Genomic DNA, 122757 nt, shown 5'->3' with positions numbered 1-122757 from the left:
AGGAAAAATAATATAAAAGGTGTACTTGAATGGTTTCATAATAATATTAGGGGTTAAAGTATGAAATTGCCGATATTTTCTTTCTTTCTTTCTTTTTCTTTAAAATTCTTGTGGTTCCTTTAAAAATCGCAAAAATGTTTGTATGGAAAAATATTTTCTTTAATACCTATTATGCATACAAAATTGCAAATTCATAATTTAATACTTAATAATATACTAAGTACAGCAAAATGATTGTGTAAAATTTTATTACAAAATTATGTTTTAGTAAATGTTGTAAATACTGTAAATAGAACGGCTTTTTGCTAATTACGAAAATAAATAAAATATATTTTTAATTTACATGAAATTATGTCGTTTCTCTATAGACCCTTTCCTTTTTATTCAATATCCTATAATATAATTTTAAAAAAACTTGTAAAGGGATTGACCAAAGTCTAGTGTACGGAGATTAGGAGACGTACAAGTAAGGAAAATTCTCGTAATCAATAGAAGTAAGTATTTAGAAAAAACTGGCCCAGTCTTTTCTTCAATTAAACATAAATAATAATAGTTTGGTAAGTAGGTAGGTACTACTTATTTAAGTAGGCATACCTACTTACTTACATAAATTCCTAACGCTCTTTCTCATCACATTCAAATTTTCCCCTTTGGACTTCGAATCCGAAACCCGTACCGTAGGCCATTGTTGAAGTCTGATATTAATCGATATTATGCTTTTCATCTGAAAAGAAAGTAAGTATAGGTCATTGAGCAGCCGATTTATTCTTGAAAGAAAGAAAAAAATTAGAATGCAGGAGGTGCTACATAAAAGGGGGCGCATCTCAAGTTAGGGAATCCCTGGTCTAAGGAAACAAAGAACCCAGTAGATAAAGAAAGTACCTACTCGTAGGTATCTACGTTTAGACTGGATTAAAACACGTCTTCATAGTGTTAAGCCCGTGACTTGATCGGATTTTTTACCTTTAGGTGGGTAGGCTTATTTCGAGTTTGGTTCACCCAAAGTAGGTACCTACCTATGCCCACTGGCTGGCAATGTACCACTGCTGGCTGGACAAAGCTCCGCTCCCCAAGGATATCTACTACAATCGATCTTGCGTTGCCCATCAAAACCATTCATTTACCTAGGTACTTATCCAAATATTTCTTGGTAGATATGAATGATACATAATACCTACTTACTTAACTAAAACCAGGCCTCCGTCACTCGCCTATGCCGGCCGAGATAATTACCTACAGCGCGCGACAACTTCAAGTTGCAAATCAGTCCGGGCCGCCACGCGCCTGTTTGCACACGTGTATCTATACACGCTCGGTCGATCATCGTCGCAATCAAGGTTTATTGTTCCAACAGCACTGTTATTCTTCTTTAATGAAAAATTGTAATATTTAGGAATAATAATTAACTGTAGTGATTTAAATAATAAAAAAAAACTACACTTTTTAAATAATAAATTATTTTGAAATACTTATGACAAAAAACTATAGCAAAAAAATTATTTTAGCTAATAAAAACATTAACTTTACTTCACCGTATCTATTTTCCGACACTACACCTTTTAAAACTGTTTGTTTAATTTCGAATTATCGCAACACTGAAGTTTATTAATAGGTACTTTAGAGATGGTACGATTATACAAACTCCACTAGATTAAAGTTTTCTAATCGTAAATACAATAAATGCTTCTTAAAATTAAGTTTTGTATTTATTTTACTTTGCTCATACAACCCTGACGCTTGAGCGGTGACGTAGATCAATTCTTAACACAAAAAAAATGCGCTCTTGTGAGCGTAGTAGTAAGGTGCGATTTCGAATGCACCATGTGCGTTGGATATTTTGCATTATTATTATTACCGTTAAAATGTCGGCATCTGATCCTACACAAAGGAGTGCAATTTCTGTTGCTACTATTATGTATTCTGTGCTAAAACCTATAAGTAATTCAGTACCTCTCGTAGGAAAAACTTTCGAGTTCGTTTCGTTGCGTATTCAGTGTCATCGAAAAATTTTGTATGAAAAATTAAACAGCGCCCCCTAGGGCGGCTATAATATAGGGGGCGCTGTTTAATTTTTCATACAAAATTTTTCGATGACACTTTGAATACGCAACGAAACGAACTCGAAAGTTTTTCCTACTAGAGGTACAGTAGTTAACTATCTACTTTTCTTTGAAGAAATAGGCAAGGAGGAAAATCTTTTTCATCGTCTCAATGTATTTATTTACTACCATTTTCCGAAAGCGGTTGCAAAATGTTGTTTGTAGCGCCACCTGTTATTTGAGTCATGCACGAGGTAAACCATAAATTTTAGCTTACTTAATTTTTTGATAGATGGCGTTACTCGCAGGTTGGGAGTGGCTAGTGAAATTGTAAAAATTTTCATTAATTTTCTTATTCCAAGAGAAAATGGAAAAATAAATATTTTGTCATAACCAGGAACAGAGAGCATAGTATAATACTGATGTCATCCACCACTACCTTACCTACTAAGTTATAAAAGTTAGATTAAGATTTAAGGTATGTTTAGACAGCCTAATAATCACGTCAATAAAAAACGGTGTATCTCACAATACATGTATTTATTTAAAGCACAACATTGCGAACAATAGAAACTATATCATCCATTACATACAAACATAGTTACAAGACCCTATCCAGCCACTAGGTTTTGAAGTTCGGAACTCAGTTCATTGGCATCAATGCTGCTCAATTTCACATTGTTCGTTGTAACAGGGGCACTAGACTCCCGATTGCAAGCCTTCTTATGAACAAACCAGTGCAATCTCTGGCACTCCCTATCACAGTATTGTACAGATTTGCATTTAGAACATTTTTTTGCTGGCTGCTCCTCACCGCAAGTGCTGCAGTATGGGATCGCATCAACAAACCCACGCTGCCCATTTATAGTACAGTTGATAACGGACAATGCAGGTGGGGCATCTTTACTAGTCAGGGCAGTGACCATTTGATGGAAAGTTGTACATTCTCTAAATGGAAACTCTCTGACACAATCCTTGAGGAAAGTATCCATTAAGTCCAAGGAGTACCCATCTTTGCCTGGTTTCAAAAGTTTCTTAGAAAATATTTCAACAACATCATGTTTCTTCTCATCCTTATCTGAAACAGGTTTCTGCTTGTCTCTTATATTATTGATTTCTCTTACGATATAAGCGAGGTAGTGGTATTTAAAGGCCATAACTTCATTTGTTTCGCTGCCTCTGGACATTTCCTTCTTGCACATCATTTCTAAGACTTTGCTGACTTTGTCAGCGTTTTCCAGTAAGATTGGAGTGCTCTGAAGGTTGAGGGCCAGCCTGACAGGATGGATGTTAACCCCAAGAACGAGCTTGTGAAGAGGTTCTACTAAGAATGGTGGCAGGTAAGGCTCTGTTTGTTGGCCTTGGGGCACAGAAAAGTATGCGATTTCACAGCGAGGAACGTAGTTGTTGATAGTAGCGACGGTGTGGTGGTTACCCACGAATGCTGCCATTTGAGCAGCAGAACGGCCAACGGAGTTGGTGGCTGTAGACTTGGCGCCAGCATCCAGAAGCAACTTGCAAACATCAGAACTCCCAGAAAGTGCCCCAAAGTGTAAGGCTGTATAATTGTACTCGTGTTTTCCGGAATGCACATCTGCTCCCTGAAAATGTCACATTTCATAACATTAAAACAATGTCTTATGAAGGTCAAATAACTTATTTGTTACAGTCGTTATACATACCCTATCAAGTAGTAGTTGCACCATATCCTTGCTCCCCTTATAAGCGGCGTGTTGGAGGGCCGTCATACCATTTTCGTCAAAGAAATCGACTCCACCCTTGTGCTGTGCCAAAATATTTTTGAATTCTGTCAAGTCGCCTTGACCTATTGCATCAAAAATAGTTCTTTCTGCTGGAGGAGTGTCTTCGTTTCGGGCTTCCATATCGATTTTTCTAATTAAATGATTCAATAACGGCAGTAATCCAAACCTGCAAGCACACTCCAATCAAGGACGATTTTTGTCTATCTTGAAGTGTCAATGTGACACTAACTTTTTTAAATGGTTGACAGTACTACTTTTTAAATTTGGTCTTGGACTAACGAGGCTAGAGTAATGTTGCCAGCTTAATCCATTTAAAGAAACTACTATTAACTTTAATAATTTTACAAACAAGCTGTAAATATTATTTTCTAGTTAAGGTAACGTAAACTAGCTAAATCTTTGGAGGTGGTCGTGGGCCGATCGTTGGATTTTCCAATCCACCCGATACAAACGATTTATGCCCAAATATCGCTGGTGTAAGTTGGCCACGTTTCACGATGTGCCTGGGCAGTGGGCATATCAATGATCGGCCGACGATAGAGGATTATCCAAACCGTTTTTCGGTATATTCTGTTGTCTTCAAAATAGTTAAGCTGAATGTGGTTAACGGAGTAGGTGGACTGCTGATTAAACGAGAAAACTTTTCTTCTTCGGTTATTACGCGTAGATAAGAAAAATAAATAGCATTGGTTGCCGTTACCGGAAGTGTACCTCTGCTTCTAAACAGAAAACTCTGTCAAGAGGATCTTTTTATTATTTCCTCTTAACTACTTCATAAGCTTAGGAATAGCAGAGATAATTTTATTCCAGCTTCCCATTTTACTGCTTTTTTCTTTCGCAAATGTTCAGAAATAGTCCTGCCTACCGTTGGATACAAATTTATAACAAGCTGCCTGATAATCTAAAAAATATACCTAAAGAAAAGTTAAAAACATTTTTAATAAGTAAAAGTTTTTATAATATTAAGGATTTCATGGAAGAAAAGCATATTAATATTTCATGTTAAGTTATTATATTGTTCTAGTTATAGTGATTACTTTATTTTAAGTTACTTGCAATTGTATAGTTTATAAATTTTATAAATGAATAAATAAAATAAATAGAACAAGACAAGATTATTCCACATTAAGTTTACTATTTGCCAAGATGTGGATATTTTGCGTACCTACCTACTGAAAGAGCCCAGTGCACCCTAAGGCTTAGCAGAGCGAACAGTCAGGAGTTTGGCCGAACCTTAAGTGCCCACAAGTACCTTCTTTTTGCTAAACAAGTTACCTACCCACTCAAATTTAAAATTCTTACCTATATTTAATTAAAAAAATAACTATTCAAGGGATTTGGGAGGGTAAATAAAAGGCCAATTTACAGTAAGTATAAACGAATTTATTTCTAAACATCAATAGTCATAATGGCTGATATGACTTTTGACTACATAACATAATAACATCTGAATATGCTATAATATCATTGATTCTATAACATCGAAAACCTTTATAGTTACATTCAACTACATTACAATAATATCAGCTAAGAAGAAATGCATAAAATTGATTATCACATAGCTACGACTACTGACTACTTGTCATAATGGTGAAGTTAATAAATACTACGTTACACCATGGTTGCGGCCTCATTATAGTCCTACGATAGAAGCAGAAGAAGAAAGAGATGAATAAACTTTTATTGGCGTGTGTACAGTATCCCAATCACTCTCCCAATAAATAAATCAGTAATTATCACATTAACAATTCATCATTCCGCATTGCCCAGGACGGAGTAATGAATTGTATAAAAATAAACATAACAAAGTAACAATTTAACTGCTTAAAATGAAGCACCAAATATTATATTGATTGTAATCGTAAACCACAACATCAAGATAGAGAAAAATGATTATATTATTGAAAAGTCGAGTAATAAGTAAAGAGATAAATATCATGAATAACGTTCCTTATCTACTAAATGCGGGTATATGAACTTATTGATTAATATATTTTTTTATTATTTATTTACTTACTACAGTGTCTATTATCTACACAGCATTTCATTTTTCGTATAATTACTCCTTAATATTATTCCCTACAAATCATATTATTTGAAAAGGTTCTACATAATCAAGATCTCTATTTATTCTTATGAATAGCTGAATGGATGAATAGTCTGTTAATGAAAATTTAAATGGTGTGGTAAGAAATAACTACTTCGTTTAGGAAACCTTAAAATCAATCGTGAGGTTATATTCTCTACATAAAACAGCCATTGATTTAATAATCATTTTCAATACAGTTACTTATAATAGATTACATGCATTTATGCTTAGTTTATAAACCTATACTTACTTAGGTGCTTAAACTATTAATGCCACAATACACGTTTTTGATATAATTTACAGTTTGATTAATCATTTACTTCTACAATAATCGTGAAGAAATTAATCTAATATGGACGAGACAAAAATAAAATAAAACGCTAATAAAGTAAGACATTTTAAAAACATGGTGTACAAAAAATGACATCGGGTTCCTGTGCAATTAATACTGTCTTTGTTCCAGCTTCAACCGTAATGCTTGGATATCTACACTATATTTAAAACTAATACTAGATACTTCGACGGTTTTCTGAATTATATTCATGAAGTTTACACATATTAATATGTCTATTCAACGAGAGGCTTAGATTTTTAAATGTATGTATATTTATTTCGTATATTTAGTAGTTAATAACTATAGGTAAACTCAGAAAGGTTTTATTTTATCCACTCTAAAAAGTTTCCAATTTAATCTAAGCTACATGTTCTACACTTCTACTTATTTACAAAAATGATGAATATATTTTAAATGTTTTAGAGAAATGTTTATTATGATGAATTACTTCCTAACACTACCCAATTATTATGTGTATGTTTTAAAACTAATTTATTTAGACAATAAATACGAATATATCAATAACTATGTATGTAGCAATCTTGTACACCTACACCCATCCAAATACAATATCATTACAAAAGCTACCTCTCTTAAATTTTCGCCTATCATGTCCAGTCTATGCCAAGGAAAATTACAGCGAACAATAAACAAGTGAAGTCAATATAAAGCTTGTAAAATATAAATAAATCTACGTCTTCGCCTTGGAAGACGATGTTTTAACCAATATCATTAAAAATCTTAGGAGTGGTGTTGATTTAAGAAAGCATGTTCACTATCACTTTGATAACCTACTCAACGTAATCATAATAGCAAGGGATCTAGGCTGGTGCTTTGGCCTATCTGTGCCTAATTCTTAGAAACTTGCTTTTGGCGCTCTTTCAACGTCTGTCCTTTTCAGTGGGGCTGCATAGGCAACCCACAGTTCATCTATGTCATAGATTTGCCAATAAAAAATAAGGTTGACCATTATACAAAGCGCAAAGTGAACAGCCTTAGACGTAGTAGACGTCGAAGGAGAGTTGTGCTCAGACGAGCTGGGGGGCGCTAGCTAAGGGAGGGGGCGCAGCGGGGGCTGGCGTGGTGGGGTCAGTGGGGGTCGTGGGGGTGTGAACAGCTGACGCCAGGCGGACTCCTCCACTCTCAGAAACCACGACGCCGTTGTGAGCTGCGCTTGCTTCGGTGTCAGCGTATGGCGTTGTCAGGATGCGAAGACGCTAGTTAACGAAAGGCATATTACTAGTACTTTATTTTCAAAGAAAAACCTTTCTTTAGTTACTGGCAACATTGTCTTTTTTTAAATTACTGGTACCATAGAGTTTCTTACCTCAAAGAAGGTTCCTTTAGTCGTGATCAGTTTGTAGATGGCCACCGTCGGAATGCACATAACGCTCGACCCAGCTATAGCCCACCCAAGAGCGTTAGCCCAGGCCGGGTAGATGTAGCCCTCGTATTGCAAAGGTTCGTAGTCCAGTAAGCCGTACACGGTGATGAAAAGGAGGAAGGCTGGGGCTACAAAGCGCCAGCACACGCGCCAGTACAAGCCGGGCCTAAAGCCGATCATGTCGCGGATGTCTTCGCAGAATCTTTCAGTTCCTGAAATGATTACTTTACTTAATGGATCTTTACTTTCAAATCGCTATACGAAAACTAACAAAAAGAAACGTAAACTTCATTGATTATACCAATGTTTCCACCACACTACTTATGTACCTACTCATTAGCCTCTTTTCTAATCTTACCATAAATCCAAGACACAGCAATCGCCTCGAAGAACACAGCCACCAGAATGGAATACCCTGCGGCATATCGGTCCAGCAGTTGAAAGAAGTAGAAGCCGCCATTGGTGCAGGACGCCAGCCCAACGAAAAAGTATAAAGTGAATAAGCAAGCCACGAAGATCTCGCGGTGCCGACCGATCGGAGGAAACTCGTCGCTCAAGGCTGTAATTATTGCCTCGGAACCGCCAAACTGGAAAGAAATATGTAATTAAACTAATATGCTATGCTACCACGACAGATGTAGAGTCTATGCCTTGTTATACTTTCTTTACTTGTTAAACATTAAGTTGTAAAAACTGGTCGTGTACTGTTTTGGCGACGATGACCTCTTAGGGTAAATGTAGCAGGAATTTAAGGCGCTGGATGCATGCCGCTACCAGGCGATGTGAAAATCATCGGGAAAGGCCTATGTTCAGCAGTGGGCGTCCTGTGCCTGATATGATGATGATGATTGTTTTATCAAGATTCTACTTACCGAGCTATCCAATCCCAAAGTCAGCAGCATCATAAAGAAGATCAAAGCCCAGAACGTAGAGCCGGGCATCGTAGCAATAGCTGCAGGGTACACCACGAAGACCAGGCCTGGTCCTTCGGTGGCCACGTCTTGAACATCCCGCCCTGTGGCGTGGGCCATGTAGCCCAGAACGCTGAATATTACGAAGCCGGCGATGAAGGAAGTGGCCGAGTTGATCACGCTGGTGAGGATAGCATCTCTGCAAAGCAAAGTGTATGTAGATTTCGGTTGTTACGAACTTTTGGAAGATATACAAAGTCTAAAGAAGAGTGAAAGGTGTGTTCCAATTTCTAATTACGGAAAATACATACTTTCTTAAGTATGTGCTTTGTATTTAAGAAAAAATAGGAAGGAGTCTTACTTGTAAACGTTATTGTGGTACTTGTTGTAAGAAGCATAGGCTAAAAGCACGCCGAAACCAGGACCCAGAGAAAAAAATACTTGAGTTGCAGCATCCACCCACACCTTACAATAAAAAGAGAAATCATTAGCTAGAGTTTACAACACTTTTTCCATGAACACGCGATTGATTGAATATCTTACTTGCGGTTGAGTAATAGCCTCGAAGTTAGGGCTAAGATAGTATTGAATGCCGGTAGCAGAACCAGGGAGTGTGATTCCGCGAACTAGTAGAATCAGCAACACCGCGTAAGGAAAAAGAGCAGTGAACCAAACAACCTGCAATATTAAGTCTTGTTAGAAAGAAGTAGGTATGTAAGTATGTACGTATCATGTAGTTTTCCAACCAACTTAAACTTCTACAACAGTTAATTGATTCTGAGTCGATCTCATAAAGAAAAGAAACCCAGCACAAAACTTTCACGCTGAGGACACGTACATCACAAAACGAATCTAGAACTCTACATACTTTTCCTGAAGTACTGATGCCTTTCCAGAGTGAGAAGTAGCAAATGATGTAGACTGCCAGCAAACACAGTGCCATGTCCCACTTGATAGAACCCAGGTCATGGAGGCCCTCGCTGCCATGAAGCTCCAGGATCGCTCGACTGTTGATAATGTTAATCAGTTGAAATATGATAACGAATTTAAAAAACTGACCAGTTATGATGTTATGAGGTGTTAGAATAGTATCAAAAGTAAGCAACAAACCTGTGGAAAAATAGATGAAAAACTTACTTGAAGTATTCAGAAGCCGCAGAAGTGAAGGGAGTGGTTGCTGGTGGTAGAAATGAAGCAGATGAGCCATTCTGACGGAGCCGTGACCTGTTCGCCGCCGCCGCTTCGTAGATTGCTTCAAACTTAAAAGATGAAAACATATTGAATGAAACCATATTGTCTGTTACACTCCTTTCGACTCAACCAATTTACCACACTCACAATGAGTTGTGAATATGGTAAATTGGGGGTAAAGCTATTCACAAAGTCTTACGGCGACATTCAGTGAGTCTGGATCAATGAAACAATCATTTTTTTGTAAAGTAACATCTATTGCCGGTAGGACAGATGCCACAATGTTTAGCTGGCCGTCGTCTACCGCTCAGCTCGCGCTGCTATAATTTTATTTTATTTTATTCAAATTAAAACCATGGACAATCTTACCGGCCTGCAAGCGGGGGTGTTCCACTCATTGTCGCAGTTGGTCCAGGGCAGCATGGTGGTGAACGACGCGAAGAAGAACCGCAGCGCCCACGCGATGATCACGTTGTAGTAGAAGTCCACGTAGAACGCTATCAGGACCACTGCGTACCCGATACCTGTTCAGGAATTGCGTGTGTGAAGTAAAGTGATTTGTGTAGTAGGCCAGTCAACATTCATATAGTTATAACATCTCAAACACGCATGCCTAATTACAATTTTATAGTCATATCAAAACAACTGAAGTAACTCAATTTGGATTTTGTACACAAGTAATAGAATTCCGGTTCTCCAGATCAAAATCCAGTTACTAGGAGAAAAGTAATATTACTATACTCGTACTCGTAAATGGTGTCATCCGCTGTAAAATCAAAGTAAACTGTAATAATAATATGTTACAAAATCCTACCTAACTTATATTTCGCGAAAGCAAAGTTTATTTATATCAACTAGTTTTTAACTACGCACATTTAGTCGACGCAAGTCTCAGTCAAATTATGCAGGATCATCTAAAGAGTTAAAGCAGTTGCACAATCCTTATTCGTCAATTTTAAAATACCATTTTTTCCAAAAAAGTTCTACCTATTAACCGTCACAAATCACAACAAAAAAGAATAAAAATCCGTCGAGCGGTCAACACGGAACCACTCGGCCAAACACCCGTTCTTTCCACTCCATTACCAGTTTTATTCGCACTCAAAAATCATATCGGAGTGGCGGCTTTCCCCGGGACGTGACAATCGCTCGAAATGAAATCACGAGCATAAGCTGCCTCGCAAATCTCGGCCTTCGGGCGAGCACTTAGGGCGAATGGTGTCAATTATGGCGCTAAGTGCAAGGGCGCGGGGAGACGTTTAAAGTTCTTAAGCTAGATCAATGTGCAATCCTTTGCGCCTTATTGGAATCTTTTGTAGTACGAATTGGAATATTTATTGTTTTTAGCAACAGGTTGAGTGTAAATTAAAAAAAAAACATAATAATCATGTTTACTCCAAAATTGAGCCTGCAGACTAACGAAGACTTGAATAGGTACGAGTACATTAGAAAGATAAAGAAAAATAAAATTAACTAGTGTAGGTAAGTAGGTACCTACATCATTACTTTCATTTAAGCTTCAGAAAATCTGAAGAATGTGTGCTTTGATTTGACTACTTAGTCAAAGAATATGCAACAATTTAACAAACTTTTGCGATGACACGATCATTTTGCATTACCAAAATTAGAGACGAGAGACAGAGACTGAAAATTATCTCATAAATTAGGACCTTTGAAAAATTTTCTCAACTTTTCACACATCAATGAAAACCAATTGTACTCATATCAAACAGTAAAATAAACGAGCAGTTTCACAAGTTTCACGCTAAGCCGTACCATAAAGCTTATGCCGAGAGCACTCGTGAGGACGATAGCGCTAAGTGCAGGCAATAACTCAAGATCCGACTTCAGTTCCGATGACATTTTAGTGTTCTGTGCTACGTGATCTCAATCTAGACGGGATTATTAGGGTTTCAGTGTACTATGACCGTTTGATTCAGTATTTGCCTATATTTTAACCTCTTTAACAAAGGGTGCGGGATTTGAAGTAGGTTTTATCGAACGTTTATTTGATTTGACCCTATTTCTACAAGTATGTCCCATTGTATAGTTTTGATGGATACGACGTACCGACCTAGGTTAAGACTTTTCCATGCGATGATGAGGATTTTTCTCAATTTTACATTTTATAATCATCAGAGACAGCTCTGTTTTTGGAAACTCAATGCATCTATCACCTTTTTCTTATTTCTGATTCTTACACATTTACATGTTAAAATCTTATACGTATTTAAATTATCTATCTATACTATCGTGATCATGATGACATGTATCAACACTACATACCTTTAAACAGCGGCACCAGCCGCCCCCAGCAGGTGATGGCGCCCTTGCGGTGGTACTGGCCCAGCGCCAGCTCCATGTAGAATAGTGGGATCCCGCCCACCACCAGCATGATGCAGTATGGGACGAGGAACGCGCCTGCACAGAGAAGAAAATAATCAGGCATTCGAACAAAACGTATTAAAACATCCATGTAAGATTAGGACCTAGAGCGTTTGTGTAAGGCCCAGAACAGACGGTGAAACGCAACTGCAACGAAACTGCAACTGCTAGTTACTTTTGAGTTGCATCTAAGTTTCTGCCATAGCGTCCGTTGAGAGACCACACAGGACGCGACCAGTTTGAAACTTTCAGTTTCAGTTTCATTCATAAGAATCATCAGAAAGTTGCAGTTTCGTTGCAGTTGCGTTTCACCGTCTGTTCTGGGCCTAACGTAACACGAACTATAGTAACACAATTTATCCTATTCTGTGTTCTTTTTGTTGATTTTCTTTACATGCGAGGTCAAGATGCAAGGCAAATCGTAAATGAAGGTATGGAGTTGATTCATTAAGATCGAGCTTTACTTTCTATCTTTCAAAAACCTAAGAGGATATGAAAATACAAATTCACAGATTTTTATTTATACGAGTAACACAGCAAAGTAGGTAGTGGATAGATCAAAAGTTTGTACTTTTCAAAGTTTTCCCTTGATGTTCATTTGATTTTCCGAAGAAAGTTTGATAAGTACCGACCTAAGTAGGAATAGATAGTATGGTAAATATATTCAATTTGATTTATAAGGGTTCGACTATGTCTTTCACTAGAACATTTCGTCCTGCGTGTACATTTTAAAGCCTTATTGTTTCAAGAAAGAACGTAATAATCCTCTTTACAGAACAAAAATTTCTCGCTCGATTTACCCCGAGAGGGCAATTTAAGATCATATCTGTGCAATAATTTAGTATCGGTCCGGGGCGCGGGAGTCGACGCAAATTGTCACGTAATTGCCTTTCAGACGCGATTACTTGCTCTAGAACTCGGGACTATTCTTCACTGCGTCATTGGGGGTGATTATTGTGAAAAACTTTTTAGGGACTTTACGTGCGTGAAGCTTTGATGTTGGAGTCTTGTTAAGTTTGGAGATGTGGTGTGGCCTTACAATATCAAGAAAGAGAAAGAGAAGAAAAGTGCCACTTATAGAATTATTAAGTATGTAAAAGAAATGAAATCGTTTTCTGTTATAATATTTCTATTATAAACTATTAAAGTACCTCAAATGAAATTGGGTAAATAAAGAGGCATCAAGACTTTTTTTTTTTTAAATCCTAGCTTTTGCTCGCGACTTGCCCCTCGTCATTTTCAGTTTGTCACATAGTATGTATTTACCTAAAAACAATATTACTCTAATATTGTAAAGTTTCATCACAATCTACAGTAGTTTCTGCGTGAGAGAGTAACAAACATCCGTACAAACTTTCCTGTTTCAAATATTAATAGGATACGATTTCAACAAATTGTCAGATAGCAATGTCTGCCACAGACGATAAGAATTTCCGTTGTCTACGTGTACGAGATTACCATCGTAATCATCAAACTGTTGTTGTATCGTTACGAAATTGTGATGGAATCCGTGAGACAAATTAAGCGGCCGCTCGACAATTGTTAAACAAGCCACTTCCTATAATTTTGTCCTAATCTTGTTTCATTAACTCTGTAAGTCATAGGACTTACAAATCTTGGAGTGTTGTCGACCTTACACAGGATCTCAACGATTAGCGTAGGTACTCAACACTTGTGTTAAGAAAGAGCTTGGCTATTTATTCATCTGAATTATGGTTGATTGTAGGTTCATGAGTTGTTTTATTTAACTTTTTCCCTACATTATTTATTTATTTATTATTATCAATCATCTTACAAGCTAACAGAATTGAATCCATCATGATAGTTATTGACTTTGAGCTTTTCTCACAACTTTCTAAAGCTCTCTTCTTTCTCTGTACCTACAACTAGGCCCAGTTTTTTGATTCATAGTTAAAATAACTAATTGTTAAATTTTTCTACTAATGGTTAAATATTAACAAATTGTAAACAAGTAGTTAAAAAATGTACTAAAAGTCAAGCTAACCATTGTTCGAAAAACACATTTTTCCGATATTTAACCACTTGTCATTGAACATCTGTCAAATATAACTATTGGTTATTTTAACTATGCATCAAAAAACTAAACATTGATTTAGTTGTAAGTTGTAAAGATGACCCACACTGAATTGTCCCACCAAACTCAATGACAGGGGGGCGCTACCATCGTTCAACTAAATGGTTTCCAACAAGGCAAAAATCGGAACCAGCGATCCGGTATTGACGGTGGCGCCCCACTGTCAATGTCATAGATAGGACAGTTCAGTATTTTGGAACTACACTCGACATCAAATAAATCGCACCTCCCGCGACAAGCATTTTCAAACGTATGCTTCCCCACTTCCCACCAATATTGGCACCATTTGAAAGCCTAGTTCTAACCTTCATTTCATTAAAGGAAAGGTTTTTTACCCCAAAAATGTATCTTTAGAAGGATCCAGAGTCACTTCTTAAAAAAATAGGTAGTTACGCTAGAGCCAACTTTTATGGCTATAAAACTGTTAAGTTGGGATTAATCGCTATCCATCTGTTAAAGAGGACACGTGAGATCATTATTTGGTTTTATAACCATAAAAATTGGTCTAATTGATCCCATAGGTGGGCCCAAAGTGAGGTATTTTTTCAAGTCACATTTATGGTATATGTTAATCATTTATTAAGAAATTAAATGTGTTTTTCTTTAAGGATATTTATTGGGCTTTCAAATAACACCAATATTGTTGGGGCACCATGATTGTGTCAGAAGAAAATCGTTAAAGTTCGCGTCGCGGAAGGTGCGGTTTATTTGATGTTAAGTATATAAGTATGATTTCGCAAAAAAATTATAGTTTGCTAAAAATAAAATATAATCTCAGAATAACCAGATTTTTAAATCTTAAAAATCAATCAACAATAAACTCGCCAGTGTAGACAGCCCTTTAGCCCAAGACACAGTCACCCGATATTGCGCGTCTTAGGGTGAGCCGGGGAGAGCCCGGATTACTTTACCCGGATGCAACAGGTCGAATAAAGGGGAAATGGGGCCGCTAAGTTCCTTCGAACTGTCTTACTTAAGTCGGGGTAATGACGCGTCTTGAGATGAGTGATGCGTTCCGATGCGGTGTGGAGTTTTGCTCTTTAAGTTTCATCTCTGCGATGAAAGTTCAATGTAGAAGAAGATATGTCTTACTATACTACTCGTATAGTGTAACCCCTATGTTCTCGATTTATTTATCGAACCTATCGTGGTAAGTTCTAACAATGCGTGTTAAACACAAAAATGCACTTACCTAAATCCTTTTTCAGCAGTGGATAGTGGTAGTCTGTTCTTTCGCGACGCTACTTCTGACCACTAATTATTGTTTATATTTTCTGTTATGACTGAATTATTTATTTAAGTTGCTAAATAATTCCTACGACTGTTGAGTTTGACATGCCGTGGCCTGTACAAAGTAGCAAATTATTAATTTAGAATATAAATGAACTCTGTAGTAGAATCACAAATACTGAAATAAAACACTTTCGCACACAATTTGTTCAGAATATTTTTCATTATACTACTTCGAATAATTTCGACAAATTCGTACTATTGATTAACTTTTTTGTTCCCCTGATGAAAAGAAAATAGGTAATTAATTTCCCCAACATTACTAGAATTGCTTTTTCAAATCGGCTTACTAAGTCGATATAAAATTTAAATTCCTATAGTGACCGTTCGAGACGACGGTAATCGAATCAGAACGCGATACGGAGTAGTTCCCGAGGGAGGACGGGGATGATTGGGTATTATGAGATTTCCACTGTCGGGCATTAAATCAGAGAGATATTTATCGGTGCCATTGTTTTATACGGCGGAAATGAATTTAATAAGGGCTCAGTTGTATTGCTGTATTTTGATTTATCTGTCCTCTATTCTATCATTGATTTCGTAAAGCAACAGCAATTCGTGTAGGCGACAATTTCATATTGAAAGATCAATAAAACATTAAATTTCGTAGTATAGAATAGCTACGACTACGAGCCTACGCGTCGTAGTTAGGCCAACCGCGGGCTTCGCTACGATGCGTACTACGCATATTTGCTACGGATTGTCTATGCTACGAAACTACGAATCCATATTTTTAGCCACTATTTATTTAATATAATATACATTAACCCTCTTATTATTAAAAAGTTACACCTAGGATGAACTAAAATGTAATTTTCTTACTTAAGCCAGAGTTCAACTAGGGTGTAACTTTTATTAATAAGGCCCTAAAAGTTGAATGCGTGTGATTTCACGGCTATGGCTGAACTGATTTTGATAATTGTGGGTATATGGTATAGTAATAGATGTCATCTAGGATATGGATATTTGCTAAGTACTTTTATCATTAAAAGAAATCCTAAATTCTACCTTGAAAGAGATGTCTGTAGAACCAATAATTTCTTAATTCTCTTATCAGGGATTTGTAAAAAAGTATGTTGTTAATTATTAATAAAGCGACTAATAGTAGGTACATGAATAATATTCCAAAGCTTCAATTCATCTGTGCAGCGCTTAAGCCCAACTTAAGTGACCGCAAAGGGCCATCCGTCACGTGCATGACGGCGGGCGTGATGAAGTGCCGCAATCAATTAGTGCAGAAATCACAATTAAAGCCGTGTGGACCGCGGCTAATGGTTTAGGAGTTATTATGGTGTTAAGAATTATAACATATGACCTTTTTCTAAATTAAGTCTATTCGAATTACGTGTGAGATGATATTTTCTGTATTATTTTTCTGGGAAAGAGGAGTTCGGACTGACAGTGCTAGAGCTTTGTGTATTGAAAACCTCAACATTAAATAAGTTAGCAGTATAATGTATTTACTATTTTAAAAGTACAGTTAAAATGAGATAATATTAACTAAAAAAAATCTATTGATGTAAAATGATTATTTAAATAATATGCGTGGCCGTGGACTTTACTTGTCTAGTTCGCACTTATTACATAATGTTTTATGTATAGCCTGACCAGGAACATAAAAACCCTGGCATAGAGGCGCGTCAATTGCATTTGATAGTGCAACACTGAATACAGTCGTACCTGTGTTAAATTAATAGGCTAACTTTATGTATCAGGATTCAGGATTACGGGCTAATTTGATATTTTCATAAATTAACGAAAAAATATTATTATAGGTAACCTGATTTAAATAAATTAAATGAAACCATCAATCGAGCTAGTAGAATTTATTTTATTATTCATCAATAATCAAATTCAGAACTTGAATATTCAACTGCAATGTCTGCTCATGAACGCTTCAAACTCGGTACTTCTTTCCCAATCCCATAAAATTCAACACTTAGAAAGTGACAAAAATTTTTAAAATAGGTAGTTGAAACAAACCACAGCTAATTTTCATAGTGGACTGTACTATACGATAAACATGTCAGTCAATTTGACAACCTTTGTCGGAAACATTATTCAATGAAAATATTGTCCAAACCCTTAGTATTTCTCTTCGACAAATACTTTAACACATTGTGAACCACTTTTCTTTCACGACTATAAAAATATTTTAGCAATTTAATTCATAAAACCAATTGCGCACATTTAAAATAAACTTTGTTTACACTTTGACAGCAATAGACTGACATGCAAGGTGACATGTCAATGAAGTTTTCAGTGGGTCTAGACAAAGTGCAAATTATAATCGCAAACCAGTCGAAAAGTGGTCGAAAAGCCCCTTTTTTGTATGGAGATTTGACGGATTCGATTTTCGATTCGATCAAAAAGTGCGTTTTGTCTAGGGGGGCAGTTACTGTTACCATTAAAAGAAATTAGTACCATTAGTTTTCCGCAACATGGCGAGGGTTTTTATGTTCCTGCCCCCCTAGACAAAACGCACTTTTTTATTGGATCGAAAATCGAATCCGTCAAAACTCCATACAAAAAAGGGGCTTTTCGACCACTTTTCGACTGGTTTGCGATTATAATGTGCACTTTGTCTAGACCCACTGGTCAGGCTATAAGTATTTGCTCTATCTAATTGAAAAAGAGGCTGACAAAGGTGACTTCTCAGCACCAGCCCATAATGTTGTAGGACACGTTGTAGCCCCAAAGTAGGACGTAGGTAAGATGGGGCAAGCTATATTTGGGAAATGTAATAAGCGCCCTGTAGAAGGCCTAAATACTGATCAAAGGCTTGGACTTTGATGAAACTACACTAACCAATTCTTTGACGCCTAACAACATTAGGTCACTTCAAAGACATGCCGTTGCATCCTCCCTTTGCCGGCGTCTCATAAAGCTCCACTAAATAAATTTCTGTCTCCAATCTAGACCAGTCAAGATCACCTTTCAACGGCTGGAGAATTGGCGCTTAATTCGATCAGCGGCAGACGTGGCCCGATCGCTCGGATGACCCCCCTCCATTAGCTTATTACCCTCCCCCATTATTGCGTTACTAATTTTCCTGCACATCGAGGAGCTAACTAAGTTTCTGTTCTCGTAAAGGGCGCGTTTTGATTGTCAATTACGGCCGTTGGACGGCAAAGGGTGTCGCGGCGCAAAGCAAAGACCAGGATGCAATTAGTTGCGGGCGAAACTTCGTGTTTCTCTTACGCGAGTTTTGCTTGCGATCGGTTGTGGGATACTGTGTCGTCGATAACGTTACGGTAGTAATAAAGTTACTTAGGAAAATGTATTTGGAATAAATATTGATGCGGGAAAATTATACATTTAGTGCCCTAGAAAGGGCCTGAGTACGGAATAAAAGCTTCGATTTTGACATTTTACACCCTTCAGACCATAAAGCATGAAATATTTTATCCGAGCTTTATGTACTAAACCTTGACTGACTCAGAACTTTTTTTACAAAATGTTGTTAGCTTTAACACAGAGTAAATATATTCTTTGGCTTGACACAAACCAGGCCCGGCCGACTTTGTAGGCAGCGCCGTGGACTTTATTAGGTGGGCTGCTAAGTGTGTTCCCCGATCCAAAAAAAAATCTTATAAGGATTTTCTCAAACGACAACACTTAAGTCATTTGTCAGTTTGTCGGTGATTAATTTGTCACAAGTTTCAAAATATAAAAACGGCTATTCAAAGATTTTCGTGTTAATCTTTATCTATTGTGATAATAATGTTTTATCATCCTGTTGGAGATATTGTCCAGTGTGATTGTGAGATACAGACTCAGTAGTGCTCTAGTAGGTATTTAAGTTTGGAGACAGTGACTTTTTATCTAGTGTTTTAGTTTAAGTCACGAGACATCATATTTAATAAAGAGAATAATGTGTTTCTAATTGTTTTGAGTATCATTTTCTTCATCTTATTGACGGGCTTAGTTACCTCTGAAAAGTTTTTGCATTAATTAAAAATAATGGTAGAACATAAAATCAATGACATAATATTATGTCATTGATTTTATGTCATGATAATAAGTTAGTACCAAAGTCACTCACTAGATGGCGTTAAGAAAAGTCCAGTTTTTTTTTAGGGAGTCGCCGTTCTTCTGTCTGTCAATATTTTGAGCTATCCGTTTATTTTTTGGATTTATTTATTATTTTGTTACAACAGTTTTATTTTAATAAAACATCATGTCCGATAGTGAAAGTAGTGAGGAGGAGGTGGTGGAAGAAATCCTCGCTCCGCCGGAGGAGATAAGTTCAGGGGAAGATCCACCTATGAGCGAGTGGTCCTCCCTCATCATAGAGCTCCCGGAAGAAAACAAGAAGAGGGCACTCATGGCGGACGGACTATACTCGCCGGGGAGCGGCGAACTGTGCACCAAATACGTAGCCATGTCAGACAGCGACATCGCTATACATCCATATTACAACTATCCAGCTGTCCTAGACCCTGGCATAATGGATGCTCTAACGATTCCCGAAAAACCTGTCATATATGGAGACGACGGTCAAGACCTGTACTTGGCGCTGTGCAAAGATATGAACACTTGTCCAGTGGGAATGTTTCACAGAGGTTTGCTTACAAACGAGATTAACCTGAGCTTTTATGGAGTCTATCCTAATGGAGTACGTCCAATGGCGATGGCATTACAATATAATAAAACAGTTCGTCGCTTCGATCTTACTGACAACTTTCTCAACGATGACTCATGCTACCATCTGGCGCAAATGCTAACAGTTAATAGTACTATTAAAGAATTGATACTGTCAGGATGCCGGATCGGAGCTTCAGGGATACTACGTTTGGGAAGCACATTATCAGTCAATAGAAGCCTAGTGACGCTGAATTTAGCAGGGAACTGTTTGGGCGAGGATGGTGGAGTTTATTTTGCGAAACAAATTGGAGATGGTGCTGGAGTTCCTCGCGTGTCATTGAGTAAAAATGAACTTGGCAGAATGACTGCGTTTGCACTCGCAGAGGCGTTGGAATATCGAAATAAACTGACACATCTAGATTTGTCTTGGAACAATTTCTTTCACGCCCCGTCGGTAGTGAAAATGCTCGATCAACTGTCTTATAGCAAAGTATTACAAGAATTGAATTTAGCGTGGAATTCCATGGAAGGAGAGCGTGTTGCTGGTATGCTCAAAGAAATTTTTCTCATCCCCGCTTTAAAAGTGCTAAACATAAGCCACAACCGATTTCAAGGTGAAGCATTAGCGTTGCTTTTAGGAAACCTAATAAAAGCGAAGAAATTGGTAACCCTCGACATGTCCTTCAACCCTTTCAGCACCGACGACGCTTATCATGCGTTAGAGAAGATGCTAAAACCTCGTGTAAAGTTAGATAACTTGTATCTCGATGGCATCACTGTCGAAAAAAAGTTTCTAACACTACTCGAGAGAGTGCTGAAGATGAAGTCACGTAAAAACTTTACTATAAAACATGGCAGAGTCCTCCACAACTGGACCGTCCAGGGCCCAGACCCGAGGAAGTTAATAATGGAGAGAATGGATTACCTCGGGAAGAGAGACAGGAAGCGTCGCATGGATGTAGCCTTATTCTTTTTGAGGATAGCGAAGGAATATCCCAAACCGATTCCAATTAAAGCGCTGATAGACGTGAAAGACTATGAAAATGTGCCGTTGGATGATGATTTGATAAATGAGTTGGGGGCAATCTTCCCGGGTCCTAAAACAGCAAAGTACAAGACTATAAACATACAGACGGTCTGTGAGTACATAAACCGAATATGGCCGGACAGGAAGCTGCCCCCCACTCCGCCACCGGAGCCCGAGCCAGAACCAGAGCCTCCACCACCACCGCCTCCACCAAAAGGAAAAGGAAAGGGGAAGAAATGATGTTTACGTTTTAATACATTAATTTATTTCTTAGACATATTTTTCGTATTTTGTATCGATATATTTTTAATTATTTTAAGTTTATTTAATTTGTTTGATAAAATTATAATTTTGTTTAGTATACTTACTAATACATTTTACCAGTTATTTATAATAAATTTTAATTTCTATGAGTGTTTTGTGGTATACTTTTCTCATACTCGTAGCTTACTAACTTCTTGTGAATTCACTGTGTAGTTCGCTTTAATCATTGCTCAATTCTATTTAACTTACAATCCATAAAATATGATTGTTTATTTATTAATCTCCAAGACAAGTGTTATCTGGGTAGTCGGGAACAGATCAAACAATCTCATTACGCGTGTTTCCGGCGGTCCCGGGCAGGCCGCCCAGTGGCCGCGAAAGCCTCATTTCCGGCGCACACGCCTAGCAATTTTACATGTCACTTGCATTTGCTTGTCTAAAGTTGTGATATGACGAATCCTTATTATTTTATTGAAGTTACAAAATAGTTATTAAAAATAAATAGTGGAGGAGGACAGAAATCCGTAAGAAGATAAAATATTTTCAATATTCTGTACTAAAATTAAATCTTTCCCATAGTTACAAAGTGACCTGGACCAGAGTAGACTCTTTAGGAAAAACCCAAACGACTTAAGATGATAGTTTCTGAAGCACACAAAAGATTGAAGAAATTGTCAGATCGACATTCGAAAGAATAGCACCAGTATTCACAAACGATGCTTGCTTGTGGTTGTGACGCAGCAAATCGAATACAGCGTTGAATAGAGCTCTTTGATTGGTTCGTGTGTGACCCTGTGCGTCCACGAGCACTGTGAGACCTCATAGTAATGTTTGTTTGTGAATACGGGCGTCAGCGTTTTTGGACAGTTGTTTCAGTAGGTAGATAGGTAGGTTCTTTATTCTTAACAAATTAAAGTTCCGTTTAATTCGTAGAAATAGAATTTGTGCTGGTTCTTAAACTTACTTCTCTAACATTGTTATCCATTCCCAGAGAATGCAGTAACGATCAGAAGCTGCATAGCGCCCGCTCAATTACATCGCACGTAAGCGCGCCCTTGAGGCTCAAGGCGACTGTTAGGGGCGATTACGAGCGCCTCGAGAGCCCTACGGCACCCTTGGGCGCGCGCCTTGAATGTGGATAGGTGAAAGGTGAATGCGGCTTGATGCAGGTGGGTTAATTGGTTCGGGCTTTGTTTGGATTCTATCGAGTTTTATGCAATTTCAAAGTTTGTGATTGATTGGTTGGTCTTTTCAGTCAAAGATCGTGCTTTGGACTGTTTCAGTTTTTAATAAAATTCTGAAAGATTCAATTCTTTGACTTCAGTGAATGCTCTTTTACCTACCATTTAATAATATTGTTTTCCGCACGCCATAGATCTATTTGATGAAAAACTATATTTATAAGCATTAGCTACTTTATGATTTGCTCTGGAAAACATGGTGGATAGATTATAACTCTTCTCATAAATCTGGATCGGTTTTTAGTTATAATAAGTTAGTGTTTAGATAATCTTTTAACAGAAAAGGTTGTCTATCACATCTGATGAGATTAAGGCCTAGAACAGACGGTGAAACGCAACTGCAACTGCTAGTTATTTTTGAGTTGCATCTAAGTTTCTGCCATAGCGTCCGTTGAGAGACCACACATGACGCGACCAGTATAAAACTTTCAGTTTCAGTTTCATTCATCAGAATCATCACAAAGTTGCAGTGTTGTTGCAGTTGCGTTTCATCTTCTGTTCTGGGCCTTAGTGACCAAAATTAAACATGATTTAACGATTGCATCGCGTTACCGTCGAAAAACGGTGAAAAGATTAAAAATCTTTTATTTTACTACGGTTAGTTATTATATCTGTATGTAAGTAGGTTTTTTTAAATCTAAACAAAAATGTATTTTTATAGCAAGTGCTGGAAGTTTCTCGCTAATGTCTACGAGCAAACTTGTAGTCTCCATACTGTATAGACGTTTATGCACACGTTTTGTACCGCGGACTGAAAGGAGCCGCACGGCGCACGGCGGAGCACAATTAGCGCTGCAAGAGGCACTTAGGGCCACTCACGCCGCGGTCGCGACACCCGCACCTAGGCAGCTATGCACTAGTGACATATTGTTAACGCAGTTATAACACCTTACTACTTGCAATACTCATATTATAATCTGACTACCTATAAGAAAGCTGTAAATCAAGAGTGTTAAATCTAAAATCTAAAATTTTTCGGTTACGCTATGGTTACAGTCTGAAAGAAAAGTTTTTGTGAGAGAAAAATGCATAATACGTCAGTTAGCTGATATTATCTTCTACTTTTCTACGTCCCTGGGTAGAATCTAAATAATTTACACTGAAAAACTGAAAGCTGAAAAGCTTAATTTAATGCATATTGGGTAAGAGTAGCCTATATCATATCTTCCTTGACTTGGCATAAAGTCTTTTTGTAGAACTTGTTGGATTAGTAAAATAGAAAGTCTAATTTTTTAGTCGTCAGACCACAGCATTACCCCAATTTGGTCAATAACTATAAAATCAGATTTTAGCGCCGTCGCGACCACTATCATCATAACAGCCAAAATTTTGATGCCTTTACCGACTAACATCTGCATCTAAAAGGTAGAAGGCAAACTTAAATTGCTGCTTCTCTGCATCCGTAACACAGACTTGACCTTTGCTGCCTTTGCTCATCTAAATAAGGATGTAAATTACAAACTAAACTCACCCCCTCCATTCTTGTAGCAGAGGTAGGGGAAGCGCCACACGTTGGCCAGGTCGACGGCGAAGCCGATGACCGACAGCAGGAAGTCCACCTTCTTGCCCCATGTCTCGCGCTCGCCGACAGCCGGCGTCGGCGTCTTCAGTGCCATTCTACTGACGACCGACTGGTGGCCGCCACACCCTGGGTAAAGAGTCAGTATTAATAGTTGGAAGTAGGTAAATAATTTCACGAAAGACTGTGTTTGGCGAAGACGTGACAAAAATTCCTCGATGTTTTTCATGTATGTTCCCAAGTCAGAACTTAGTGTCATATCTTACTATTCCCACCTCTCGTTCCCACCGCTGCAACCTGTATCCAGTCCTGAATCTGTCAATAGGCCGTATAGGCCGCGGCCTAGGGGCGGCAGATTTCAGATGACGCTTACTCGATTTCAGAAGATAAAAGTTAAATAAAGATCCAACCCCACCCTAGCCTACGGGCGGCAAAACTGTAAATCCGCCACTGTGTATAGCCAAGATCTAGGTACAGCTTAACCGCCAATAAACATCCAACCAGTGAAGGTCAAGTTTGTCTTGGGGAAAGTTAAACTGGCATTGGACCTGCCATATCTTGTGAAAAATCCCCAGGCTTTTCGTAAAGATGGTCAACGCTTCGAACTCTTAAAATACATAGGTAGGTATGTCACCTACTCAAAGAACGTATTTTGCTGTGGCTCAGATTTATCTTCGATTTTTTTAGTAGGTAGTGGTAGTAGGTACTACAGCTACGTGTAATCAAAAAGAATCTTATGCCCGCATAATATCCACTAAATAGTCTTAAAACGTTTAATATTTCAAAAGAGCCAAAAATTAAAAATAAAAGTAAACTAAGTACTTTGTTACGTAAAATTACATAACACTTCAAGACATCAACAAATCATAAACATTTCTCAGTTCCACATAACCAATTCATAACCGGAGCGACCCAGTGCCCACGTCACAAAGATACACAACTTGACCTTTAATCCGTTAATTAACCCTCCACTCGCCATTAGCGGCGGCCGGCGTCCGGCGTCCGGCGCGGATAATGAAGTGACAAATGTGACGGAGGACTCACTCCATGGCTCTGTATGCCCACAGCCCATGGAAGGTTGACGGGTTAGGGTTGAACAAAACAGAGTGTTTGGTGGAAGGTTTTTAAAATAACACGAGTACTTAATTTCATAAATGGATTGTGTATCTCACGTTGTGTTTCGATTTGGGAGATTTTAATGCTTATGATTTCGCTCTATTGGTTCTTCATATTTTGAACGTATGCTTAATAAATGGCATTATACAACCTCAGAATACGGAACAAACCAGAAACCGTCAACGGGCGTAAATGTGTATTCATATAAAGTACTCCAAATCGCACTACTTTGACTTTAGAGCAATCAGTCAATGGCCGGCGCGCGCATTGTTTACATATCCGTCAGATTGACACTTTATAATTAAATTATGCCGTCTTGTGCCGTTCCAACATGTAAGAATGCTACTGGAATTACGAAGAAAGTGCATGGGATCATGTTTTATCCGTAAGTAGCACATTTCCAATTCATTTTAATTAAATAATAATTTTCAAAAAAAATCACGGTTGTATTTTGTAAGTGTTGCCACAGGTCAACGGAATATTTTACCCTACTTTTTTATATTGAATTACATTTGTCTACTTATAAAAAATTCACGCGTTAATTTTGTTAGCGTTACCACAGAATAATGGAATATTTTCCCCATCCTTTTTGTTTTAATTAGTTTTTAGTGTAATTTCATCCATGACATGACAACCTGATTAATTAAATTATAAGTGCCACTTGTGGTCTAAACTGAATAAATATTTTTGATTTTGATTTGATTTCAATATATTGAATTAATTTATAATATTACTCCCTAATAATGAGGAGATAATAAATTACTATCGTGAATTTCATACTTTCCCATTTATTCAAAAGTAAGGCATTGGTATCAACAGATCAGCAGCAGCAATATTTGTATATTTAATAATAATTTTAAGTAATTAATTATTGCTTACATACTTACTCTGATTTTTTTTCAGGATACACAGCCAGAGTTGCCTCGCAATCAAATTTAAGTATTGGTGATGTTTTTGATTTGGATTCTGTTTTTGACTCCAAGAAAAGTTAAACTAAAAGCACTACTGCGCCGTAAACAAATGTTTTGTTGTCGATATGTTTACATAATAAAGAACCTTAAGTTTCTTTTTTGTTTTACTTGGCATTCTAAAATTTATATTCGACTTTTGTAATTGACTTTTAAATAACATATTATACCTACATAAAATATAGTACATATATTACACTATTTAATAGAAATAAATAATCATCTTACACTTAGTTACTTCGGAGTAAAAATTAAATTCATAGGTAGGTAGGTACTATCTATGCCTATGGCCAGTCATGTCGTCTCGTTCTATCGCAAAGAATCACCATTTGATAAGAGCGAGAGCAAAAACGGAAATGGATAGTTAACACTGGCCGTGTGTACTTATTTCACTTACTTATTTTTTACTTGTTTAACATCTCTTTAAAAAATTACATAATTTTACCCCAAAAATGGGGGTGTCACACGGCGCTAGTAACACTAAAGGGGGTAGAGGGGCGCGGGAGGGGAAGTATTTTGGACACAAGTTGCCGCGTAGAAATGTTATCGAACACTCCTTCTGGTTTGTTCTGTATTCTGAGTATACAACAATAGCTGAAACTTTCAGCTTTCAGTCTGAAAGTATCTGCAGACTGAGATCCACAGTTTTGAGTTGCTATGAGATGCAATAATATTATATTATCTTTATCTACGAGTCTGCAATCAAAACACGATACATAATATCCACGCAACCAAAAGCTCTAGAATTTTTAAGTACTTAGTTATCGCCTCGTAAATGAGTGGTTAGTTAGTTGTTAGATTTCTTTTCAGTAGTATTTAAGTAGGTAAGTTATTGAAATTAAATCAATGTTAGTTTCCATAATACAATAATGGCTCAACTCTCAGCGTAGGCCTAAAAACATATCCTAAGCACAAATCAGCTCATAGCATGTGCCATGCACTGTGACTACCTCTGTACAACGGTAACTACAGAAATAAACGTTGTAATGCGGCAAAGTTAATCATGGCAGCCCTAGTGCAAGCTCTCGACGCATTCGGCCGAGTGGCTGTCACGCCCAGCCTGCCGAAAAATCTCCACATCCAGCGGCACTAGTGGACAAATTGGAATTGCCTATCACTTCACTACTCGTAAATGACGTTAAGCCGAAACGCAATACACCGCACTGAACGTTTTCAGTGAGGTTTTATTTTAGGCAAAACAAGAGCAAGTTCAATTTTTAACGGAGATGACGTTGTTAAACGCTTAAATAGGTTTCAGAGAATCTGCTCTCTACATTTTGACAATGTATAATATAATTATTTAAGTTTTAGCGTTAATAGTTGCATCTCAAACTAATTTGAAAATTATAAATAATAAATTATTTGATTTGATTTGAAAAAATTTGGAAGAGCAGTCGCCTGGCAAGCGTAAGGTCATTTCCCGCCATAGGCAGTTAGATTTTTTTAAGTTACATTTTTATAATTTTCGTAATTAATTACACAATCGATTTTATAATACTCATAACTTCGTTAAGTTCCAGTTAAAGTTAAAACAACTTTTGAGTTAAGTCAAGCACGCAATAGTGTATTACATTATTTATTTCAAATCTTTCTTACTGCACACACATAATAAATATCAGTAGAACAGGCCAAAGTTTTGGTCTCAGATGAAATAGTTACAAGTGATTTTCTGTATTACTAAAAGAAAATATTGCTTTCCCTAATGTTTTAAAAAAATGTATTGTAAGTTAGTTAATAGAAGTATATAACGCTGGCGTTGCGTTCGAAAAAACACACCCGCATGTGTTTTCAGCAGTGATCGTGTTAACTAATTCGATGGAAGGCAGATTACTGAGTTACTTCTGAGTTTCAGAGTCGGCGTAATTTTAGCGATAGGTTGGTAAATCAGTTAGTTCATTAATTTTAGGTAATTTCATTACTGGCATATTATCATTTAAGTATTAGATTGAAAACCATTCGAAATGTGAAAATAACTAGGTAGTGCGTTAATGATAGTCAAAAACCAAACTTGAAATGCGGAAGAAATGTTTCTTACCCTTATATAAATTAAATTACTTAAACAATTCGTTTACAATGGAAAAAAAGTGTTAAGGTAGAGATTTAACATACTAAAAACAATTAACTAGATTTAAAAATGCCTAGCTCACACCAGTACATAAACTTGTAAAAATACTGAGAAAGAGAATGATTATGAGTTTCTTTTACTACTTCTTCTCAGCACTAGTGCCCATTATTATCCCAAAGAAGGGTCGCAAATGTAAAAAAAAAATACGTAGGAATGAATAGGACACGTGGGCTTCTTTATAGGCAATTTTTTTTTTAATATTACGAGACTTAAGCTGTTTTTGAGCTCTTGTTTATTTTGTCAAAATGCTCATATTGCTCGTCTCTTGCAAGGAAAAGAGGCTAGATGATGTGTATGGTAGATCTGTGATACTCTAAGCCTTTGCGCAAAAAAAGTGTTAATTTACATTCAATTAGGTAATTATTAGGCACTTACAAATCGTCTTAAGTTTTAAATAAAACTAAGTTACCAAGTTAAGCTCTTTCTGGCACTGCTCGTGCAATTTTTAATGCTGGTCGCATCGATAAAAACTTCCGGGCGTGAATATCAAAAAGCACTATTCAAAAAACCAATGCCTACGTGAAAAATATTTCTAAAGCGTTCGTGAAACTGTGGTTCACTCAATAATCCGCGTAAGCGCACTCTATCTCTGGATTAGAGCTTACGACCCCTACTTTACTGCATAAAACACTCGTTTTGGCCCTCTTACTGGCTCTCTTACGCTACGAGGGTTCTTTTCAGCTTTGTAGTAATGTATATATACATTTTGTTGATTTTAATTAAGTCTCTATAAAATAGATAAAGTATCAAATTCAAATATTAAAATGTTAAGGAATGTTAAAAAAATATTAAAATGTAGATCTACGTAAAATATTAAATCTGAATATTTCTTTTATGTACAACACGTCTTATAACCGGCAATTTAAATCAATGGCGTCATGTATTTTATTAAAATTAGCATTATTTAGTTAAATAATCTAAAGTAATTTGAGAGTTTATATCAGAAAACAGTAAAAACTAAACTTTGTCAATCTAAAATGTACTTAGAGACGTTTCGTTAAATTAATTTGAAACAAAGCATAATTAAACCCAGAAGTTGATTTCTTCGAACTTCTAAAACAAGCGTAAAAAACTTTGAAAGTAAAGCTGAGTACTCACGTGCGGATCGGCGGGCCCAGATGTCGCGCCATGTCCGCGCGGCGCGGTGCCCGGGCCAGAGTGGCCGCGGGCGTGGGTGCCAGACACCAGCCCGCCCTGCCTGTTGGGCGCGGCACTAGGACTAGCCATGCTTGGGACTGTGTCCTTTATAGCTGTTGTAATAAGGCTGAAAATGTAATGATAGCCAATGAAAATTTCGTTGCCGACTGTTGTTCATCCTTAAGAAAAGCGTCTGGTTCTTTTTCTCTATGACTGTAGAGATAAGGCTGAAAATTAAATAATGGGGAACGCCACTTCTGACGCCGAATGTGCTGATCGTCTAGAAAAGTATCAAAAAGCTTTGGGTTTTCTTTTCTTTACAACCGTAGATGTAAGGGTAGAAATGGACTAGAACTTTTGATGCTTAGGTACTGTAATTACAGTGCTATGATGGATTTTGATTTATTGTGGTGCGTTGTTCTCATGATATAATAGAGACGTAATTGAACATGCCATTATCTGATTTCTGTATAAGAATTTTCCCCAGGAGAGGTGACGTGACGCACATACCAACAAATAACTATTACAGGAAAAAAATCAGTTGCAACTCTGTCATATCTGATGATAGGAGTGATTTGTATATTATACGTAGGTACTACAGCTGCATTGAAATCCTACGAGAGAGATCCTGGCCAAAAAAAAACGTTTTACCAATTTCAAACGACCATGTCTCAATTAAATTATATCCATTTAGTTATAACACAGGTTAATACCAATAGAAGCAATGGTAAAATATTCCAAAGTAAGTGTTTTACACTTTTTACAACTTCAATTCCAGTCGTCGCTTTTAGTAATAAGACATGTAGTTAGGTAGTAACAACTAAACGGCTCTTCTACGGTAATTAGATGCTTACATGTAAAGCAGCTACAAATAATAAAAAGTATTTTCTTAGCAAATCTTGCTAATGTACGAGTACCTACGTTTAATACGGGCAACTAGACAAAATAGTGACCCAATCTAAAGTAAAGAGGAAACTAGTAATTAAACTTTATCAAGCGCTCTTAGCTAAAAAGAAATTAGATAAACCCTAGAGGAATATCTAAGTCCATACTGGACTTACATACCTAATTGATCTCGCAGGGGACATTTTATCGGTCGGCGTCAAGATTACATTTATTCAATTAGCGTTGGGCGGGGCCCGCCCTCGTCGCGGTGGGCGGGGCGAGCGGTGACACGCCTTTCGCGACCTTTCAGCAATTAGATCGTGTGTATTGAGCCTAACATACGTACACATTGCTCTTGAGAAGATTGAGTGATATTTTTGGACGTCTTATTTTATAATGGAACGCGTTGAGATACTGACTGATCAAATTGGGAACCCCTACTCACGTTAAAAAGGTAAATTGATGCTATGTTTAGAATTTCTACGCGTCTCTATATGAAAAATTGGATTAGTAATTAAAGTGCTCGTATAATAACTTTCCTTCCTATTATTAAGTGTAATAGGTTTATTTATATAAGATAAGATACTAGGTAACTGTTACTAAATTAAAGTGTAATCTACATTCAATTGTCTAATGAAAAACTATACCTATTAACTTCAACCTTAAACAAACAATCGACAAGCACTCCACGCCTTAACTTGGTATTGGTGTACAAAGAAGTAACTGATGGGAATGAAACAAAGAATGGGATTACCTAGTGTATAAAGTAGGTAATCCCATTCTTAGTCAGATTTTGAATTTAGTTGACTAGCAGTGCAGCACTGACATATGAAACTACTTTAAAAAATACCCTACTCCCTAACTACTTTAGGTAGTATTGATGTATGGGCTTGGATATGTTGTCTTTTCGAGTAGGTATTAACTTGAATGTCCAAGATGAAAATCTTGTGTCTTACTTATAGCTAGGTAAGCCAGGCTGGCTGCATGGTGATAGTTTTCTTGCATAAAACGGATTATCCTTTGAAACAGCCTATGAAGTAGCCTAGGAAAAAGCTAGCATTTTGTCTGGACTTTGGATGGCTAACTAACTATTAAGTAGTTAGTAAGTATTACCACAGAATAATAATGTATTACCTAGAGATGAAAGGACTCGAGGCTTTTAAGTTATGATTAGACTCGACTCTAAAAATACGACTCAAGCCAAGACTCTTTACTAAACTGAGGGAACTCAGTCATTATATATACGACTCGGAAATAAAACGACTCGAGTTCTTTATTAAAAAACTCACAAGTTAGTCGCGCGTCTTTTAATAAAGAGCTGTTTAAAATTTAAATAATAAAATTTACATCGGATTTGGATTGATTGCGTTCGCGTCACATCGCAGAAATATATACGGTAAGAAAGCTTCATTATTATGTTAGGGCAGGTGCGCTTTGGCGCATAGCGGGTTAGGTTTTGACCCAACCCGCTATTTCAGTTGATAAGTACTCGTTGATTGCTACTTAAAAACTTATTTATGTTTTGTTTTATTATTTTCAGCTTATCACAGAAATATCGATTTAATTAGAGTCTAATGTTATTCTGATGATATTGTAAAGTTTTAACTAAATCTGTTCAGTAGTTTTTGCGTGAAAAAGTAACAAACATCAATGACTAACATCCATTCATCAGGGCTGTCGGTAACAGTAGAATTTCGCTTTTCTGGCATCTTCTCTCACTTTTAGGTTTAATGTAATTAAAAGATTATCCAATAAATATATTGTACCAAATACCATGTGAAATAAGTAATGGAACGCGGCGTTTGTGTTTTACTCCGGCCCCACGTTGGGCGCCACTTTTTTTTAACTTTATTTACACTACCCCGAGACCAAACTAAGCCGAAAATAAGTAGGCATAAGTAGTATCTATGTTAACTGTACTAGCTCCGCGCGGTTTGCACATTAAGCCAAGTTAAGTAAAATAATATTTAAGGTGATTAAAGGTTCAGCCACACCAACGCGATCACACGCGATCAGCCGGCTTGCAGCGATGGCGATCAATTCATTTGAGTCTGATCGCCATTGCTGCACGCCGGCTGATTGCGTGTGATCGCGTTGGTTTGACCGAACCTTATCAACTTCACTTTCCCGCCAAAGTCAAACTGTACAGTTCAGTTAACTCAATCAGCCTCTAATAGCCAAATCGGCTCAAAAGGCTATATATTTACTAAAAATGACCCTCGAGTGAAGCCTTATTATTGCTAGAGGCTTAGAGGCCTTATTTATTTCATACAACTGAATCCATACTTGGTTATATCCAAGTAACATTTTACTCCATTTAAGAGTTCAATAGTCGTTCACATGTACTCCACAAGCTGTGTATGTCAGCTGTATACGAGCTGTATAGCTTGCTATAATGCTTTTATAGAACCAGTTTGGGCACAAATTAGACAGCTTTAAGTTCACTATGGCTGTACATTAGCAGTATAATAGCATTATAATAGCAGTTTAAGTAGTAACATCGTACTTAAGGCTGACTTACGGCACTATATGGGACGCAGTGTGAACCATACAACGTACGTGAGGACAATAAAGAGTAACAAGTGGCTAAATGCACAGCTTTCAAAGTTATAAAGTCCGACAAAAGTACTCCAATGCTACCTAAAGTTCACGTGTGTCTTAAATTATTTCCACATTTTAATATTAGTTTGGTATTTGTACGTGAGTGCCAAGAGGGAAACAACTTGGGCGGATAATCATTTATGCAAATAATAACATGGGTTTTAAATACTTAATAATGTTAATGCCATTGGGAATGCAACTTTATCGTGAAATGTATACATATTTACAGCTAAAATATTTACGCGCCTCTGTAAAAACGCGATATTCATTTTAAAATATTTAAAACTGGCTGAGAGGAAATCTACAATTTTCAGTTTTTGATATTGGATTGGCATTATAATTATATTACGGTAATTAATTATAACATGAAACCAAAACTCAATCGCTCTATCTGCGAATTTTGTGATAAATCTGCATTAATTTTGGAGATTTATTTGGTAAATATTTTAGGTTATGTAGAACAAAATGGTGGAAATGAAATACGGCTATGTGAACTGTTATAACTCCAATTTAATGCGGTGAGCGTATATTAGGTTCACATGTGTTCTGTTAGAATGCTGTTATCTATATGAAGTTCCACATTTGTACCACTACAGCGCTAATGTCTATAAATTTATTCTAATGTGAACTTATGTACAGCTTTAAGATGTACCTAGTTCAGGTCAATTGTGTAGGGCAGGTGACCCGGTTTTGGCCATTTTAAGATTTTTTTAGACTTTGAGGCTATATCATTTTACAGTTTTTGTTATCACGGACTTATTTCTTGTAAAAAGTGATTAAATATATTTAGATCTAGCCTAAGGATACATTTTTTTTCATAATGATTCAATGAAAAAATAATCCTGTAGAAAAGAAAAAGAAATGGGAATTTGTGCCATTTTTGGCCAGCTTTACCCCATTTCTGGCCACAGTCATGTGCCAGTTGTGGCCATCACAATTCATAAAAAAAAATCAAAAACTACTCGACGGATTTTAACGAAACTTGGTACAATTATTTTTCATACTCCTGGGCAGGTTATAGTATACTTAGGAATTCCCACGGGAACAGGAATTAGCGGGAAAATCCTTTTGTGTGAAAAATCTAAACCGCTTAAGTTAGACGCTTGAAATTTGGCATATAGGTACCTTAGTAAACTTAAAGCTTAGTTACAACAAGGAATTCCCGAAATTCCCACGGGAACGGGAATTCGCGGGAAAATCCTTTTGTATGAAAAATCTAAACTGCTTAAGTTAGACGCTTGAAATTTGGTATGTAGGTACCTTAGTAAACTTAAAGCTTAGTTACAAGGAATTCCCGAAATTCCCACGGGAACGGGAATTCGCGGGAAAATCCTTTTGTATGAAAAATCTAAACCGCTTAAGTTAGACGCTTGAAATTTTGCATGCAGGTACCTTAGTAAACTTAAAGCTTAGTTACAACAGGATATTGCAAAATTCCCACGGGAACGGGAGTTAGCGGGAAAAAACATTTGTACGAAAAAATCTAAACCGCGTAAGATAGATGAAGGGGGTAAAACGGGATCCACGCGTACGAAGTCGTGGGCGGCCGCTAGTATGAAATGTTATATCTCAGCTTGAATTGAAATTACAATTAAAGAGATCAACATTAACCTATAGTATAAGTTTATGCGGTTAGTACTGGAACAATTTTCTTTTCACAACACCGATTTTTTTAGTATTTGGTTTCGATGGAGGCATTATAATCGTAACTCTGAAAATGAATCGATTACTTATATCAAAATAGCTAAGTAATCAAATTGAAAAATCACGATAAAAACTAAATGGCCAAAAGTGGGGTTCTTCGTGCACCACTTTTGGCCAGTCATGTGGCCAAAGATGGGAAAATTCATTCATTCTGGCTCCATTAGTGGCCACCTCTCATAAACCCACTTAATAAACAAATAGCGATAAAATATCATTAGTGCCACTTAGACGGTGTATTCTTTATTAAGGATTAACATAAACATTTAAAAAAATAAGAAGGATTTAGAAAATAATGATTTTTTACTCACCCGCTCGCCTTAGCCTTTTTGCTAAGACTTAAAACAATTAACGCTTCTCAAAAAATAATGACTTGTTGGATTGAAGTGAAGCTTGACACATCAAAGCTGTTAACGCTATCAGTGTTGCTAATATTAGATATTTTTATTCCCGTAAACCATAGAGTAATATATTAGTCTTTGCCTTATTTATAACGATTTGAATTTCTAAATGGCCACAAAGGGGTCGGTGGCCACAACCGGGTCACTTGCCCTATCTTTAATTCTTTCAAATACTGAAATTTTAGAGATCCGCAATAAAAATTATTAATGTCCGTTAAATCGCCTAGCCCAGGTACTAATAGTCAAGTATGAATACCTAAAGCATCAGACGGTAGTGTTCCCGGTTTAAATTCGTTTATTATGCTTGACAATTTATTCAAAGCGGAATGAGGAATACGATTTTCAATAGCCCATGTTCTTATTTTTTTTTGCGAAAGGTTAAATAATTGTCCAAATCAAAATGGTATTCACTATCACAAGAACTGCAATCATCACACTCTGATATCTGGTATATTTTGAAGGGAAATTTCAGGTTCAGGCATAATATTTTCCTCTGCATCATGTACAGAACCACCATGAACAACTAAAAACAGGCTTGGGGAAATGTGTAATAGAATATCACATTCACATTCGTGTTCAGCTTAAAGCAAATAAGAGTAGTACTTGTGGACAAATAAACTGCTATTGATGTTAATGGACAACACATATAGTCCTTTTAACAGCCTACAGTGTACATGCGAACCATTGAAACACTTTTGTACAGATAGTAAAAAAAGGTTATTTTAATTATCACAAACAAGTCCTACTACAGCTACTAGCTGTATAACAGTCTAAAACAAGTAAACATAACAGCCTTTGGCTTTATAAATGACCACGTGTGTTCTATTAAAATGCTAGCTCTATAACATCGTACAAGTAGGCCGTTAAACAGCGGTTGCCGTATCTCTACCCTCCTATAATGCTCTTAGTCAGATGGCTGACTAAAGGATAGTTGTTAGAGTATTATAACACCAACAATCGTATAAAAGTATAACTCTACACTAGTCTACACTCCTATAAGTCCCTTAGACAGGTATAGGTGTAATTAATTGCAATAATACAGCTTATACATCACGAGTGAACTGTACTAATGCTTTAAGTACACATTGGAACTAAATGTGAACTCTTAAATGGAGTAAAATGTTACTTGGGTATGTAGTAAAAAAGCAAATAGTGATGGTCTCTTTGGTGTAAAACAGGTGTTGAAACCTGTACAGATTGTAGATAATGCATGCATGTGCATTAATTGAAATGAATTACTTAAATTAATAAAGTTAAACATTTTCCTGATCCATTAGTTTCTTATTCTCCGTTTTTTATACAAAAACTACTATTAAATTTCTTTTATTTATAATGGCAGCATTTAATTTTCATTACGGGTCACCCAGAAACCTGATTGGCTGTCCATTTTCACGGGCCGACCAATCACCGACCTCCAGGCACACAGTGTAAAAATGTCGTCGCAAGTGTAGATAATTGCTAATATTTTGCTTGTTAGGTCGACAAAAGCAATCTCGAGTGCACTCGCTTTTATTGTAATTTATTTGTTGCAAATTTTCTCATTTTATTATACTCTCAACCTATACACACAGGTATGTAGTTGTTAGAAATCAAGATTTCTACTTTCTCTTGTGACAGATGATCCTTGATCAATGTTTTGTTGTACATATTTGTAAATAAAAACAAGACGTTGATTGCATGCCTACGTCCCCATTGTTGATGTAATCATCATCAATCTGGTTTTATAAGGTGAACCATATTGTTGCGACGTTTGTTTAGTGTTATTTTGAGAATAGTGTTGGCCCTAAAACTTGTCGATTGTGGTGTTGTCTGTAGAGCTGTAGCGTTATTACATAGTGGTTTTAAGTGATAATATATTTTTCTAGCGATGGCAGATGAGATGGATCCTTGTGAATGCCTTTGGAACCACGAGCTGGCAATGCGGCGGCTCATCTCCTTGGTAAGTTATTATAGAATGACCTTGGTTTCTGTGTGTTCAAGTGGGTGTACCACGTCCACAATACTATTCTAATCGGAATTTTTATACCATCGTCTGCCAATTTGAATTTTATGTGTAGTTAATAAGACACTAATTTGCCTGCCCTTGAATAATTTAAAATAAAAGGAAAATAATACAAACTGCAGTGTATTTATAAAAGTTACATCCAAGTAATGGATTTCTTATCTTTTTCATTAACAAGCAATTATTTTGACTCCACTCTAACTATAAAATATTTATTTTATTGGCAATTAGTCACCGGAGTTAAAGAAATGCTGATTTTTGGACAGGAATGATGTTTTAAGTGCTTGGGATATGTGGAAAACTTCTAAGATGATGATATTTTGCTACTTTTATTTGTAGCCATAAGTAGGTAGGTAAAGATAGTTAATGTAGTAGAAACTTAACTTATAAAATTAATGATATGTACCATAGATTTCAACATGCCTTATCAATATCGGGGAGTCTTATCTACAAATTACAATTCCACATTTTATCTATGTGCCAGTTAAATTGTTTAGAGTCCCACATCCACAATATGCCTGATACATTTGAAAACATCAACAAGTACAGGATATTTTCTTGTTTCAATATTTTATAGAATTTTTTAAATCAATAATTTGTTTTTTGTTTATTTTGCCCGCTATGCACCAGAGTAGCACATCAGACTATACGTTGTTGTTGCAAAATAGCATTTACACTCATGTACTTAGGTGCTATAATACACTCGACATCAAATAAATCGCACCTCCCGCGACAAGCATTTTCAAACGTATGCATCCCCACTTCCCACCAATATTGGCACCATTTAAAAGCCTAGTTCTAACCTTCATTTCATTAAATGAAAGGTTTTTACCCCAAAAATGTGTCTAGGGAAGGATCCAGAGTCACTTCTTCAAAAAATAGGTAGTTACGCTAAAGCCAACTTTTATGGCTATAAAACTGTTAAGTTGGGATTAATCGCTATCAATCTGTTAAAGAGGACACGTGAGATCATTATTTGGTTTTATAACCATAAAAATTGGTCTAATTGATCCCATAGGTGGGCCCAAAGTGAGGTATTTTTTCAAGTCACATTTATGGTATATGTTAATCATTTATAAAGAAATTAAATGTGTTTTTCTTTAAGGATATTTATTGGGCTTTCAAATAACACCAACATTGTTGGGGCACCATGATTGTGTCAGAAGAAAATCGTTAAAGTTCGCGTCGCGGAAGGTGCGGTTTATTTGATGTTGAGTATATCTGGCTTGATGTGCCCTTGTTTGGATTTTGGATATCTTTATTAACTTAACACACACTTTAACCATCCAATGAATCAATTCTTTATGTAGCTGTCCTACACTGTCTTTTCTTATTTAGAGAATATACACTCGACAGCAAATAAATCGCACCACCCGCGACGCGAACTTTAAAGATTGCAGCACCAAGCTGTAGCACCACTTGACTGTGCGTCGTAGTATTTGAGATCAAAGTCATTCACGTTTCATATATTTTTAGAACTCAAATACTACGATGCACAGTGGTGTTACAGCTTTGGTGCCATAGTAACAAATGCTAAGGCGGACGTATTCTGTCAGGATACAGCACTTTTTTTTTATTGGCCGACACTTTTGATTTTGAACAAAAAATGTATGAATAGTCGATGACTTTTAGATCTCAAATACTCGACGCACAGTGGTGCTACGGCTTTGGTGCCATAGTAACAAATGCTAAGGCAGACGTATTCTGTCAGAATACATCACTTTTATTTGTTGGCCGGCACTTTTGATTTTGGACCAAAAATATATGAAACGTGGATGATGTCCTTTTATGGTTATAAAACCAAATAATGATCACACGTGTCCTCTTTAACAGATGGATAGCGATTAATCCCAACTTAACAGTTTTATAGTCATAAAAAATGGCTATAGCGTAACTACCTATTTTTTGAAGAAGTGACTGGATCCTTGTAAAGACACATTTTTGGGGTAAAAACCTTTCCTTTAATAAAATGAAGTTTAGAACTAGGCTTTTAAATGGTGCCAATATTGGTGGGAAGTAGGAATGCATACGTTTGAAAATGCTTGTCGCGGGTGGTGCGATTTATTTGCTGTCGAGTGTATTATGCAAAATCTGACTTGAATGAAATAAAAAATAAAAAGTTATTCTAACCAAGACAAATATAGTTAAGTTAATCTCAATTCGTAACGGCCTTGGCACAGCGTAGCTACACGTCGCAGTAGCCAGGAGACAATTACAGGACGCAGTTACAATGATAGTGAACGCTCGTAATGGCAGGTTATTGCTGTTAGCTTATACAATACGTTTGTGATTGTCCAACAGACATTTCAAATCGTAATTTCTTCGCGCGAAAAGTGTCAGTAAAATGCATCCGCATGCAGTCTGCATTAGTGGAGAATGAATAGCGAATCTTTTTTGATATCGTTTTTCCGCAGTATTCATATTCACCACTGAAGGGACAAAGCTACTCATTTCTTCCTAGTGATAGTAGAAGATTTACCATGATGAGGCTAAGTAGACTTAAGCCTAGGGCGGTAGATTTTAGGGGGCGGAAAATTAAACGAAGTAAGATATTATGTATCAAATTGCGTAGTGGCGGTAAATATTTAAATCTGCCACGACCCAGTGTCGACCAGTGAAGAAAATTACAGTAGCTTTGACTCTTTAACTCTCCACTGGCGTATCTAATTCTATTTTTTTCCAATTTTCACAAGTGGAAGGTCGCGTATCCACTAGAGGCAATCTCGGGCCGGTGCGACACAATAAGGCTCGGCTCGCGGCGACGAATTTGCCTCAGGACGATTGAGGCAGTGTCCCCACTTGCTCTGCCTCGGAACAAGGCTAGAGTCTAGTGCAGGGATGGCGAACCTTTGTGTAGCAACATGCCACTTTTCTAAAAACAATTTTGACGTAGTCATAGACGTGCCACTTAATGCTAGCAATGAGGGGGCATCGTACAAGGGGCGCCACTGGCGAGTGGCAGTGCCATTGGTTGGCCATCCCTGGTCTAGTGGATATGCGGCCAAAGACAACTTCAAAATCCTTCAAATGTTCCAGTTACGGCAAGGCCAGTCGTACTGCACAGACAGCGAGTGCCTCGACGAGCTGCCGGGCGTTCCCGCGGCGGCCGGAGCGGGCAACAGTTTCATGGTCATGTTCATCATGATGGCCGTCGCCATGTTCATGTACGCGCTGCGCCCGCGCAGGAACCAAATACAGGACGCCGCCAAACCCGGCCCCGGCTCCGGTTTCCAAGTGAGTTTTGTTTTTGCAGGGTTCATCTAAGCCAGTGGTTATTAACCGGTGGTCCGCGGACCACTGGTGGTCCCTGGAGGCATTCCAAGTGGTCCACGAAGACATCGTAATAAACATGTGACGTGACGTGATGAGTCGATTTACGCAAACGGCGCACAATTTGCGAGAAATCAACCTCCCCTTTCATAGGATTTTGAAAAAACTAGTGGTCCCTCACAACAAAAAAATTTGATAAAATGGTCCCTCGTGACATACAGGTTAAGAACCACTGATCTAAGCATAGAGACAACATATCAGACTAAACAAAACATTGTTATTGCCAACTAACACTTAGAGTGAATCAGACATCAGCGATAGGTTCAGAAAGTTCTGCCCACGGCATTTTAGAGCAGGGTTTCACAGTTTTTAGCTTGAGGTGTCGTCGCTAATACAGAATGACATGCAAGTGGCGTAATCCTGGATCATGTCTTATCAACTTTGTTGTCTATTGCAGAATCGAAAGTTTCGATAACACGCGATTTAGCTAAAGCTCAGAGCGCTTTTTACAACTTTTTGAATGCCATTCTGAAAATTCGAAACGCATGAAAATGAAGTTTTGTGTGAAGCTTGTACGGTGTCCGAAAAGATGTTATGTTGTCGATCACCAATATTGAAACGCTCAGCGATCAGAACAGTCGCTCGCAAATAACAGGCCATAAGTTCAAGTCCCACCTGAACCACTCTAAAGATATATGTTTTAGAACTATGTGGTGTGGTTCTAAAACATTCTCAATCCTATCCTATCATATAGGCGGAAAATTAATTTACAGAAGGGTTTCTAATTGTACAGTGACCCGTATTGTAAGGATTGCAAATGCAGTGTAACTGTTAATAGCTATTTAACCTTTGCGTGGGCGTCGCTGATTGGTGCGTGCGTTCGCGGTATTGTAATTAGGTACTATCATGATAAATAAGCTTTTTCCGGCCTAATCTTCTTGATAACCAGTAGTAAACACATTCGTCTTCTCCTTTTCACAGTTTCGCAGTTCTTATGATTTTTAACTTGATGCCGCCGACACCTTATAGAAATATAGGCAGGGTAGAGCTAATAGAATTTGGTTTTATCTCATAAGATAAGGTTAAAAACTTATTTTGTTTAGGAAGCATCTTATTTATCTTTCCAATCAAATATTATTGACATCACGGAAAATAATCTTTGATTGCGAGGATAAATTAAGTGCTGATAAATCTATTTTTAATGTGAAAAGTAATAGCAGTCATTTGACGGGTTAATTGTTCCGTTATAGTCGTTTAATAATTAATAATTAAAATAATTGGTAATTAACATAACAAATGCCATGATGCAAGTGCCTATTAATGGTTGTGAGAATTTTTGTAAATCAATTCCTTAGACAAAGACTTCCCCAAGGATTTCCATAACGACCGGTCCTGCGCCCCGCATCCAAGTTCTTCCCGCCACCTTCACTAGATCGTCAGTCCACCTAGTGGGAGGCCTTCCCATAAATAGATTATTGGGTTATAACAATGTTGAACAATAAATTACTTGCCCGGCCAGCGACACATTAAATTACGAATGCCATTACATACCTATCATTATTAATTATTGCATAGTTAATACATTTTGATTAACGATCGGAAGAATTATTCAAAATCTGGCCTAATGAAGATTGAACTTGATTTCCAAATGTTATAATAATTTTCCTAAATTATTGCTTTAACGGTTTCTTTTATCAAAAATACCATTGGTAATCCCATGGGAAATAATAATTAGTCTTATCAATAAGAAACTTATATTGAGTTACATCTTGTATGAGGTATATCTGAAGTAATGTGCATTCATATACCTACTCGTACATAGTAAACAAAATGAATGACGTGTTTATTAAAAAGTTTTCATACTAGAGATTTGTCCTAAGATTTGAGATCGCTTAATGCACGCTTCAGTCTAATATTTATAAACAACAAGCTGCCGGCTAGCTAGCGCGTGGTAGTATGATTGTTAAAGTTGCGACTTTTTACGGATTGTCGCGACTTTTATGTCACGTGTACGCTGCGTGATATTCGCGTGCGCACCGAAAAAATCGTTAGTGAGAATAGGCTCTTAATCACTAGTTATTTATAATGCCTATCAGTAATAATTATTCGTGAAAGTGTTATTTATCTTGGTTTACATTATGCAGATGACGTCATATTCGAATCTGCCTTTTGGATTATCCAAGGTTGCATCCATTGTCACTGTTTGGCATTTAAGTAAACATAGGCATGACTGTTATTTTTGATAAACTTTACTTTGAGCATTCATTGTGAAACCTTGGTCTCTTTAGTGAAATCAAATCAAATAGATGAATCTCTTTCTCCTTCTTTTATCACGTGAGCAATGACACCGTCAAAAGCCTACATCTTTTATAACTCGCCATCATAGCTGGGCATTAACTCGTTAATCCGTTAATCGTTAATTAACGAAGTTAACATTTCTATTAACGGATTAACTTTTAAGTTAACTTTAAAAAATGTTAACGGACTCGTTAACTTCCGTTAAATTATCCCAAGTCCGTTAATCGTTAATCCAGAACCTACTATTTACCAAAAAGATACAGCAGACAAGTGCGTTCGGGCTTCCAGAACTTCCAGAACCCAACACAACAGTTTTTGTAACCAGATCACTAACAACACTTGTTAGTATGTGTGGGACAACTCTTGCAACTGAATTTAAGACCAGTTTTCTTCAACCGATTGAGCTGAAATTTGGTATACTTATGTAAGTACGATGACAATGCAATGTTATGGTACCATTGAGCTGGTCTGATGGAGTCATGAGGTGGCCATAGGAACTCCTAAATGAAACGGCGGCATTGCATTGAATTTGGGTTTTCACTGCATTTGCATTTGGGTTGTCACTTTTGACTGCAAAAATCAGTCAAAAGTGGTTTCACCTGATTTAAATTTTTTTCTATCAGTCTAAATTCATACAAAGTTAAAATTAGTTAAAAATATCAGGAAATCATCACAAAGATAAGATATTCTTATTTCTTTGAGAAATCTAGATTATTATTCTTCGGACAAACAGGTATTAGAATTAGAGATGAAACGGATAGTTGTTTGGCCGGATACCGGATACCGGATATCCGGCCAGCTGCTAGGCCGGATAGCCGGATAGTTGGCCCATTGCCTCGTTGCATGTCGTGACGAGTTTAGCGCCGCACAGGTGCTTCGAACGCGACCAGTCGGTCTATTAGTAGACTAGACTAGTAAAACTTTTTGAAAATCGAATCCGTCCGAATAGAATGTCAGATTTTGCCACTTGTCTAGGGGGCAGATCAATTCGGGCGATTTCGGTTGCCATCGTGAGTGTGTGATAGAATATCGAAAATTAAATTAGTTTACTTGCTGCATAATTTGACTGAACTGCATCATGTCATCAGACCATCATCAGTGAAAAAAAGATCGTCTATGAGCTCTCGGCTTAAGGACTCGGAAGCCTCGAGCCTTGTACAATGTAATTTTATTTGGCAATATTTCGACATTAACAGATAATTAATATTTATGTATTTGTCACTAGAGTGAATAGCTCAGAAAAAGAAATTAGTTTTTGAAAGGCCTTATACAGGGTGTTAGGTAAATGGGTTTATGAGCCGACACTAGCCCATGTTAACATGGTCATATAAATGGTATGGTGAAGTCAGAAATTTGATATCATCATTTTAATTTTTTTAATTGTCATACAAAATCAATTTTATAAAATCCGATTTGTATGAAAATTAAAATAATTAAAATGAAGATATCAATTTTCTGACTTCACCATACTATTTATATGACCATGTTAACATGGGCTAGTGTCGGCTCATATACCCATTTACCTAACACCCTGTATTAATATGGCTTTTTTGTAAATTTTTGGACTTTAAATAAAAGCCGCCATCATTATAAGCAATTTTATTGATATTTACCTCAAAGATTAATGTATTTTATTTTATTAATAGGAAATTGTCGTAGTTTTTAATATCCGGTATCCGGCCGGATAGTAAATTTAGGCCGGATATCCGGCCTACCGGATAGTTACCGGATATCCGTTTCATCTCTAATTAGAATCATCGGCATTGCCGATTAGTCGGCCGACTAATCGGCAATTTGAAAACCGATTAGTCGGCTAGTCGGTTAGTCGGCAAAGACCATAGTTGGCCCATCAGTAAGTAATTGAACCAAGGCTCTGAGATTGAGATACTACTAAAAAGTGTAGAATAAAATTATAATCATTGAAAAACTTTTTTAAAAACAAGCTTTTATTCTGAAATGCAGTTGTACTAAAACGAAAAAAATAATTGTACATTGCAAGGTTAAAATAATTTCGAAAGCTTGTAGCGCAAATATAAAAGAGGAATAAATTCCATGCGCGATACAAGCTTTCGAAGTTATTTGAACCTTGCAATGTACAATTATTTTTTTGGTTTTATTATCATGTGTTACTTAACGGATTAACGATTAACGTTAACTTGCGTTAAATCTTGCGAAATGTAACGTTTTAACGTTTAACGAAGTTAATTTTTTTATTAACGGTTTAACGATTAACGAAGTTAACTATTTGATTAACGGTGCCCAGCTATGCTCGCCATGGCATAGACGTCTGGTATGGCTCAAACAAGGGATGTTTCCTGGGTAAAAAAGCAACTTTTAATTAGTCCGTCAGTTAGCTTATCAAAAACTACTCGACATCTATTTTTCACTTTTTAAAACTAATGAAAATGTAAAGAGATAAAGCGTGCCAAAATTCTAAAGAAATAGCCCGTGACGTCAGTGAGTGCGTAAAAGTGGAGCACTTTGTGACGTCGCGCGGAACTTCAACGCACTATAACTTTGTAATTATTTGTTTGATTGACAATTAAAAATATACGTGTCCAATATTTTTTTATATTAAATTTGACGGACTAAAAAATTTTTTTTAGGAAACTAGCCTAAAATTCAAGCTTTGTCCCAATAACCATACAATACGCAAACCGATTTCCTACTGTATGCCCTAGAGAATACCTACGACTATTTTCTCATGGATTGTTGTCTATTTCAGGATCGTGATGACGCCCCTCCAACTCCGCCTAGAATTTAATTCCATTCAGGATCGTCTGGCCGGTCGCGCCGCGTGCACTATTTGGATTCCAGTAATATATGTATGATATTAAAGTATAGAAAACATTAGTTGGGGCTGCGCTCCGCCGCGCTAAGCGGCAGGCAACCTCGTAAGATCTTGTGTATAGGCATAAAGTAATTCGCAGTAAGCGTATGTGTTACAATAATAAAATTATTGGCTGTTAAGTTCGATTCTGCATGTCTTAAGAATGTATTTGGGCCATCCAAGCCAGGCCCAAGCAATTCTTGTACGAAATTTTGGGGACATTTCACAAACCTTATGACTATCAAGTATTTTATTTATGGTGCTATAATTTAGATTGAAAGTTTGTGTTAAATGAACTTAGATACAACACAAATTAGGTTCAATTCTGAGACATTTTGAGCTGGTTCAAATGCTTCTGTAAAATTTTATGATCTGACTTTGTATAATATTAGGAAAATGACAAATAACATCCACAATTCGGACTAGCCTGGTCTGTAGATTGCTGTGATACATATTGTAACAAGTGATAGATCGATACACGTCTCATTAATATATTTATAATTATTACAATCTTCTGTGGCTAGAAATAACGCAAGCAAATTATTTATTTGTTTCTATTATATTAAACGTTCGGCCATGCGAAGATCGCTTTTTATTTTCTAGCCTTTTGTTTAGCTTTGTTTTTCATGGGATGGGTTTATTTTACGATTAGGATAATTTCCACATTGTTATCAGGTATGATATTGTAAAACCTATCGAGATTCTACTTATATTGTCTTTCAAATAAATTAATGTAACTGTAATGACCTTGTTTTATTTTAACTTATATTTAAACTTGCTACAAAAACATTACATATCAAAGGAAGCATGAAATTTACTGAACGCTTTTTCATTAAAATTTTCGATTAGTTCCACAAATGTTACAATAAAAGACGGAAATTACAAATACAACTTTATTATACAATAAAAAAAATGCAGTACATAGGTATTTCTAAATTTTCTAATTTCAAACAAATATTACCAACTTAGAAGTACTTATTTACAATACAACATCGACACTTTCAAAAGGAAAGTCTGTCTTCAAGAGCACGTAATAGTAAAACGGTAACAAACTTATGTTATGGGGTATGGGAGTGACTTGTACCTGAGTTTAGGAATTGATAGGTCTGTTACAAGGCATGACGTAACAATGGCGCGTACGCAGGTTTTATCGGAGAAAACAAACGAAACGCAATTCGCGCACGACCCAGTACCTCTAGCATGAACAACTTTCGTCTTCGAATCGTTTGCGTATTGGACAAAATTCGATACTCAACGTTCGAATTAAACGATAACGTGACAATTTTGATTCTCAAAATAAGTTTTGTGCAACCATTTCTCAATACTAAGTTCACTTTACGACACGTTCACAAGGGCGCTGTTGTAGTTTTCGTACTAAATCTTTTGATGGGCGATTCGAATACGCAAACGACTCGAACTCGAAAAGTTTTTCGTGCTAACCGTAGAGATCTATGAGAATATGACTTAAAATGGTGTAAAAAGTAAGAAGTGGTGTGTGTCGCCCCATAACCCAGATTGAATAGGGGTATTACGGTATCCCAGGAATGTAAATGTCAATTAGGCAGTGCAAAAATATTTTTATCGGTTTCTCGTAATTACGTAGTAATCGGAAATTTCGTCTCTGGGAAACGTTGGAATACCCCAAAATAATATAACAATATTCAAAAATGTTGTGTTCAAACCTGAACATATTCCTAGGCAGTACAAAAATACTTCCTCTGACTTAGAAATAGTACTTCTCGTTAAACTTAAGTATTAACAATTCCATTGACACCTATGCGGTGTGAGGTTACGATCATGATTCTTGTATCCTGTCCACTTGGGTTTTAACCTTTTTTAGGATACTGCTGATCTGTTTGTATTTCCCTGTCGAGTTTGGGAGGTTCTCAAAGTTTATAACGTCACAAATGTCTTTGGCAAACTTGTCGTCACTCGGGAGTTTGAGGTACGGAGAGGCGACGTTAATCACGGGAGTGCCGTATAGCGTAGTTTTCACATTTCCAGTTTTGGGGTCCGATGTCGATACATTGGCGATGTCAGTTTTTTCTTTAGCAATGGGAGACTGTATTTTCTCCGGAGTCGTATCTTTGCTTTCTTTCTCTAAAGCTGTGTCACCTTTCTCCGTAGTTTTGTCATCTTCAGTTTCAATTGCAATTTCTTTGTCATTGGGCTCTATCACTGTACTCGTGTTAGGGTTGTCACCTGCTACTTCTTCAGATTCAGCATTCTGGGTAACGGCTTCGTCATCTTGAGGCGTTTCTACTTCCTTGTCAGTCTCGGCCTCATTGTCAGTTAGTTCACCTCCCTGCAGCGCGCTAAGTAACCGCCGTTTTTTCTCTTCCAAATCGTCCAAGGATGGGCTTGTGCGGCCGCTTTTCGGTTCGCCATTTTCCTAGGAAAGACAGTTTATTAGTATGTTAGAAAACAGTATAAATAATGTTCTCTTATTAAATGTATAGTCATAGCTATGACTAAGAGAAAAGGCTATTTTGTAAAGGTAAAACACTATGAAAATGCGCAGTAACGCTAACGAATTGATTAAAATGTTGAAACTTTTGTCAAGGTTACGATAATAATAAAATTCAAATAAAATTTTTCATTAGCTTCAAACTAACAAACTACGCAAAACACTATCCTTTATGCTATCCTGACAGACGTTGTCCCGTTAAGTTTACTCAATTTCTTGAATTTTTTACAGAAGAACTTTTCTCCTTAAAATATTTATTTATTTATATTATGGAAACAAACAATTTTGATATACAGACAAATAATCACACAAAAAATATGACAGAAATCGGCAAAGTTAGACACAACAAAGATCTTCTACCCGTTCATGCGTGATGCCGTGACCAAATAAGTATTTATTTTTATAAATTAGAAGATAAAAGATTATAACTCTTATCACGGACAAAAGTGATCAAGCCAACTTACATCATCATCATCAATAGTGATCGACGGCACCTCCGGTACGGGTATCTCGCCGACTTTCATCACCGAAACCACTTCGATATCGTCAGTTTCAGCAGATTTGTCTTCGCTCTCTGCTTTGCTCTCGATTGTCTCTGGTTCTGGGGGCGGGGTCTGAGGAGGCGGGGGCGGGGACTGAGGAGGCGGTGGAGGGGGGTGCGCGGGCAGCGGCGGCGGCGGCGGCGGAGCCTCGTCTGGGAGCGGTGGGACCGATGGGAATTCTGCTGTTTCTGTGAAGTATAAAGAAGAAATTATTGAGATGAAAATTATCAAGTAAGCAGTGCAAGTGCTAATTTTCACTTTTTATTTACATTTTTCAAGTAAGATTAGGAACAGGTCATCGCGACTTGAGATTTTGGTTTCTTTTTTCCATTGCTAATAAGTTAGAGGGACGCGGGAGGTGCCTGGATGCGAGCGGCGCAGGACCGGTCTCTGTGGAAATCCTTGGGGGAAGCCTTTGTCCAGCAATGGACGTCTTTCGGCTGAAACGAACGAACTAAGTTATCTAACGAAGGAAAAATTGATCATTCTTGCATTACATTGATTGAGTATGTTTTATATCTGTAAGCACTCTTTGCTCAGAATGAGAAATGCTTAAATAGGTATTACATATTTTATGAAACTGATGTAAAACAATCAGTATGGTTTCAACATCGATACGAACCATCGCCACTATCCAGATCCATCTCGGAGACCTCCTGAGAGATGTTTCCAGTGACCGCCGACGGGAACAGCAGAAGTTTCTTGCGCTTGTACGCTTTCATAGCATTCGGCGCCAGCACCTGAAGCATCCTGATCTTGCTGTCCTCCTCTGACATGGGCGGCGCGCCTATTAAGTGGCCCTCCTGGAAAGAGACAGGTATATTAACAGTAACGTCGCAGCTCAGCTGATTTTTTTTGTAAATTGATTTCCTTACTCGATATTTGATTCTCAAATACAAATACAAATACAAATACAAAATCATTTATTGTGAATCATAGGTAAAATGGTGACATGTTACATTAGGTAGTATCACTATGTTCCGCTCAAAGAGCATACAATTTGTCAGACAACAATAAAATTTGGCAGTTACATAAACTAATTAGATTTATCGTCAAAGAATTCAGATATATTATAATAACATTTATTAATTAAATAAGTCAGTAAAGTTTTTTTAAATGAATTTAGATGTTCAATTAATCTAATGTCTTTTGGTAATTTATTTATAATCTTAGGTGCCATGCCTACAATATTCTTAGCAAAAAAAGTTGTCTTATAAGGATCCTTACATATTAAATTCTTATCGCGTGATCTGTGATGACTTCTGAATAATGTTGGGTTTTGTCTGACGAAGACCGCAACTTCATAAATATACATAGATGGCAAAGTTAGAAGGTTCAACCGTATAAAGTGAGGTTTACATGTATCTGTGGGTTTTAGCTGGCAGATTGCACGTACGCATCTCTTCTGTGCTCTGAACACTAGCTCTCGGTCAGTAGCATTACCCCAAAAGATTATCCCGTATCGTAAGATTGACGCGACGTATCCGTGATATGCCGTTAATACTGTTGATTCATTGGATATCTTCCGCAACATGTATAGGGCATAAGAGAACTTACTTAGTTTTTTGCATAAAGATTGTATTTGAAAAGTCCATCTTAATTTATTGTCTAAATCCAACCCAAGAAATTTAACTTGCTCAGTCTCGTCAATATTTGTGTCAAGGAATTTAATGTCAAGTTTCGGTTTGTTATTCTCTTTAATTCTAAAATTCATCACATTAGTTTTGTCTAAATTAATTATTAAATTATTGGATTGCAGCCACTTAATACAACACTGTAGAGAATTGTTAATCTCATAAGTTAAAGTAGAAACATTATCTGAACTAAAAACAATATTTGAATCATCGGCAAAGAGGACCATAGGGTGACTGGTAGCTTTTGGAAAGTCATTGATATACACCAAGAATAACAGCGGACCAAGAACACTGCCCTGGGGAACACCATACTTGACTACACGAGTTTTTGACTGGTATATCTTTTCAGTTTTTGTCAAAGTACATATTTTATTAATTTGTGTCATTTGTGTTCGGTTACTAAGATACGATTCTATTAAACTAAGAGTATTTCCTCTTATTCCGTAGTAATTTAATTTGTGTAGTAAGAGTCCGTGATCAACATAATCAAAAGCTTTAGACATATCCATGTACATTGCTGCAACTGGCTGCCTATTGTCTAAGCTTATCATTACCTTTTGTAAGAAGTCGTATATTGCCATATTAATATTTTTTCGTCTACGAAATCCCTTTTGTTCGTCTACAAGAATGCTATAATTATCGAAGAAGTCATATAAACTATTGTAGATGTACTTTTCAAAAACTTTCGATATAATTGGAATTAGCGCAACAGGTCTATAGCAATTCACATCGTGCCTATTCTTCTTCTTAAACAAAGGTTTTATTATTGTTGTTTTTAATTTATCCGGATACACACCATTTTCAATGCAATTGTTTAAAATGTGACAAAGTACTGGTGAAATTAACTCTGCTACGTTTTTCAATATTTTTGTGTGTACGCCGTCGTAGCCTGTACTATTGCAATTCTTAAGTGACATGATAATTCTATCTATATCTTGAGGTATGCAAGGTCCTAAATATATTGTATTAGGAATATTGTTTAAAGTCTCATTATTGTAATTATTTTGTAGAGTGTCAGCATTAATCGGTTTAACCACGTCTATAAAAAAGTCATTAAATATGTCAGCAATTTTTTTTGGGTCAGTAATTTTTTCATTATTCACGGTCAAATGAGATATATTTTCTCTAGGCAAATTACTTTTAGAGGAATTTATTACGTTCCAAGTGGCCTTTGATTTATTTAATGAATTTTTAATGTAGTAATTGTTTTGTGCTTTCTGCGTTAGGTTTATTATACGTTTAAAACGGTTTGAGTACTGTTTAAACTCGAGTTTATTTTCCGACGTTGGACATTTTCTATATTTCCAAAGTAAACTACGTTTTCGCTTGCTGCATACTTTTATACCTTTACTAATCCATTTTGGTTTCTTTATGGCAGAAAGTTTAACTTGTATTAATGGGAAACATAGATTATACAACAAAATTAAAGTATCGTGAAAAATGTCAAAAGCCTCATTTGGGTCGTCAGAATCATATACATTATTGAAGGTTATTTGTTGTAATCCTTCCTTGAACTTACTAAAATTTTCCTTATTATAGTCTCTTCTACTTACATACCAATACTTTAATAAACATAGTCGTTTTGTAGGACATTTTAATAACTGAGCTTTGTGATCTGATAGAGCAAATTCAAGAATCTCACTTTTACATCCGCGGACATTATGTATAATATTGTCTAAACATGTCCCACTGGATGCACGTGTTATACCTTGTATTTGTAGTTTGAGATTATAATTTAATAACATCTGTTCGAATTCTGTTGTAACTTTGTTTTTTACCAACGTATTAATATTAAAGTCACCACATATCACGATCTTACTTGTTCTATTTATAAATTTATCACGATCTTACTTGTTCTATTTATCTCAGATACCACTAGCGACATCTGTTGGCGGGTTTAGAAACTAATTTTAGTGGACGGCGCTCATTGCTTCGTGGTGGTGGTTTCGTTGAGGAATCGATTTAAATTATTTTTGGTAAAACATTTCCTAAGTTCCTTCTAACCTCAGAGTTGAATTGTTATCAAACCTTTTTAACAAATTCAGAGCGAGCTGTTGTGTGCTATTATGTCTTCAATGAAGAATGTCCGGTATCTCCACTGAGATGAATTAAGTTCGAGTCATAATGGGAGAGGACAGTTTATTCTGACAGCAAAGATTTAAGAATTCTTATACGCCAAAAACATACAGAAAGTGTGATAGAGGATGATGGCACAACCTATACCAATATTAAAAAACAGGATGGATGTTTGTTACTTCACACAAAATCTACTGTATGTATTTTTTATTGAATTGTGCAATACCCTATATTAGCGCATAGGCAACTTACCGAAAACGCGAGCAGGGCCGAAAAATTTATAACTGTTTAATGATGTAATAACTATAACAATTTTACTTATGATAAAGTTTAAAGTTTAAACAGCTGTTACAATTCATTCCTATACATAGATAGACAATCTCGTCGTATTAAATAATACAGTATACTACAGTAGAAACACAAAATAGATAGTAGCAGAAGACAATATTGTTTTTGACAACACCTGTGTGTACTACTTTTTCATACGCATACAGATGCGTCACAAGCGGACGGCATTCGCGCTCGCTCTGGTTTAGACTGGTTTGCGACTATTGGTGATATTGTGTCCGTGAGCGTTGTCTATGTGTGTGCGTTGCGCGAGCGCATTTTGTATGTAAATTGACTTCTAATCCTATCTATTTTGTGGTAAAAGCAAGATAGTGATACCTCCTTGTATCTTGAACTAAATGGCACATTGAACCCAGGGAAGTCCAGGATCTTTTTGATGTCGAACTTGTCCTTGCAGCCCGGCTCACACACCTCGCCCTCTTCCTCTTCAGGGTCTAAGATAGCAGCACCCTGGAAAACATTAATAGAGGTGCAATTACACTACGCGGGAAACTGATCGAGATGTATGGTGGAAATACGCATTCGGTTTCGCCGAGCGTAGTCCATACATCGGTATGCGTTCTCGCGCTTCGTCTCGGTTAAATTTCAATGTAAGTTCTAAGTGTAATTCAGACATTTACATGACAGCAATTTGAATTTCCCGATTTTGCACTTTTACTATGAGGGTAAAGTGGAATACAGGAATAATGACAGATATCATCTTGCTGTGCCCAACTGGTCCATACTGTCCAAAACTATTTGAAGATGAGGCTCATGCCACTAATGTGATATTATATGAAAAGCAATAAGGATTTGAATTTGAACTAAATGTGACTTTACTTGGCACTCGAATTTCATATGGTGCAAAAAAAATTAGCAAAAATCAAGATAAAATTAGTATTTTATACTTACAGTAGAATCAAACATAGTAATCCCCGAATGAGAAATCCTGGCTTCTTCCAGCCATCCAGGAGGGTATCCTAGGTACCTCATCTGGTAAATGTAGAGGGGTAGCTCATGTCTCTTCAGTCCGAGGGCATCGCGGAGTTTTCCCGAGATCCGGCCAGGAGTAAGATGGCCATATTTCTGTTCGTCCTCAACATGGTAACGCCTAAAATATTTTCGAAATGTTAAAATAAGTATGACAACAATTGGTTTCATGTATTTATATTGTTTAGAAAGACTTCATTTTAAACATAACTAGCGACCGTCCGCGACTTCGTACGCGTGGCTCTGTACCGTTTTATTCCCTTAGGGGTGGAGTTTCGTAAAATTCCGTTACGTTCTAAAAGGATCCCCCATGTGAAATTTGAGACTCCCAGCACTTGTAGTTTCCGACATTTCGTGATGAGTAAGTCAGTGACCTTTTGCATTTATACAGGGTGACTTTTGTATCAGTATCCAAATTTTAATATAATAATCTATGAAGCGAAAGACAAAACACGTATTTTTTATTTTTGTATCGTCCAGTACAAAAATGTCAAAATAAAGCACCCAGAAACAGTCTGAAAAAACACTTACACCGTGGTCACGGCTCACTCGCTTACGCACGCACACACGTACAGTAGTACACAATTAATAAGGCTCACCGATGTACCTGCGCAGAAGACGAATTTAAGTAGCGCGGGAAATGCTATTGACCAATCGGGATACTCCACGCACGGCGCGTCTTCTTCCTGTGCCGGTATTGGTCCGTCGCCGCGTCATGTTTGCGCGCGCTGTGACACATGTTAGTCAGCCGCCATACTCTAGAGTGCGTAGACGCGTTGCAGACAAAAGTACACTTAGTGGCAAAAAAAGTGTTTTATTTTTGTGAGCCTCCAATCTCCGTACATCTACACATTCACAATTCATTAATAGATTCAGCATTCACTCTTCTCACATTCGGAAATTCAAATATTTATTTGCCATTTAGTAGAGTACAGTATATTAAAGATGTTATGATAAATAAAATAAAGTGCATTATCGTAATTCGCTACAATTATATGTAGCATGCAAATATTAACATTTCTAAATTATGGATTAAATACATCCCACAAAAATAATCCTACTAATATTATAAATACGAAAGTTTGGATGTCTGGATGTTTGTTACTCTTTCACGCAAAAACTATTGAACGGATTTTGATGAAACTTTACAGTATTATTATTTATAACCCAGAATAACATAATATAGGCTATAATTTATGACGATCTATGACGAACTAAATCTCACGCGGGTGAAACCGCGGGCAAAAGCTAGTAAATAAATAAATACATATTAGACGCGTACATTGCTCCAATCGATCCCAAAGTATGTAGCAAAAGCACTTGTGTCATGGAAATCGGGAACAACGACGGGTACCACAAGTGTATTTATAATTTGTTTTTTAAGAAGTCTATTAATTTATTTAAATACTCTATTAAACTTTTTTTGGCAAAAAGATAAATATTTTATTCCCCATAATTCCGTTACAATTGGCCTGCAGTGTAATTATGAAATGGGCGGGGCTTGCGCAAGTGCGACGGGGAACATAATCGGAAAAATTTTGTCCTTGTCTGCGTGGCCGAAGATTCACGACGCGCCTTATTAAATGTGTACTACTGTACGCGCCTGCCCGCGCCGCATTTCATTCATTGCGATACGATTTATAAGTTGTCGATTTTCCCTTCATACTTTCACGGGCTTAGGACCGTCAAAATGCAAAAGATTTCAAAGTGGTAATTAGTTTTAATTAAACAGACTTACTAATTTATGGTAGAAAAATTAAATACCTACGACAATAATTACGCTATCAAAAAGAAAATAAAATCACCGAGAGCGGTAACACTACTTTTCTTGTGTACCTATTCGGGGGTATTTATCGTTATTTTCATGTGCAATAACTGAGATTGCTTACCAAACCTACCTAACCTAACAACAAACTAACAAATTATGAGTAGTTATTTTAATAATTGCCCAAAGTGCATACCATTTTTCTCCAGACAGACTTGCACGCTTTTGTACATTGTCTTTGAGTTTATTTAAAACTACAGTGTCATTTCGCACTTCGCGTCTCGTGTAGGTACTTACCTACTTGCTCGCGGATCTCGCTTCAGTTTGCCGCTAAAATCGTTCACCGGTTTGGCACTGTTGGGTTTAGTCCTTGGTTACGAAGTCGAGGTATTCCTCTGAGGCCGGTTCAAACTCTCTCCACTTAAAATGTAGCACCGAATCATTTCATAACACTCGCGCTGCGAATACATCGTTACGTTGACGGCGCGACGGAACGATCGGCGCGCGCAGCGATACGCGCGTCTCGTAATGGGTTGCGCGGGCGACTGATTGAAGCGCCGCACGGTGGTCCCGATTTAATAAAACATGGACATTGATGCTAGAAGCACGAAATTTTTTTTGATGGTTACTGCTATCACAGAATACATAATAGTAGCAACAGAAATTGCACTCCTTTGTGTAGGATCAGATGCCGACATTTTAACGGTAATAATAATAATGCAAAATATCCAACGCACATGGTGCATTCGAAATCGCACCTTACTACTACGCTCACAAGAGCGAAATTTTTTTGTGTTCAGAATTGATCTACCTCACAGCTCAAGCGTCAGGGTTGTATAAGCAAAATAAAAACTTAATTTTAAGAAGCATTTATTGTATTTACGATTGGTAAACTTTTATCTAGTGGTGTTTGTATAATCGTACCATCTCTAAAGTACCTATTAATAAACTTCAGTGTTACGATAATTCGAAATTGGACAAACAGTTTTAAAAAGTGAAGTGTCGGAAAATAGACAGGGAAGTAAAGTTAATGTTTATATTAGCTAAAATATTTTTTTTGCTACAGTTTTTTGTCATAAGTATTTCAAAATTATTTAAAAAGTGTAGTTTTTTAATTATTTAAATTACTACAGTTAATTATTATTCCTAAATATTACGATTTTCCATTAAAGAAGGATAACAGTGCTGTTGGAACAATAAACCTTGATTGTGACGATGATCGACCGAGCGTGTATAGAAATACGCGTGTGCTGACAGGCGCGTGGCGGCCCCGACTGATTTGCAACTTGAAGTTGTCGCGCGCTGTAGGTAATTATCTCGGCCGGCATAGGCGAGTGACGGAGGCCTGCTGCTATGATAACTAATAAGGCAAAAAAATATTACAATCCTACGACGTCTATTTCGTAGTAAAAAAAAATATATAGATATTTTTTGTATGGAAGAAATTACGTTTCTGTAAATTTTTCGAAATTCTTAAACGATGTCAAGATGCCGATCACACATGTTATAAAACAAGTGATTCTGAGTATTTCATGCGAAGATACTTGTCATTTATCTCTGCGTACTTTTGAGTTATCGAGGGTTGAAAAATCGATTTTTTTATATTAAATATTTCCACGAAAAATTGCCAAAATTACAATATGGTGTATAAGGGACACCTTTGATGACACATAACAACGACTCGCACTCGCGCGCGCTCGTATCCATAAGCTTTTTATAAAATAAAATAAAAAATTAAGGGAAATACTTAATACAACGTTGTATGTATAGGTCCGCTGGCCGTCAAAAAGTAGCTTATACGAGAGGTTGCCCAATTTACAATATGTCTATCATTGATAACTCACACAAATATCATCTCTCTCTGAAGGATAACAAGTTTTTTTTGTTTCCAGAAGCTTTTGATAGGATGGAAGCTCATAAATACTCTCTGAAGTGAGAATGAATCTCAAATTGCGATATTGCCATTTTGACAAATTATATGATGTAACTAGCGCTAACGTTTATCTTCAGGTAGACACAGTTTTAAGTTAAAAGACTGTCTACTATTTCACACTGTTTTTCGTTTTGGAACAGTTCTTTGATTACAACTGTCTACAGTATTTTTGCGCACGGGTTATGCATAGCTTATTTTTATTGCTTTATAACCTAGAAACAAGAATAACAACAAAAAAAAATTCTGAATTTGCTTTTAGGTGTAAAAAATAGAAAAATTCATATCAATGAATGTATGAAACATGAACATAGAGATGATTTAATTTGTTGTCAAATATTTTTTTTCTTTCTTTCATTCATTCTTTCTAATTATTAAAACATAACAAACATCCATTTAAGATTCATTCTCACAAGAGAAAAATTAAAATAGAGTCCAAATATTTATTAAAAATGAAAAGTTCTAATTTTTTGTCATGTTCCATAGAAGATTTTTTTCATAAAATTCTTACCCTATCATGCTTTCAGTATACTGGCCTTGGTAACGTCGTCCCTCAAATCCCACTCACTATATTTTGATGAAAGCCTGCCCCTTGTTCTTGCGAATAAGCCCCCATAATTATTTATAAATATATCCCAATGAGAATGTGACGTGCATCTTTAGAGACATTCTACTATGAAGATGGAAAATTCAAATCGCTATAACTTCTTAAAAAGCAAATATTTTCGATTTGTAATCGCACTTTTTTATATAAATTTGCTTATATAATCAGAATATAATAAGTAAAATTCATGCGCAAAAAAAAAAATTTTTTTTGTTGACCGGTGTTATAGGTAGTCGCTAATTTCGTTTTGTTAGACTCTTTCAGTTTAGCACATAAAGCGTAAACTAATTCCTCCTCAGAATGATCTAAAAGTGTTAGAGAGCGCCTCTTCTTCTGCAGAAGAAGAATTTTGCATAAATCTTCAAAAGGTTTTTTATTTATACCAGAAGTCGATGGTTGCACATCTACTTCCGCAGTCTCATCAACTGGAGCGTCTTCCTCGGTGTTAACGTTGTCTATGCGTTGTGTTAACTCGGTAAAAAACATTTTTTAAATCTATATTTTTACATTTCGGCCAGACCATTTCAGACTAAAATGACGAACGTATTGGCATTGAATTGTCTTTCGAAGATTTGAGTAATTATCAAATCATTAAGTCGTAATTTTACAAGAAATATATCAAAGAAGATATGGTTTGCTTCCAGCAGAGCCCAAAATACATTTTTGCACCAGAATTCGCATTGGCTAGACTCTGAAATTGTCTGGCCGAATTGTAAAAATATAGATTTAAACAATGTTTTTTACCGAGTTAACACAACGCCTAGACAACGTTGATACTGAGGAAGACGCTCCAGTTGATGAGACTGCGGAAGTAGATGTGCAACCATCGACTTTTAGTATAAATAAAAAACCTTTTGAAGATTTATGCAAAATTCTTCTTCTGCAGAAGAAGAGGCGCTCAATAACACTTTTAGATCATTCTGAGGAGGAATTAGTTTACGCTTTATGTGCTAAACTGAAAGAGTCTAACAAAACGAAATTAGCGACTACCTATAATCAAAGAACTGTTCCAAAACGAAGAACAGTGTGAAATAGTAGACAATCTTTTAACTTAAAACTGTGTCTACCTGAAGATAAACGTTAGCGCTAGATACATCATGTAATTTGTCAAAATGGCAATATCGCAATTTGAGATTCATTCTCGCTTCAGAGAGTATTTATGGGCTTCCATCCTATCAAGAGCTTCTGGAAACAAAAAAAACTTGTTATCCTTCAGAGAGAGACGATATTTGTGTGAGTTATCAATGATGGACATATTGTAAATTGGGCAACTTCTCGTATAAGCTACTTTTTGACGGCCAGCGGACCTATACATACAACGTTGTATTAAGTATTTCCCTTAATTTTTTTTTATTTTAGTAAAAGTTGATGCATACGAGCGCGCGCGAGTGCGAGTCGTTGTTATGTGTCATCAAAAGTGTCCCTTATACACCATATTGTAATTCTGGCAATTTTTCGTGGAAATATTTAATATAAAAAAATCGATTTTTCAACCCTCGATAACTCAAAAGTACGCAGAGATAAGTGACAAGTATCTTCGCATGAAATACTCAGAATCACTTGTTTTATAACATGTGTGATCGGCATCTTGACATCGTTTAAGAATTTCGAAAAATTGACAGAAACGTAATTTCTTCCATACAAAAAATATGTATATATATTTTTTTTACTACGAAATAGACGTCGTAGGATTGTAAAATTTTTTTGCCTTATTAGTTATCATAGCAGTAACCATCAAAAAAATTTTCGTGCCTCTAGCATCAATGTCCATGTTTTATTAAATCGGGACCACTGTGCGCCGCGCGGCCAGGCCGGCCGGTCGAGCGTTGCCACACGTTGCCAGCTCTCCGCTCGACCAGCTCTCCCGTAAAATGTTTACGCGCTAAGCGCGGTAACCACACTACGTGATTAATTGGTTAGGAAAAAAATAGTTGATGTTAAAATTTGACCTACCTATTTTTTATTAAAAATGTCATCTATAAACGATACCTAATGTCAGGAAAAAATTTGGATACTGATACAAAAGTCACCCTGTAGATATAGATAGATAAGAAAGCATTTTAAACATACCCAACCCTTGTAGTCATATTTCTGCGTTTATCATTGATCTTGGCATAGTTCCTAGGAAGCTTGCACTCTCGCAGCTGATGAGCACCGTCACAGTTAAAGCAAACCACAGGTCGACGACCAGGCGTGGGCGGAGGAGTTGGTTCTTTAACTACAGGATTTGATATCACTGTTGAAGCCTGGAATAAAACAAAATAAGATGACTATCAATTTCTGAATTGCTTGGCTCTAAAAAACTTTTTAGACATAATATGTATTTGCTATTATTTAGCATCTGGTGAGGAGAGATCTATTGAAGACAGATCAAGATTTTTAATAATACTTAAATAAAAATGAGTCGATATTACCTCTATGTAGGCTGGTATTTCATCAGGTATTGAGCAAGCCTCAGTGTCAATAAAGAACAAATTATTTTCTGGTTCGGGTTTCTCCAAATCGATAATGGAATCACCATCATCGTTTAAATCTTCAGGCCAAATATCCAGTTCAATGTCCGTTTCACTTTCTATGTCTGATGAACTCTCTTTGTCATGTAGTTTAATCAGTCTTAACATAAATGCTTTAATTTTATTTTTATAATTCGAAGCCAATTTCTGGTCTCTGAATCTTACAGTCACTAATGGAGTTCTATTCTCACATCCAACAACACCTAAATCACTAGTGGAAGTGGGTGAATCAACTACTATGTCTTCATCTAAAATAGTTGTTTTATTGGTTTCAGCATTTAGTTTACTAGTACTATCTACTTGGTCTTCAGTCTCTTTCAAGTCTGGATTACTATCATTAACCAAATCTACGAAACTATCGTCGGGTGATATTTTCCCTCCATTACTATTGGTATTAATGTGGGACGGTTTTTCGGGTAATGACTTCTCAGGGGTGTCCAATATTGTTATAACTGAATTATTTTCTTCCTCCTTAGATTTTTTATCAGTTTTATGGCTGGTTTTTGTCTCTAAACGATTAATTTTGGCTTCTTTAGCTTCATCGTCGCTGCTAATTTCGATGTCTTCATTGTCCAATTCATAAATGATATCTTTCATAACAGCCTTTCGCTTCGACATATTTACACAAATACAGCATCAAACACAATTTCTAATAAGATATTTCCCAAATTTACTTAATTTTTACACGAAAAAATGCAAAGTAAATACGCAACTGCACTTCGAGTATTTTGACATAAAATTGACAAATAGATACAGATAAAAAAAATGACATGACATCCGTTTCAGTGTTGCAAGATAAAAACAATGAGCTAAGTAACTAGTGGGCCACTAGTTAGTACTATACCACTAATAGTAGAGTAGTGGTTACATCCCTATGAATTTACCATAAACAGTGATCTGTGCCATAAACTATATGAAGATCTTTTTTTATTTTATTTTATTCTGTGCAAGAAATGACTGATTGAAAAAAAAAAACATTCTTTTAGGTTATTTTTGCATTTCTTCTTGTAATTTATAAAAATGACCTTTTTATTTAGTAAAGTAGCGCAAAATAATATAAAACTTGTAATTACAAGAAACAGTGAACTACAGTTATTTACTATTTCTCATAGAAATTTGAGTATAGTGCCTTCTATTTATGGTAAGATGTAAACAAATTCAATCTGTAGGAAATGAATTATTTCTTTTATTACGAGCTCTATGATATAATTAATTTCTATTTTAGATGGCAAAGACGATCCAGCCCCAAAGTTCTTTTCATCTAATGTCCAAGTTTTATTGAAACGGCTTACACGACCGGACTTCAGCAAAGTGTTTCGCAAGAGGACTAGCAGCGGGCTCCCTGTGCTTCGAACACCGACCTATAAATTTCTCACAAATGAAGAGCTAGAAGCGGAAATTAAAAAAGCTAACGAAAAAGCTGATGTTCTTTTACAAATGCCACCAGTAGTCAAGGTATTTAAGTTCTCTAGACACCTAAAGTGAGAAAACAAGTTTTTAATAAAACTTTTTTTACATATTATGTGAAAATATTTTCCAGGTTCAACAACCAATCAATGAAGTATTATCCAATGATCCAGCATTAATTGGATATGACACATCAAAATACTTGTTTACAGACATCACTTTTGGTATTGCTAATGAACGCAGACTTATTGTTGAAAGGTAACTATAGTTTAATTTAATTACTTTTACATTTAAATCGTTTTTATTTAAGGTATTGTGGTCCACCAGCTCTTATGCTGATGTTGTATTAAAACTTCCACATAACATGTGATATTGCTGTTATTTCTAAAGTAGGTACAATTAATTCATGGCCTGAAGAATTGTTAAAATGCCAATTAACTATTTCAGGGACCCTGATGGCATCCTTCGCCATTGCGATCATGATGTTAGAAAAAGGTTAAATCAGGTATAGTAAAAATATATTTTTACTTGTAAGATAATACCTAACATTGAATTGTTTACAATTATTTTTGATTGATTTGTCATCAAAGTACTAGTAGATATTATTGCTTTATTACATATTGTGAAACTTAATTTATATTCCAGACATATTTCCCAATCCCTGGACGTAAAATTAAAGAGCCAATCATGTTCTCAAACGATGAGAAGTTCAACAGCCTTCTTGACAGGCAGGAGTATGAGTTTGTGCTGGATCGCGCCTGCATTCAGTATGAACCTGATGAAGCCAGTTACCAGAGGGTCACCAGCATTACATACCAACATATTGATGTGAACAAAAATTATGAATTGTTAAGGTAAACATTTATTTTTATAGGTAAAAACTAAGTAACCATGTATGTAACTACATAGAACCAGTCATTACTTCTTAGAACTTTTTGCACATCATGTATCCAGACCAGACTTTAAAATAGTTTTTTTTATCATGTGAATCTTGCAACTGGTAGAGTTTGGACTAGTACGTTGATTATTCAATTGTTCTGAATACAGTGTGAAAATGATTCATAATAGAATTTAAAGATATTTTCACCACATTTATGAATTTTGTTTTTTTACTTCAGGTCTACAAGGCACTTTGGGCCAATGGCATTCTACCTGACCTGGCACGAGAGTATGGACAGCCTGATGCTGGAGCTGCTTCAGAACGGATGGGTGCGCGAGGCTGTGCTGCTAAATGCACTGCGCCACGCATTGAAAGCCGACGTGACTAACGGAGAGACCGCACAGGCTATAGCAAATGAGGTAACAATGTTAACATAACTATAAAATATTGCCAGAAGAAAAATACCTTTATCTGACAAAAGATAACTATAAATAGCTATTCAGTCTTTGAGCTTGTTGGACGCATTCCTTAAAATGTGGCATTTGTATTGTAGGAACCATTTCAGACCTATATCTTTTACTCTTATGAGTTCAAGCAGGATTTACTTACATACTCCCAATGAAATATAAGTATGAAATATACTGTTCTATCTTTAACTCTTTAAGAGTAGGCGCACACCGTTGATTTTTCGTCGGGCAGTTGATCAGTATGGGCATGTATGGGAGTGCGCACACTACGCCGATTCGATTTGGCCGATTCTTCATACAAATTAAAATCGGGCACAACTATCGGCCGACGAAAAATCAACGGTGTGCGCCTACTCTAAAAGACTGGGAATATTTCCCACTAATTCAGTCAAAAACCAATGAAAAAGGACATCATCCACGTTTCATATATTTTTGGTCCAAAATCAAAAGTGCCGGCCAACAAAAAAAAGTGCTGTATTCTGACAGAATACGTCTGCCTTAGCATTTGTTACTATGGCACCAAAGCCGTAGCTCCACTGTGCGTCGAGTATTTGAGATCTAAAAGTCATCGACTATTCATACATTTTTTGTTCAAAATCAAAAGTGTCGGCCAATAAAAAAAAAGTGCTGTATTCTGACAGAATACGTCCGCCTTAGCATTTGTTACTATGGCACCAAAGCTGTAGCACCACTGTGCGTCGAGTATTTGAGATCTAAAATTCATCGACAATTCATACATTTTTTGTTCAAAATCAAAAATGTCGGCCAATAAAAAAAGAAGTACTGTATTCTGACAGAATACGTCCGCCTTAGCATTTGTTACTATGACACCAAAGCTGTAGCACCACTGTGCGTCGTAGTATTTGAGATCAAAGTCAGTCGTTTCATATATTTTTAGAACTCAAATACTACGATGCACAGTGGTGCTACAGCTTTGGTGCCATAGTTATAAATGCTAAGGCGGACGTATTCTATCAGAATACAGCACTTTTATTTTTTGGCCGGCACTTTTGATTTTGGACCAAAATGGATGATGTCCTTTGTTCATGTTATGTTTGTTCAAGGGTCAAGTTTTGGATGCAGTAGTAGACTGAAATCATTTCTCAATTGTTTCAGATTTTACCTACACCAGTCCAGCTGGCCAAACCTGAACGCCTGACCGAAGAAGACATCCAGCTCGACAACAAATGTGTAGAGTGCATAGAGAAGTACATAGTCAGCAACTCTGCCATGAAGAGCCAACAAGAACTAGCGCTCCAGGGCTTCAGAGAGCACTATCAGCAGTTGATGGACTTGAGTCGAGGCTTGCAGAAGGCGCACGGGAATGTGTGAAGCGTTTAGAATTAGGATTAGTATGCTATGTTAATTTTATTAATCAATATAATTAGTGTCAGTAACACTTAGTCTTTCATTGAGGGCTTGCTGTGCCTGCTACTTCGTATCGATTTGTAGTTAATATACAGGGTGTTCAGAGGAGGGTTAGCTAAACACTTGTAGGTAGTCATTTTATAGCTATTTTTTTTTGTTTTTATTTATTCTACTAGAACTTGCTTCATTTTTATACCGCGTGTTATCAACCGATTTTTTTTGTTTGGTATTACGGTAACGTAATGTAAGAACACACTTGCTCAGTGTGTGTCTCCTGTGGTTCCTTGGATCCGGGTTCTTTGATTCTTAAAATAATACAAAAGAGTTTCAATGACATGGCGCACAACACTTTGCCGTGACAATCGTGACATGTTTCAAAATAATTTTAGATGTTTACAAATAAGTTAGCTTTACCGATATTTTAAATTAAATCATGCCGTTTTATAGGAAACCTAGGAACTTCACGCCGTTATTAATTGCTTCCGAAAAGAAAGCAGTCAAGAACGGCTTACACCATTCAATATTTACGTCGAGGTTTGATAAATATGTTGGTGAATGGAATAAAGACTTGAAAGAAGGTGAACACTTGCTGTGCTAATTTATCATGAGCGTAGTGTAGAACGTCCTTCAGCTAGGCTGAGTGGCAACTTGCAAAAATTCGCTCGCTGGCAGAAGCTGGATGCGACAAACGGAAAACTAAATAAAACAGCCTAATGTGGGGCCTTTGTCCAGCGATGGACTTTTTTTCTCTCCTCAATACAAATCTCGCTCTGCAAAATGCTTTTGTATTTTCTCAGGCAAAGGTTTATTTCATACAATCACTGGAAAATTGTACGAAGGAGACTGGTATAAAGGTTTCAGGTAGGTAAAGAAAGTACCTACTTGTTTCATTTATTTCAATTTTGTTGAATTACGTTATCCCTGATCAGATATCTCGATATTTCTGTAGACATGGTTTTGGGACGCTCAGCCACAAAAATCAAAATGGAACCTATAGTTTAGAATACCGTGGTGAATGGATACGTGGCAAGCCAGAGGGGATTGGGTGGCGGTACTATGAGAACGGGGACGTTTACTTTGGCTACTGGAAAAGGGGCCAGCGACACGGGTATGGCAAGATGTGGTACAAGAATGGAACATTTTACGTGGGTTATTGGAACATGAGCAAGAGGGAGGGGCTTGGTATGTTTATACAGGGTGAGTTATTTTTCTTTCAAATCGTCCTTTACTGTAGGTACTTATACCATGTTCAAAACCAAGGACGAGCGTAGGACTTCCATTTTTATTAGATGTCCTATTTAATTATATCAACGATACAGAGCCTCCCTACTAAACAATTCGGTCAGTCTATTGTGTAATTTCCGATAACTCCGCAATCCGCATAGACGGTCTTTGTTTGATTAGATTTAGATAACGTTAATTAAGTGGGTAAACAAACCTAATATTTCCTATTTTTCCGAGATAAAAGCTGAATGCTGAAGCAATGCTGTTTGTTTACTCTAGTAAGTAATCGGCATATGGGACTAATATTAGAAAGGCATTTGTTCTTACTGTCCTTTGAAGATTACTTGTTTATCTACGTAAAATTAGGCGAACAGACACGTGAATCTTTCACCGATCTTTTAAATGCTGTTTCTGCGATTGGCAATAAGTAACAAACAAATTGTGAAGGAAATGACAACGGTTTTCAATCTAAGTAGGTAAGTAGGTACAGTAGGTTTTACGAAGCATCATTTTAACTGTCAATTCTTTCTTATAAACTAGAGAACGGCAACCGCTACGAAGGGCATTGGGAGAGCAACATCAAACACGGGCTAGGCCGGTTCTACCACATGCACACGGGACAGCTGCAGGAAGGCTGCTGGGTCCACAACGTGTGCGTCAAGTCCAAGGTGTCGGACATCATCATACGCCAGTGCTGCGAACGACCCACGGAGTATTCCATACCACCGGTAAGTTACTTATATGAAATACTTGTAGGTAAGTCTTTTAAGTACGAGGAAAAGGGATAGTAACAGAATCGTAATCTTTCTACGAGAATTAAAGAGAGTATAGTGCTAAGACTTTCTCTAAACACTGATTGATCACCTGGGTGATCAATGTGGACTTCATGCGACACTTTGGTGTCCTTTGATCACCTAAAGGGTTCCAAAGGGCACCAAAGTGCCACTTTGACCACCTGGGTGATTAAATTGGAATAGACCAGCGCGAGGTTTGTATACTAGCATTACAGGCAGACTACTTTTTGGAAACAAAAGTAGTGTTTAGCCCTTTTAGCTAGACCACCTACTTACCAGTATGTCGTGGTTTCTGTGGTCGTGATTGTGAATACACGCGCTTACATAAACATTTTTACTTGACTGTTAATAAATAAGCTGTACCTATAAAGAATCGGCATGATAATGAAGTTCACGAATTTTTAAGTACCTCTAGGCAACTACATAAAGATAGTAAACGCTACTCACTCAATACAGCATAATATTATTATGGTATTGGATTGCATGTAATGTATTTCATTTGTTTGTTTTTTTACTTTCAGGAAGGGCTACAAGATTCTAGAAAAATTTTAGAGGAAAGTGAATTTTGGCTAAATCAAAAGATAGGTGAAATAGATAAAAAACTCAAATTTTGTATAGATCAAATGTATTAGGTTTTCGGTTAACAAAACAATTAAGTAGGTATGTATACAATTGAATATTATACATAGGCATATTATTATTATTAGCTATAAAATTGTATGTAGACACTACTTAATATGAACAAATATGTCTTAAATACTAAATTTAAATTGATTTAATACAAGTCATTAATATATCACAGAGTACCTTATTTTATTGGTTTAAATAAAATACAATCATTACATCAATATTATTGCTTGATTTTAATATGACGAATTGGTACATGCCAACAAAATTTGTCTTAGTAATTTAAATACACCGGACATCTTAAACCTGATGATTGCTTCAGTCATTAAAAGGCACAATTTTAATAAAAACTTACAAAAAACAGTATTTCTACGTTATTTGTACAACAGAATTTATACTAGATATAAAAGCAAGTCGAATTCTATGCTTAGTGTTATGGTAACATACAACATGCACCATGAGGTGACACGCACGACTAATCTAGTATCATATGCCACCCCGTTGACAATTAATGATGGGGTGGCATACGGGAATAAAGGACACGTGACAATGAGGATCATTTCTATTTTTAGCTGTGAATGCAGATTTATAGGGCTAAGAAATCCTTAATAAACAGTCCAAAAATTTTTGTTCTACGACAAAAAATGACGAAGTTATGGCCAAATTACTAAAAAAGTTCACTGACCGCCCGGCGCGGGGACGATGACGTCATTATATCCGATCCGAACGCTGCCGGCGTACTGCGTGGATAGAAAATATTTTTTTCTAGCCAAACTATCAGTTTTAGAGAAAAACTTGTAATGACATTTATTCATCAGAATAAAGTAAGCTATCGATAGGTAATTTTTAAAAATAGAAATTGTGATAAATAACGCAAAAAATCCATACGCTCATACGATTCAATGGAACGCAGAGACGCGATTGGGGTCTCCGCAGTGGTATATTTGGTGATTTATTCAAATAAAGTGTTCATAAGTGTTGTTAGAGTCATATCTTCGTCCAAGTAAAATATAAAAATGTATAAGTATTAATTTATTTACTTCTAACAATACGGTATAGCTGAGGCAGATACACTTTGCCTAGGCTACAAGACATTGCTATGAAGATCATTTCGATGTACACGCAATACCTACCTGTTATTTTGTTTTTCTGAGTTAAACCAACGTACCTACCTATCTATTCGCCGTTCCCATGGGCGGGCCAGCTGCTGCAGGAAAGGACAGCTGCTCCCTCCTGGAAATCTATTTAATCTTAGCCTAGAAGCTGGGTATGACTCCCCCGCCCCCCTCCTCTCCGCAGGTCATAAGCTGGGCATGACTTCCCCCTCGGCCAGAAGTTGGATATGATTTACACCCCCCCCCCCCCCAGGCCCGAAACTGGGTATGACTTGACCCCCCCCCTCCCCCCAGGCCAGAAGCTGGTTAAGACTTGCCCCTCCCCCCAGGCCATATGCATAAGCTGGATATGACTCCCCTTCGGCCAGAAGCTGGGTATGACACCCCCCCCATGACAGAAATGCCAGAAACTGGGTATGACTTGACCCCCCCCCCTCCCCCCAGGCCAGAAGCTGGGTAAGGCTAGCCCCTCCCCCCCAGCCCATAAGCATAAGCTAGGTATGACTCCCCCTCGGCCAGAAGCTGGGTATGATTTATACCCCCCCCCAGGCCAGAAACTGGGTATGACTTGCCTCTCCCCCCCTCCCACCAATGCCAGAAGCTGGGTAAGGCTTGCCCCCCCCCCCAGGCCAGAAAACGGGTATGACTTGCCTTTCCCCCCCTCCCACCAAGGCCAGAAGCTGGGTAAGGCTTGCCCCTCCCCCCAGGCTATAAGCTGGGTATGACTTATCCCCCCCCCCCCAGGCCAGAAACTGGGTATTAGCATCATATTATGTATTATTATGTTAAATACAAACAATCATTAAGTTACACTCACCCCAACCGCGTCTCCGCATTGCATCGAATCCTATGAAAATGTGGTTTTTGGACATAGCGATGCTTATTTTTCACAATTTTTATTTTTAAAAATTACTGGTCGATAGGTTACTTTATTTTGATGAATAAATGTTATTAAAAGTTTTTTCTAAAACTGATAGTTTAGCTGGAAAAAAATATTTTCCATCCTTATAGTACGCCGGCTGCGCTCGATTCGGATATAGTGACGTCACGCGGCCCTGCGTACGTTGACTTTTAGCGGCAAAAACGGCCTATGTTTATTACTTAATATCTTCGTAAGTAATGGTCCGATTTGGATAATTCAAAAAGATATATCTTTCTTATGTCTTAAAGATTAACGTAGATACTAGTTTTATTGCATTTTCTACAACAGTACTGATCCTCATTGTGTCGCCTTTTTACAATCTTAGCAGAACTTAAATTAGGTTTTTGGCAAATACAATGATTTTACAACCGATTTTCCTTAATAAGTAGCTAGCCGAATTGACCATGGCTAAATTTAGGCACCAAACCAACATCTTTATGATCTAATGATTGCCAGTTTTTTACATGTATTCATTATTGGGCTAACGAGTGTGGTATGTCAAGCTCGTTGGCTTTAAATCATTTATTGAGCCGTAATAGGAACAATGGGAGGTCACGCACATCTGACTCAACCAGAAGACTGATGGGTCAGACAATAAGTCGTCTATATGTTATGAAAAGATCGTAAACTTAAAGGGAAGAAGACTAAAAGGAAGCAATCACAATGGCCAAGCGAAATACTTGTAACAAATAGAGATTAAGTTTACAAATTGTACGAAAATCGTCGACCAGCCTCCTATGCATAGTATCGTGCTAAATTCTTTAATACACAACAGTTACGTAGCCAAGCGATTACGTACGAATTTGAATATGTTGCGAATGTTACTTTGACTACAGGCACTGGACAGATGAAAGTAAATAAAAGCATAATAAATATTCCGGCTGCTGTCACAGTTGCTAGCGTTTATTTAAAAGGTACGGTCTCTCTTTAATTAAATTACCACATAAATAAAATATCGGTTTCACAAGATAATTCTCAATGTCAAGCAAAGTATCAACATGTCTCAAATTATTAGCTACATGCCCACTAATTAAAAATGATGTCCAAGGCACTGTAATCTGTAATTAAAAGATGTCTTAGCTAAATATTAATTAATAAGGCTTAGACGAATTCTAGATAGACACATTACATAATTATTGTATAAGAATGAAAAGAAATTGATTCAATTTGAAAGTGATAATATCGCATGAACGATAGATCTTTAGAAATCCATACAGAATTATATCTATTGAATTCCGAATATCCCTTCAACCGGCTACTAATAGGGGCTTGGATAGTGCTACATATTTTACTACAAAATGTCATGAGAGGTGATAACATCCCTGTAATAATATAAGGAAAGGTCTAGAAAAAACGCGAACACACAAATAACAGTAAAATTACATAGTATTAAACCATAAAAGTACCACCTGTTTCAATGAAGTACCTAACATAAGTAATTTGTTTGTCTTTATTAATTACTGACTCACACAACTTGTCGCATATTAATTATTTTTTGCATTTCGCAATATTTAGGAACAATAATATTCAATTGCTCTATTGCACATAAACGAGACATCAACACTGTGAGATTCGTTGTCATGTCAAAAAACAAGAATAAGTATAGCTTTACTTAATCATCTTTGCATAATATGTCTATTGTGAGATTATAATAATAACTATAAAAGTAAGGTAAAATAAATTCAACTATCCACGTAATAAATAAGCTTTGAATTAAATCGTAAGTAAATGGTTCGAATAAGTACAAACTATATTCTAAGTACAATAATTTTATACATTGGCCATGGCATAACATTGGAAATACGTATTTTACGTCCCATCCATCACTATCGAAGGATAGAATAAAGATACATGTAAAACTGCCCCATGGGAATAACGCGTTATACAGCGTGTCCCTAAAATAGTGTCATGCGGAAGACAGCAGTAGAATCAAGCTTTTGTCGTCGTTCTCTTTTACAGAGGATCTTTCAACCACTTAAAAGTATTGAATTCGTAATTAAAATAATTTGAATTGTCAAGAAGAATCTAATGCATTAAAACATTTGTCACCTTATAATTATAATCTTTAAAATACTTTAACGTACTTAAGTCACGAGCTAATTGGAAACATTTTTTGAGACAGCCTGTATGAACAAAGCTTTGAATGTACTGTCACGTTATACAAATACATGATTCGATTACTTATAATTTCCATTTCGCGCTTAATAATGATACCCCTCGTACTCGTAACTCACACGGCCTAAATATGCATCTTAAACTTAAATAAATTGTATAACTTTATTTGTATAATATTAACATTAACAAGTAATAATAACATTCCAAAAGAAGACATGAGATAAAAAACACGATCAGACGATACGACCCTGGTCTGACAAGCTGAGATTGTTCATGCGAGCGTCATTTTCCATTTCAATTTGTTCTTTGAGCATCTCCAGCTCTTTGATCCCTGTGACTGTGACTTCGTATTTGTGCGTCGCGAGGGACATGTAGAAATGTATAGCGAATGCAAGGAAGACTATCATGACTGGTATAAGCACGACGCAAGCCGACCAGGCTGCTGTCGCGCTTAAATCGTAGAACTTGACCCAGCATAATATGGCTATTTCTACAAGGAATAGTATGAGTCCCAGCAACGTGGAGAAGGCCCAAGCGATTTCGATGTACCAGTGGAGCCTCTCGTGTGGAGATTCGTGGACTAAGGAGACGCTGTGCAGGTTGCCCACGGCTTCAATGTTGGGCAGGATGCATGTGCTGATCATAAGAGCCAGCATGTGCACCGCGACTAGGAGAGTGGTACATACCGTGAAGGCCACGAGCATTTCGGTGGGCACCGCGGTCGATTGGGGCGGGTTCAGCTGCACTTCGACCATGGCGACCTGTGGTGAATAAGTTTTTTGTAGTCGGTGTCAGGTCACCTATCAGAAAAGGATGTATTCCTCAAGGGACCTCAAGGTATAACGAACGGCGAACGTGCCTTCAAAATCAATTGAGGAAAAACATTTTGTGGCAGATTGTTTTGTTTTTATTGTCTCGCCTATAATATTGTCCTCCTAGTGTTCTTGCTACAGCGCGGGAGCCTAATCGACCTTACTCCATTGAGCTGCCAAAACAATTTTATCTACTTAATTACCGGGACATATAGTATTCTTAACCTTGGTATCCTAAAGCCTTTTATAGTAAGAAAGAAAGAAGCGATTTTAACTATATCGGTATTATTATCATAGAGCTTGAGATCGTATCCGCACACGGCGCGAGTTTTAGCGGACGCCCTTAATAGATTTTTGGAACAACTCATATACACCGTACACACACACATACACGTGTATACTACAACCCCTGAGATAGGCGTTGTTTTACAAAACCACACCCTGTATAACAATTACATAAACATTCTTAAACTTACCATGGCAAACCCAGACAGAAGGGCTGAAGTCTTGCTGGAGGCCTTGAGTTTAGCGCGGCTGAGCTGAAGCTTCCTCCAGGAGAGATACGCTGGCGTGTGCAGCACGTCAGCTGACTGCAGCGGCGTTTCGGCTGACATCGCGCAGTTGTGCTGTCAAATGTCAACACACATTAGCAAAACATTCGCAAAAAATTTACAAATTACTCCAGCTACTGTTTAGTAGTTTTAGTAGGTATAATGAATCTACAGAAGGAATACTGTTTAAAAATAAATTGTAACTTATTTAGTGCAATTTTTGTGCATAAAGATAATGTTAAGAAAATAGGTAGATATTTTTGTTTTATTAATTACAATTTTACAATGTAATGTTAACAGTGTTATAATAGTGATTTCTACTATAATAATATACTTTTTCAAGAGTGCAAAAGTTAGTCACATTTAGGTTTTTAGTAACTAATATAGCAATAAATAAAAGCATGCAAATTAAATTACAAAAAGCATTTAAATAATTCTTACATTTCGATGTATGATTGAACCCAAATGACCAAACCCCTTTGTGGTATGAAGATGAGTATTGTAAATAAAGTGGTGAATATTTTTTAAATAAGGTCTCGAATTACCATAAATGAAGGCACTGAAAATATAAGCAGACGTAAAATACTCTCACATATTGATTATGCTTAGGGATGTTGAATGCATAAGCTTATCATAACAGTTTCATATTATTTATCAGATAGGTACAATTTACATTAACTTAAAAATAAAACTTTGTTACATTAATATTATGATAAGCTTATCAAATAATTATTTTAGTGTGGCTATGATATACTAATTTTAAAATGTATTGAAATCTTCTCAACATCCCTAACATATTCACTGACAAAATCTAAGAAATAAAATTCAAAAACTAATGTGATCAGCATGATATTAGCCCTTTTCCCAACTATCACTAGTGGTCAACTCACTCTTTGTAACAAAGGAATAGTTGAGCTCTCTGCTTCAGTGTTTCACAAAACCGAAGGTTTCAAAAAACAAGTGACACCTACGACTACAGGAAAAAAATATTAAACAAAATAATAATTCTGTACCCAACACTATCAATGTTACTGCTCACCTTCAACTGTGACTAGGTGTAATGTGTTTGAAATATTAAAAAACAAAATAAATTTTGTCATGCAAGTGCAAAACAGAAGAATTGGCAGTAAATAATTCAGATTATTTGCAAACATAGAATAAATTATTAGGAAAAATGATGATTGTAGCACTAGCAACGATTTATCAATTAAATTGTTAGAATAAAATAATGAATAACAAAAAACATTTTACCTATTATTCAAATCAAGATTTCAGATCAAGAAGTGTATTTTTATGTGTTGTATTGAATCAATAACAAAGTTACAACTTACAAACATCAGAATCAGACAATTGTTGAAAAGAAAAAGGGTTTGTGAGCAAATAAAAATAATAGTAGGTAGGTAAATACATTATAAAACACAATTATTGTGTACTAGCAGGTGATGTATTACCTTTTTTTGCTTTGGACACCAGCTACCACTTTGACTGTTACGGCCAGCAGAATGTACGTATCGGTAATTGTTCCCAACTGTACTGACTGACCAAACCGACATACCTAAACAAATCGCACGATAGTCCTTCGACTCAAACGACGAGGTCACTAGAACTACGAATGCAGGCAGTTATGCCATGAAACTGAAACTCACAGCGTGTGGTTATGACAAATGGTTAGGGTATATCAATTAATAACATCGTGGAACCACTTAACTTTGGGAAATAGTATGTTATTACCTACAATTATTCCTACAAAATTGAAGAATTCAAACAACTCATCATCATCAGGAAAACCGAGACAACTGTCTGTCAGTTAAATTGCAATGTCAATGTCAGGCAGCTCAGCTGTCATGTCATTCAAAAAAAATAATTTGACCATAGACACATAAGGGTGGCCACGGACGATTAACATCTGAATTATAAATGAACAACTTTTTTCAGGAAATTTTCACTTTTGACGATTATCTTTAGCCTTTACTTCACCATTAACATCAATTTGCAGCAAATACGGCTTCTTTTCACGTTTTCACGTGAAAAACTCACCAAAATTACATTTGCAATGGTCTATAACAATAACGCTAGTTCGTTATTCTGCCAAAACGATATTGATACTTTTTGCTTGGATTAGAATAGTGATGTATCCAAATTCTTTGTGGGACAGGGACAGACGATAAATTGTCTTGCTGGCTCATTTTTGTAACGGTACTGCGTCTGTACGGGAGTGTCCAACTGTTGGGCAAGCGATCGGGCAAACAGAATGATAAGCGAGTGACAAGTGGACTATTTGTTCCAAGTGGATAATGTAGGTCGGTTATAGGTAGTTTGTTTTGTTAATTGCTAGAAATCTGAGGATAATTATCAGCTCTTGACGCTGTCATCTAGTGTGCCGTGTGAGATTTTGTGCTGGAGTGAACGCTCTGTGGTGAAGTTACAGTAAACAGTTCGTTGGTGGTTATCTGGAGTGCGTCGCGATGGCAGAAGCAGCAGCCGCCGCTGGCACTAACCCCAACGCGGAAATAGTGCGTGGCCAGGTGTTCGAAGTGGGCCCCAGATACACAAACCTTCAGTATATTGGGGAAGGAGCGTACGGGATGGTTGTGTAAGTACCTAAACAATCAAAGCTGATGACTGTGTGGGTATTGCAGATCCTCTTGTTGTATCAACATAGCCAATTACTGGCATGAAACTTTAATTTATCATTAATTAGAGTAAGAATTAGCCCATTAATGTGGACTACCCACAAAACATTCAATTATCCTTTGTATCAATACAAATTACACTAAGTAGTAGTAAGATACAATGAAACAGAAAGTTAAGTTTTAGTTAGTGATAGCTTTTGGTTTGGTTTGCACTGTTAGAAATAATAACCTCAAGATTAGCTAACAAAAGAAAACAAGAGTCCGCATTTTCATACATTGTCTAATGGGAACGGGACCAATCCTATATGATTCAAAAATCTTCTGAATCATATAAGAAATGTTTCCGTTTCGTTACTGTATTCATTGATACAAAATAAATTAATTAACTTTATTTGGGACGGTAATGCAATGATTATTATGACCATTAGTTTTACAATAAACAACCATATCAATGATGATGGTCATTGCAAATATATTTCATATCAGAATTATAGATATCACGAGGAAATTATTATTGTGTTATGTAATTTTTATGTGCCCGTTTGTATATTCGGAATACAAATAAACTTTTTCTTGTAAACAATATGGTATATGGTATATGGTCATCTCTAGTCGTCTACATTTTACTATAATTTACCTCTTGTATTTTGTATAATTTTACTTGATGTAAAAACCACTGCTGCATTTTCAATGCACTTGAATAAAAACAATGGATCTAAAGTGGGTTTTCGGATTTTCTCATGATAGGTCTGTATGATACCATTCACAAAAAGGATAAATCCCTTGGCATACTGGGAAGTACTAATATGATTACTTAGCTATTTGTATTTACAATTAGATTTTTATTAAAAGAAATGGTGATCCATATCCAATTAGATTGTAATTAGAGTGATAATTTTTAATTAAAAAAGAGCAAATTGACTTGACAAAATACCTATCAATTTACAGCTGACTACTTGCTAAAATGTTTCTGTAGGCTACTTGACCTGCTATTCATTTAGACACACACGAGTTCGGCATAGCAACAGGCACGGTCAGATTTTTAGAGACAATGGCGGCGGCCCTTACTTACCAAAGTTACTTACGCCGCGGTCTTTAATAGATGGGTGACCATCCAGACCCTTGGCATTATTGTCACTAGCATCTTCGTGTTTCAAATGGCACGCAAAAACATTTCTCCTGCTAATATTTTTTGGTACGAGTATTATTCGTGAAGCCTAGTCAGCACCTTCCGCCTATCTGCGTGACCTGAGCTATCTCTGGAGTTGGAGTAAGGCCTATGCCCTGCAACGGGACGTATAAAGGCTTACTTACAGGTCATATGGAACAGGTCCGCATGTTTTCCCGCGGCTAGTGCATAACCTGTCTGTGGAGGAACACTATATTATGTGGTCGCGGTCCTCATCAGTGAGGGGCCGAGGAGGAAAAAGAAGTGCATAACCAGCTTGAATACCGAACCACGATGTGGAATCCGCGAATTTTCCAAGTCCTCGGCGCTTAGTAGGTACCTACCCTACTGCCTAAACATCTGCCGCCTGTCTGCTAAGCTACCGCGTACACGTGTACGGCACATGCACTATAAGGCCTCTTTTCAATAACGCGGCAAAATGTTTTACCTGTCGACAGATTACAATAAATATTAGTTAGAACAAACCCTAAATGGTTACACCATGTAGAGATACTTGGTTTTATGGTGCACTAAAGTCCTCGTCAAACAACGCGTTGCTGGACGTGCTGCAGATTAACAATTTTTCATCAACCTAAGAGCTTTTAATATCTAGGGGCACACTAAAACCAGTCAATAAACACTTTGAAGGTGACTTCGCGCATTTTGACTATAGTTTTAGAGTTATTGCAAAAGCATGCAGTGTTCGGAATCACACTTCGACCTCTGTCCAATAAACGGCTATAGTTTTAAAACATTACATTTTTACTTCTAGTAAAATGAGTAGGGTTACGTATGGAAATACCGGTGTGCCTATGTCACATTTTACCTTCAGACAAAGTAACCACTTGAATCTCGGTACCTATCTCAAGTACCTACCTACCTACCGTGTCACAGCTCGATTACGCGGAGCGTTGCTACGGTCAACCCTCCATCGAGGTAGTTGTCTCGAGGACCTCTAACGAATACACTGATGCTGAAAAAGGGATAATGGAACACACTGAATCGGCAAAGTTTTGACCCAAGATAACCTTTTTAGGGGATAGAGTTGGTATAAATTCACCAACTGTAACACAGTGTCATTTATACTCGGAACAGGCTTAATATTGCTTGAAACGGTAAAATTTCAGCAATGTTTTGAAAAAGAGTTGCACACAAAAATTGCGAAATCGATCAGCAATATTGTAGACATCTCTCGAAATTAATCAGATTCATGATTTGGAAGATTTCATATCAGTTATTGAAATTGGATGACCAATCACAATCTCAAGTCATCTTCAAAGGAACTTTATTACTTCATCAAATAATAAATTTTATGAAGTTACCTATTCTGCGATACGGTTGAGAAAATATTCGGCTAGAGTTTGAACGAACAAAGGATCTGAAAGGTTCATGACTCGCACAACAATATAATATTGCAAAATATAATATTATCCGATATTGAAAGGCAATATGAAAGCGGACGTCGAATTATTGAATGTAGGAGGTACCTACTCCAATGTTCCCTTATTGTTTCGGAGTCTACTAACATCCGTCAACGTGCGTATGCCGGTCACGTAGGGCAAGCTGGAAGGGTGGCTGTAATCATCGGCGAACACGTAAATCTATTGTTTGCGAGTTATAATTTCATTGTACATATTTGGACTTCGTATAATGAAAGTTGAATGTCTTCTCTAACAATCTTGGAATGTTTTCAAGAAACCAAACAAGTTTTCATGAATTGAATTTCTTTTTAATAATCGATAGTAACCCTAACCTTTGTTCAAGACAGGCCAACAACTCGAATAACTCTTCTATGTGGCTAATCTTCGATCGGTAGTTTCCATATTAATCTTTATTGCAGGGCGCGGAACTGATACACTATCTCACCTCACCTCATACCTATACTAAAATAATGACAAAAATATTATACTGCGACTTTGATGAGTGTAGAGTCGCTCACCCCACATACGAGTGGTGAAAATTGCTACATTGCCGAAATAATGTGTCTGTCGTCTACACATCAATGCGTGGCAAGCATTTCACATTAATGTTTAGACATAGTTTTAAACATTAATGTGCCGACTGGACCCGACTGACCCGACGTTGCTCGAGAGGAATTTGATAAGTTGGTGAGAGGTGTAATCGAGCATTCCGGAAACTGTTAGGTTCACCGCGATAAGATTTAACCCATGTTGTAATCAATTATACGATCTTATTTCAGTGACGAATGTTATATCGTTTATCGTTGTCTGAATCAACACATTAGAAAGAAAGATTACTTACCGACACGGAACGTTTAGTATTTGTTTATTCGTTTTGACGTGTTTTCTTAACCAATAAGTAGCGTCTATAAATGGTATTTAATGGCATTTGATGCCCCTTAGCAACATAAAACACACGATACAAAATTATAAATGCGTTCGCACCTCTCGAAAACATTTGGCAACAAACTGTAATAAATTCGGCACGATTGTAATGAAATTAATAGGAACAAAAATGAAATCTGCGATATCAAAGAATCTACCGAAAGTTATTCTGATTTCAACGTTTCTTTCAATAATTTACAACAATCACCAATCTATGTAAATTATGAATCAACTTTCTATCGAACTTCCGTCATAGTCATAAATGAAGAAGTTCTTCGGTGCTTTTATCAGAATTACAATAACTTTGATCTTCTCTGATTTTGATTCTTCTGATCTGATTCGGGATCACTAGCAAATAATAGGATAAGTCCAAATAATGTTTGCTAACTTTCGAAAACTATTTAAAATCGGTGATCGGATAATACGCACACTATCAGCTCCATAAAAGGTGTCAGAGGTTGATAACCTAGGTAATTTGTTTACATGAAAAAAGTTATTTCGTTAGGTAAATAAATTATGGATCCAACATTTTGGTTTCAAAGGAAAAGTTTACGGTGCGGTATTGGGCAACTCTCATTTAGGTCGGCAAGATTGTGATCTCAACAACAAACTTTGCCGGAGTCCTAACATAAAATTTTCGCATCACTGTAAATAATAGACAACGGACTTAAGAGATCTTTAAATAATAATTAATGTAAACTTAGTTCCGCGTCTGCAATTATGTTACACGTTATTACCGGAGCCGTTTCATTTTCTTGTTGTTTACGATTTATTAGCTCGTTCTCGCTTTAGCATTATTAAACAGGATTATGTACGATGCCATTTATTTATTGTACAAAATAAAAGTGTACTCGCTGAACGGCAAAGGCAACAAAGCTTACGACAACAATAATAATTGTAATTGGAACTTTGATTAATTATTAATCAGAAGGATTTCTACTGGAGTCTGAAAATTAATTACAATTGGTTGGGGGTCTGTTTTAAAAATGAAGACGTGACGCAATTGGTATAATTAAGTTCAGTTTTTTTTATTGAAATCTAAAAGTAACTTAAAGTATTTTAATTTGTTAGCATTTTAGGTAAAGGGTCATTCCATGACAAATGTTACCGAGGGTGAAAAACTAAATATGTTCTTTTCGCATTAAATCTGATGAATTTTGAAAGTAAACATTCCAAATTATGATGTGCAACAAAAAAAATCTGAAAGAAACAAATAATTTTTAAGTTATTAGTCTTCAAAGTCTATACTTAAGTCAACTGTCTGAATGATCATTTTCTCTCTAATTATTGGTAATACAATTTAAAAAAAACTATCAATCTGTGAAACGTTTTGCCACTATATGATTCGAGGGTATTTATCATAGTATTGGTAGATAGCGTCATAGTCCCAAAAAAATGGATAATCATCAAGTTTTAAGTATGTTTTCTTGTTACTTCGGCGATGTAACACCCGAAACAGAAAAACAGGTATTTGTTTTATTATTGTACCTTACACATGGATTAGGGTAACAATATTTGGCAAAAGTAAGGTCATGGTAGTAATGATTTCAAATACTAACTAATATCTGAGCATGAGACTAATTTAGTATGTTTCTTTCTTGATTAAAAACTGTAACACCCGAAACGTTTCGGGCATTACATTTTTATTTATATGTCGATAATGTGTGTATATTGCTTGGAGAAGTGAAAAAGTATTACTGTGAGGGTCCTTTGACCTCCCACTAATGCTGACATCGGAAAAGGAGTCATATTTCTCAATTTAAGACTTTTTTAAAATGTCGACTTAACACTAAAATTAAGGTATTGCTAAAAAGTGTTGATGTTTGACATTTCCAATAAATATCGTAATTAGAAATTAAAGTAATGCTATTTCAAGTTAAAAACAATAGAAAAAGCTATATTCTGAGGAAAAATTAAACTTGAACTTTGTTTATTTTTTAAAAAAAGCTGCTTCGTAATTTCAAACCAGAATTCGCTCTATTTGTGTTTATTTGTTGTACTCCTTATTTCGTAGTACCTAGAGACTAATAAAACACCGATTTTATCGATAAAACGCGTTGCACTTTCGTACTCGTAACACCCGAAACAGAACCATTGTAACACCCGAAACAAAGAAAAATTTTATAAAAAAATAGTAAAACGTTTTATTTAACAGTGATTGTATGTTCCATGGTTTGTAAATTTCATACTTTAGAAGTCCTGTAAGTTTTAGGTATGATTCCTTAAGAAAATTCGCTAAATTTCGAGTAAATGCGGCAACAGTCAGAACATAGAGGCAAAATCTCGTAACGCCCGAAACGCACACTTTTCGACTCATATTTTCGTTATCCTACAGTCTAAGCTGTACAAACTTATTATTTAGATAAAACAACTAAAAACGGACAGATTAAGTCACTAACATTATTAAAATACTATTTCAAAATACATGAAATTGTTGAATATGTGTGTACGAACGTAACACCCGAAACGATGGAATGACCCTAAACATATTTTAATAACCTACTATTTATTGTAGGATAGGAATGAAACATTCAACTTAGGAGAGCAAAGTTTTTAAGACGTCACAAAGTTGCCGAGGGCATTTGTATTGCGTCCAAGAGAAAGAAACGAACGAACCACCTACCCTTACCCCCGCTTTGTAATTTATGAACGTATTAACATCTATGTGTTTAGGTACTGCTAAAATATTTTACATTTATTTACTGCAACTATAAACACGCTTGAAGATTCGAAGTACAAACAGCATCAATGTATGTGAACGAAATCGGGACGTTTATTGCAAAATACTTGACTTTTATTAACTTGAATTTATACCTTTATCAAGTCAGTTTTGGGTAACATACGTAATAAAAATTCGATAAAATGTAAAAGAAGTCACGCGCACAGAAAAATACCAGTATCAAGTTGGAACGGAGCGGATATTTATGACGCTGCAGTTCCATTTGCATTTTATTCATTTTTATATCCGTTCTATCCTAAGGGCTTACGTTCCTCGTGAGTTTCCATCGTGGAAATAAATCCCAAGCGTTCTGATCTGACGCAGCGAATAAATGTTATCTCCGGTAGCATTCGATTCTCGACCTGGAAGATATTCCACGTTTATACTGCCCTAGAGCGCAATGTTACATACTGTATTACAAAACATGCCTCCTATTATGGACTAGCTAGATTTCTTCCAAACTTTTCTAAATCCTAAATATTAAATAATTTAAAAAAAAACCCAAATCCTCATGAGAATTGCCGTTTCGTAACAGTTATTTTTTCCCTAGAAGGATTTCCTTTAAGAAGATTGCTGGGATTGTCGGTTGCGGACAAGAATCTGGATGTACATTCCAGATTCTAGGTACGACGGCGCTTCTCAAACTTATTAGCCCCTTTTCCTTAAGATTATCAGAAAGAACATTTGAAAAAAGAACCTCTTGTATGAAGCCTAAGGTTAAAATATGTCATCAAAAATCTTTCGCAGACCATAGAACTGATTATTTAATTCAACTTGCACACTGATTACAAAAAAAATCCATCTATTTGAATACCAATGAAGAATGTTCACTAATTTTGTTTTTTAGCTTTCTGTATTCTCTGTTAAAAATAAAAAATACACGTGAAAGAATTATTTCGATACGTCAATTAGTTTCCAAGATATTGAATTTTAAAAGTGCGGGCGGCGGCCGGCCCGCCATTTAATGCGCGTGACGTCATATTACAACGACTGGCTCATATTTGTATGGGTGGAATCTTGCAAACTGAATTAAGACCCACTTCCAGGCAACCGATTAAGCTGAAATTTCGCAAACACATGTGATTTGGATGACCATGCAATATTATGATGACATGGAGCTGATCTGATGATGGAGCTGGAAGGTGGCCATAGGAACTCTATAATAAAACGACTTAAATGCATCGAGTTTGGGCTCGTTCGTTTTGTATTGATGAGTATTTTAATTCTATATAGTAATCGGGGTCTAATGATGGAGCTGGAAGGTAATTCGCAATAAAATTACACAATCGCATCAAGTTTGGGTTTGGTTCAATTTTAATTTCTGTGATGGGTCTGGGTGTTAATATGTATAATAAGTTTCTATTTACAAAAAAAAAAATATTTAAGTATGTTTATATCCGTTTTCTAGTGAGCGGACGCTGTGAATGTACGTCACACGGGGTCACGTGACCGTCGGCGGGACTCAATATTTAAGCGAACTTTGAATGCCTATAAAATCATAACTACTGGGTATTTTTGAATGAAATAAAAACTAATGTATTTGTAAATGTAAAAGCTTAACTGTAACATAGGTTTCAAGTGATTTTGCATACCTAGTAACATTCTCAATTGTGGCCAGTTCAAACTCAGTTATGGAGTCTGACATCTAAGACGTTGAGTACTTGAGCACCCAATTCATGAACCCTTTTCAGTCACTTTGAATGAACCACTAAGACAGACGCTTGTTGTGCCCCAGAACAAAGTAATACCTTCTAGCCCAGTCACAGTAAAAGTGGGGAAAATGTGGTCTCAAAAAAGGGGCTATATCCCACTTTGAGAAGTCCTGGCCTAGGAAGTCGGCGCTCGCCTTGAGGGCCTTTCGTGTGGCCGCACAGCTGTTTATTCCGCTAGATTGCCCGCCCGCCAGCCAGGCCGTATAAAGTGAAGCGGAGCATGAACCTTATTATTAGTTTGTCACTCCGCTGCTCCTACGTCTTATGAAGACATCATTGGAGTTCTGCGCAAACTGAAAGCGTTCGGTTGAGTTTATCGCATTTTTACAGCCGTGGTTTTGCCAGGATAGATAAGACCGCGAACGAATTTTAGATTACACTGGTTCATAGAAACTTGACTTGATAGAAATTAATTCAAAATGTTGCTTTTAAATTACCTTTGATCAATTTTAAGCGGTGGAAACTTTAACTAACTTAGAAACTAGTGGTCCATCTTGACTTAAATGCAAATATTCTCAGACGTTAATCTTGAATATATACAAATGCAATTAACAATGAGTTGAAATACGTGTTACATGTAATTAGTTTTCTATACTTGTTCGGCTTGTGTTTTAGTAGTGTTATTTTTGTTTGTTTTCACTATCGTTGGAATTAATTATTGCTAGCGTCGAATTTCTAACCCGCCCACGCGACTTGGAACGACTGCGCCATTTAATTTCCATACAAATCCGGAATACAACCTGTTCTGCAGCGGCATAGGAAATATCCGTCCAACACAGTGACACACATTGTACCCAACCTATTAGCACAGCGTCCAGCTACTTTTCGCATTACGTAAGCTTAAAACTTTGCTTCAAATGGTATTATACCAGTTGAAAACAGATTTACGAAACTTTATTTTGGTGAGTTTGTGGAACGGGGCTTAATTTAATTTGGAGTTTAAAGTCTTGTTTAATATTATTACCGATGAGACGCTTTTTGTTAGCTCTTTTCTTTGGCTAAAGCTCTTCTTCTCAGAACGATACTTTAAGGAAAGGGTCATTCCATGACAAATGTTACCGAGGGTGAAAAACTAAATATGTTCTTTTCGCATTAAATCTGATGAATTTTGAAAGTATACATTCCAAATTATAATGTGCAACAAAAAAAATCTGAAAGAAACAAGTGATTTTTAAGTTATTAGTCTTCAAAGTCTATACTTAAGTCAACTGTCTGAATGATCATTTTCTCTCTAATTATTAGTAATACGATTAAAAAAAAAACTATCAATCTGTGAAACGTTTTGCCACTATATGATTAGAGGGTATTTATCATAGTATTGGTAGATAACGTCATAGTCCCAAAAAAATTGATAATCATCAAGTTTTAAGTGTGTTTTCTTGTTACTTCGGCGATGTAACACCCGAAACAGAAAAACAGATATTTGTTTTATTATTGTACCTTACACATGGATTAGGTTAACAATATTTGGTAAAAGTAAGGTCATGGTAGTAATGATTTCAAATACTAACTAATATCTGAGCATGATACTAATTTAGAATGTTTCTTTCATGATTAAAAACTGTAACACCCGAAACGTTTCGGGTATTACATTATTATTTATGTGTCGATATTGTGTGTATATTGCTTGGAGAAGTGAAAAAGTATTACTGTGAGGGTCCTTTGACCTCCCACTAGCGCTGGAATCGGAAATGGAGTCATATTTCTGAATTTAAGACTTTTTTGAAATGTCGACTTAACACTAAAATTAAGGTATTGCTAAAAAGTGTCGATGTTTGACATTTCCAATAAATATCGTAATTAGAAATTAAAGTAATGCTATTTCAAGCCAAAAACAATGGAAAAAGCTATATTCTGAGGAAAAATTAAACTTGAACTTTGTATATTTTTTAAAAAAAGCTGCTTCGTAATTTCAAACCAGAATTCGCTCTAATTGTGTTTATTTGTTGTACTTTTTATTTTGTAGTACCTAGATACTAATAAAACACCGATTTTATCGATAAAACGCGTAAAATTTTCGTACTCGTAACACCCGAAACAAAACCATTGTAACACCCGAAACAAAGAAAAAATTTATAAAAAAATAGTAAAACGTTTTATTTAACAGTGATTGTATGTTACATGGTTTGTAAATTTCATACTTTAGAAGTCCTGTAAGTTTTAGGTATGATTCCTTAAGAAAATTCGCTAAATCTCGAGTAAATGCAGCGACAGTCGGAACATAGAGGCAAAATCTCGTAACGCCCGAAACGCACACTTTTCGACTCATATTTTCGTTATCCTACATTCTAAGCTGTACAAACTTTATTATTTAAATAAAACAACTAAAAACGGACAGATTAAGGTACTAACATTATTAAAATACTATTTCAAAATACATGAAATTGTTGAATATGTGTGTACGAACGTAACACCCGAAACGATGGAATGACCCGAAACCTTTAAGACGATACCTACAATGTTTAACAATCTACTTTGACTCTGTAAAATATAGGTCTAAAGAATTCTGTCTGTCTGACAACGTATTGACTTAACCCCTCAATGTTAAAACCATGTCGGTGTCAGACGGTCCCGCGCGGGGTGCCGTCCGACCGGGGTCGGCAGGTGAGAGGTGACAGAGCAGGCTGGTAAAGGTTCGGGTGTCGTATTGACGCACTAAATTGCCTTCACAGCTCAGGTGAGCCGAACAAATTGCCGCGGTGGAGCCTAATGACACATTTGTGTTGGTATTTCTGTTTAATAACGTTTTATTACAAGAAACATTATTATCGAAATTTTGGTAAGCTGAAAATTCATTTGCATAGTTTAACGCTGAAAAGTCATTCAGTGAAAGTCACATCTTGTATTTTCCTATTAACATTCTAAGAAATATTACGTAACATTGACGTTATCAAGAAAATACGCTATGTGAGTTACAAAGCATTAGTGATTCCTAGAACATTATTGTACCTAGTACTAAGTGTCGATAAGATGTCTTACAGTTAACATTTCTCCAAGATAAGATTTGAAGTGTCACTATATTCAAGTCTTATTCATCATTATTCCAAGCTAAAAGGACAAAAACTGAGTGATTATAAAGTTCCCAAACCTAATTCCAATTTAACGTTAATTATATTACGGCAATATTTTCTCTTCAGTTAGCCGTATTAAAAGGCCGTGCGTCTCATCGCCTGACGCTAAAAGTTCGCCCTTAGGGCTGATGATGGCTCGTTATACTTAAGGCCCTATAGACGGCTGGCAGGGCCTTTGTTCCCGTGAAAATGACCCGGCTGGAATCCGATGATAGTGCCATATTTCATTTTAATTAGGTGGTTCTTTGCAGCGCTCTTGGAACCCGAGATTTTCTGTTTTATAGAGCTCTCACTGAAAAAGAATCGTGTTTTAAATTGTCCAGCGGTGTTTTTATTTCCACTTCATACAAAGTAAGGGGAATCAGTTAGTGCCTTTTCTTAGGTTTATAGAAAAATGTTCTTTAACTAAAGGACATTGGGAACTTTACTATGAGAAAATGCCCTACGGCGGACAAAGATGAAACGTATTTTATTTTAAAGCTTTATACTTGTAGGTATATTCACTTAAAGCGCTATGTTGTGATATATGGGAATTCTGAGATATGACGAGTCTAAGTTTAAAATATATTTGTCTAAAATGATTTGATATTTTTACATTGTATGTTGTTTGGCATTGCAGAGTAACCAATAAAGTAAATAAAATAATATAAATAAATAAAAAATATAAATAAAATAATATAAATAAATAAAATATTATAAATAAATTAATATTAGACAACATCTCATACATTACTCCAACCCAAAATAAGTAGCTAAGGCATTTGTGTTATGGAAATCGGGAACGACGAACCACAACACACCCAAACCAGAGACAATGTGAAAAGATCGTTTTCTATATTGTCCCGGCCGGGAATCGAACCCGGGACCTCAGGATTGGCCCGGCACACCTTGAAAACCGGTGTGTGCGCCTCTCCGCCACGGAGGTCGTCAAAAATGTTACCTATGTGTGTATTTTTTACTTAAGTATATTAATAAACTAATATACTGTATTTGACAATTTCAAAATATTTTTTATAGTAAATAATTAATAATAATCATCATCACCAAGTGTTTATTTATCATATACATAGTAATAAGGTTCTTTACTGAACCCAATCAAAGAGCAAACTCGATAATGTCCGTAATACAAAGCAATCAGTTGGTTCAGTAATAAGTTAAAAAACACGGAAGCGCACAGATCACAACGACAGATGTCATTTGGCGTATTTTTGTGATGATATTATTAATATTTAGATGCAATAAAAAGTTTAAATGTAAAATAAAATAAAATATTAAAACTTCATTTTCTCATATTCCCATATAACAGAGAAAAAAAATGCACGGAAATTCATTGGATATTACTATATTAGTATGTATCATCTGTGATAGGTTTCGTTTGTGTCCGCTACTTTTCGAAAAGTGGGGCAAAAAGTTCCCAATGTCATTTCTTTAGCCATGTAATCTTATTATTCTTGTAGTTTATTGTAGCAAGCAATATTGCAATGAAACCACCACCACCGGCGGCATATTGTTCTCATAAAACACGTTTGCCGTCGAAACAAAAAGAAAAGCTAGATAATAGCAGAGGGACCAAACAATGGTACACCTATTGCGCTTTCAAATAAGCAAACAAAACAAATATTAGCTACAAGTCCACATAACATGACATTCGATATGGGCAATAGACACAAACTTAGAACTGTAGTTAAGTTTCCAATTAAAGTTATATAGCCATAACTTTCAAAGACACAACATTCCCGTCGTGCTTCCAAAACTATTGTTCAAGTCTTAACTTCTGTAAAGTGACAGCATGATATCTTACACTTCCATCCAACCGGTGTCAAAATTAATCTGAGAGAATTTGTGTTCATTTTTTACTTCCGCATGTTTCCTTTGTTAAGTAAATAAATTACAATTTCGTATTCTACAGATACTTGCCCCGGTTTCGGTGTTTAGGAATTTGAGAAAATAGGCCAAGGTTAAAGGTTCTTAAATTCCCTGCATCGTTTTTGCCTGGAGACTTGAAAACATAAATTCATTCGCGTTTTCTACCTGAGAACGGTAAAGATACGCCCACGGGCCTGCACTTGTCTAAAAATCCGTTAAACCGTATTATGTCTGGCTTGTTTGTTAGCATTGCTAATCACCTGACCTTGGGTAGAACAGATCATGCAATTTAGTCCAACTACGGTCACATGACGTGTTTTTTATTCAGCTATTGGGGAATTTGGAAGGAGTCATATTATACCGTTAAAATATCATTTTCAAATTTTTTTGTCGGTCAGGACGTCATCATCATTGTTCGCCAAGCATATTGTTTGGCGTGGCCAACATTGGTGCTGCGTTTTTAATGGAGCTTTATGATTTCAAAGTTCCAAACTGGAAGTTTTGAAAGATTATTTATTTACAAAAATAGTTGGACCAACATAGGCCAAGCATGTTTGCCCAACACAATCGGCGGCATAGTGCAGTGACTCACACGCAACGAAGCCGTTACCTCATTGGCGGTCGCGGTTGTCGCGGATCTCCGCGTTTTCCTGTTCCAAATCTGCGGATGTCTGAGACGTGCTCGGATTATTATGCAATGACAATTATAAACAACTAGGTATTTAAAAATAAATTACTCGGCGCTAAAATGTTTCAAGTAAAGAAATAATGCTGTCTTTAAAAAGTATGAAATGTTGAAATTCTCATAAATTACAAAATAAATACAGGTAAATGCTGGGTCTCTAAATAGAATAAAAATCAAATTACAACTCGATTTGACTCGTTATATTTATGGAGTGTCCCGTCTCCCAAGAAACTGGAAGAATAATTTTTGAGCATCATAATAATAATACACAACAACTAAAACTAGGAAATGCTTTTGTATTGTTAAATAATTTGATTTTTACAATTGCTAGATCATTAGGACGATATTGTACACAAAAATCGCGAATCTAAAATGTTCCCCGTTAGCAACAGACGATAGGCAATATATATCTCTTATTAGAAACAATCGGTTCGCGTTAAATGTCTTGTGATCGAGGCAAGGTTAATGAGGGCTATCGTTTTAGCGCTCACCAGTTAGCGCCACTGTAGAGTAAGGTCCTGTCACTTGCAAGTAGCGAAGACAGTGGCGCCAACTTGTGAGCGCTAAAGTGGTAGGAGGAGGACTATCGTATTTGCACTCATCAAGATGGCGCCACTGTAGAGTAAGGTCCTGTCAATCGCCAGGGGTGCCAACTGTTAAGTATAAAAACGATAGCCCTCATTGTTTCGAAGCGAACTCTGGATTTTATATCGCGTTCATTGTACCGGAGCGCCCTATTCGCGGAAGGAATGCTTCGATTCAACCTTTACGGCCTTAAACAGGAATTGAGATTGGAGGTGCTTCCGAATGAGTTATAGGGCAATAACTCTAATTGTAATAAGTGGAAGCTACCAAATGTGCTCTCGTTTTCTTGCAGTAATAGATTTTAACATGGGGCGAAAAGTGGAGCATTCGAGGAAGGTATAAAATTCAAAATGTATGACCATGTATCAGCAGAATACAGAGGAGGGAGGAACTTATTTGTTGTTTTTTTTTTACAATATGGACGTAAATGTTATAATTAAATATAAGGAACTAGTTTTTTCCGCGTCGCAGTGCAGAACTCACTGCGCTATAATATGAACTTGCACTAGCCAAAGATTTCGCTTCGACATTTTGTTTTTATTACTTATTTAACTGCAATCTGGAAATCAATATAGGTATACCGTTTTTCTTGCAATTACGTTTGGAAAATACAAGAATAATTGGATTTATTAAAGTTTCATTATCTTTCCTTTGAGATCATTTGTTATTTAAATTCGTAGAAAGTTTTGCAATGAAAATTATAAAAATAGAACTGTCCGTCTGGTCATTGCAGATAAAGTTTTTCTCTTGTTTAAAAAACTTGTACAAAAGGATGAAGCATACACTGTGTGAGACTGTAGGTAGGTGTTCGTAGTTATAAAATGTTTCAAATTGAAATGTTTCCTCGTATTGCTGAACGTGGAATGGAGTTGAATAAAATATTGCAAATGAGTACAGTTATTATTATAAGTTATAACTGATTGATTTATAATATATTGTTAATCATATCTACTTATTAATTGTTGAAGTATGTTTCTAAAAGAGCTGTACCTAATTAATAACTACGGTTACTTGTTCTCTTTTAAAGCAAGAATACGTACTATAAATGGAAGATTAAGTGGTTTGTAATCAGATTACTTTCAAAGTTACTTTATAACGTTATACAGTAAGAGCGCCTAACTCTTATTTTTACTAACATACAATATTTCTACGGTAAATTCTTTGCATAATAAATGAGGAAACCATAATCTTATGAAATGTTTTCCCATTAAACAAGTCAAACAAACGGTGCGATAGGGAGCAGTCCATTAAATTTCGTTTGTCTACACATAACGTTTGTAAGGGCCAAAATCCCTAGAGAAATTTTAACGGACTTGTACGAAAATATTCATGTTTCAATCTCCGTGAAAGGCTTGTTTGTTAACCTAAGGTTTTTATCCTTTTATTTTAGTGCTCATTCAGTTTCAGGGTAAACAAATTTTTGGAGGTGTTGATTTTTGTAGCCTTAAGTACACTTTCGAGGGATTTATTGTGATCGTGGAATGGTGTTTACCGGGAAAATTTATAAATAATTTTCTGTTATTAGTTACGTCAACGACTTGTTTACCGAGACTTAAAACAAACAATACATACCTATTACTTCATATTCTCCTTGGCTAAAATACTGACTATAATTTTATTGTAATTAAACTCCTAGTTACGGCGAAAATTTCTGTTTGATGGGGCGTTGTTAACATCTTATTATCTACTGTGATTATTTAAGCAATTAACTAATTGTACAATCCACATTTCCCCTTGAATAGGCATTTCAATATTTTTGAAACCAATCAATAACACTGTCGAGTCGTTACTTCATAAAACACTCCGATTTTTAGGGCGAAATTTCAATATTTATTCAGGATCTGGTACCCTTCCGATTTCCATCAACGCTCCACCGATTCGTATCCGAAAACTCGGAAAAAAAATCCGCAACTTTTGGAACCACTTTGTTTTAATTGAGTTTGTGCGATACCCTAATTTTTGGAGGTATTTAAGGCTTCACTACTCAAGACCAACAAAGTTGTCTAACTAATGTTTTGGGCGCGTACTAAATCCTATTTCCAATTTCTGTGAAGTTACAAAAGTTATTAGATAACTAGGAATTTGTAGTTGCCATATTCAGCAGGTACTCTCGATAATCTTACTAGGATCTACTCGATACTTTCTTATTTCTTTCATGTTAGGCGAATAAAAAAGGAGTATGTACTTAGTTGGCCAAAAACTAATATCAAAGTGCGACGGCACTTCAGTCACTCGTCAGTCGATTGATCTATGTAATAATTCCTAATCATTAAACTGCATTCTATGAAGTTATAAACCTTATAAACGCTTCTTGAATTCAATCACCGACAGTGACGACAATAAAACGGCAAGTAGACTCGTAGTTTTGTTCTTTCTGGTACATATTTGAATCTGCCTTAAATAGACACTGAATGAACACCGAGACGCCCACGACCGCAGAGCTTCGCCTACGAAATCGGATAGCTAAATATATTTAACTCCTTGAGACCATAAAAATATTCTATTGATACGGAAAAACATTCAATAACCAAATAATTTAAGCCTCTGGTATACTATTCTTTCCCCCATACAGTTTGTCCGTCTTTACCAGGCTACGTTTAATACCACATAAATACATGCATAAAATCCAATACCGTACTGAAATATAGAAAATTCATTACTGTTTGCTGACCCGTAAAAGTTCTAGCTAAATATTATTTATTACACAGAACTTTGTTATTAACTTTGTAGCGGCTTTTGCGGGCATGAGACATATTGCTTTTTTATTTTCATGATATTAGGTTAGGACACATAATATTGGATTACAATGAACATGACAATAATAATATCGGTGTGTTAAATTATCATGAAAGACTTAATTAGATCTGAAGTAAATGACATTGTGAACTGACGTTTAATTAATAATACCGGCACAATTAGTTCGAAATAAATTATAGAGATTTATGTAAAAATATTAGTGAGAATCAGAAATATTCTCATTCACGTGGACACGACTCTGCACGACACTTATTGTTAGTTTAATTTAGTTAGAAGACGGAACTTGCGAATCGCAACTTGCAAAGAACTCAAAATCATTTAATTGAATCAACTTTAAGCAATTGAAATTCATAATTTTAAATCCTAATTAATAAATGTCTCATGACCTTTAAAATCTCTGTTATTTATAAATAATTCTATCTAGGTCAAAAGGTTGTTTAAAATCATCTTAACTAATACTTCTACGTAAAGTTACTCGTCCGTGAGACAGTTTCACAATAAATATAATCAGTGAATCTGCTTTAACACAATTTGCTTCTAATCAGTAAGATATCTTTTTTTCTCTAAAATACCTTTTGCCCTTTTCAAACAATTTATCATACCAATGAACCAATAATGTTTTACATGAATTAAGCTATTGTGATCTCTAAACATAAGGATTATTATACTTCGTACTCTTCTGGCGATGTAACATGTTATTTTATTTTTAACATCAACGTCATACTCGGCTTGATGATAAGTAGATTTCTTAGCCATCAAATCTGTATAAAAATAATTAATGAAAATTATAAACACGGGATCTTGAGGACGTGGATTCGTAACTATAAAGCTTTGGGAATTTCTAAGCTTACCTACATGATAACGTTTGTAACATGCTCAAGTTTTACCGCACTGAAACTTGTTTGAAGTTAAAGGATCACCCTGGTTGCTATGATAACGTAAACATTCACATTAATTTATACTCTAAGGATGGATTCGACCAAACAAGAGTAAAAATTAATCTCAGAATAAATCGTCAGCTATTTGACATTTTGACATATTTCCCATACTGAAACTGTCAATGTGCCAGTTATATCAAGAGTTATTCTTGGATAAAAGTTTGGTCGAATCGGGTCTAAGTAAGTATTATAGGTATAAAAATGAGAGGATAGATTACACTTGGCCCGATTGGTAGCTGTTTTACATTCGGTCTTGGCAGGATGATCGCCATTATCACACTTATCTATTGACCCAATTTCGGTCGCTAACCCCTCTTCGCCCGGCTTGTATTTCATTAAATTTATACTGGCGCGGCGTTATCCTGCAAACGAAAAATATGATTAAATCAAGGAAATAAATTATTTTTCCTTAATCAATGTAAGCTAATGCTACCTACAATCCAAAATTACATTATAATAATGATGTAGCTTAGTAAAATGTGATGTCCCACTATTAAACAGCGGCAAGGTTTTGCGCAAAATATCCAGGTCATATGTTTTGTGTAAATTCTGCGGGCCACAAAAAGGAACATTAATTTCGCTATCTGATATTGAATTATGTGGTGGGTGTGCTAGGTGACGTTAACCCTTAGCGGACGGCGCGGGCTCAATGTACCCGAGCGAATGATTTATAACCTCTATTATTTCGCAGGTCGGCCTTCGACAACGTGAAGAAGACGAAAGTCGCCATTAAGAAAATATCGCCATTCGAACACCAGACATACTGTCAAAGGACGCTACGAGAAATCAAAATTTTGACCCGGTTTAAGCATGAAAATGTAAGTATGACATGTGAATATTTTGTTTAGAAAATCTGGCCTAAATATAACCCTTTATGTTCTACTAATTGACTCTATCAAATGATTTTAATTGCCAGAAAATTCATATAACGTTTATTTAAGGGAAATCTATTTGACATAGTAAAGCCGTAAAGCCATTGTTAATCGTCATGCTTTGTTTTCAGATTATTGATATACGGGATATTTTAAGAGCAGAAACTATTGATCAAATGAAAGACGTCTACATCGTACAGTGCTTAATGGAAACGGACCTCTACAAATTGTTAAAAACACAGGTAGGTGGAAATATTTTGTACGATAATCCTTTTTAAAGGGTTCTATTAGACCCTTTTTGCAGTGAACCTAATTCAACCACCTAAGGCATTGTTTTCGTGTTATAGCCATCGTACCCTCATCACATAGTTAAGGGGCCACAAATAGGCCATCAAGGATTTATGGACACCGCCATATTCTCAAGTTTATCGGCCATGAAACCTTAACTTGTCGTCGGCTCAAGTTTCTTAAAGATATTAAGAAGTTTTTGATACAATTTTATATTTTCTAATCACTTGGTGTCAGGCTGTAAGATCTACTTTCACTTTTAAAATGTGACCTTTTTTGTAAGCTAAAGTGTCCTAATTTTAGTTGGCCATAATGTAGCGAGCGCTCGCGGCATGGTCGTTTTAATTTTATTTCGCCAATGGCACTCGACACCATATGTTGCGCACACACACATGACAATTTATTCAACAGTGTTCATGTTAATTACATTAACGCGATGTAACTGAATGAAATGAGAGTACTGATGAATATGAAGCCAGTGAAATATGAAGTTTTAAAGCTGAAGTAATTTCTCAAAACAAAGTAGGTAATTGCCGTCAGGGAACAAAAGGCGAGCTCAACCTCTTTGTTATCGTTTTCAATATTAAGAAAATGTTCGCGAAGTAGGTACTTCTATAAAACTCCACTTGCGCTTAAGAAACAAAACATAATGGAAAGGAATTGATTAAGCCCAAAGTTCAGCAGTGGATAAAATATTTGTTTGGCATAGAGTTTATAGAACGATGTTCATTTTAGATAACATTCAATTTATTCTTAGGAAATTAGCTTTCTCATTGTGGGGACGGCTATTATTGTTTGTTCATAACAATGTCAGGTTAAAATTTATTTGTTTGTTCCAGAAATTAAGCAACGATCACATCTGTTACTTCCTATACCAAATTCTGCGAGGGCTCAAGTACATTCACTCGGCGAACGTTCTGCACAGAGATCTTAAGCCCTCCAACCTATTACTGAACACCACCTGTGATTTGAAGGTATGTGTTGTTTTATTAATTAAATTAATTAAAATGCGCGGCCAATTTGAATCCCGTAATTAGACAATACGCAACGTGTGTATATGGATGATATTCTTAATTAAAATTTGAAGAATCGCGCTCGTAAATCCTTTGTGAGTTTCAGCAGTTTTCATTCCTAAGCTTAGCTACTAATCTTATTTTAATTATACAGTAGTAATTAATTAGCAACTTACACATTTGTCTCAGAAACCAAAATTGCTTTTCATATTAAATATTCTTAACTTGAGAAATGTTTTCAATTTATTCAGCAATAGTTGCTACGTTAGCAATCGAAGAATTAACATCTTGTCAGCTATAATGGTTTATTGATCAATTGATTTTGTATTTATAGATATCGTTTCTATCTACTCTCGACGATACTTTAAAGCAATCTTGTAACTTGAATCAGTTTCAGATTGTGATGCCTTAAATATTTCCATAAATCAAAACTTCTGTGAAACGAATAATTTGCTTCTATCTATGTTGAGCGATTCACTGTAATTCATTCTCATTTGTTATTAAAACGATCGCTTTATGTTTTATTAATATTTCATATTGTAATTTGGTCCTTATTTGTTATTGATTAAGGCAGCCTTTAACAGTAATTAGAGGGAGCTAGCTTCTTCGGGGGTTGTCAACCTGAGACAAGACTTGATAAGACATAATTTATTTACAAAAAGAAACCTTTTATCTACGCTGTATCTTATTCCTCCGAGATTTGCTAGGTTCAACAAATAATAACTTAGAAGTAAATATGATTTTTCCCTTCGAGGAATACAACAGAGGATTTCTGTTTCTTTGTTTTTGAATCGTAAATTGTATTACAATTTCCTTAATATCACTCACTAGCGTAACATAATAATTACACTGCACAACAAAATTGCAACTTTTGGCTGATGATTGACTTTAATTACATGATGTTTACTAATTTGACGTCGCTGATTCTGAATCTGCCGTCCATTTTTTCGTAGCAGCTCTTGTTTACGTGTTATAGCTTTCACTCAAAAATTGCTAAATTTCAGTCTTAATTCGCCGACAGTTCAAAAAATACTATGTTTTCTTTGTATAATTTAATATGGTAGCATTAAGAAGTGTTTGTGTGAATGATCTAAATCAATTTTGTTTCATTTGCGGAGAGGATATGTTTCAATAATCCGTTTAAATGTGACAAAGTTCGTAAAATTGGCTTACAAAAATTAGTTTGGGGACCCAGTGGAAATAAAAGATAAGCCTTGAATTCCGCAAAAGGCGTGGAAAAGATGCGTTGAGTTTTTACGTTTATAAACAAATAAGAATATGTGTAGATTTAGGTACGAAACCGCTATGATCTGAAAGGAACCCTTGAATCATCGCGACGACTGTTATTTTTATTTTTGAACAAAAATGGTATTAACCAAAAAATATTGAACTAAATGGTAATTCCTTGCATACGTTTGGCATGTAGATGTCTTTTCCACCCTAAGAAGTCACCTGAACCTCATGTTGATACTTCACATGAGGATTTTGAGGCGAAAACTGTCAGTGTGGTAGAGACTTTGAATGTGACCCGAAATTTTCAAAACCATGTAGCCAAGATGGTTTAAACGATCGTTTTCGAAATTTAGGATCTTCAAGTCTTCCGAAAAGACATGGAATGAGTTATTGTGGCATTTTAAATTTTTTTTTGGAAAATCCGAAAAAATCTTACTATTCTTACACATCGAACAACGTATGAGTCACTTACAAACATGTTTTTTTGGTTGGATGTAATATAAACATCGAATTACACTCTCTTCGCAATCACCTGAACAATTTTATCACAACTCTTAAGGATCTAAGTGAAGAACATGGCGAGCAAATCCACCAGGGCCTTCGTACGATAGAGGGACGCTATCAGGGCCACTGGAATGCACACATGATGGCTGACTGCTGTTGAATCATTCAGAAGAGCTGTCTGCCTTCAGCATCAGCAAGGAAGTCAAATAAAAGAAAGTTTTTTCAACTTAACAACTTCATAAAATAGGATCATCTCTAAAAAAAGAGTGTTTTTTTACAAAAAGACCCAAGTGTCATATTTTTTTAACCAGAGCTGATACAGATATTTCAATCACAGATTTGAAATCGTCATTAAAAATTGGACTAATATCATGTAACATAACCCAATCATCAGAAATGCTGTTGTGCAGTGTTATGTTTCTGCTTGAACATTTTATGACATCGTTAATATACGATGTAACGTGTGACTGTGAAGTTTGTGTAGTAAATTCATTTACAGTCGTCAACACATCCAGACTGGGTAGACATTATTACAAAAGCAGGTGCTAGCTAGGTTGTTTGACGTATCGTGTATGTACTTGCAGAACAATTTACCTCCCTCAAAATCCTCTTGATATCCTTGACATAGTCGCGCCGAGTGAGGAGGGTCACAGTACCCTCATCTTAACGCCTTAAGTGCGCTCAACTAAGAAATGTGATATTCTAAGTACTTCCTAAAACACATATGTGTAATATGCGTTCGTATGTAGGTCTTAATTCCCTAGTAAGTGGTAAATCGTGTTCCCCAGCTTATATCATAAAATGTACGGAACTTGATCTAACTTTTGCAGCAAGCAAGTAGCTAACAGTTTTCCGATAATGCTTTTGTTTTTGATACGGCTTAATAAACTACGCCGGAGGGGGGAAACTTGTTTATCGGAAACGTATTGTTGACATTTCAAAGTTGTTTAATCTATCTTTATCTTTTATTGCTTTAAAGTGCTTGAACACTCAGTTAGTAAACGACTAACTTTTGCCCTGGGCTTCGGGGTGAATTTCGTCTTAGAAAATTACTTTTGTGACTCGTAAACTTACTAAAACAAATCTAAGTTTTGGTAGGTATGGGATGATGTTAATATTATTTGAAAATGCTCCATGAAAAGTACCTAACTGCTGTGTCACAAACACGGTCGTAAAATCAAGTGTTCTGTAGTAAGTATTCGTTGTTTCTCATAAAGTCATAAATATGTTTTTCTAATAAGCTACTTTCCTGATTCTTTACTTTACTTTGTTGATATCATTGCTTCTCCATACAAAGATTTATCCTGGGTAAGTCCCATTATTATCAAAAGTACGCGTGAAAATGTAAAAGTCAGACTGAGCTCCTTTCGTATTTTTATAAAATAACTTTGAACTGACTAAAACGTTAAATATTGTCATAAATCGCATATTAGCGAATAAGAATCCCACAATATTATCTCCAGCCGCCCGTGATGCTGTAATATGATAAATGTCTATCGGACGATTCCTTTTACTTTCCCTTATAAATCAAGAAGAAAGATCTTCTAAATCGAATGATTTATGGACAGATATAAAGCAATACGTTAGGCATTATTATAAGCAGTAAATAAGTAGCTGGAGTTGAAATGTATAAAGTATCTTCGAGAAACTTCTACGTACCGAAAATTCACGTAGTTTTGCAAGAAATAAAAACACATCCAAAAATAATGTCAAATTAATTAAAGAAACATTAAATTCTAATGGCACAGCAACGCGTACAACAAATTATTTACAACGTGTAAATAATAATCAAAAGAAGAAGAAAAACAGTAAAACCATTAATACAGGATAACTCACATAAATAACACTGTTTTGTTTGGAAGGTTTTGGATACGAGTGTATGAAACTCCCAAGGGATGGAACCTACGATATTAGGCTAAAAGGAAAGGAATTGTTCGAAATAGGATTGTTTAGTTTAGTTACGTTACGTTGTAAGTTACAAACTTTTGATGTTCCGTAACATTATGTATGGTTTGATTGATGTTAATACTCATAATATTATTTATTTAACATTTAAATATCAATAAAAAATTGAAATTTATTAAGAAAACGTGTGGAACTCATGGGGCTTTTAAAATGTAATTTTTATGCTAAATGTCAATAGAAAATAGAGTTCAACTACACTCGGCATCAAATAAATCGCACCTCCTCCCGCGACAAGCACTTATCAAACGTATGCATCCCCACTTCCCACCAACATTGGTACCATTTGAAAGTTTTAAACTTCATTTCATTAAAGGAAAGGTTTTCACCCCAAAAATGTGTCATTACAAGGATCCAGAGTCACTTCTTCAAAAAATAGGTAGTTACGCTATACTATAGCCATTTTTTATGACTATAAAACTGTTAAGTTGGGATTAATCGCTATCCATCTGTTAAAGAGGACACGTGAGATCTTTATTTGGTTTTATAACCATAAAAATTGGTCTAATTGATCCCAGAGGTGAGCCCAAAGTGAGGTCTATTTTCAAGTCACATTTATGGTATATGTTAATCATTTAGAAATGAAATGTATTTTTCTGTAAGGATATTTATTGGGCTTTCAAATAACACCAATATTGTTGGGGTACCATCATTGTGTCAGAAGAAAATCTTTAAAGTTCGCGTCGCGGAAGGTGCGGTTTATTTGATGTTGAGTGTAGTTGAACTTTGAAGTTATTCTAGAATAACTTTTTGTAATAAGGGGGACAAGCCATAATCGACAGCCCATGCTATGAGACTGTAAAATGTTTGTCGAAAAATAGCTACTATTACAACTAGATACCTACCACAGTGTTTTATTTATGTGCTATCGTTTGTACAATTACGTTATTCATACACGAACGTCGTCAAAATATGCTATCACAAAAGAGTGTTTACTAATTTCAACTAGGTACTTACTTAAGATCTATGAATACAAATTGCAGCTTGCGGGCGTAATATGCAAATTTTTAATTATTATGGATGGTGCGTCAGGCGTGATAAATTTTCGTTTGTCGCAAGAACTCTACAGAATGCACCCGAACAAACATGTTATTTACATTTTACAAGAGTGTGGAGTAAGAAATCATGTAAACGATTTTACATACAATCTGTTAGAATACTTCTGACCTTGATTTTACAAATAGTAATATAGACATTTATTATTTACGAGTAATGAAGATGATTACGAACGTCAAAAGAAGTTAGTAACAGAAAAAAGGAAAAACATTTAAATACCTAATACTTATCACTAACGAACGTTAAAAAAAAAACAAAAGAACAGTCATAAAAAATACAGGAAAAAAGTGTAGTCATTTGTTTTTTTCATTGTCCACCAGATTTGCGACTTCGGTCTGGCGCGAGTAGCGGACCCCGACCACGACCACACCGGCTTCCTCACGGAGTACGTCGCCACTCGCTGGTACAGAGCCCCGGAGATTATGCTCAACTCCAAGGTATGTTCTTCTTCTCTTTATTTTTTGTTTTTTATTTAGATGTCAAGCTGTATGTTAAGTATATTCCAGCTCCCAATCAATAATATCACGGGTCAACTTAACAATCTCAAAGAGAACACACCTACAATAATATTATAAAGTACTTTGTTTGTTTGTTTTGAATAGTCTGTCGAAACTACTGGACCAATTTGAAAAATTCTTTCACCATTAGAATCCTACATTATGTCTGATGAACATAGGCGGTACGAAAGTTTCAATTAAAAAAACAATAAAAAAATATTACCTTTGAAATCGATAAATAGTAAGGTCAACAAACTGTAGCATAATAAACTGTACTAACATTTCTAGGTTGATTGACGTTCTCATTTCTACTTACATAGATCGTAGGGGAAAATGATGGGGAAACAATAGGTTGTGTCGCTCCTTCACTAACGGCCTTACATAAAATGCCTATCCTATAAATAACGTGACGTGTGATATTATCGGGAAGTTTACGTCCTTCATAAAATACCTATTTTCCTTGATTACGTTATAAAGGAAGCATTATAAAACTCGGGGTATTGTTTTGTTTGCAGTTTATTTTGTTACGTAAGCAAAAAAAGGAATTTATGTTAGGTAAAAATGCAATATCCCCGGGATTCGTCCTAAGCGAATATCCCGATAAGTAGATCATATCTCAAAGATCTAATGTGAAATCCTCTCACAACAAAGGTCAATTTGTATAGCCGTAGTTCAGGCGAGCGCCGGCCGGGTGACCCGAGACGAATTTTCCGGAGGTACGCTTCGTCCGTCCGGCCGTGCATCCCCTCCGAGAAAACCGGGTGAAGCTCTGATTTAATAATCCGATGGACTTTCTAGCCTGGCATTCGTATTGAATTCGGTTCGCCGGACACACAAAACAAACTAGGGTAAGGTAAATCTTTGTTTTGTTCCCATTTTGGATTAATGAAAGAAAAACGCTCAGTATGAAGCAATCGAATTCCAGACCGTGTTACAATGCGCACAACTCGCATTCTAATTTCTAAAAGGCTATATTAACCAACCTCAAAAAAGAGGAACATTATTCTGCAAAGAATGCTCAAACTGAACACGCGTAATTTGATTTCATCCACTACAAACGGTAGGTAGACGAATGGCATTGACAGAATAAGTGAAATACGACTTTGACCAACGACGAAGAGCAAAAGAAAGCACTGACTTTGACATATTACCATTCCACGTATCGTTTCACGACCAATTTCACGAAATGTTCTAAAATACAGCAGGTAATGTGTAAAAATCTAAACATTATTGAATTTCAGCTGTATTTTTGTTTGCCTTTAGCTAGCCCTAAAGTTGTTTTTGGTAAACTCAGCCTTATTTCCTTAATTTATTTGTATAATACAGATCAAGCCTTCAACAAAGCGACTAAAACAATGATCAAGGTCTACAATGGTCTTTTTAGGGCTCAAGTGGAATAAACGTTGAGCAATCCTATTACGGTGCTAACTAAAGGAATTATCGACGCGGCCATTTACCGCTTTCGGCACCTTGATAATAGTGAGCTCTTTGAGATGATAATGCGATTGTTGTAAAAGGCTGTAATTTCGCGAGGAACGTAGGCAATCTACTGAGTATAAGTCGTCCAGTTGGCACGCTCCGCTGGCAAACAATACGCCCAAAGACGACTGTTAATATTCCACAACTTACCTATAGGCTATTATGGAGGCTGTATTTATTTCTTCTATTGTATTTATTTTTTGCTTCGTACTCCACTCCGGTGCGTTATTGTTAAAACCCCGCTCTGGAATATAACCTGAAGAAAATATTAAATGAGGATTATGTATTCCCCTCACACTAGCAATACAATTCTATGTTTTGTCTTTTTGCTCCTTATTCACAAAACGAATAGTTATTTGTGAACATCATAGTGTTATAAAATTATTTTAGAAGATTTTTCGATTCATAATGAGATTTTACCTAAATTAATGTGTTATCTGTACATACCTACTTACCCGTTGTTCCAAGTATCGTGGAGAAACCTCATTTGCCATTTATACAGTTGAATCCTGACGTTGATGTGCACAAAAAGAATTCACAGATGACTTGTACAATGGATAAAGTATGGCTTCACGTCATGTTCCCCTCTCCCAATGAGGTTGCCCGAGATATCATTTTACGATCCCCGGGGATCGCCAAACATTAACGATGCGGGACAACAAAAATGACAAGTGTAATTTGTAAACCTCAACGTTTTATGAACCCCAAAGCGGGAAAGTGACTTTCACTTTGCGTCTTAATTTTAACGGTACAGACTAATCCAATTCAAGAACAAACTGAAATGTAAGATTAAATAATAAACACGAAGGAATACTTAAATCGCAATTTCATTTCGCTACGGTATTTCTTTGATTATTATTCAAGGTTTCTCAACTTATAAACCAAAGCTCAAGTTCTCTAAAGATTCGTTAGAGTTTTGAACATGTTAGAAGTTTTTCGTCTGAATGTTTAATTAAACAATGTAGAGTTTATACGTATTTGTATACTAATGAAGTTTGTTGACGTTTTCAATGTGTATTAATGCTCATTTTTCCTTTTAATTTGGCGGAGTAATGAATTGCGTTATAGTTGTCTCCATTAGCCCTGTAAAAGGCATTGTCTGGTCCGAATGGAGAAACTTTTCAGCTTTTACGGCATTGACAAATAGTGAGTAATAAACCGTCTCGGCTGAGTCTAGTAAACAACGTTAGTCCCAAAGTCGCCCATTTACTCTCAGTGCTTAATGATGTTTTGGGTACCGTAAGGTTTGTCTTCGTTTTTTTAAAGAGAATGGATTTAAAGCAATTTTTTAGCTATTAAATCAGTGAATTTCCCTCGGGCTTGAAAAGAAACGTTAAATTTAAATTCTTTGTTGTTGGCCCTCTCCGGGGCACTTATACAACCCAGCCGAGTTAACTGCGCACCTGGCAGCCTTGACGTCACATCGACGCTCTGGTATGGACGGGGCGAACGCGGGGAGGTGTGCTAGTGAGTGCGAATGAGATTCGTATCGTCGGTGCGCAGTTAGCTTGATCTGATTTTACATTTCCCAATACAGCTTGCCCTACCATTTAGGACATCACACTACATACCTGGTGCTAAGAAGTGGCGGAAGAAATATAAATTTAACTTCAAAACTGTACATTTTCGGCCAATATTTGATTGTCTTTTTCCTTGTCCACCCAGGGCTACACCAAGTCGATAGACATCTGGTCCGTGGGCTGTATCCTGGCGGAGATGCTGTCGAACAGACCCATCTTCCCGGGCAAGCACTACCTGGACCAGCTGAACCACATCCTCGGAGTTCTGGGCTCGCCCAGCCGTGAGGACCTGGACTGCATCATCAACGAGAAGGTAAGGCCTTTAAGAAATAAGTACGAAAGTCTTGGGGAGTTTTTTGGTTATTTACAAAGTATATTAATACCTTATTTATGCACAATATTTTTGAAAGTCAGAGTATTAGTACTGCATTTAAACCGATTTAAACTTTCGAATCTCTCACATGTGTGTACCTACTGATTTTTTTATTACTGACTTTTTTGGGTTGATAAAATTAAGTTACTTATGTGTTTTTAATATTTCGTCTGGGACATCCTGTATACTGTCTATTCTATCATAATATAATATTTCACCATCATGAATAAATGGCAGTCGTAGTCTGCGTCTCGGTCGTAAACTCTAGACTCCAGGGTATTATCTAGGGCATACGTAATCTTAATATGAATCCATGTAGCGGTTTTCCATGTAAATCCATTTTACCATCAACTCTGAGAAGTTCCCAAAGCTATATTTGTGTTACGCTAACTTCATACCACGTTAGTGGAAACTGATTTCCACTGTTGCTAACCACCTATGCTGGTTCGGCCTCAGGTTAGACGTTACAAACTTTAACGTAAACAAGCAAGGCCTCCGGATAGAAAATATTTACTTTACCAAACACGGTTACATGAAAAAACCTTTTATCCGAACATCGGAGGGCTTAACGGATAAGTAAAAAGAGATTATTTCACTACCCACTTCACGGTAGAGAATGGAACGTGTGACGTGAAATAACGTTCGATATGTTCTTGAATAAAAAGTACGTCCATCACAATGAAGGACAGCATTTTTAACATCAGGTTCACCTTTACAAAATATTTTTCATTCTTCCTTTTTTGGTCAGTGACAACACATATTGTTGTAAGTTCAAGTTAAAATATTTTTCCAAGTATTCCAAATAGGATTTAAATAAAATGGTACTAGGATTACGGTAAACGACACTATCACAGTAAATTGATTTATTTTATTTACCAAGCAATAAAGAAAATGTGTTGATTACATTTCGCACTAGCACTACGCTCCATGCAATAATATTTGCATAGTGCTAACGAAGAATCTCCACTATTCACGATGTAAGTGCAAAAAGTTCAGTATTAAATATTTATCCTTGCGGAAACTGAATATTTTATCACTCTTGACACGTGTAAAGAGGTCGTTTTTATATTCCAAAAGGAACTGAGTTAAAGCCATTAAATCGCTAAAGACCTTTTATTTTTTGTAGAATTTAGGTATTCGTTTTACCAGTTCAGTTACGAACGAAGTTTCTGTTATCTGATTGCTTTTTATCTTTTTCCTTTTAGTAAGTCAATGATTAATGTTCTCGTGATTAATATATAATTTCTAAAAGAATACTTAATAGCAGACACACCATCACGCAGGCTTACTTATAATAATCGGTTTAACAAGGAAGAAGGTCCCGCGTTACTTCAAAATGGTTTGTATTCTCAGTAGTAGGTATTTCTTATTACGAATAAATAGTAAGTCAGTTCTGTAGCTTTCTATCCAAAATAAATTATGAATGAGAATGTAACGTAAATGTTTGTGTCACGTTTTCACATTTTACCGGTGATTCAATTTGGTACAGTTTTGTTGAATTTTGGTACAGAGAGTTATAGGTGAAATGAAACGTAGGAGAATTAAAGTAAATTATGATGATGAATTACGTAGATGTTTCTATGAGAAACCAATAGTTATGGTCTCTATGGTTTTGGCTTAGACTTTTTATAATAGACCGAAAACATAGACGAAGCAACGAGCAAACGCTAAATTGACGTCCACTGTTGGACAAAAGCCTGCCAAAGATTTCCTCAACAAGACCGGTTCTTGCACTCCCCGCATCCAGGTGTTTCCCGCGAACTTCCTTAGATCGTCGATCCACCGAGTGGGAGGCCTGCCTACACTACGTTTTCCGGTCCGTGGTCGGCACTCAACAACTTTTCTGCTCCAACGGCCATCAGTTCTACGTTAATCCCGGAAAGATGCGTCTTTGTGGCCCGCCCTCTACCACTTATTTACAAACAAATATCCTTATGACGTTTATATCGTTCGTTTAAGATAGCATGACGTAATTTATCATGTCATCGCTAGACATGTAACATGGCGCGCGATAGTAAGCCTTATTTTTTGTAAGATAATCCCTCCTGAAGGTCCATTTTCCTTCGAGAAGAATCCGGCTTTAGGCATGATCGCGTCACTCCATTTCCGGGCTGAAGTGGAATTGAAACACATTTTTATTTATAATGTGATATTTCAGGAACAAAAGATTTATTTGTGGACTTGTGGCAGACAATAATAAAATATTCAATAATAAATTTATTATTGTTTAAACTGGCTTTTCCCGCAAGTTAGTACACGTACACGTTATCCAGTCAAGCCTGCAGGATTAGACGTCAATATTATCAGTACATAGTTCAACAACTTAAATAAAACTACTAGGTAGCCATCGATTTTATTAGTCCGACAAACAAAAACATTAAAAACATTTTTGGTCCTAAAATACCATCACACTATTGCAGGCCACCGTGCCACATATTAATATGAAAACTAAAAATCTATACTCTCCTCCGTAGTTTGTTTATGAAACCTCTTTGTATTATTACAAACGATGCTACACGTAACACTTCCCCGAGTATCAGCTGCGAAAACAATATCCTAAGAGGATTTAATTAATGATTGCAAATAAAACAAGTAAAATTCAACGCTTTCGCCTCGCATGCGAATTATTTATGGGGCCGGGATGTATTTTAAATATTTCACCCGCATTAAAGTTGAAGCAACGAATTAAATATCCAATGAAAGTGGTTACAATAATCCTCCACTTTGTAACCTCGCCGTACGTCGGCAAACATTTTCTCCCGTGACTTATCGGAATTTGAACAATACTGTGTGTTCTGCAGCTAGAAATAAGTTGTATTACTCCTTTGTATGTTTAGGACGTGCCCAATAAGTAGACTCTTATAAAAGAGTTCAGTATTCTTTTTTCTACACGAATTCCCATTAGACTTCAAAGAGGATCGATTAACTTCGCGGGAACTAATGGTTTACTTAACTTGTTACTTTGGTAACATATTTTCTTTGAAATAATTTAATTCGTCAGCCTTTAATGGGATAGCGAGAATCGAGATACTTTAAACAACTTTCTATTTGAAAATTAAATTGAAACAAGTCTTTAAGTCGAACTGAATGAATATGTTACTTGATATCAAAGTGAGTCTTTGAATACTGAATTCAATAGAAATACTCTTACAATTCTTTAAAATACTGAAGTATTCGTTTGAAAGTGAACTCATTTCTTTTAAACCGTAGACGAATCTCTTATTTGTTTTTTATCCCAAATGTTTTTTCAATTCTGCAAAGCCCAAACGAAATTTTAACATTTACTACAAAGACGAAAAAATGCGAATGATGAATTACCTAGGGAGCTATTACGTCATCAGTCATGTGTGCTGTCGTCATTCGTGCCCGTTTCCGTTTATTGGCGCTTAACAGCTATGGCAAATTCGTTCAAATTTCCACAAACGCGTGGCCCGCGCCTTGTTTTATTCATGAGCTCTGATAGGAGTCGCGCGGTGAAGTGACGCTACAGCGCATGGAATACAGCCGACTAGGCTCACATTGTACCACTAGGTTACTATAAATATTTATTAATTGGATTATTTATTATAGACTCGGAAGATTCTGGAAGCAGTTAAAACAGGCACACACTAGATTTAATTGTTCCCAGATTCGTTACAGTGTTAGCTTCCATCATCAGAATTTTTCCGGAAAATCATGTCTGTTTAGATGTACGAAAAAGTTTTTCGGAATATATCGGCTCATTGAGCTAAGTCAGGAAGTTTTAGAGACCCCTTACGTCTGATACCTAGGTTGTGACTTCGCATGAATAACATAAATAATCAACCAACTTTCTCTATTATTCTTAATAAATGTTAATGTGACCAGTAACTTACAATACTTTAACCACAAATCAGCATTGTGTAGGTTATTTATTAGTACTAAATGTCCTCAGGCAAAAGGAACAAACCCTCACTGTCTCACGCAGCGAAGCGTGGTGTTCGCCATACATTTATTATAAGTACATGTTCGATATCTCCGCACACCCCACCGCAAATTTCCGCTCAGAGCGGCAAGCTCATAGCTGAGCGAATACGACTGTTCTGTTGTTCGCCCTATGCTGTGGCGCTGCTAAGTTAGTTCGCCTTTCATAGCGGGATTGATGCTGTAATATCCAACCTCTGGTGCACGATGGACTCGTATTGCTATTCATGAGATTCTGAAGACGCAGTCACGTCGGCTAAATTTAGATACGTTCACAAATCGATCAATCAATTTCTCTAACGATATTTCATGACTGGATAATGACTACTTTAGGACTTTTGCAATAATGATAGCCTACTATAAACGACGTTGCCGATGCTACGGTCTGATAATATTGTATTTAAAATTAGAAAGTTATCCAAAAGTTTTAATCAAGGTAGATCGACCATTAATTAAAATAAAAATGTTTTTCTATACTCTTATGTTTAACCCTTTTAGTTAAATGAACACTTTCAGCTTACGAGCGCCACAAAGTTTACTCAAACTCTCGCATGCTAAACTAATATTAATGAACAAAAGAGCTATTACGGTGGAAGATTGTACATAACAGAGATCTGTTAATTAATTGATTACTTTTTAAACAAGTGAAGGGTAATAGCGTTAAAAATATACGTTTAGTAAAATGTGCCTAGAGTGCGCGGGGCGTAATTTTTGTATTAGATCCGGAGCAACCTGCGCTGTGCTGTCTCAAAGCTCGGTAAAATACTCAAAAGTAATGACTAAAGGACTAATAAATATGAACATCAGGCCTCTTCAACCTATCTGCACATGGGTAGAGGTAGTAAATCCTCTTTTTGCCGAGCATTGTACTCAAGCAATGGATAGTAAATAAATAACCTGATGATATTAAATAATGATGATAAAATGAGGGTATTAAATACTAGTGTTGTTATCCAGGCCCGCGGCTACCTGGAGTCGCTGCCGTTCAAGCCGCGCGTGCCTTGGGCGGAGCTGTTCCCCGGGGCAGACGCGCGGGCGCTGGACCTGCTGCATCGCATGCTGACCTTCAACCCGCACAAGCGCATCACCGTAGAGGAGGCGCTCGCGCATCCCTATCTCGAGCAGTACTACGACCCCAACGACGAGGTGAGTTAATGAAGAATAATATAACGATTTATAGCCACGATAGCCAAACGGTGAAGGGGTCGGACTGGCCGACTCGTCATCCGGGGAACTCGTGATACAAGCATAATATTTAGCTTAGTACGAGGGGCTAATGAGACTATTAGTAATAATGTTTATTAAAAAAAAAGGATCTGTGCTTTTTCTGTCACTTTCAGCCCCTGATGTAAGTACTCACTTCAAACCTCGTAAATCCTGCAGACCATCCCAGCATTAACGTTTCATTTGTGTGTATGTTTCAAAATAATATTTCAGGATAACACCATTACAATATTCTATTGTTTGTGTCATCCATACTTACCCGCACAAAAACCCTTTTTAAAATGTTGTCTGCATTTTACCTCTATTAGACCTTGATGTAAAAAGAATTCTTTTATTTTAAACAAGAGCTGCTGTGCCTCTAACGAAACCAATGTAACATTAGTGACACTGACAGATTCAATTTCGTACGCTTTGTTACGTCTTTTTTGTACCCGTCTGTGTTATGGAGACTGACTGATCCACCTTTTGTATTCTATAAAATATAAACCTAGCCCATTTAATACTAACCTTTATTTTAACAATGATGTTTAAAATGTCTTTTTTTGAATCAGTAGAGGTAGATAATACAATCTAGGAATTAAGCTTTTTTTTTTCATTTGTGTAAACTAAGTGACGGAGGGAGTGTCGTTGGAATGGAACTAAGTAAGCCGTATTATCTGGGATTTGGATCTTCAGACACAGTGCATAAGCGAAATTCAATAGCCAGAATTCCTTACATACGAGTACATTCTCGGAATTCGGTTAAGATTCTGTGTACAGATATTTTGTTATGAAACTGAAATTGTATCTACTGAATTTCGTTGAATATTCTATCAACACAAATGGAATGGAAAATATATCAATACATTGTTTTTGTATCATACATTTGATGCGAGCGGCGCAGGACCGGCCTTTGTGGAAATCCTTGGGGGAGGCCTTTGTCCAGCAGTGGACGTCTTTCGACTGAAACGAACGAACATTGTTTTATTGAATGTAATGATCCAATGTTCTGCGTTTTATTTACGCAGAACTGATATTTTGTTTTATGCTATAGCTATTAATTAACTAAATCTCGTGCACACTATCAGCCGGTTTTAATCAACTCGATTAGTAATCAACAGAAAACAACGAGCTTAATCAATTCTACCAAACAACCAAAAGCTGTGTAAAGGATGGCCTATCTCCGCCGATTGGGTAGGAGATTATGGCGCCCACAGCGTTCGGCCCGATTGATTGTGAAGCCACGACACAAGTGGAATCTGAGGACCGTCATTGTTCTGGTATTTTATCAATACTCGCATTATTTCAATGAGAAAGTCTTCACTTGAATCAAGAGTCAAATACCGTCTTCATATTTATTATAATATTATAACCCTGTATGTTATTTAATGTACTTTTGTAATGAAATAAAATATTTTGTATTTGTATTATATTTGAAAGGATTTTCGATTTGTCACTTACCCTTACGTTGTACCTCTACTCGTAGGTTTTGATGAGGTTACCGACCTTGCTTCATTAAGTATTGGTGTCAAATCACCTCTTTGTCAATGTCGATCAAAATTTAAGCCAGTTCACATGTTTTAGGGTCTATTTGTCGCTGTCGGTCATGCTGGCGTCTTGCATGGCCATCCATCCCATTTGGCCCCATTCGAAACTTCTAATAAGTGTCCCTCTGGTGATTTGCTTTCCGCCTCGTACCAGACAGAGGCACTCTATACCGCGTCCTGAAATAATTCCTTGATGATTTTATGCACATTTGTCACGTAACATGCATATGCATGCCACTTTTCCATTTTCCTCGCCGATACAATAGCGAGAATCAAATTAGCGTGATTAGCAGCAACTGCTTATTATGCCTGTCATTAAGTGTGATTATATGTTTTCACTTATACAGTGTGTCCGGGCATGTAGTGATCAAACTTTAAGGGCGTAATCTATGGACAATTTTATCGGTGAAAATACTTTAAATTTGGGGCTTGACCCATTTCTCGCATATTTACAAGGATTTAAGTTTTTAATTTTAAGTTTTCACCTCTTCCTTCAAAAACAAGTGATAGCGTGGGTAACTTAACATTAATAAGCAAATATTTTATATCATGCGATAGCCAATAAAATTATCTACTAGTAGAAGTAGAAAACAGACACAAGTTTCATACATTTTAAGGGACATGCGAAAATGCACTGCCTGAAAGAATCACACAACCTATTCCGATTACTATGGAAACCGCTGGGAAGGGGTATCTTTGTTCAACAATTACGTCGAAACTAATAGACGTAGACTAATAAATTTACATTCGTTTTGTAGAATGGCTCAAATACTAATAATACAATGCAAATAAAACATACCTTAACGACCTGGTTTTTCTTGTGTTGGGAAATAACTGAAAAAGATGTGAAAAAAATCATGTTTATTTCTAATTAAATCCATTCTTACACCCTTAAAATGTATGAAACTTGTATCTGTTTTCTACTTCTACTAATAGATAATTTTATTGGCTATCGCATGATATAAAATTTTTGCTTATTAATGTTAAACTACCCACGCTATCACTTGTTTTTGAAGGAAGAGGTGAAAACTTAAAATTAAAAACTTAAATCCTTGTAAATATGCGAGAAATGGGTCAAGCCCCAAATTTAAAGTATTTTCACCGATAAAATTGTCCATAGATTACGCCCTTAAAGTTTGATCACTACATGCCCGGACACACTGTATACTGGTAATTAATAAGACTAGTGTAAGTACCTACTTTTTTATAAATGATATCGCTGTTAAAAAAATCAATTTCAATCGTTAAACTATTAGAATATCTTTACCGCGCAATTCTAAAATGTTACAACCTTTAATAAAAATATGCAAATGGTTGCTAAACAATTAAACATGCATTACTCAACATTGTTATGAGCCGTATTATCATATCAAATTTATATTTGGATGTATTACATTGCTAATGAATAATAAGTGGTATTGTTTAGTAGTCTGGTGTGAATCTAGCTCCTTACGGTAAGCGTGGACGACTATGTCATCGATGGATCGGATCTTGATGAAACGACAATTTTCCTCCTAAGCACAAACATTAAGACAAATGGACGTTGTTTATTATGCGTAATCCATTCAACATGCTTTCAACTCGGGTCTAAGCGATTCTGGTCACTAATAAGATTTTTGGGCAACTTGTTAATCTCATTTTAGGCATTTAATTAAAATCCTGGATTGCGTACTTTGCACTTCGCCGGCTTAACAGGGAAAAATGGGTCGCCTTAAACATCAAGGCGTGACTTTCCTGTTTGATATATTAACATTAACTTGTTACAAAAACCGTGTACCTATGTTAACACGATCAAATGAATCTGTACTTCTTAGATACATTGTACGATGCTTTATTATGAGACAAGTTTTTTTGTTCCTCTGTTGGTGCAATTGATTGAACACAACAGATGTTCGAGAATATGCACAATTAAAGACGCGTTGCTTCGAGCTGGTGCTCGTCGCAGCGTCTTTCCATTCTATACATAGCCAGAACGCAAGGGTGTGAAACTAATCGAGTATAGTTTGGATGTGACTTTTTTTACTAAGCTCCTCCAAACTATACACGACCAGTACGCATACGCTGCGTACTGCTCGCGTATACTTTGTAGTGACTTAGGTCAATTATCTTACTCCAAAATATACATCGTCAGTACGCATACGGACTAATCATGTATGTATTGTAATAAGTTCGCGATTACAATGTATACGCGAGTACTTAGTTGCATGCTCGTCATTTTGACTTATTTACCTCTCTTTCTATTACATATTAATTCATAACTGCGTGTCTACTTTAAACATTGAATCAATTTCGACACGTGCCATTGTTTTGATAAAGAGCTTTTTGGTGTTTCATATTCTGCCATAGAAAAGATATTTGTTTTGGGGCTGAATAACTCTGAAATTAAGAATTATGTATGTGAAAATGATTTTTGTTCTTGAGATAAAAGCTTATAAATAAAAATGAATATCCCTGGACATTTTACACTGCGCTTCTAGTCCCAAACTAAGCAAAGCTTGTACTATGGGTACTAGATAACGGATATAAACATACTTAAATACTTTATTTGTAAATACATACTTATTATACATAGAAGACACCCAGTCCAATACAAACAAATATCAAAATATGTTCATGCACACAAATTAATGTTTGTACTGTGCGGGAATCGAACCCGCTACCTCCGGAACAGTTATCCGTTTCGAACCACTACACCGAACGGTCGACAATTTTAGTTAATAATGCACGTTTAACTTTCTTCATTCACTCTCACTAATAAATAATTGTTATTTAATTTGAAATCTACCTAATCAATTTAATTTCAGAAACCACTTACATTAGTGTTATAAATCTAGATTTATTATAATAATATGTAGATTCAGTAAAATAATAATATTTTATGTAAAAATTAATGAATTTAAAAATGGCATCACCGTACGTGATCTACATAGGTAGTTCTTATTTCTAATCTCGAGGACAAAGCACGAGCATAATATCTAATAAATGTAATAATTTTAATTATAATTCCATATTTTATTAAATCAAATAAACTAAACACACTCTAGTCAACTGTAAGTGGTGTAGTATAGTTTGGAGCGAAGACGGAATCCATCCACGACACAAACTATACACGATCAGTACGCAAAATTCGTGTATAGTTTGTAGTGACCGACTTACAAAGAGACACTCCAAAATATACACGAGCAGTTTCCTATGGGTGCGTTCTGGCCATGTATAGAACGGAAAGACGCCTCGTCGCATAAATTAACTTGTCACAACCAATTATAATGTTTTGTTTGAATATTCACGCTACATGCATGATGTTATTGCTGGCACTTCGGAAAACGCTTCTGTAACTACTTTAGTGTTACATGTAGGATATAAAATGAAATTGCATTTCATATGGATTTTGCACTTGCGAGTAAGTCGAAAAGCTATAAGAATATCGATATTGACCAAACGGTTCATATCGGTTTGAACTCGGATGAGTAAAAGAAAATTCAATTTATAGTCTCCACCAAAATATATTACGTAGCTCACTAAAAATAAATGCTTAACCGTTTTAAATTACGTATGAGTAAACGTTAATATATTAACCGGGACTCGACTGGGGAATCAAATAATGAGGCACGCGGGCTGGGCATAGAAACGGCGCCCTCCAACAATTGGCCCTAATACGTTTAGTAAACAATTCCCACGCCGAACCGGAATATTAGACTTCGCACCCATTTTTGTGCCTAGTACTACACTCGCGAGCAAAAATATGGAATCACCCTATTTATTCCGAGCGATCATAAGAACTAAATGACTAATAGAAGATCAATAAAAATGGCACCATTTTAAAGGTGATATTATAAACTTTAAATTGATACCATAGAAACATACAATACATAGTCATTCAGTTCTTAAGACCGCTCGGAACACAAAGGGGTGATTCCATACTTTTGCTCGTAAGTATAGTAGGTACTTTCTGAATTCGCTAGTTCAAACTAAATTCTACCTTTGAAATAATAGAAGCAAACGATCCATCTTCACGTTCAATCTACTACAACAAGGCTCATTTCAGTTTAATATTATCTCGTCCTAGAATTTCCACTACGTTCACGTTCATATTTTATTATCATTTTCGCAAAGTAACACGTTTAATCAAATCAACCGAGCGATGAATAAAAACTTCCAAAATAAATCTTGAGCTTTTATACAATTTAAAAGGACAATTTCGCAATAAAATATGTTTCCTATTCACATTCGTTCGCTCATTCAACATAAATGAAACGTATTTTCACCGAATTGCTTTGTATTCATGAATATAATTTCGAATTTACATTGATTTCATGGTCGTTAACTGCCAATGTTTATGTAGGACCGTCTGAAAGAAAAGAGAGTAATGTTAATGTGGGGGAACAATTGAGTTTTGGTGAAAGAATTATGTCGTTCATGCGGTGCGTTTGTTCACAGCCAGTGGCGGAGGAGCCCTTCAGGTTCGCGATGGAGCTGGACGACCTGCCCAAGGAGACGCTCAAGAAGTACATCTTCGAGGAGACGCTACTGTACAAGCAAACAAACGAAGGCGCGTAAGCGGCGACACAGCGCAAGGACCAAGGTCAGGCGTAGTCTGCATGCAAACTCCACGTTTTGTTTTCTTCTGTTCAATGGTTGACAGACGGTAACAACGTTCCTGAGATATTGCATTGATGACATCACTTTTTGGGTTTTATCTTGCTTATCAAATACGCCGTGAGTAATTCAACAGTATTCCGCTAAGCATACGATTCAAATAACAAGCTATCTGAAGGAAATATAAAGAGGAAAACCGTAGTGTTTGCATGCAGATAAGCCGGGCCGCACGGAGTGGACTGTCATGGCGGCGTCACGTCGCATGTGGTCGGTTAACCAAAGCGTATAGTTAACCATGATGTTGTATTTTCTCTAAGTATTCGACGTTTTGGACTTGTCAGTTTAATAAGATATTTTTGCTATAACGCTGCTGTTGGTTTTTAACGGAATCAATTAAGATGCCATTCGTTGATATCGAACCGTGAAGTTGTGAACGTAGTCTACTTTTTCGTTAGCGCTGGAACACGGCCCGGCCGCCAAGCAAGGCAGGCGGTTATTACCGGGATCGATACAGATTTCTTTAGCGTGACGCTGACGGCATAATGACGATGCAATGTTACTCTCAAAAGGCTGCTAAACTAGAGCACTCAGCCGTAGCATAACAAATGCCCGTTTTATGTACGAAGTTCGGAAAAGATAACATTTAGATTAACTTTGTAACTTAGCAATTTTGATTAGCGTTTCGTTGTCGGAGAGGTATCATAAAACATATGACTGGGTCAAAATGTAGTGTAAACAGTATATTATAAAACTTAGACAACTCGTAGGATCATAGATAGGACTTTTCTGAAATTTATAAACGTTAAACATACCTAGTCGTATAATTTCTAAATGAGGTGAATGATGAAGTGTTTGTCGAAAGTTGGGGATGCTGTTGCATGGGTGTTTTACAGTATTACGAGGATCGATTTCACATTCGTTACTGATACGATTCAGATCTCGTTTAGCAATTAATCGGAGTGAGGTCTCGCATCGATTGGCAACGTCAGAAACGAAATAAGACAACATTCGATGTTTTGCGAATTTCAATACAACTATATTACTATGTGGACTAATTGCTGTAGAGTAAAACATGTTGATATTTTATAAATGTATGTTCAAGTAAAGGAAACCGTAAACATCTAATATTGTTCCACATTATATTGTTGTTGAAATGATTCACAGCTTACAATCGGAAATTAGGGAAGTAGAAAAATATGGACCTATATTTGGAATATTTTGACATTTTAGATTACTATATTTTTTTAGTGTATGAGATAGTAAGGTAGTTCCTAGCGTCGTGTGGGTATCTCGCGGGGCACACGGCATAGGTTTAGCTGAACCGTAAGGTTTGTAACTGTCTATTTTGCTTAAATATCGGAAATGAAAAACAATGAGGGCTATCGTTTTTATACTTAACAGTTGGCACCCCTGGCGATTGACAGGACGTTACTCTACAGTGGCGCCATCTTGATGAGTGCAAATGCGATAGTCCTCCTACCACTTTAGCACTCACCAGATGGTGCCACTGTCTTCGCTACTAGCAAGTGACAAGACCTTACTCTACAGTGGCGCAAACTGGTGAGCGCTAAAACGATAGCCCACATTCTATAAACATAATTATACGGTTGTAGGATATTATGATAGTTTTGGATCATTTCAATGACATCGAATTTTGGCACGCCTGATGTCCTGGGACCTAGTACCCTCGTATCGTGTCAACAGTAAAATACAAAGTTGAAGGCAGGCATGAAAATTAAAGTTAGCGGAGGACGGGTGTTGATGTAAATATTTTTACATTTCGAATTAATGTATTTTGAAGTGTCACAGAATAATAACTTCGAGCACATACATACACTTTATTCATTAATTCTGATGTGATTTTAATAAGGTTTAATATTGTATTTCTCGTCGATGCGGCGGCCCTCGTTGAAAAACTTGCGTGCTTCAATTGTTTCTATGATAATGATTAATAATTCTCGTCTTCCTTGTATTTGATGTTGCGCACAACGTTTATAGCGTAGTTAATTCTTCATATCAGATATTTTAAAGAGACGTTGTTAGGGTATTATGAAATTTAGTTGGTGATTGTGCGGTTAAATGGGACAAGTTTTTCAACGGATGGTCCACAGGTGATGATGATGAGGGTTCCATCTGTTGCGGTGCGTCCAGGAGACCATGCCGAGTGGTGGGTCACGATCAATTTTGCGGACGACGGTCTATCTACACTAAGACTCGTTAAATAGTTGTTTGTTAAAATATTTAAGAAGCATGTTAGCTATACTTTAACTGAAAACAAGTTGCGCTAAAACAGGATTCATGAGATTCGATCATAGAGAATGATAATATTTTGAATGTAAATTTTAAGAATAAAGTAAATAAACTTTCAGAAATCTGTTGTCGTTGTAACGTTAGGTACCTACTCGTCTTCGTAAAACTTAAGTGAGTTCAAAATGTGTTCTAACTTTTAAAAATTGCTGATTTGCACATGGCTCGTAATAGGTATGGTGACACCAATTGCAATTAATTTAAGCACATTTTAATGAAATGCAATGCTAACGATAACTAGCGCTTAATTCAACATCAAAATATATGCCTCAATGTTTAACTTGTTGAGCCGCTATACCCGCGTTAATTGATGGTGTCAACATGCCTGTTCGTTACTCATTCATTGGTAAATACATTAGATTATATTGTATTGTATAATTCACAAAATACCATTTTGCTGTTATCGGATCATGTGGAATCAGCATATAATTCAATAAATTTACTGATAGTAATGAACCAAAGCGTTCAAGTATTATCTTGATTCCGCCAATCAGACAATGAAATTTGCCTATTTCTATGTACAGTTGTCAGTGTTATTACTTCGTCATGATATATCATCGCTTAGAGAAAGGGTGTAATTTAAATTTCGATAATATTTTAGAAATAAATCGCTGGTTGAGCATTTGAAGTCGTGAGAAGAGTTTCGTTTATATTTTTACAATTCGAATAAAGTGCAATAGTTTTTCGCAGTCGACGGCGAACGTGCGTGGCGGTGGGGCGGTGGCAATAAAAAAGATCATTTCGCAGATTTCATAGTCGGAATAAATTTCCTGGCAAATTGCTCGCAATAATCCCGCAAACACGCGTCCTATTTTTATTATTTCCTCCGTGCTAAGCTAAGCTCGGGGAAGGGATTTAAAAAGTACATGGAGGACGCATATGCAATATTCTTAATGGTTAATATTTTCTAATTTGCTTTGCATAGAAATGCACTGTTATTTTAATTTTTAATTTATTAAGACCACGGTCCCACCGGGCTCTACTTTATGACTAAGAATAATAAATTAGTGCTCTCCAATTCTGCCGGCTATCTTATTAATAATAGGTATCCCGAACGATAGTTTACAGTATTAGGCTTTGTTTTATATTTGCGGGAAAGTACTTGCGCTCATATTTTATTTTATTGGTTTAACTGTAAGATCTTTCATTTTCATTTTTTTTCGCCTTGTATACGGCTGATTTGGAGACTGCTCTTATAATATATCTCTTCCATTGTGTCTATGTAATGTTTACAGCGAAAATAATTTTAATAACAACCTCAAAAACATCAATTTACCATCACGTATTTATTGTTAAAATATGAGTGTTGCCATATTTTCTTAAGTCATCATGTACAAATTGGATATTATAAGATCATTTGTTATCTGTCAACAGTTGAATATTATGAAAATAAAATCAAATCAAAAGATCTCCTTTGTTTCATTTAATCTCTTCAAAACAATCCATACTTACTCGTATAATGTTAGAAATTATTTTTGAACATCGGTAGACAATAGTCATTCGTAGGCGACGACTAGCAACTGAAAAGGAGCTTATAAATAACGTTTTGTTGGCGACTTATTGCCTGTAAAATCCTCTTTCTCATCCCTTAAAGCTGACTCTGAACTGAAACACTTAAAAGGAAATATTTTCAACATAGTAAAATGGCTTTAGAAAAATCATATTTCAGCGTTGAAACTTTTTGCTGAACATTGAATAATTGCTTAGTTTCTCTTCTAACCTATACAAATCGTCATAATATATGAAATAATAACTTACGTACCTATCACGCTCCTGTAGCACAAACCTCCATTATCACTGGGATTAGTAGTTAATTAGTTGGTTAACACATGCATCACTAGTTATACTGAAATGGTTAAGCCCTGCCCAAATCCTACACGCGCTGAAACCGCCATTTACCGATTGCCCTACAACATCACAGCGGATTAAAGATTTAATTTTAACCAATCCGATTTGATGCGTCTTTGTTTTGTATTAATTCTTTCGTTGGCGTGGTACAGTCGACAGCACATCAGACTATAATTTTTTGTTGCAAAATTAAACCTATTACAACTGTGTATGATGCCAGTGTGCAATTAAAAAAGATCAGGGAAGACAAGGTTTGAAAAAGTACAATCATTATGCAGGAAATTAAAATGAAGATAACATGACATATTATTATGTTAAGAGAAAATAAAGAGAAATGGACCAGAATAATAACGGAATGGTACCCTAGAGAAAGCAGAAGAAGTAGCGGAAGATAACCAAAGCGATGGGAAGACAATTTGAAGCAAGTAGCTGGGCCAGAATGGTTACGTACAGCAAAAGACAGAAACAAATGGAAATCCTTAGAGGAGGCCTTTGTCGAAAGACAAGCTGTTAAGAGGAGAGATAAGCCAAATGCCGAGAATATTATGTTAGTTTAATGCCCGTTTTCACTATCAATCCCTAATTTTTAAGTGACCCCTATGAAATCAAAATTAGAGATTAATGGTGAAAATTGGCGTAAGTTAATTTTTCTTATTTAATTTTTTATTTTATTGTATTTTTAAGATGCCAGTTTTTTAGCTTGATGTGCCTGTCTGTACATTGTGCATTATTGGAGCTGCGAGCGATATTGAATTGGAGATGGAAACGGTGTACGTATTTGAGAGAAGCACGTATTTGCTACTGATTGTTTCAATAATTGAAATCGACGTTCAAGCTTTCCAGGCTAAAACATTTTACAGTGCTATGGTTGAGGCACTTAATTTTTAATCCTATGAATGGTTTTTGTACCTTCATTTACATATAGCCGTTTTGATTTGAAACCTTTGATATGTTTCAAAAGGTTTAAAATCACGAACATTTTTGTTAAAATGAATTTAAATTGTAAAAAAAGAAAATGAAGGCCTAGGCCAAAATGAAAAGCTGTTATCAATGACAATACTGCGGTCTGTATGACTCTTGGGTATGACTATTATCTCCCATATAGTGATAGGCGAGGACCGTAATAAAACTGCAGTCGTAACGTGGTCGGTGCTCCCCGAAGGTAACATCACGTGTGGGCCATAAAAGTTGAGTCCAGGTAAGTACGTGGAATTCTATAAATAGCTGGGTCACAGATGTTTACAGTAAGTACAGTTGCATTTGTTTTCTAGCTAAGAACTCGAGTACCTACTAAGAACAGATCCTAACGTTTTATGTAGCTGGTTTAGTTTAAAAATAAATAAAAAAATGAAAACAGGTTTATAGTGGTCTTTGGTTGAATTTGTGTAATAGCTAACCCTTGTGAATAGCTTTAAGCATCGAAAAGATACACATTTATTTAGAACTTTTAACAATAACAAGAGTCCATTCAAGGCACGGGTTAAACGTTCAAAAGTTTTTGGGATAAACAATTTAAGTGGAAATATCCCAATGGAAAACTATTGAAGTCTGAAAGAACCTACATTTTACCCGACTGCGCCAGGAGGGTTTTTTAAAGTAACAAAATAAATATTAGTCATTCGAAGATGTTCAATTACGTAAGTGGTCAGTGTATCATGTAGCCAATCTAATTGAAACAATGATCAATGGTTCCTGAGGCTGGCAACACAGTCCAACCCAATAAGATTCGAACTCTGGAACACTGGCAACACGAGGCTCGTTATCGCACTAGATAATTACTCTCAGAGCCGTTCCAAACAACGAACCAATTACCTTCACTCAATTTAGCCCGAGGTACAAATAACAAAGGCCATATTCCGCAAAATTCCGATAAACATTGCTCTTCCTGTCTCACTCGTCCTGTGATTGCGGCATGAATGAGAAAGAAAGACAATAAAAACAATTATTAGCAGTGACACCAAGGACAAGCTTTCCGGAAAATGGAGTTGAAACCGTTATGCCCGCGAGCTGCCCGGTGACCATCACAAAAATCGGTGAGCGGAATAAGAACAATTTTGTTGAATTTTGTGAATGTAGGTTAAAGGACGAAATATAGGATCGGTATACTTTTACCTTTTTTGTACAAATTAATATTTTGTTGCCTTTGACGTAGTACTAGTACGAACATCACATTTCCAAAGGATGAGCGATACAGGCACTATAACAAATTGAATTTGTTATGTATAGTGGCAGGGTCGCGATCGAACATTTGTAATTGGTTGTATTCAGAATTTCAGATGAATAGTCTGTCGCGTATCACATTTTCGAAATAAAGCCTTGTAAATGTATCATTCAATCAGGATTATACCTCTGCGTGTGCGATAAAAGCCGGTCCACTGTTTCGTTTCAGCCAAATGACGTCCACTGCTGGACAAAGGCCTCCCCTTAGATTTTCCATAATGAACGGTCCTGCGCTGCCCGCATCCAGGCCCTTCCCGCGACCTTTACCAGATCGTCGGTCTACCTAGTAGGAGGCCTGCCCACGCTACGTCTTCCAGCCCGTGGTCGCCACTCGAGAACTTTCCTGCCCCAACGGCCATCGTCTCTACGAGCTATGTGCCCCGCCCACTGTGCCCTGCCTTAAATGCCTGCGTTGGTAGCCTAATGAAGTAATTAAGGTCCATCATCCACCGTAGGTAAGGTGTAAACGGAATAATTTTCTCGATCAGCTATCCATACATATTTTATAGGGAAAAGTTCGTTATTAACCCTCGGCTCATGAACTCGGCTGTAAAAATTAACGGCTTGTTAAAACTTTTTTATGTTGTGATTTGTTGGCGGGCCAATTAATTAACAGAAGGTCTATGGTGTGAGGGTGACTCCCGATCCGGTCTTTGAATTCAACTCCAGGTAAGAGAGAGATACAGTTTAAGACGTTCTCACTTTGACTAAAACACGGTATAATCAACCTGTTTGCAGAAAATAATTATGATTTACGAAATCAAAGGTTAGGTACTTACTGCTGATGTCGGTCTTGTTTAGCCATGTCAAACGTCTAGTGAGGTTATAGCCAGGGTAACCTCAACAAACACGAGAAAAAGAAGTCCTAGATTCGTCGTAAGTTTAAAATTTGATAAAAAAATAAGATTAGTTTCTCTACAAAATTCCAGCTTCTGTAACTTCACATATCCCAACGGTATTTCATTACAAATTCTTAAGATAAAAAAATTGCGACTGTCGTCAATAAGGCAAATATTCTATTCGATGTTATTTAACCAATAAATAGTTTATTGTTATCAGAGCCCAACACACCCCGAGAGGATTGTCGTTTGTGGCGAATTCTCTAATGCTATTATGAAGTCGAATGTTGAAGAAACTTAATGGTTTATCCAGCTGATAGGTAGCACTAAGTAATAAATACAGTAGTGTTATGATAAATGTAATCGAATTGTTTTAATACCGAAGAAACAGCTTCT

General features: G+C 36.3%; 9 protein-coding genes and 1 long non-coding RNA gene across 13 annotated transcripts; 6 read left to right on the top strand and 4 right to left on the bottom strand.

Moving 5' to 3' along the window:
* Nucleotides 1-2560: 2560 nt before the first annotated feature.
* LOC135072290 (ankyrin repeat and MYND domain-containing protein 2) lies at nucleotides 2561-4026 on the bottom strand. Its single transcript, XM_063966231.1, has 2 exons — nucleotides 3722-4026; nucleotides 2561-3640 (listed from the first exon to the last, which is right to left on the bottom strand). The coding sequence occupies exons 1-2, from the start codon at nucleotides 3920-3922 to the stop codon at nucleotides 2651-2653; spliced, it is 1191 nt and encodes a 396-aa protein (XP_063822301.1). The 5' UTR covers nucleotides 3923-4026; the 3' UTR covers nucleotides 2561-2650.
* A 1137-nt stretch (nucleotides 4027-5163) lies between these two features.
* Nucleotides 5164-24216, bottom strand: LOC135071995 (sodium-dependent dopamine transporter). Its single transcript, XM_063965913.1, has 11 exons — nucleotides 24072-24216; nucleotides 11998-12132; nucleotides 10081-10235; nucleotides 9658-9779; nucleotides 9389-9527; nucleotides 9064-9198; nucleotides 8882-8985; nucleotides 8482-8719; nucleotides 7968-8196; nucleotides 7553-7821; nucleotides 5164-7442 (listed from the first exon to the last, which is right to left on the bottom strand). Exons 1-11 carry the CDS (start codon nucleotides 24214-24216, stop codon nucleotides 7254-7256), a joined length of 1860 nt encoding a protein of 619 aa, XP_063821983.1. The 3' UTR covers nucleotides 5164-7253.
* LOC135071996 (protein NLRC3-like) lies at nucleotides 19591-21471 on the top strand. Its single transcript, XM_063965914.1, has one exon. It carries the CDS (start codon nucleotides 19662-19664, stop codon nucleotides 21333-21335), a length of 1674 nt encoding a protein of 557 aa, XP_063821984.1. The 5' UTR covers nucleotides 19591-19661; the 3' UTR covers nucleotides 21336-21471.
* Nucleotides 24217-25384: 1168 nt separating the features above from the next.
* LOC135072289 (uncharacterized) lies at nucleotides 25385-26301 on the top strand. Its single transcript, XR_010257392.1, has 2 exons — nucleotides 25385-25620; nucleotides 26139-26301. It is a non-coding gene; the product is annotated as an uncharacterized LOC135072289 (long non-coding RNA).
* A 10152-nt stretch (nucleotides 26302-36453) lies between these two features.
* On the top strand, nucleotides 36454-46196 carry LOC135072002 (small integral membrane protein 14). The gene is made up of 4 exons (XM_063965922.1): nucleotides 36454-36624; nucleotides 36919-36992; nucleotides 40092-40289; nucleotides 45349-46196. The coding sequence occupies exons 2-4, from the start codon at nucleotides 36921-36923 to the stop codon at nucleotides 45385-45387; spliced, it is 309 nt and encodes a 102-aa protein (XP_063821992.1). The 5' UTR covers nucleotides 36454-36624; nucleotides 36919-36920; the 3' UTR covers nucleotides 45388-46196.
* A 136-nt stretch (nucleotides 46197-46332) lies between these two features.
* On the bottom strand, nucleotides 46333-61056 carry LOC135071997 (zinc finger CCHC domain-containing protein 8 homolog). Its single transcript, XM_063965915.1, has 7 exons — nucleotides 60203-61056; nucleotides 59859-60034; nucleotides 53412-53610; nucleotides 52839-52970; nucleotides 49085-49265; nucleotides 48385-48650; nucleotides 46333-47845 (listed from the first exon to the last, which is right to left on the bottom strand). Exons 1-7 carry the CDS (start codon nucleotides 60917-60919, stop codon nucleotides 47249-47251), a joined length of 2268 nt encoding a protein of 755 aa, XP_063821985.1. The 5' UTR covers nucleotides 60920-61056; the 3' UTR covers nucleotides 46333-47248.
* Nucleotides 61057-61237: 181 nt separating this feature from the next.
* On the top strand, nucleotides 61238-64452 carry LOC135071993 (small ribosomal subunit protein mS22). Its single transcript, XM_063965911.1, has 7 exons — nucleotides 61238-61442; nucleotides 61527-61756; nucleotides 61842-61966; nucleotides 62156-62213; nucleotides 62354-62562; nucleotides 62827-63007; nucleotides 64172-64452. Exons 1-7 carry the CDS (start codon nucleotides 61322-61324, stop codon nucleotides 64385-64387), a joined length of 1140 nt encoding a protein of 379 aa, XP_063821981.1. The 5' UTR covers nucleotides 61238-61321; the 3' UTR covers nucleotides 64388-64452.
* Nucleotides 64453-64551: 99 nt separating this feature from the next.
* LOC135071994 (MORN repeat-containing protein 3-like) lies at nucleotides 64552-67244 on the top strand. The gene is made up of 5 exons (XM_063965912.1): nucleotides 64552-65001; nucleotides 65221-65284; nucleotides 65373-65620; nucleotides 66188-66375; nucleotides 66963-67244. Exons 1-5 carry the CDS (start codon nucleotides 64857-64859, stop codon nucleotides 67071-67073), a joined length of 756 nt encoding a protein of 251 aa, XP_063821982.1. The 5' UTR covers nucleotides 64552-64856; the 3' UTR covers nucleotides 67074-67244.
* A 3317-nt stretch (nucleotides 67245-70561) lies between these two features.
* LOC135071992 (calcium release-activated calcium channel protein 1) lies at nucleotides 70562-74384 on the bottom strand. 4 transcript variants are annotated; one of them, XM_063965908.1, is made up of 5 exons: nucleotides 74035-74124; nucleotides 73474-73556; nucleotides 73025-73142; nucleotides 72509-72658; nucleotides 70562-71981 (listed from the first exon to the last, which is right to left on the bottom strand). In XM_063965908.1, the coding sequence occupies exons 4-5, from the start codon at nucleotides 72644-72646 to the stop codon at nucleotides 71454-71456; spliced, it is 666 nt and encodes a 221-aa protein (XP_063821978.1). In that variant the 5' UTR covers nucleotides 72647-72658; nucleotides 73025-73142; nucleotides 73474-73556; nucleotides 74035-74124; the 3' UTR covers nucleotides 70562-71453. The 4 variants fall into 4 exon arrangements, with proteins under 4 accessions (XP_063821978.1, XP_063821977.1, XP_063821980.1 ...); XM_063965907.1 differs by lacking the exon at nucleotides 73025-73142; XM_063965910.1 differs by lacking the exon at nucleotides 73474-73556 and having other exon boundaries at nucleotides 74035-74119.
* Nucleotides 74385-74760: 376 nt separating this feature from the next.
* LOC135072001 (mitogen-activated protein kinase 1) lies at nucleotides 74761-118863 on the top strand. Its single transcript, XM_063965920.1, has 8 exons — nucleotides 74761-75176; nucleotides 93754-93880; nucleotides 94066-94176; nucleotides 95062-95196; nucleotides 100311-100427; nucleotides 103632-103799; nucleotides 108759-108947; nucleotides 114989-118863. The coding sequence occupies exons 1-8, from the start codon at nucleotides 75049-75051 to the stop codon at nucleotides 115106-115108; spliced, it is 1095 nt and encodes a 364-aa protein (XP_063821990.1). The 5' UTR covers nucleotides 74761-75048; the 3' UTR covers nucleotides 115109-118863.
* Nucleotides 118864-122757: the final 3894 nt, after the last annotated feature.

The sequence above is a fragment of the Ostrinia nubilalis genome, chromosome 5 (genome assembly GCF_963855985.1).
Source record: "Ostrinia nubilalis chromosome 5, ilOstNubi1.1, whole genome shotgun sequence".
Taxonomy (NCBI): Eukaryota; Metazoa; Arthropoda; class Insecta; order Lepidoptera; family Crambidae; genus Ostrinia; species Ostrinia nubilalis.
Note: the sequence above shows the minus strand (reverse complement) of the source record. Positions and strands in the feature narration are given on the sequence as shown.

Coding starts and splice junctions, on each gene's coding strand:
- LOC135072290 (XM_063966231.1), bottom strand. CDS start 3,922: ATGGAAGCCCGAAACGAAGACACTCCTCCAGCAGAAAGAACTATTTTT. Junction 3,641..3,721: donor TGCAACTACTACTTGATAGG/GTATGTATAACG, acceptor TGACATTTTCAG/GGAGCAGATGTGCATTCCGG.
- LOC135071996 (XM_063965914.1), top strand. CDS start 19,662: ATGTCCGATAGTGAAAGTAGTGAGGAGGAGGTGGTGGAAGAAATCCTC.
- LOC135071995 (XM_063965913.1), bottom strand. CDS start 24,216: ATGGCACTGAAGACGCCGACGCCGGCTGTCGGCGAGCGCGAGACATGG. Junction 9,199..9,388: donor GCATCAGTACTTCAGGAAAA/GTATGTAGAGTT, acceptor TTAATATTGCAG/GTTGTTTGGTTCACTGCTCT. Junction 7,822..7,967: donor TGCTGTGTCTTGGATTTATG/GTAAGATTAGAA, acceptor TAATCATTTCAG/GAACTGAAAGATTCTGCGAA.
- LOC135072002 (XM_063965922.1), top strand. CDS start 36,921: ATGGCAGATGAGATGGATCCTTGTGAATGCCTTTGGAACCACGAGCTG. Junction 36,993..40,091: donor TGCGGCGGCTCATCTCCTTG/GTAAGTTATTAT, acceptor CAAATGTTCCAG/TTACGGCAAGGCCAGTCGTA. Junction 40,290..45,348: donor GCCCCGGCTCCGGTTTCCAA/GTGAGTTTTGTT, acceptor TGTCTATTTCAG/GATCGTGATGACGCCCCTCC.
- LOC135071997 (XM_063965915.1), bottom strand. CDS start 60,919: ATGTCGAAGCGAAAGGCTGTTATGAAAGATATCATTTATGAATTGGAC. Junction 53,611..59,858: donor AATATGACTACAAGGGTTGG/GTATGTTTAAAA, acceptor AAAATATTTTAG/GCGTTACCATGTTGAGGACG. Junction 52,971..53,411: donor TTACTATGTTTGATTCTACT/GTAAGTATAAAA, acceptor AATGTTTTCCAG/GGTGCTGCTATCTTAGACCC.
- LOC135071993 (XM_063965911.1), top strand. CDS start 61,322: ATGACCTTTTTATTTAGTAAAGTAGCGCAAAATAATATAAAACTTGTA. Junction 62,214..62,353: donor TTAGAAAAAGGTTAAATCAG/GTATAGTAAAAA, acceptor TTTATATTCCAG/ACATATTTCCCAATCCCTGG. Junction 63,008..64,171: donor CACAGGCTATAGCAAATGAG/GTAACAATGTTA, acceptor CAATTGTTTCAG/ATTTTACCTACACCAGTCCA.
- LOC135071994 (XM_063965912.1), top strand. CDS start 64,857: ATGCCGTTTTATAGGAAACCTAGGAACTTCACGCCGTTATTAATTGCT. Junction 65,002..65,220: donor GAATAAAGACTTGAAAGAAG/GTGAACACTTGC, acceptor GTATTTTCTCAG/GCAAAGGTTTATTTCATACA. Junction 65,621..66,187: donor GCTTGGTATGTTTATACAGG/GTGAGTTATTTT, acceptor CTTATAAACTAG/AGAACGGCAACCGCTACGAA.
- LOC135071992 (XM_063965906.1), bottom strand. CDS start 74,136: ATGTCGGTTTGGTCAGTCAGTACAGTTGGGAACAATTACCGATACGTA. Junction 72,659..74,034: donor GGTGTCCAAAGCAAAAAAAG/GTAATACATCAC, acceptor GACATTTGACAG/CACAACTGCGCGATGTCAGC. Junction 71,982..72,508: donor TTCTGTCTGGGTTTGCCATG/GTAAGTTTAAGA, acceptor TATTCACCACAG/GTCGCCATGGTCGAAGTGCA.
- LOC135072001 (XM_063965920.1), top strand. CDS start 75,049: ATGGCAGAAGCAGCAGCCGCCGCTGGCACTAACCCCAACGCGGAAATA. Junction 93,881..94,065: donor CCCGGTTTAAGCATGAAAAT/GTAAGTATGACA, acceptor CTTTGTTTTCAG/ATTATTGATATACGGGATAT. Junction 100,428..103,631: donor AGATTATGCTCAACTCCAAG/GTATGTTCTTCT, acceptor TTGTCCACCCAG/GGCTACACCAAGTCGATAGA.